General features: G+C 41.2%; 1 long non-coding RNA gene across 1 annotated transcript; it reads right to left on the reverse strand.

Moving 5' to 3' along the window:
* Positions 1–31,734: 31,734 nt before the first annotated feature.
* On the reverse strand, positions 31,735–121,614 carry LOC149307406 (uncharacterized). Its single transcript, XR_016282381.1, has 5 exons — positions 121,439–121,614; positions 98,342–98,712; positions 72,933–73,019; positions 69,018–69,392; positions 31,735–35,649 (listed from the first exon to the last, which is right to left on the reverse strand). It is a non-coding gene; the product is annotated as an uncharacterized LOC149307406 (long non-coding RNA).
* Between the last annotated feature and the right edge of the window lie 6,708 nt (positions 121,615–128,322).

A 128,322-nucleotide genomic window follows, 5' to 3' on the forward strand; every position in this document is an offset into this window, starting at 1 on the left:
CCTTTCTGAACCAATCTTGCCAAGAAAACCCCTATGATAGGGTCACCATAAATCAGAAATGACATGAAGCCACACTACAACAGAAACAATGATAAAATGTGTGGTTAAAGTTTAATTCTAGCCACATTATCACATGCATATTGCCATAAATTATCACTTGGGAAACAGTTTTTATATAGGGTTTGTGAGCACTGTCGCTATGAATATATAACAGTCTTGATGTGGTGAACTCAGAAGGTGAATTAATATTTATTTTTAAACAATCACCTGCAACAAATTCCTACATATCTAGTCAAAAGCAGGCCAAGATAGATAGTCCTAGTCACCTATATTTACCCCAGAGCATAGAAAAGTTACATTTTCATGTTAAGGGTTTTCCTAATACACAGTCGAATCACTCAGAGGGTTTCCACAGCTGAGCGAGAATTCGAACTCTGGTCTCCAGAGTCATACTCCAGTACTCAAACCACTTTACTACACTACTCTTTAACTAATAAATAAGAACTGAAAATGTCTGTACCCAATGCGGAGCCTGCAGCAAGTCTCATAATGATGCTGAGGATGCATTAGGGAGAGGAAAAGCTTTAACAAAATATCTCCACCTTGTTTCACCTGAATCTGAAATGTGTTAAAATATTGTGCTCTTATTGGAAGACATAATTTAATCTCAATGGATTTTGATTGAGTTTGGAAGATAGCCTGCAATCAGATGAAAAACCCAGAGTACATCAAAACAGCATTTTAAGGTGTGCAATGGGATAAATTGCATCATGTTGTGCTCCCCCTGCTGGCTACTTCTCAGCTGTGCGCATCGTGACCAAAGTCACCTATCAATAACATTAATTTGGAGTATTTTCAGGATAGAAGGACTTTAATCTAAGGGAAAGAGCAACAACCTACAATAGCAAGTCTTTTAAGAAAATGCTATAGGATTAAATTGGACTGGAGATTCATCCAGAGAAGACAACGGCTGCATTTATGGCCCATTCAAACCCATGAGATTCCTACCAATGATGTAAATATACGTTTCATTTATATTCCCCATTTTCCCCATCTTGGAACTTATTGTGGCCTATGAGAAATTTGGAGGCAGCCTCCCATCCTGGCATTGACTAAGTCTAGGCTTATTTAGGAACAACAGTATTGCTGCATTATGTGTCCTCTGATGATTCATCGCAGCAGAGAACCAAGAATGTTCAAGGGAGCGGAACATGACCCTTTCATTTCTTTTAGTGTTTTGCAAACAATGGAGTCCAACGGGGAAACTATTAATGATTTCTGGAGAATGTCGTTTTAATTTTTAATCTCATCACGTGGAAACGTCCGCAGTGGAGTGGATTAAAGAGTGGATTTTCAAGTAAAGCTAAGTCCTAAGATTCAAGGAGAGCTCTTGTATTCACGGAAGCACAATGTGTACTTTGGTAAATTTCACACAGTACCAGTTGTATCTGTCCATATCACTCAGCTGTTAAAATGTGAAGGAATTGCCTGCATATCCCATATATCTATACGTCCCACACACATACACACAAGACGCTGACCAATATTTGTTGGCCTCCTTCTCTCCCATCTTCCAGCATTGCTAGACCTTTTATAGTTGCTTTTGGATTCTGGGATGTTTGAAAAATCAAATGGATTTAAGCATGCCTACATCTCTGCTGGAATATGGCCAAAGTAAACAAGTATGCAATACTGAGCATCTTTGAATTGGAATCCTATTGATGAATTCTGTCTTTGATTGATTGATTTTTGCATTTTGAATAAACATGATTGTGAAATGTTCCCAGATTTGGAGTGTATATCCTGTTTCCTGTATACGCTGCTGCACATTTGTATTTGTTTGAGAGAGATCATCTGAGTGTGCAGGAAAGTAAGCTTTTCTTGAGCTTCAACAGCAATGAGCAATTTGTGCTCTTTCACATAGGCTGCAGCTCATTTGCCATGTTGGCTGGGGTTTATGGGGGTTGCAGTCCAACAATATCTGGAAAGACACATGCTTCCCAGTCTGGGATACAGCACAGACCTTCTGTTTATGCAGCTATGTACCATTCAGTGCTCCTGATCCTAATCCAGCACTAGACATGTTTGTGAATTGCAACATCTCAGACAGCATCAGATGCATCTGTCAAGTTTAATAGGTTTCATGCAGATCCACAATCTCTTGCGATGGGGTAGGACACTGTTTGTGTGTTTGTGCATATGTGTGTGTGGGAATATCTAGTTACCGTCTTGTGCAAAATGAAGTTGCTTTTTTCCTATGGATTTAAGCAGGAATCGCATGGGTTTAAATACCAGGCATTTAAGCAAGCTAATCCTATTGGTTATCCTGGAAATGCCTATAGGATTCTAAACCCAGATGGAGGCGCAATAAAATTAACAATGGCTGTTTTTGCTGTTGAAAGATCATATTTAGGAAGACTAAAAAGACTCCTGTACTTTTGATAGTTGTGTAGAAGAGGGAATTTCAGCAGGGGCTGCTTGTCAAGTAAGTAACTCTTATTGGGATTCACTCTTCAGCAGCTGCCTAAATACCATAAACCAGTGATTCCCAAAGTTAACTCCCAGATGCCTTAGCCAGCTTGACCAATAGTCGGGGATGCTGAGAGCTGAAGTCCAAACATCTGGAGGACCAAAGTTTGGGAATTACTGCCATAAAGGCACCAGAGTCCCTTCTGATCTTGGAAGAGAAACAGGATCAAGCCTGTTGGAGAGATCTTGTAGCACCTTTGAGATTAACTGAAAGAAAGACGCTGGCAGCATGAGCTTTTGTAGACTTCACTCTACTTCCCTATATGCTTTTTAGGAAGTAGATAGATGTCTACTGGGAAAGCTCCTGCTGCCAACGTCTTTCTTTTAGTCTCCAAGGTGCTACAAGATCTCTCTGTGTATTGATCCTACAGACTAACATAGCTATATCTATGAATTCTACCAGGATCAAGCCTGGTTAGTACTTGGATGGGAGACTCCCAGGGAATACCAGGTGCTGTTGACTATATTTATGAGACATCACTGAATCTTCTGTGCCCAAGAAAACCGTAGCGAATTCATGGGATCATCATAAGTCCACCAGGAACCTGAAGGCATGTGCACACTCACATGCTCCGTAAATCAAATGAGGGTGATGGAGAGAACTGAGTGACAAGAGTGGACTCCCCCTTCTTTGACCCAGTCGCTGTGCCAGAACCGTTTCCTGCCCAGCCCTGGCAGTGCCAAGTCCAGACAGTCCTTGGGCTTACTCTCCTTGCCTTAGAAGGCGCAATTTGCTTTGACCAGGCACTTTATCCTTGTGAATTGTGCACCTCCTGAGCAGGACTCCCCCCCCCTTCCCAACAACACCTCCTTTTACTTTTCTTCTGCCAGCTCTGAAAGGACTCAATGGCTGGGAATACCATTCTAATGACAAGGAACCACAGCTTATTTAGAAGATGAAAAGGCGCTTGTGGTCTCATAGCAGCGCCTTACAGCCCTCAAAGAAGGTGCTCTAATGATGGGGGTGAGAGGCAGGGGAAGGCCTAAAACAAACTCCAAAAGGAGAGCAAATAAAGCAGCCAGGGGCTTAAGATATATTAAATTACCCTGATTAGGAATTTAGGCAAGGCTCAAAGCGGCTGGAGAGAGGGAAAGGGAGGGCACCAGGGGATGCCATTCATCACTGGGGAGCAGGGTCAGGAGGTGACAGGAGTTCACAGGGCCTCCTTCCATTCTTATGGTAAGAGAGGGAGTTGAAGGAGCCCAGACCTCAGGAAAGAGAAAAACCTTGGCAATCATCTTGGGCACTCTGTTTGCAAGGCAAGAGAGGCACTCCAAGCTAATTGCCAAGGGCCTCCTCCCAGCCCTTCAAGGAGGGCAGCTCTAACAAGGCCTGGGAGATCAGACCCAAGGGAGAGGGAAGAGGGTGAGGAAGGTAGGGCTTTGGGACAGCCAAATGGTCAGATTTTTCCCAGGGCTCAGTTGGCTAACTCAACGGGGCTCTTTGGGCCTAGGCTCCAAGAGAGACTCGCCCGAATCATTGAAATTATCTATTGATTTATATTTTATTTATGTACTGTATATACTCGACCATAAGTCGACCCCATGCATAAGTCGAGGGCAAGTTTGGGCGCATAATTATGGATTTTGATATGACCCTTGGATAAGTCGAGGGTAAAACGTAGGGAGATGCAACAAAGGATCATTCTAAATGATCAAGCAAAGGAAAAACAATGCCAAAGAATCTACAAAATTCTAGCAAACATAAACGTTTTGGCTCACACTAAAGTCTGGATGGAAGAGAGATTAGAGAGAGGTCAGTGCTTCCAGGACAGGTTGCACTCTTGCCTTTCACCAGGGCATGGTTCCCTTTTTAATAAGATTAAAAGTATAGTATTTACATTGACCCGTGAATAAGTCAACCTAGGCTTTTGGAATCAATTTTTTAACTAAAATTTCTAGACTTATACATGAGTATATTCAATATTTATTTTATTTGTATGCTGTCTTTCTCCCAGTAGGGGCCCAAGGCGGCTCACAGATAGAAACATTGAAAAATCTCAGTAAAATTCAAAACAATTTAAATCATCTACACACAATATCTACAGAGAGGCGGCAGTTTAGTGGTTAAAGACACCAGTTCTGATGATAAGAAGATCAGATGGTTGGCAGTTAGAAGCCAAGTGCTGCATGATGTGGTGACCTCCTGTCCCTAGTCTCCGCTTCTGCCCACTTAGCAGCAGCTAACAGCTTCATTGATATACCACTTCATACTACACTAAGCATTCTCTAACCGGTTTACAACTGTAAGCTAATTGCCACCAACAAGCTGGGTACTCATTTTGCTGACCTTGGAAGGATGCCAGATTGAGTCGACCCTGAGCCCCTAGTTAGGATTGAACTCACAATCGTGTGAGTGGCTGCAGTACTGGCATTTAACCACTGTGCCAAAAGGGCTCCTAGCAGTTTGAAAGCATGCAAATGCAAGTAGATAGATAGGTACCACTTTGGCTGGAAGGTAACATTATTCAGCATTACATTATTAAAATTTAAAATTTAAAAGTCTTTAAAACAGAAACAAAGCAGCATCTATGTCACGCGAAAGCCTGGCAGCATAAAAATGTCTTTACCTGCTGCTGGAAGGATAGTAGGGATGGAGCCATCCTGGCCTCCCTATGGAGGGAGTCCCAGAGCTTGGGAGCAGCCACTGAGAAGGCCCTTTCTCTTGTTCTCACCAAATGTGTTTGAGAGGTTAGTGGGACAGAGAGGGTCCTCTCTCGATGACCTTAATATTCTTGGGGCTCATACAGGGAGATACAGTCCTTCAAATAGCCTGGGAATAACCAGAAGGCCCATGACAACAACACTACTTTACTACTACTGCCACTACCAACAACAATTGCAGCCAGACGCAAGACCAGTTGCAATAGGCTATATTTCAGAGGAAACCAATGAAAAAGTACAGTTGACCCTCCACATCTGCGGCTTTGACTTTTATGGCTTTGACTTGCAGTTTTGGTTCATATGTTCTCTCCAGGAATCTCTAAGTCCTCCAGCACAATTCCGCTGGAATAGTGTTGTGCTGAGGAACCTCAGAGTTCTTAGAGAAAGCACTTCTCTATGGATTTGTAGCTCCTCCAGCATGATTCTATGATCAGCTTCTGGCAGATGTTGACCACAGAGTTGCACTGGAGGACCTGGAGATTCTTAGAGAGATGTTCACTTGGGTAAAAAGAATAGTGTTTTCTAGTTGGGTTTTTTCCATATTCATGGAGCTCCTTCACCCCTAACTCCAGCAAATGTGGAGGGACCACTGTATTCCTTGGCTAAGAAAACTGTATGATCTTCATGGGATCATGGTGTCATACGCTGACAGATGATTTGAAAGTGCGCATACAGGCATATACCATAAAGATCCTTCATCTGTGTTTCCAATGCACTCTGCTCCTCTGGAAGTTTGCAGTAACACCTTCTATGTGTGTATGTGTGTGTGTGTGTGTGTGTGTGTTCAGTTAAGTTCCTTTGCACCAGCCAGGCCCTTGGAAAAGCTAACAAGAAGCATTGCTGCTTTCCCCACAGTCGTGCAACAATCCTCCACCTTCACCGCTGGTGGGCAGCTTCTCCTTCAGGAACATTTGGCAAAAGCAGCTCGACTACAAAGCAGACATAATCACACACTTTTCTCCCCCCCCCTTTTTTTTTTTTTTCAGGGTGTTTATTTATTCTAGTCGCTGGCGAGGTTAGAACAAGACGTTGTCTGGCTCTTTGTAGACAAGGGAGAGCCCTATTCATCTGCCAGTGACAAGCAGAAAATCAGGAAAGAAAGCCCAAATGAAAACAAGTCATCAACTCCAGACCACGTGAGCCCCTCACACACCTGCAAGCAGAGCCTGGCTGCAACAACAAGACCCCCTTTATAGTAAGATCTTGGTGCTCATTTGAAGGCCCTGTAGCCAGGCTTTCATTTGCCTGGCCAGATGCAGCAGAACCACTATTTTTGAAACTGGGAAACTCACTGAATTCCTTAAATTACCTTTGACAGCACAGCTTGGCCTTCTTGCAACATCCCTGACACTCCCATTCAACACACAGCTCCAGGTTTTAGGGAGGGATCACTAGGGGTGGGCAAACCATCTTGGAGGGAAGAGTGTCTGATATTATTGCTCTGCTCTTTACAGATCAAGGACCCCAACCTTGAATTCCAGCTCCCAGCTCCCAAACTACAGCCCTGTGAACCCTTGCCTTTAAATCTGGGCCCTCTTTAAATCTGATTTCTGCTCCATGCCCAGATTTTAGGAAGCATTTAAGGAGTAGTGTTTAAATGCTTTGGGTACCATTTACCCAAATGGCCCAAAACAAGCTGGGAACTTTCAAGTGTGATCAACTGCAGCATGGTTCAACTCAGGCTTGCCACTTTCTCCTCTTGTCTGATTTTCTAACATCTTTGGCCTGATGAAAAAGCCAGTGGAGCTTTGAAAGCCTGCATGGTGTATTTTGTGCATCTCGGTTGGCCAATAAAGATAGCGCTCTTTTGTGGGTTTTGGAATTGGTTGCATTTTGCTGACTGGCCAACACAGCTACCTCTGGATATGTTTCTAGCATTTGAGCTTATTCAGTTTAAGGAAGGAAACGTAAAGTAAAGGGAAACATACCAACTGTGTATGAAATGACAGCAGGTGGGGAGGGGAAATAGATACAGGGAAACTTTTCTCTCTTTCTCGTAATACAGTAACCCACTGTCATCTCATAAGCTGAGTAATAGGAGATGTATTACAAAAAAGAGGGGCCTCTTCTTCACAAGCTATAGAACAAATCATGAAAATGGCTACCACAAGTTGCAACGATGGCTACCAAAGTGGACAGCTTCCAAAGGGACTTGGATAAGGTTAGCTGTGGCTACTAGTTGTGATGACTGAAGATTCTCCCCCGTGGAGAAGGGTGATATACTACTACTACTCTACTAGTAGTAATAATCATAACAATTGTTGATGAGGGGGTGCTCTTGCATTCTTATGCTTATAGGCTTTCCACAGGCATCTGGCTGGCTGATATGGAAATGGAACTGTGGATTGCATAGACATTTGCTCAGATCCAACATGGATCATTCGATGTTCTTAACTATTTGAGAGTCAGCTGTATTGAATCCAATAGCATTTTTGGATGAGGCAACATGCATGGGTTCCTGTTGCGTTGTAGGTATTTGATTCTGACTGTGACAGTCAAGAGGGAAACATTTCAGGAGAGTTTTGATGGAGGGGTTTTGATGAGTTCTAAATCATGCCCTTCTCTTGTCCTGTAAGTATCATCATTTTCTATTAATGAAGTTAACTGGGCTCCTTTAAACATGTTTAAAACAAAATATATGTCCTGGAAAGAGGGCTGTGAATATATTCATACACAAATTGCATGTATTTTTTCTTTCAGGGGTGTGAATATAAAATCAGAATAAAATCAGCTGGGAGAAGCCACAGTGACAGTGTTCACCACAAGCCACTTGAAGCTAAGTGTTCATCATCATGGGCCCAGTATGAAACCCAAAAAGGGATTCCCAAATGTAGGCAACGAGCACTATATGAAGGAACAAACAGATCCTAGAAATTTCCATTGGAATCCTGTTGGTGAGCCCCACTCCTAGCTAGAGTTGTTGTTGTTGTTGTTGTTGTTGTTGTGTGCCTTCATGTCATTTCCAATTTATGGCAACCCTAAGTCAACCCTATAGGTACCCAGCTAGAGTACGCACACTGTGGTCCAAAACACACTGCAGAAATAATCCAGTTTGAGACCACTTTAAGTGCCCTGGCTCAGTGCAAGCGAATCCTGGGAATTGTAGTTTGTTGTGGCACAAGAGCTCTCTCTGACAGAGAAGGCCTCCCAAAACTACACTTCCCAGAATCCCCTACCATTGAGCCAGGACAGCTAAGGCAGTGTCAAACTGGATTATTTCTGCAGTGTGTTTTGGCACTGGGTTAACTATTGAATGGTCAGTATTTGGGCGATTCGATGGTTCTGCTCTAGTTAGGATGAACTATAGGATCCATCTCCACCAAGAGGGAGTCTTTTATGCAAAGAATGGGTTTCTGTTGTCCATTCTGGATCAGGCCACAATGTTCAGGAGGGAGAGCTCACAAGAGGATTGTCTACCTGGCAGCTTTGTTTCTCTCTCCAGGCCAGATCTCCTTCCAGAGGAATCCCAGTTCAGGACCCTGGACAGGAAACGAGGCCGCCTCCGCCCCAGTCTCCCGCTTTCCCCAATTTGAAGTCTGGAGCCATCTTTCCTTTTGTACCTGGATCTCTAAAATAAGAAAGGAAACGATGAGAAATCAACGTTCCTCCTCCACTCACTTCTGCCTTTATTAACGACACCCCCCACCATCCCCAACCTGCCTGCCTCCAAATGTGGTTAATGACACTTCCCACCATCCCCAACCTGCTTGCCTCCAATTGTGGTTAATGTCACTTCCCATCATCCCCAACCTGCCTGCCTCCAATTGTGGTTAATGACACTTTCCATCATCCCCAACCTGCCTGCCTTCAATTGTGGTTAATGATACCTCCCATCATCCCCAACCTATTCCCTCCACAGGTGATTAAGAAATCTCCCATTACCCCCAACCTGCTTTCCTCCAATTATGGCTAACAAAACCTCTCATCATCCCCAAAATGCCTCCCTCCAAAGGTGGTTAACTACACCTCCCATTATCCCCAAACTGCCTCCCTCCAATTATGGTTAAGGACACTTCCCGTCATCTCCAACCCTCCTCCCTCCCATTGTGGTTGACTACACCTCCTATCATCCCCAACCGAGGTGCCCAGGATCGTGATTGGGGATGATGGACTGAATCTGAGAATTAAGACGGGGAAATTATGTAAAGCTGGGTTCCAGTTACATTAAAAAGTAAAGTGGGGACCTTTTGGGTCGAATCGACAGAAATGGATGAAACTGGTTCTTCTTAACTCCAGAATCTTAGGGAATAAACGAGGCAGAATTGGTACTTTGTAGGAGAAAAGATGCCTTTCTTTGCTAAACCCACGAAGTTGGCTGCAGCTGGGTTCTTCTAAGGGACAATAAATCCCTTAAGAGATACTTCACTATTTAAATCCTATTATCCCTGCACTAATAATAATAATAATAATAATAATAATAATTTAAAAATTATTAAAAATTATTTCCCCACTCTCCCTCTCTTTCATTCTTCCTTTTTCTGTTTTCAATTCCATTGAAAGATTTCTGAAATTTTAGAGAAAGACTCCAGCCAAAAGGAAACAATTGACATTTTTAGGGAATATTTGGAGGGAATTAAGACTTGTAAAGCTGCCTCGATGCCATAGACACGATCCTAGTCTCACTTACCTGGAAGCCAGCCCTATTGAATTCAACGGGACTTTGGGGGTAGGAAAGTGGGGCAAAAAAAGCATGATGTCCATTTTAAAAAAAATCTTTAAACAGTCCTGGATACATTTACTCAGAAGAAAGGAAGTGTACTGAAAAGGTTTGACCATCATCATCATCATCATCATCATCATCATCATCATCATCATCATCATCATCATCATCATTTAGGGTTTTAAAATCAAGCCTGCAATCAATAGATCTCTATAAAACCTATATATAAATTATATATAGATACAGATAGTAGATTTTATTTTATGGAGGTTATTGATGGAGATTGGGGGGCATGGGATATACAGTCCCTACCAGGGGACTTTCAACTTTGATATTTAAAGTTTATATAAACTTCTATCTGTCTGTCTGTCTATCTATCTATCTATCTATCTATCTATCTATCTATCTATCTATTCGTTTTATATCTGCCTTGAGTCCCAGTCTGGAGAAAGACACTTGAAATCTGCACTACTTATGAAAGGTTTTCTTGTTCTCTGAAGCATTTGGAACTGCATTTTAATATTGTTTTATAGTTTCATATTTGATTATCAATCAATCCATCAATCCAGGTTTCTTCTCTGTGGCATAGCGTCCATTACAAAATATTACAAAAGCAGGGCAAATAATAATAATAATAATAATAATAATAATAATAATATTGCAAAACCCTATCAGCAATTTTACAAGAAAAGGATTTGATTGTATGGATTGGTTTGTTTTTACAGTTTGTATGTTAACTGCCTGATTTCCTTAATTGATGGTGCTATAATAATAATTTATTATTAGTAGTATTAATATATATGATAATAATAATGATAATAATAATAACAATAACTGAATTTATCACCTTCCTGGATGTCCTGTAGCCCCATCCATTTGTCTTGATTGTCCTTGATTACTGTAATGGATTATTTTAATGCTTTATATGTTTAATTGATGTTTTTTAGGGGAAGGAGGGAATATTGGGACATTTGTATTGTATGGAGTCTTTTTTTAAATTGCAAGATTTTTTTTTGACAGAGAGGCAGGGTAAAAATAAACTTTTATTATTATTTAATAATAATAATAATATACTAAATAATTATATTATAATAATAATAATAATAATAATAATAACAACACTACGTACAACTGTGTTAATACAGAACTAGAACTGACAGGTGGAATATACCTTTAACACCTTTAAGTGAGTGACTCGAAACCTTTGCTGGAAAATTCCCTCTTTTACCTATAATTAGGTATTAATAAAATAAATAAATAATAAAATTATTATTATTATTATTATTATTATTATTATTATTATTATTTTTATCATTATTATATTTGTATCCTGCTCTTTTCGCAGAAGCGGCTCAACAATATTAAAAGAACAATACAATTAACCTAGAAAAAGAGGTGCATTAAAAAGGCATTGAACGATTAATTAATTACTAATTTAATTAATTAATTAAATAACATTAACTTAAGTATTGCAATTATTGCAATTATTATTATTACCTATTAAAAGTACTCAATCCCTGTCCCTCCCTTTCCCTGCCAGCCCTATAAGGAATGCACAACAAATCCTACAGGTCTTGGAGGAACACCTTCTGCCATACTTTCCCAGCCTGGCCTACTTTGCAGGGTTGTTGTGAGGATCTAATGGGGTTGGGGCGAAGCATACGAGTCTATTTATTTTTTAAAAGCAACTGCTTTTAAAATTATTTCCCTGGAAAACTCTTCTCTCAATGCTTTCCTCCAAAGCAAAAGGAGGCAAAGAGAGCCAAGGGGGCACAGTGGTTTGAGTGTTGGGCTAGGGCTCTGGGGACTGGGTTCGAATCCCGGCTCAGCCCTGGGTGACCTTGGGGAAGCCACACTCTCTCAGCCTCAAAGGATGGCCATGGCAAGACCCCTCTGGAGAAACCCCTCGATGGGTCCCCTTTGAAGGTCTCCCTGTTTAGGCTGTCTCTCCTAAAGATCGTTCCAGTCACGTTTTTCCCTTCTCTTCCCTTCTAAATCCATTCAGCTCCAGTGCAGACGGACCGAGATTGTATAGCTTCACATAGATGATGGTGATGATGATGATTAGCCTCCCTGGTTCTATGTTTGGGTATTCCTTCTTTCCTTCCCCCCTTCCTTTGCTTTCCCTCTCTCCCTCCCTCCTCCTTTTCCTTCCTTTCGTTTCCTCCCTCCCTTCCTCTCTATCTATTTTCCTTCCTTCCTTCCTTCCTTCCTCTCTCTTTTGGTTCCTCCTTCCCTCTGTCTCTCTATTTTCTTTCTTTCTTTCTTTCTTTCTTTCTTTCTTTCTTCTCTCTCTTTCGTTTCCTCCCTCCCTCCCTCTCTCTCTCTTTCCCTTCCTTCCTTCCTTCCTGTGTCTCTCTTTCCTTCCTTTCCTCCTTTCCTCCCTCCCTTCCTTCCTTCCTTTCTCTTTCTTTCCTCTTTCTTTCTTTTTTCTTTCTCTTTCCCCCTTCCTTCCTTCCTTCCTTCCTTCCTTCCTTCCTTCCTTCCTTCTCTCTCTTTCCTTTTCTTCATTCTTTCCTTTCTCTCTCTCTCTCTTCCTTCCTTCCTCTCTCTTTCTTTTCCTTCCCACTCCTCCGCCGAGACCCCTCCCCAACTTGCCTCATGTTAATGGCATGCAAATCGCCTCATTTGCATATTTATCTCTGTCAATGAGAGCCCTGTCTGGAGCCGGTGGCGAAGGAGGCAATCTAATTCCTAACCGAGAGAAAGGAGCCTTTGGGGCCTCCATCATCTCTCCTTGCCTTCCTCCTCCAGGACCCTCTGGCTGCAAGGACCAGCTTCTCATGGAGCAGGGGATGATGGGCTTTCTAGTCTAACTGCCTCTTCCTGGCTTCTGCAAAATGTCTGCCAGGTGGGGAGCAGAGGTCCTTGCTTTCTGTCTTTTCTCACCCTTTGCAGGAGAGAAAAGAGGAAAAGAAAAGGAAGAAGGGATGAGTGCTGGGAAAGATTTCCAGCAGCAACCACCCCCGCCCCTACTTCCCTGCCTTTTGGTACAGGGCAGCCCTCTCTTCTCCTTCTGGCCCTATGTGTGTGTGTTGTGGGTGTGGGTGTTGTGTGCCTTCAAGTTGTTGCTGACTTATAATGGAGAGCCTAAGGTAAACCTATCCTGGGGCTTTCTTGGCAAGCTTTGTCCAAAGGAGTCTTGCCCTGGGCTTCCCCTGAGGAGGCTGAGAGAGTGTGAACCCAATAGGTTTCAGGGCCCAGCTGGAGCTCGAACCTGTCCTCCAGAGTCATCATAGTCCAACTCCCAAAGCACTGCGAGTCCGGGGAATAAAAAGTCCGGTTCCAGCAACAAGACAAAAAGGGAGGCTGCTCTGGAGGGATCCAAGAGGCCTCTGCTTTTTGGGAAGCCACAGGCTCCATGGTTAGGCAGAGAGCACTGCCTTTCTTTCCTTTCCTTTCCTTTCTATTCCTTTCCTTTCTTTTCCTTGCTTTGCCTTTCCTTTCCATTTCCCTTCCATTTCTTTTCTTTTTTTCCCTTTCCTTCTTTTTTCTTTTGCTTTCCTTTCCCTTATCTTTCTTTTCCTTCCGTTTCCTTTCCTTTCCTTTCTTTTTCTTTCCCTTCCCATTCGTTTTCCTTTCTCCTTCCCTTCCCTTTTTCCTTTTCCCTTCCTTTCCTTTTTTCCCTTTCCATTCCTTTCCCTTTCCTTTTCCTTTTCCTTTCTTTCCTTTTCCTTTCCTTGCATGGATTTCTTCCTTGCCATCAACCTGGGACTGTTTTTAAGATGGAGAGGGTTCATCGTTGCTAGCTGTGTTTTTGCTGATCTTTCCTCCTTGGAGAGGAAGGAAGACACACGACTTTCCTCAAAGCTGATCCAGATCCTTATAGGGCTAAATACCGCATCGTATCCGCACTGCAGAAATAACCCAGTTTGACACCGCTTTAACCGCCTTGGCTCAATGCTATGGAATCCCGCGCCAGAGCTTTGCTTTGGCCAGAATCCCATAGCATTGAGCCAGGACAGTGAAAGTGGTCTCAAACCGGGTTATTTCTGCAGTGTGGAAGGACCCCCCCAAGGAGATCTGGTACGTTTGGACCTAAAAAGCAGCGCCTATTTACCTATTCTGGCCACAAAATTCGTGTGACGCCATTTTGACTGGAGTTGTGGCTGATTGGAGGTTCATTTGTTGGTGATCAATCGATTTGATTGATTGATTGATGATTAGCCAACAAGCCATGGAAGCATTTTATATGGATAGAGAGAGAAATGAATCCCTTTTAACTTCTTATGATTTTTTTTGTTTTTAAAGAAAATGGGAAAGGGGTTAAATTGGGCTGAATTTATGCTGGTTTTATCCTGCAAACTGGTTTCGATTCGGATCCAGGAAGAAGACAGAGATCGTTATGTTTTAGCAGCCGCTTTAATGGTGGGATCATTAATAAAGACAAGAAACATATTTGCACCAAGTCGCTTCCTTCCTTCCTTCCTTCCTTCCTTCCTTCCTTCCTTTTTTCCTTCCTTCCTTCCTTCCCCATCGATCGAGGATCCAAAACCCACTGCTTTTATTCCACAACTCCCATCATCCCCATTGGGGAAAAGAGGGAGGAGGGTGATGAGGATGATCCCAGACAAATCTCCCTTCCTGTTGCTGTTGTTATTATTATTATTAAGCTTTACTTATAAAGCGCTGTAAGTTAAAAAGAATAGCATAGAATAGAATAGAATAAACCTTCTTGTGGCACAGATGCTACCAAAAATAATGAAACATAAATGCATATTTTACTGTATTGTTGTTCTTTACTGTGTTTTATTGTTGTGTTTTACTTGTTGTAAGCCGCCTCGGATCCTATGGAAGAGGCGAGGTAAAAATACAATTTCTGTTCTATTCTATTCTACTCTATTAATACATATTAACATTTAAATAATAAAATATAGCAAACAACCAATAAAAAAAAATACACATAGGATAACAATTCTGTGTGATCCACACCAATTTATTTGCACAATGTTTGGGTGAGTTTATGGTATCTGTTGTAAAAATAACTGGGAGCCAGAAACCCTCCTTGTTTTAATAATTAAATGTTAATATGTATTATGCTTAATTATTTTTGTGTAGAAGGCACTCCATAGGCAGGTTTATTTTATTTTATTTTTAATAATATTTTAATAATAATAATAAAATTATTATTATTATTATTATTATTGGTGGGGCACACGTGATTGCTACCCTTTGTGTATTTTTTATTTGTCCTTTGCCATGTATTTTATTATTTAAATGTTAAAAATGTATTGCTAGGCATTGCGTTTATTTTAATTAATTAAAATAATTTTAAAATTAATTAATTAATTACAGTATTTTTTAAAACTTAAGAACATAGGCAGCTTTTAAAAATTTTATTTTATTTTATTCTATAAAAATAACAAAATATATTATTTAAAAATATTAAAAATAATATTATTTTTAATTAAAATAATACCAATTTACAGCGCTTTATAAATAAAGCATTAATAATAATAATAATAATAATAATAATATAAATAAATAAATGGTTCTAGGGAATCCTGGGAATTGTACTTTGTTGGGGGCACCAGAGCTCTCTCAGACAGAGAAGGCTCAATGGCTCACGAAGCTACATTTCCCAGGATTCCCTAGCACTGAGCCAAGGCAGTTAAAGCGGTGTCAAACTGGATCAGGATCCAGAACACACTCGTTTATTTGTTTGCTTGTTGGTTGGCTTTATATCTCCCCCAAAACAGGGGTTCCCAAGGCGGCTTACGATAATTTAATGTAACTAAAACATTGATAAAAGTGTAATCAAATAATGCTAATATTACAGCATAAGTGAGCCATGAGCCCAGGGCATCCGTCGGTCCTTCTTCCCCTGATTCGTTCCAGCCCTAAAATAAGCTAAATTGCCATTATTTAGGCTCAGGATGATGGGTCCTGGAGTACCTGGCCTTTCCCTTGACTTTAGGATCGGAGGCTGACCCCCTTGAATTCAGTCCCCAGAATTAAAAGGGGCCTTTCTTTCTCTGTTCGGACCAGAGTCACATTTTCCTCCTAGGAGTAGTCGGATGCGCAAGAGAGAACCTGAAACCGCAGCCCTTTCCTTCTTGAGGCTGTTAAACTCTAATACTGCAGCAACATGTCAGTATTATTATTATTATTATTATTATTATTATTATTATTATTATTAATCATTATTAATCATTATTGCAAAACCCGACGTGCCCAAGTTTGTTGGAACTATTTTGAGGGATCCTAAACTTTGAAAGGAAGGAAGGGAGGGAAGGGAAAAGAAAGGGAAGGAAAAGAAAGAAGGAAGGAAGGAAAGAAAGAAGCGAGAGAGGAAGGGAGGGGAAAGGAAAGGAAAGGAAAGAAGCAAGGAAGCAAGGAAGGAAGCGAGAGAGAAGGGAGGGGAAAGGAAAGGAGAAAAAAGGAACGAAGGAACGAAGGAAGGAAGTGAGAGAGGAAGGGAGGGAAAGGAAAGGGGAAAAAAGGAAGGAAGGAAAGGAGGAAAGAAGGGAGGGGAAAGGAAAGGAAAGGAAAGAAGGAAGGAAGGAGGGAAGGAAGGAAGGAAGCAATTGAGGAAGAAAGCGATGGAAGAAGGGAGGGGAAAGGAAAAGGAAAGAAGGAAGGAAGCGAGGGAGGAAGGGAGGGAGGAATGGGAAAGGAAAAGGAAAGGAAATGAGGAAAGGAGGGAGCGAGGAAAGAAGGGAAGGGAAAGGAAAGGAAAGGAAAGGAAAGGAAAGGAAAGGAAAGGAAAGGAAAGGAAAGGAAAGGAAAGGAGGGCCTATTTAAAGCCAAGTCTCTAAATTCGGTATCTTTTCCTCGTTTCTTCTGCCTGAATCTCTCAAAATTTTAGGAATAGAAACGCATCGACTTCGAATAAACGGTTGAAGGCCTTTCCTCCTCGCAGCCCCTTCGCCTTCCCCGCCAAAAGGCCGTTTTTACTCAGAGGTCAGCCTTACTGAGCAAAATAGGACTTACTCCCAGGAGGAAAGCGTGTGTTTCAGGGTGTACTGATCCGGTTCGACACCGCTTCAACCGCCAGGGCTGAGTGCTAGGGACTTTGGAGAACTGGAGTTCTCACGAGTTGCAGTTCTCAACCAACTGCACTTCCCAGAATTCCACTGCAGAGAGCCATGGCGGTTGAAGCGATGTCAAACCGAATTATTTCTGCCGCGTAGATGCAGCCTAAGGAGTCAAACCTGGTTAAAAACCCTGGCATTTTTCGCTTCCTTTCGGATCCAGTGCTGCTAGAAAAGGGGCTCGTTTTAGATTGGCTTTGTTCGTTTTAAAACATATATATAGTTTTTAGACATACATTTTGCTCAGGTCCAAAACACTCTGCAGAAATCACAATCCACTTTGAGACCGCTTCAGTTGCCCTTGGCTTAATGTTAGGGGATTCTGGGGACTGTGGTGCTTGTGAGACATTTAGCCTTCTCTGTCAGAGAACTACAATTCCCAGGATTCCCTAGCACTGAGCCAAGGCAGGTAAAGCAGTCTCAAACTGGATTATTGCTGCAAGGTGTTTTGAAAGGGGCAACCAGGTCTTGCAGTGCCAAGTCCTTCTGTTCAGGATTTCTGTTTTTGGAAAGCGGTGTCAAACCGGGTGATTTCTGCAGTGTGGACGCGTGCAAAGTAAATGATCTCATGCAAAGTAATGATGATGCTGAAAAAAGGGGGCTTTCGTGAAACCCACAAACTGACCACTCTGCCCGCCTTATATATAAGACCTAAACGGTCCACAAAAGCAAAAGGATGCCTATCCAGCCTTGGAGAGTGGGTTATGTAGTTTCCATTCATCTCCCCTGTTTGGATCTGGCTAACCCCGAAATAGACAGAATCCAAAGATATAGCCATGTTAGTCTGTGGAATCAGTCTGCAGAGAGCTCTTGCAGCACCTTGGAGGCTCACTGAAGAGAAAGAAGTTGGCAGCATGAACTTTCTCCTAGACTACAGCCTACTCCTTCAGATGCCTTTGCAAATCCAAAGGCATCTGAAGTATCTGGACTGAACCTAGACATGAATGGGAAGCCAGTGTAGGAAAGCGTTATCTGATCATATATATAACTCTTTCCTACACTGGCTTCCCATTCATGTCTAGGTTCAGTCCAGAGATTTATAATCCAGTTTGATGGCTTGGGACCTCAAGGTCTGAAGGAAGGGCTGCCAGGCCCACCTCAAGATACTTTGCTGCCCAAGATAAAGAAGAAGACCCTGTCCTTTCCCATGATGGCCGACTAGACTGACAGCTTCATTCTCCTGATCAGACAGCATCTGTCCCCAAAGCTGGAGGCAAGAGGCTGGCTTAGGGAGCAAAGGCCAAGCCATGTAACCAAATGCTTTTAAAGCTATTTGATAGGGCAAGGGTTTCCCCCCAGAGAAACTGGCACCATAGTTGTGCCCATCCTCTACAACTCTTCCTCCCAGAAACTCACCAGAGACTGACAACTTGGATTGGCACTGCTCCACAGACCACCATTTAGAGCAGATGTTTTGGACTTCATCTCTCCCATATATGGATGGTTGGCCAAGCTGGCTGGGCCTCCCATCTGAAGTCGAAAACATCTGGAGGGCCAAAATTTGGGAACCACTAGAGTAATAGCAACTCAGACCACATCCAACTCCTGCAACACCTTGCTGCCACCTTCCAGCATCTCAGGTGAACCCTTCTTCTGCTATAGGTACCTAAGTCCAAACACTTCTGGACTGGTCCCTACACATTCTGCTTTAAGGGATAGCCATTTTTTGGATTGCAATTCACTCAGTCCTTTAGCATGGATGAGAATTATGGGCTCCAAACATGTGTACTTGCCCACCCATCCCTTCCTTTGGATGACCAACCTCACTTTGAGGCCTGGAGGGTTTCAACAAGGGTTCTGCACCGTTGAGATGATGTACAATGCTTCCTTGAACTACAGGGCTAGAGCTGGATAAGCAAGGAGCAAACCTGATCCGTTCTTGTCGTCCTTAAGTGGCTCCCATTTGGAAATATAATACCAATTCTTTGAAAGGAAACTGCTGTTTCTCATTATTTTCTGCTGCCTCATTTATTTTTGTGTAATCCTCCAGATCCTCATCAGAAACTCACAGCAGGAGAAGATAATCACAATCCTTGTGTAACCCTATTGGTAGGGCTTCACAATCCAAACCGTCTCCCTTTTGAGAGGGCTTACGTCCATCTTATGCAATGTTTTTTCTATTACAGCCCCTTTGTGGAATATTGTTTCTGCAAACAACAATTTGCAATCGCCTGTTTTTTATTCCATATACTGAAATATGGAATGAAGGGCTCGCTCACTCGAGTCTTCAGCTGTCTTTGGGTTTAAGTTATCTATATAAAGTAGCTTTTCACTTTGCATTTAGCTTTGCACCTTACCTGATATGAAAATAATTATCAATAAGTATGGGTGAAGCTTTTTACCAAATTATTCATTCCTAGACCAGGAAATGCTTTATAAAGTGCATTATAATGTCCCACCTTCCACTTCGCAGATAGACTTTCTCAACTTAACCTCCAAACACAAAGCTTTTTAGTGTACATTCCTGTTTTCGCTGATCAAACTGAGCTGATCAAACATGCAACAAGAACCCAGATCTATTGACTTTTAAATTATGTAGGGAAGGATATAGGATAAAAACTGAAGGGGAAGATAGTCCTATTTGTAGAGAAGGATATAGGATAATAAAAAAGAAGGGAGGAAGGTAAAAAAAGTGGAGAAAGACATGTTTGTAAATGGCTGGTGATGAGTTTGTTATGTTATGTGTTAAATGGAGATAATGTATTAGAATGTAATTTTAGGTGATTATGTTTTTAATGTTTTTATATGTTTAATAAAAATATTAAATATTAAAAATTAAATGAATAACCCATTTGTGATGGCATAAGCCAGAGGTGAACAACCTGCGTCTCTCCAGATGTTGTTGGATGCCAGCTCTCAACAGTCCTAATACATGTGTCCAATGATCAGGGATGAAAGATGCTATAGGCCAACAATATCTGGAGAAAATATCACATCCTTCCATATATACAGTGTGTGTGTGTGAGTGTGTGTGTGTGTGATAGAAAAGTAATAGAAAGTAAACATCCTGTCACCTTTGGAGTAATATGAAGTTCCATTTAGAATGCAGTCCTATAATACTTACCTGAGAGTAAGTCCCACTTAACTCAATGGGCTGTATTTTTGAATAGGCATGCATAAGATTTCACTATGATTTCACATTCACTCAAAGAGGACAATTCTAAGGCATGGATACTCAGACTTCAATGGGACTTACTCCCAAGCAAGTGTTTTATTATCATACAGCCCCACCACGTTAAGCATCATGCTGACTTGCAATGTGAAGTCGAAGGCCTTCCTTTTCAGCCATCTTTGCACTTTCTCCTTAAGACTGCATTAATTTTGCCCCATTGCTTATATTCCAATATGCAGATCCTATCATCAGTTATCAGAAAGAGAATCTTCCTTCACAGATTAGCCAGCTGTTTAAGAAAAGAAAAGAATGGTATGCTTTCCTGAAAAGTTTTGGATAAGTTTTTGCAAAGTTGTTCCTTAAGTGGGTGACAGTTTGAGAAAGAAAGAAGGCACACGTATAGCTGTAGGTCCATAGATATGCATTCAACTTGTGTGCATTTAGTCTCCCATCCACTTTCTGTTCCAACTATTCCTGGGCCTATTCCAAATGCAGCATCCCTTTTGGGGCCTGTTAGGACCATGTCCTCATGGTGACCTTCTCTTGATCTTTCTCTCACCCTTGGAAACAAGGACTTCTTCCTCCATCCACAACTTTCCTATAGCAGTGGGATCTTGAACCCAGTCCTTTGGAAGGTCACTGCCGCAGTCAAGGAGGAGGTGAGTCTGAAGGGGTTCAGAGTCTGCAATTTTTGGTGTCACTTCAAAGTGCCAGTCCTCATTGTGTCCCCAAACCCTTTTCATAACCAAAGCTTCAACTCTGCAGCCCTCCTTGTGATTTTTGGCCCTGGGGGATCCTTTTAAGCTTAAGCCACCTATCAGGAGTGACTTTGGCCCATATTATCCAATCCTAGAGTCTGAAACAATCCAGTTTTGAGACTGCATTAACTGCCCTGGCTCTAGGAACTATCCTTTTGTGAGACATTTGGCCTTCTCTGTCAGAGAGTCCTGATGCCCCCAAGAAACTACAATTCCCAGGATTTCAGGGGCAGTTAAAGCGGCCTCCAACTGGATTATTTCTGCAGTGTGTTCTGGACCCTAGTCCAACCCCCAAAGTGTCTGTCAGAGCCATATTGGAAAGAAGGGAGTCTAAGAGAAGGAAAAGGAATCATTCAAAAGCATTCAGGCTCAGAAGAGCAAAAAGGGGAGAATGGCACACAAGCAAACAGAAGGATATAAAAGGATGGATGATTATATATATTATAGATATGTTGCTCCTTACCTGATTGCTGTCTGTCTGGCTCTGCCTTGGGGACCCCCCAACTGATCTCTAAAAGGGGTACCTCCTGCCTTCCCTTTTCCAAATCAAAAGATGGTGATGATGCTGATGCTGAAGAAGAAGGCACCAGGCAAGCCCACTTTGCAAAGCCATTGCAACTAGGCATCCACTTTGCACAGGCTCCTTCCTTCCCACCCACTGCCTCCCGAAGCAAACCATGCCTTGCTAGGACCCTCTAAGCTGCCAGGATGGGAAGGAGAGAAAGTAAAGAAAGGGGGCCAAGGGGAGCGAGTGCTTGTGCCACTAACACACCGGAGCTGCAACGTTTTGCAGCCCAGGCAGCTGAAAACTGTGCCAAGTCAAGGCAGCGCTGGAAGCCCCCCCTTTTTTTGGGGGGGGGGTTGTATGCAAAGGGAGGGTCTGGGCTGGAGAAAGAGCGATTGTCAGCAGAGGGACAAAAGGCCAGGCTGCTGCAAACGCCTCGCTCCTCCGACTGAACTTGAACCTGGAGCAGAGGCAGACGGAGGACCAAGGAGAAGGAGGGGTCTGGCAAAGGGGCTCCAAGGAGGGCAGCAGGAGGAGGAGGAGGAGAAGGGGGTCCCCTCTTTGGCTAGGGCCCCCAGGGGCCTCCTGCGAGGAAGGCGGGATCAGGGCAGAGGAAGAAGAGGAGGTAGGAGAAGGGGAAGAGGAAGAGAAAAAGGAGAAGGAGGAAGAAGAGGAAGAAGAGGGAGAAAGAAGAGGAAAACTAGAAGGAGGAAGAGGAGGAGGAGGAAAAGGAGGAAGAGGAAGAAGGAAGAACAGGAAAATGAGAAGAAAAGGAGAAGAAGAAGAAGAGAAAGAAGAAGAGGAGGAGGAAAATGAGATGAAGGAAGAAGAAGAGGAAGAGGTAGAAGGAGGAAGAGGAAGGAGGAGGAAAACGAAGGAGGAAGAAGAAGAGGAAATGAGAAGAGGAAGAAGAGGAAGAGGAAAATGAGAAGGAGGAAGAAAAAGAGGAGGAGGAAGAGGAGGAAGAGGAAGAGGGGTGACTGGGGCAGAGGGGGTCTGGAGAGACCTTTCTTTCCCCCAAAGCCCCCTCAGGGAGGCTGGGACCCCAGGAACCTTTCCAACCTCTAGAGTTGCCAGACTGAAAACTGGAGAGGGCTCCTGTCCCTTTCAAGCAGACTTGTCTGTGCCTTCTTCAATTGCCTGTCAACTTACGAATTTCTCAAGGCAAGAAAGACCCAGGAGTTCGTTTGTTTTCCAGTTCCTTCCTCTGAAATATGGCTTGATTGTCTTTTTTCCTCCTCTCTCCCTTATTTTCTATTCACAAAATTAGTTCTAACAATACATACAGGATACACAATAAAACATAATATAACATTTCCTACCACAAATAAAGAAAAACAAACCCTCTAATTGAGGTCATTCTCTTAGGAGATACTTTCTTTTCAATTTCAGTCATATACCTAACATGCTTGGTGCCTGAATCTAATCCTATTTTGTATATCTTACCTAAGAATAAAGATTAAAAGTTTGAGCTTATAGTTGCATATAACTACTTTGCATCATCATTACAATGCTTCCTCTCTCATCATCCATCCAAACTGAGTTGACTTTCAATAACTTATCCCCTCTGCCTATTCTTTTTCAAACTTTTCTGCAGACTTATTCTAAGCAGTTGTTTCAAAGATATAGCCTGGCATTGGTTGGTGGTCTCCCATCCAAATACCAACCAGGATAGACCCTGCTTAGCTTTCAAGGTCAGAGGGCAATCTGGTGTCTTCAGGGTATTTGTTGTTGTTGTTGTTGTTGTTGTTGCAGGAGAAGGAAAAGCAAATAATACTGTATAGTGGTATACAGTATAAATACACATTTTTATATCTATATCTGTAATTTATAGATATAATCTATCTATCTATCTATCTATCTATCTATCTATCTATCTATCTATCTGATATAGATGTAAATATAGATATAGATATCTCCATGAATATGTGTGTGTCTGTGTGTGTCTATGTCTATGTATGTATGTATTCACACACACACACACACATACACACACACACTCTTCCAAAAGTAAACCTTGATTTTGCCATTTTATCTATGGGGTATTTTATCTAAAAGAAACCATTTTTTCTGTGCCATTGCATTGCATTGCATATACACACACATTTTCCAGTATTTTCAAGCCTTGGATGGTTGAATCCATGGATAAGAAATACATGGATACTAAGGGCTAACTTTATTGCTATTGAAATAAATTGAAATACTTCTGTTATTTGTAGAATCAGTATGTAGAGAGTTCTTGCTGCACCTTGGAGACCAACTGAAAGAAAGAAAGAAAGAAAGAAAGAAAGAAAGAAGTTGCAGTTGAGGAAGTTGACTTAAGTCTAGGAAAGCTCCTGCTGCCAACTTCTTTCTTTCAATGAGTTCCCAAGGTGCTCTGAGATCTCTTTCCATACTGTATTGCTCTTGAGAGATCTTGGAGCACCTTGGAGACTCATAAAATAAAGCTGCTTCAGGTCACTTTGGAGGTAAGCTGTTTAAATGCTGCATGAGTCCTAAGAGGCCGGAAGCCACACCTAAGCCACATACCATTCCTAAGGACCGGAGCACAACTTTGGAGCAGCTTCTGGTCTCTTAAGTTGCATGTGTCATTTAAACATCATACCTCCAAAGTGGCCTGAAGCAACTTGATTTTGGCCTGCAGTCTCCAAGGGGCTCCAAGATCTCTCAACAGAAAGAAAGAAGTTGGCAGCAGGAGCTTTCCTAGACTTAAAAATCTGCTTCCTGAGATGCATTTGTCAGAATGCTGTTGCTTTTGTGGTTGTGTGCCTTCAAGTCCTGACTGATGGCTACCCTGCAAAGGGGTTTTCCTTGGCCAGGTTGGTCCAGAGGAGGTTGGCCATTGCATTTTAGCCATTGCAAAGGAAGGCAATGGATGCTAGCTTGAGCCACCTTCTTGCAATTGAGGGAGGGGGCCTCTGTCTGCCCTCTTTGGGGTCTGCATCCCTTTTTGCCGCCCTCTTCTTCCAGGAGCACTTTCTCACACTTTGCGGCCCAGGCCTGGATTCTCTGCACGTCTCAGTCTGTTCTGCCTTGGCTGCTATTCAGGCCATAATTGAACGTTAATGGCAGCTGGGGATGAGGTCATGGGCGCCGGCTTTTCTCACACATTTGCCATGCAAATCCCTCCGACTCTAAACAAATTTGAATAAAACCCCTATTGTGCCGACCCTCTATGGCTTGTCCCCCTTCCTTCAATAAAGTGCCAGGGGTATTTTCTCTCCCTCCTCTCCCTCTCTGGAGCAGAAAAAGAAAACTCCAGCCACTAGTAGTGATGGCAGGCAAAGAAATGTGGCCCACATGCCTCGACTTGGCAGCTTGCCTTTTCTCTCCCCCCCTTTTTTATTATTATTATTATTTAAAAGAAATAAATTAGGGGTGTGCAGAAGGAGGAGGCCAGTCTGAGGTTGCAAGCAAAAAGGAAAAGATTCTGCTATAAATAGTGGGAAAGAGCTAAATAGTACTAGGAGGGTGGAAAGATCCCCAGTGGGATTTTTTTTTTTAAGGTCGTAAAACGGCAAAGAAAGGGTTGTTTGGTGGAGTTTGGTGACAGGTGTGTACCTCTGTGTCGGTTGTGTGTTGTGCAATGGTGCAATGGCAGAAGACAAAGAGCTTAAGTGCCCTGACTTAACAGTCCCAACTTGATACGAGTCTGTCTTAGGAGTTTATCATTTCTCTTAAATTCGAATGAAAAGAAAGTGGGGCCAGAACGCATTCACTTAAAGTTGCTAGTTTAGCGCAATTACGTGAATGCGCATTGCATTCGAACTGGCTCCCCATTGCCCGAAAATAGCATGCCATTGCCCAAATTTGCGTGTGGCAGTCCATCACGCAATAACATGACACCTCATGATTGCGTTCAGATTGCCATCAGATTATACTTCCAGTTCCCCTTGTCTGATAAACCCCTTAGAGGTCAGTTTCATGCAATTCAAGGGCACTTGCTCCCAAGTTTATAGGCTTTGTTGAAAGGATGGTTAAATAAATGCTTCTCTAGGCATTTGTAGGTCCTCCAGCATGACTCTATGATTAATGTCTGCCAGATATTGACCATAGAGTTGCACTGGAGGACCTGGAGATTTCTAGAGAGGTGTTCTTTTAGGTAAAAAGAATAGTGGTGTTTTATTTGTGGTTTTTCCACATTCATGGGGTCCTTCACCCCTAATCCCAGAAAATGTGGAAGGACCACTGTAGTTTGCAAAGACTCGACAATATGATTCAAGAGAATGACAGGTGATTGAATCAACAGGACACACACACACACACCAAAAACACAAAACAAAACACCAGCATCAGAATAACAGCAACAGATCTAATAACCAGATACAAATAATCAGATGAATAATTAACCACTTCTGGAAAATCACGAAGTAAAGCACTATACAATTGCAGAAATGTGGAATGATTGTTGCTCTTTTAAGCATTTAGGCCAATAAGGCTTGGAATATATTTCCTGGGGGAGCAGAAGGGAAGGAAAGGGATTCCAGAGATGCAAAGCCATTACAAAAAAGACTATCCTTTTTACTGGGCCAGCCTAATACAGTAGGTTGTCATCCACTGGGGTTTGGTTCCAGTGTGAAAATGTGTCTTCTTTTGTCTTCTTTTTCTTACTGTGGTTCTTTAATTCTGAAGTAATTGTAATCATCCATATTCTATCACATCCATTACAACATCTCAAAGCTTGCTGGATGACCTTGTCCAAAACTGATCTTGCAGCATTGCTGTGTGAAGGATGCACTCTAAAGGACTTTGTAGACTTCAAAATGCTGTGAAGTTATGAAATAATAATAATAATCCACTGATGGGGTTTTAGATCTGGCTAGTCATATACGATGGACAACAGGGATGACCAATATTAGACTGATATGATAGATGATCCATACTCTTTGATGCTGTCTAATAGAGATCTGCTGTATAATACATCTCTCTATCAATCATCTAAACTGTCATTCCCCCCCTTTCCTTCTGAGACATGTATAGGGAAACCTTCCCATCTCTTCCCACCCACCCCACTTTGAGCATAAGGCAATCAGACCTCATTGTTTCTCTTTAATGTGCTATTTGCAGGGGGGAGGGAGCAGTGGCGTGTATTGCTGGGTGGCGGCGGCGGTGAATAATCACTTCATGCAGATTTCCTTCGTGTTGCCTCTTTGCACAGTCAAAATTAGCATGCCATTCCCACCCTCTCACCCGCACCCTCTCAATGCTAGCCTTGAACTTGGCCTTGCAGGGGATCCATCCCTGCTCTATGTGCTTCCCGAGAACAATACGGGCATTCTTTATCTCCCTGGCTTTGTTCACGTCTAGTGTTCAGGATGGGAAACAGGCATTCCCCCTGTTCCATGATGGATGGGAGGAGAAGAGACTTAAGAGCATGGGAGCATTCTGTTCAGCATGGGGAGGCGGGGAGGCCTTCAGATCGCTAGCAGATTGAGTTGGGTGCAAATGCGGTCCTTGCTTGTACACGCTGTAGCTGCTTTTTAACAATGGGTTGGCTTTGGAACCTAGAGCAGATCCATTGAAATCCAGATGAATTCTTGGCCATAAATGCAGTTGATTTCAACATGTCTATACTAATCATAACTAAACTCCAATGTGACCCGTTGTTTTTGTTTCCATGGACCTCACCCCTGACTAAGATGGGGGTCAAGAGAGGAAGCAGCTGGCCCTGAGTTGTTCTGTGCAAGATTCGTCTACACATACATACACAAACACACACGCACACTACAAACACCTCCCTCCTGCTCACCACCTTTTGCGATTTTCTAAGCAAGAACAACGCGAGTATACAGTGTCGTTGTTAATTGGAGCTGAATGGGGAATGAGTATATAAACACTGGCATTGTGCCTATTTAGTGGACATTGTGGCCAATGTGCACCAATGAACAGTGGAAAGAGTGGGTTGCACATCCTGGAAAGCGGCTGCAGAGATGCCAAAGTATACTTTGCCTAAAATGGTGGGAGAAATGGGGTGTTTTGTATATTAATCAGGAAGAATGGATATGCTTTACTTGGCCTTGATAGACATTCCCAGTCAGCATCTGAAAACCCTTGCATCTCACAACCTCACTTGCATATTGACCAGACAATGTACACAGCTCTCCCCGATTCATGCTGCTAATATGTGCAGATTCTCCATCCCTTGCGGTGAATATGGACAATGGCTGGGGATTTATGCACATTTGCCATTCAACTCACACTAACCCTGATATATAAATACAGGCCAACACCATGGAAAGACAGGACAGACAGCAGGGGTCCACGCAAGCATGGTTACAAGGTTGTCAGCAGACACGATATATCGGTCTCTGGAAACTGGCTGTCCCTAGATGCCTAGCATAAAAGCAAGGGCATCCTCCCCCCTCCAACACACACACACATACTTACAAGTCATTTGAGAGAGAACTCAGGACTATAAGGACAGGAGGTTTGGGGGAATGTTTCCCTTTCCCCTGAAACTAGACATTTTCAACCTGGAATTCTTACTGCCCTGGCTGCCATGAAAGTTGCTAACTCTGGCAAACCAACCGATATGAAATTTGCCGCTGGAACAGCCAAATTCAAAAATGGCACTTATCCCCAGTATGGAAAGGGCCATGTTGTACTGGTTCCCCTCATAGAGCTTTAAAAAATGAAACACCTCTCAGGAAAGAAAACATGGTGGCAATTTGCAAACCTCATCCAGAACCTTTCAGTACGGAGTCAAACCCAGATTTTTAAGATTTAAAATAAAAATGCAAGGACTTACATGGATGAGCCAATTGAAAAAAAAACCAAGTCCATTGATTGCATTCCAAATATGACTAAATAAATTTTGGTGAGCATTGAAAACATCACAACTTCTTGATTTTTTTATTTAAAAAAACCTCCTTAAATGTCTCCCTTATTCCCTCAAGGTGGACTGCATCTTATTGTGTGCTGGCTTTCAAAAAATACTCAGTAAATTGAGGTGAGGAGTTCATCACCTCAAATGAGAACATCTCCAAAAGTCAATGCTCTTCTTCCTCGGAGCCTTTTGCCTGCACCTACAGCCTGAGAGCAGAGGCAGAGGCTATCATGTACTGGCTGACCTTAGGTCAGAAATCCGAGCCTCGGTGTGAAAAGAGAAAGCTTTAGTCAGAAAACTAAAGTAGTTCACAGCATGGTGATGTTGTTACAACTAAAACAATTTTGGATGCACCATATATTAAAAGCACAGACCCTTTTGTGCGCTCCAACATTCACTCCAGTTCCAAAACATCCTTTTTCTAGGCCTGGCTCATGTTGTTTCTCTCCATACCAGGCATTTCCATGGCAGTTCCCAGTGCTTAATAACCCCCTTTTACATCTGCTGGTTCCCCAGATTCAAGAGAAATAAACATCTTTTCCACTCAGCAATACCAAAAATATGACATAACCCATCATCCAGTAATACAAGGCAAAGCGGGTACAAAATATTTGAATAGCAAGTTGGGCAGGAATTCTGAGGCACTCTCATCTGGACATGCTCCCAATCTACATTGTGAGTTGTCTTGGTGCCCATTTAGGAAGGAAGATGGGACAGAAATTCTCAGTGGCAACCAAAAATAACAGTTAGGACAATATAATATCCCTGAGCTAGTCACTCTTTCTCAAGCTGATGGAGCTCACATGGTTGTGAGGGTCTTCTATTTTGAGCTCAGTAGAGGGGGACATGGATCTAATACGCATCTAATAAAAGAAAAAACCTGTACCTGATTGATCTTAAGGTTGGCAGGGAAATATGGGACAGAGCTCCTATCCGTTGAATAATTATGTAGAAGAAGAAATTGGTGTAATGGTTTGAGCACTAGACTACGACTCTGGAGACCAGAGTTCAAAATCTGGGCTCGGCCATGTAAGCCTTCAAGTTACATGTGCCTTCAAGTCATTTCTGACTTACGGTGACCCTAAGACAAACCTATCATGGGGCATTCTTGGCAAATTTCTTCAGAGTTGATTTGCCATTGCCATCCTCTGAGGCTGTGAGAGTGTCAATTGCCCAAGGTCAGCCTATGGGTTTCAAAGGGACTCATGCACAATGGGACTCATGCACATCAGCCACTTTGCCAGATCCCCTATGTAGTAATATCCCCACATATGTGAGCCCACTTATGAAGACGTAACGTCCATACAGGATTCTGGCCATCCAGTAATAGTACAGAGCTAGTTATTATAAGAATTCTATAACATTAGGAATTAAATCTCCAAATTTTCTTATATTCTTTTCCCTGCTCATCCCTCCTTTCCTTTTGTAGTATGCCTTTTTAGACTGCAAGCCAAAGACCAGAAACATATTATTATTATTATTATTATTATTATTGATCAGTCCTTTGTTCTGGGAGCCATTTAAAAAATCGCTAACTACATTAATAAATATGCAAAGGGATCTTGTGGCACCTTTGAGACTAACTGCAAAAGACATTGTAGCATAAGCTTTTATAGACTGGGTCTACTTCCTCAGATGCATGGAGTGAACTGGTGCCCAGGAGGGACCTTTATAATCAGACTGTATGAATAGCCATAGAGATGCAAAACATGTGGAAGGTGACAAGTTCAGCTTCAACTTGTCCAGAGTGGGTGGATGACCATATGAATGATGGAGGGAATGTAGTGAGTGCAAGCTGGGAACCAGAAAGGAGATGTCTTCAACAAATGAAACTCTAATGGAATGTTTATCCAGTTTCTCCCCTTCGAACAGAGAAGCACAAAGAGGCTAACAACATTATAAATCAATGTACAAACAGCAATCTATCTCTGGGTTGTTGTGTTTTTTTTAAATATCAAAATAAATGTCAAGGTAGACCCACAAAGTAAATAACCAATTGGAAACCTAGTTAATATAAGATTCTAGTACACAGAAAACCAATAGCTTCCTGAACAGGAATGGCTTCCAAACTCTTATGTGCATACAGTAATGGGTATGGTTTTGCATCTCAGAATGTGCATATCTCATGTGCAGGACATGAGAACAATAGCGCTCTCTTTTGCTGTTGCTTCCCACCAACCCATATTCAAAGATATTCTGCCTCCAGTATACTAGAGATAACAAACTGTTATCAGGATGTTATCATGAGCCAGTGGTTTAATGGAAACAAGGCTTGCAGGTCCAAAAGAGTGGCATTTTTATTTATCAAGGACAGTGACTACAGATCTACCATAACTTCAATCAGTATTTGCTGTTGACTCTGGGCTCAGTTGTAATCCTCATAGTAACAGAGTATGTGTGTTTGACAATTTTCCCCTGCAACAATACATTGCTGCATGTTATCTTTTTCTAGTAGTACAAAGTATTTGAAAGCAGCTTGCTCTAGAACTGGGAATTACAACCTATTGCGTTTACAAAAGACCTCCTCCTGATAGTGGCAAAAACTACTGATATTGCTCGACCCAGCTACCTAAATTTGGGGGTTCTCATTTGAAGTGTGACAGCCATGATGGGCACCTACACTTCACAATTTACCATTAGGCCACTCTTCCAGCATTTACTCAGAGTCTTATTTTTCATTGCTGTTGGGTCATTTCTGACTTATGAGTTATGATGATCCTAATATGGCCATATCATCGGGTTTTCTTGGCAAGATTTGTTCCAATGGCATTTGCCACAGCCTTCCTCTAAGGCTGAGAGAGTGTGACTTACTCAAAGTCACTCAGGTTATTTTCATGGCTGAGAAGGAATTCAAACCTCGGTTTCCAGAAGCCCAAGTCCAACATTTAAAACCACTGCACCATGCTGGCTCTTGTACCTTTTTTGTATTATTTTTCATACATTTCGTTACAGGCCAGACAAATCTTATTCGGAAGCTCCTTGGCCTGTTTATATGACATCCAAAAAGGACACAGAACCTAGTGAAACCTATAGACTGTAAAGTATAGAGCATGAGATCAGTGAACGTCAATGTCAACCTGGTTTAACCATCAATGGTTGGGTGATGAGAAGTTGATAAAGGTGACCCCAGACAAAATCCAGAATTCATTGACAAGTTGCAAGACTTTCCATCCAGCAGTACAAGAGGGAGGGTAGGGGAATCATCCTGTTTCAATTTGTTCAGTCCCTTTCTAAAGCCTTCCAATCTGACGTCCATCACATCTTGAGGAAGCAAACTGCGTAGTTCAGCCAGGTGCTGTGTGAAGCTTAAAAGCTTGAGACTGAACTCTTATACTTACTTTCGTAGGATCCAGCCCCACTGAATACAATGAGAATTACTATTTAGTACATAAGTGTAGAACTGATGGGTTTAGTCTTTTATGCTACACTAGTTCAGCATGTAGAGAGATCTAGTAGCACCTCTGAGACTAACTGAAAGAAGTTGGCACCATGAGCTTCCATAGACTTCAGTCTATTCCTCAGATGCTTTGGTAATCTTTGTTATATGTGTGTTCATTTAGTTTTGTGTTTTTTTTTTAATGAAAAGTTCAAACAATTTTAAAGAAAAAATTAGCAGGAGTCCTAGACACAGTTATATATATATATATATATATATATTTTATTATTTTCCTTATTCACATCCCATTTTCAAAGTATTCAACAGCATGAAACACAAGAAACTGCAAGGACACTTGCAAAATGCAAGGCAACAACATACAAAGCAATGCAGCATGACAGAAATATAAGCCCATGGAAGCACTGTATAATATAACGGATCAGTCAGGTGTCAATGAAGGTGGAAAGAACAATGTTGTGTCATTTGAAGGACCTCTGGAAAAACTACGTCTTGGTCACAACTCTAATACAGGGAACGGCAATGAAAAAATGAAGCATACATGGCGTTCAAAAGGTAAACCCTGTTCAATCCTCTAGTATCCCCCCATTCAAGATAATATGAGGTGGGTTGAGATTATTATTCTGTTGCAACCTGACTCTTACACAGACAAAAGCAGACTTGGAAAAATGTTATAATGATGATCTCAACCCACTGCGTATTATCTTGAACAAACAAGCACATATTTATGAAAGCTTGCAGTTTCATATGTCTAGTACATGGACAATTTTGTATTGTGTTGACAAGAACCCTTGGGAAGATGGGCAGTTTTCAGAGATACCAAAGCCACTTTGTACACAAGATCCCTGGAATCGGAACCCTAATGGCTTTCGCTAACTCAAAACATGCTCGAATCTCTTTTTTTAATGTATCCTGGTGATAGGGAAACACTTCCAAATGATCGAGCTGACATTGTAAAGGATGCATAGCATATTCTGTTTTCTATGATGTCAGAAACCTGGGGAATGGGTTATATAGCAAGGAATGGATGTTTAACTTACAGGAAGCTTGTACATGGCCAAGGGATGCCTAGAAGTCAAAAGGTCTATTGAATTCACTAGCTTGATGGAACTTGCCCAGTGCATGCGCTTTGCAATAGTGGCTTGGCAACCTGGGCAGACTATATAAAGATGTAAGAGCTCAGGTTTCAGGGCTCCCATTCTTTTCAAATACTGGCCTTTTAGGTTGCAGCGGGACAGAAATACATTTCTTTCTCCAAATAAAGTTGGATTCTTTCCTAATCGTTCCTGGTGAAATTGGTAGAAGCAATTCTACTTCACATCCCTTTTGTATGCCTCATTAAAATTGCTGTGGAGTTGTTGGTTTTTTTCCTCCCAATTTCTAAGGTATGTTCTTCCTTTTCAGAAAGCCTCTAGACATCTTTCATATGAAATTTACAAAGGTTAAAAGCAATTATGCAATTACAATATATTATGTAAAACACCATCCTGAAAAACAAATTGTAGGAATAATCAATTTGACTAAGGCCAGCATTTTTTTTTAAATTCATGTTTTCCTGCTAAAGACTGTCAATCTTTGGTTTTGTATTCGTAGTCACTAGCACACAATAAATGCACACTGAACAAGTGAGAAAAACCCAGTCTTTTCTGCTCCAACACAATTGTGAGTTATACAACTCCATATATTACTTTTATGATTTATCGGTTTTCAAAAGCAACTTTTCAATGGCTAGGGCCCACCTCATATCAGCAACGTATGTAGTCACCAAGATCCATGGCCCATTCAAAATAAACAATCGCAGCATTATTTTCCCTTTTAACTGCCATGGCAACATCCCTGGGGTTTGCTGTTTAAGAAGGTTTTTTTAAGACTTCTCAGCCAGAAAGCTCTATAATGCCTCTTCAAACTACAAATTCCAGGATTCCATAGGATGTACCCATGGCAATTAAAGTGGAATGGGTAGTGTGAAACGGTTCATGATATTAGTTGTGCACCAACAGTGAGAGAGTCCTATGGGAACAGAAATGAAAAGTAACCCTCTGAGTATGGAAACATACTTGAGCAGAAAAGCAGGTTGGAATATACACCAAGAGTAAGAAATTCCAGGTTTAATTCTACTTAGCCACAAAATGTATTGAATTGGATAATATTTGACCAGAGACAAAACCTTTCTCTTCTTTTGTTCCAACAACTTCACAAGTTTGTTTTGTGATAAATGGGATTTGGGTGGAATATTCTACCCTGAGCTTGTGTTTGGTGGCTGCCCGTTCGCTTCCGAGCACAGTATAAGGTGTTGGTGATAACCTATAAAGCCCTACATGGCTTGGGCCCAGGATACCTGGAGGACCGCCTCTCTCCATACATTCCGCCCCGCACCCTCAGAACATCTGGGCAGCAACTACTGAGGGTCCCAGGGGCTAGACTATCCTCTACAACGAGGAGGTCATATACCATCGCTGCCCCGGCCCTCTGGAACACGCTGCCCATAGAGCTCCGCTCGGCCACCTCCCTGGCCCAGTTTAGGAGGGAGCTAAAGACCTTCCTATTTCGTTTAGCATTCCCCGAAGTAAGTTCCAGTTAGCCTTCCCCCCTTCGACGGCAATTGGTAGCTGGCTGATGGGGTTTTAATTTTGATTTTGATTTTAATATGGCTGTATTTTAATATGTATTTGTGTATAGATTTCTGTATTATTAATTTGTTGTTCACCGCCCTGATCTTTGGAAGGGCGGTATACAAATAATTTTTTTTATTTTATTATTATTATTATTTCTTGGTGCTACCAATTAAACATAAACTGTCCATATGCAAGTTGGTCAAAAGGTTTTACTAATCTATGATATGTGATTTTAGGTATATAATCCCAGGATGCTGTGACCAGTAGTAGCAGACAAACTTCCATTGTGGTTGTTGTGTCACGGCTGAGCAGGGATTCAAACCCTGGTTTCCAGTGTCATCATCGGGTGCTCAAACTCCTCTGCCACAATGGTCCCACAAATTTCCCTACCGCTGCAAATCTTCCTCTGCGATCTGAAGCCATTGTAATGGTGGCTAAATTCGAGAGCAGACTCTTACAAGGTAACAGTGACATTCAGCAGTGCCAGTTTAGCAGTCCTCTCTCTTTGTCTGTGTGTGTGTGTGTGCGCGCGCGCATACACATGTGCCCAAGAAGGCTTTACAACAGGGCTGGGAGATCTTTGGCCTTCCAGTTGTATTTAGCCTACAACTTCAGTTGGCACCACCTAGCATGGTCAATGATGGGGGAATTGTGGACACTACAGTGCAAATCATCTGGAAAGCAACAACTTGGGAAATATTGGGCCCAAACAGACAAGCCAAAATAAAGCTGCTTCGGGTCACTTTGGAGGCTAATGGCCGCGCATCTTAAGAGTCCAGAAGCTGCACCAAAGCAGCATGGCTTTGGTGTGGCTTCCAGCCTCTTAGGACGTATGCATCATTTAAACAGCATACCTCCAAAGTGACCGGAAGCAGCTTTATTTTGGCCTGTCTGTTCGGGCCCATTGCTGAGTAGATACCTATCTCCTGCTTCACTTTATGCTTATGTTTTGTGGGAAATAATGTGGAAAAGAAACAGCCTGGGTTGCAGAGAAGCCTAAAAAGAAAAAAAGAACAAAACACTGACCCATGTTGCAGGTCATTTTATGATGCCAATACACTGTTGCCGAAAGCAAGATGGAACCATCTTCCTTGACATCAAGTCAAGATCCCTGTATCTTTATTGAGTCACAAGTCATCTCAGTAACATCATATAATAACATCAACAACTACAGATGACAATTCTAATTCAGATTTCCCCTTCCTTCAGCATCTAGCTTTACAGAGAAAGTGCAGGAGAAACTTCTGATTTTCCTATATATGATCCGATACAACCAAGAAGGCCAAATACTAGAAAGATGGAGAATGCACTCTGCTTCTTCCAGATACTCAGTAAGGAGTTCCTTTGTCTTGCTTTCCTGCCAAATTAGGCAATTTGGAAAATGTAAGTCCCAGCATCCTAAGAAAACTATTCATGTCAGGCATACAGAAGATAGCAGACACAAAAATCCGTTCCTCCATGAAACGAGAAAAGTAAGTGAGCCTTCATCTGTAGCAAGTTAGACCAAGAAATCAATGTCTTCCAAATTTCTGGAATTCTTCATCATGGGAGCCTACAACAATAACAAAGAACAGAAGTTATTTATTTGCTTAACATGCCTTCTCAACTCACACACCAACATAAGAAGCGATCCAAACATGACATAAAAATCATTTTGCCAAGAGAATCATTTAATTCATATTGAGGCAGTAGTCCTCTCCCCTCTCCCCATCCCACTCAGATTTCAATGGCTAGATTTCCAGAACAATTTCTACCATTAAGAAATAAAAGAAGATTTCAAGTCCAACTGACCTGAACCCCCACCAGGTTTAGGAAATCTGGAATAGGAGAATTGCCCCCAAAAAATAGACATTAGGATGGAGAGCGCTCCCCTTCCTTCTAGGTCAGCAGTGAAGAACTGGTTTCATGAATGGGGTTCAGTGATAATAACTGGAGTCTAAGAGATCTTCTCAACCTAGCCAGTGGTGATCCCTAAGTTTTAGTGATCAAAATGGGGAGGCTTACAGCAGGGAAGAGGGGTTTGCCCACAGCATCCCATTGGGTGAAGTCCTTGCGATCTTATGGAAACCAGGCCTACCTGAAATGCTTACATTAGCCAGAGAACCAGTAGTAGTGGAGACTGCATCCAAGACAGAGCATGCAACCATGCCAAGGTTCAAAGATTATAGAGTGAACTAATGCCAAGCAGTGTTGTGAGATTCTGCACATTTGTTCTCATATCACCATGAGTAAGAAAAGAGGGGTTTCTTTTATGCCAGTTGAAAAGAACGAACACTTGTTGGTAGAAGACAAGGCCCTAGACACCCCACCTTTGGAAGAAGCTGCTGTACCACTCCCCAAATTTGTGCCTTAAATAAATATGGGAGAGGCCCAGTGAAGTCATCCAATTTTTGCTCCTGGTTCTGCAGAAATAACTTGAGAAAGGCAAGGTCCATTTGACAAGATACAGGTTTGTGTTTATTATTTCAAGTTCTGTTGAGAGATGGAGGTGAGAGGAAAAAGAAGAACAAAGTAGTTCAACAGAGAAATCTTGGCTATATTGACTGCACTAGGCTGGCGTCAAAATACTGGCATTGTCTAGTTCTACTAGTGTTGCCAGGTTTTCAAGATAGCAGTAAGGGATATTTGAAAAGCATGACATTCAGGGTAGACGATCAGAAAGAAGTGATTAACACATTTGCGTTCTACCTAAATGCCAAGCCAAAGTATTGATTTCAGTTCACTTAAGCGTGTGATTCTCTATAAAATTAACATCTTGTCCACCTTCATAAATAACATGATGCACACATGTCATTATGAAGGGCCCAAACACCCAAAAATAAATGTTTTGTGTTTTGGACATTTCATTCAGTCAATATAAAAGTAAAATCTGTCCAACCTCAAACAGGAGACATCTCTTATAATAAGGGACTCTTGGCAACCCTCACTGCCACCTTCCCAAAAGAATAATATACTTGAGTATATGAGCAGAATTAGGATTTTGGACAGATACTCCTGCCTATACTTTAGAGTGTAAATCTTTGCAATTAACTCTCTGTTGCCTATAATCTGACATCCTGAACGAGAGACCAGAAAACAATTCTCCATCAAATAAACCAATTTGCACCAGTTTGCAAGAGGGAGAATAAAAACAGGCCAGACTGAAAGTGGTAAATTTTCATCAAGGTGCTTTACCTACACGTAACTCTCACCCCACCCCATAATAAATAAAATGTCAGGGTTTTTTCTGCTTAATCGGATTCTTTTCCCTTTGCCAATTTTCTATTCATGCGCTTTGGAAGGAGGGACCGCGTCCCTCCTCCTTCGCCTCACCCCATCAACCATTTCATCGACACACAGGGAGAAACTTTCTGGACAATTTAATCGCACCAGGGTGTTACTTAGGGGGGAAAAAAACCCTTTCACTATCATTTTTTCCACTCTCCCTTTGCTTTCTCCCCTTGCCCTCCTCCTTTTTTTCCCCTCCCTCCACAACCTCCATTGAATTTTGCAGGCCCCTGATATCTTTCTTTCTTTTTTCCTTCAGTAGACACATGCTATTTATGCAAATAAGAGCTTTTCATGCCCCATCCCCTGGTTCAAGCCCTCCAACTCAAAATGTGACCAAAAGCTGTATTCTCCCCCTTTCTCTTGCTAACTCCTTAGCACAATTACACCTCCATTCTGCTCCAGGGGCCTGGGCTAAGGGGGAAAATATCATTTTAAACCAATAGCACATGCTGTTTGTCTTGGATAATTACAGGGAGGCTCTGATTCTTAAAAGGTATGAAATATTCCATTCTGACGGGGGGAAGAAGGGCGCTGGAGAGTGTTATGCCTGCACCATATGCTTTAGCGTCCATACTTGGAGTGTGCATATGTGTGTATACATGTGGTTTTTACTAGCGCTTTCACTTGTCCTTTGCAAAGGCTTCTCCATAACAAGTTCTTCATTATAGTTTTTTGTGGGTTTTTCGGACTATGTGGCCATGTTCTGGAGGAGTTTATTTCTGACATTATGCCAGCATCTGTGGCTGGCATCTTCAAAGAGAGATTCTCTGAAGATGCCATCCACAGATGCTGGTGGAACATCAGGAATAAATTGTTCCAGAACATGGCCACATAGCCCAAAAAACCCACAAAACACTATGGATGTTGGCTATGAATGCCTTTGACTTCATTTTTCTCTAAGGAGGGACTTTCCCGGTGCTTTTTTGGGGGGTTTTCTTTAGAGACCAAGCAGGAAGGGGGGGATGCAGCTGACATTTTCTTATCTCAAATTATAATTTCCTGCAAATCTCAAGATAATAAGGGCATCAATGATCTAAAATCCAAAGCCAAAAAACCAGCCTATAATCTCTCCCCAGCAGATGCGCTGCCAGAAAGAGGAGAACGGTGGTCCAGACGAGGTATCGCATTAAAAACAGGGCACGGCAAACAACATCAAGGGGACCAGCCATGGCGAAGGAGGTAGACAGGCAAGCAGTCTGCCTGGGCCTCTTTGCCTGAATAGCCTTACTCCGGGGCATTGTTCCCTTCCATGCCTGGTCTCCTGGGGAGGGCTACTCATGGGAGAAGTGGAAGGGGGAGTTGCAGAGAAGGGGGTTTAGTTGTAGCAGAGGCACCCAGGAATGTGTCAAAAGAAAGATAGAAGAGGGGAAAACACACACACACACACACACACACACACAGACCCCAGAAAGAGAGAAGCAGAGAGAGGGAGAATGTCAAGGACCTGCTTCTAATGAATAGCAAGTTTGCCCTTGAACCTCACAAGCCTGGGCCATTCCCAGGCCCCAGACAAGAGCTGAGGCATGCCTGGTCCCAGCTGTAGAGGGTCTGGGCTATGGTTCATCTCAGACACGTTGACAGGCCAGGCTGTTCCCTTGCATAGCTCAGCCTTGCCGAACGGCTCCCTAGCAACAGCTCGGGGCAGGAACCCGAAAGGCTGGCTGAATCAGCCTTGCCTGCTGCATACAGAAGCAAAGAGAGGGAGAAGGAGATGGTGGGTTAGTGGCTGTTGCAGCAGCCTTTGCAGCATGGAGGCACAAGCTGGGAAAGGGCCATGTTAACCCCTGCCAGCCTGGGCACCTGCTCACAGCACAACCGCAAGCACCCAAATGGAAAGTAACAAAGGCGGCCAAATGAAAAGCAATGCTTAGGTGAAGCCAAGGTGTGAAACAAGGGACCAGTGGCAGCAATCCTTTCAGAAAGTGGTCCATGCAAAGGACAATGGGGAGTGGGCCAAGAGTGCAGGGCAAGGTTGCAATCGGATCTACCATATATGCTTGACTATAAATCAACCTCATGTATAAGTCGAGTGGAGGTTTGGAGACCAAAATGATGGAATTTGATATGGTCCGTGGATAAGTCGAGGTAAACCCTAGGGGCATGTAACAAGGGATGCAAAGGATGAAGCAAAGGAAAATCATGCCAAAGAACTTACAAAATTCCAGAAGGCATAACTGCACAGACAAAAGGCTGGATGGATGAGAGAGTAGAGGGAGAGCCAGTGCTTCCAAAACAGATTGCACTCTTGCTTTTTACCAGGGGACAAGTCCTTTTTAAATAAGAGTTAAAGAACAGTACTTACATTGACCCATGGATAAGTCGACCCAGGTTTTTAAAGTCATTTTTTGACTAAAACTTCTAGACTTATACATGAGTATATACTGTACATTTAAAGGTTTTCCTGTCTTTGTTTCTCATTGGAATGTCTAATTAAGGATAAGACTTTGCAGCTACATATTTCTAGGGTTCAAAAGACTTCTCAGTCAACCTTAACACAGCCTTGGAAGGTAGGCCTGTTATTTTATGTTCATATTGAAGAAGGGGGCTCAGCTAAAAGGATCATGGTGGGCCTAAGCAGTAGTTGAGAGTGAGTACTGGACTATAACCCTGGAGATCATGGTTAGAGTTGCTGCTCAGCCATGGAAACCCAGCAGGTGACTTTGAGCAAGTTACATTCTTTCAGCATCAGAAGAAGACAAAGGCAAACCCTCTCTGAGAATATCTAGCCAAGAAAACCCCATGATAGGTTTATCTTAGAGTCACCTTAAGTCAGAAATGACTTGAAGGCACATGAAAATAACCAGTTAGAGAAAGGCTTGAATGGTGGGCTTTCCCTTTGTCTTAGCATACAGACATGTGAGTTTGGTCTAGGAGCCAATCCCTTTTGGACCACTATGGGCCATAGCACCTTGAAACCCAAATCAGACACAGCTGAAAGTCCACTTTCTTCAAAACAAGGCATGCAAATGGATGTATTTTTTCATGAAGAATCATACTTTCTGTAAACTACCAGGAGCATAATGCCCTCTTTTTTTTTACTGAGACTGGGCTTTTTTCATGGTGTTTGGATTGGGGAGTGGAGTCTTACCAGGCAAGCCAAATGTTCTAGCTCATAGTGACAACACTACATCAGTTTAGCTTCCCATACATCTCAACTATAAGGCAATTGCCAAAATGGAAGGATTCAGTCAAAAGTTAAACACCCTGAAGAGAACTGATATTGTTCCTGGGAGGAACAATATGGAAGACAGATTTTAATCCAATTTAATTTTAACTGTTTTTTAAATATTATGAGTTATTTTTGCTGCATTTTGTAGTACATTGTAAGCTGGTCTGGATCCTATATGGATGAATGGATGAAGTATAAAACAACACAAAATGCATACAGAGAGAGAGAGAGAGAGAGAGAGAGAGAGATGTAAAGACCAAAGAAGAACGTACATTTCTTTCAGGGCCATACCACTTCAAACAGCAAATAAAGAAATCATATTGTTGAATGCTCCCCTTACTAGTAATGGAGCATTCAACAATATGAAACCTCTAGAACCTCTCTATAAAGAAGAAGAAAATAGAATTCTTCTTCCTTCATTCTCATTTTCCATGCGCAGAGAAAATGTGGGCAGCAAATTCCATCTTATACCTTAAGTAAAAGGCAGAATTCCCATCTTTATGGGGAGATCTTACATTTCTCTCATCTGAATGAGAAAGATGGTCTCCTAATACAGCAAGGTTAGCTTATTACTCTTTGGAGTAAGTCACAACAGCATCTAAAATGGGGTGGGAAATCATATCATGAAGCCTAGGGTTTAAAATGACCTAATATACTAATATCCCATAGGGAAGGGGACTGGAAAATGTAGAAGAGACTTCAGATGTGGGTTGGAAAAATATATACAATGTGCGTTAAATAGCATAGAGATAGGTTGAAGGCCATCATAGGTATCACTAGAACTAAAGTAGATGAAGGTCTAAACTATAAGTTGGTTCACAATTGCAGGAACATCACGACAACTGCCTTATCAGTTATCATCTGTGTTATCAGGCAATCACCATAGATATAGCTTAACCTGAAACACAAGCTTCCAACAGTCTCTATTCACACATTTGTCAGAGGGAAGATACTGTTATCAAGCAATGTTCAGGCATGTATGACTAGATGTATTCTTAGGTACTAGGGCTAATGACTGTTGAAGATGTTGGTAGCTTAATAAAGCCTCCATGTTCAATGATAGTTCATCTTTGAAGAGGACACAAAGACAACAAAGCAAGCAAGAGAAATGTGGCGGTTTCTATAGCCAATGGGAGGTACTTAGAGGCATTTGAATAGCTTCTATTGGAAGACGTAGTGCTGGACACAACGGGATTTAGTTTTATCTAGCTAAGCCATTCTTATTTGCTTACATAATCCCACTAAACTTGGCTTCTCCACAAACAACTAATGTAATGAATGAGATTATCGATTATGGCTGGATGAAAAAAACTGAGTCAGAGCAGGAAAGAAGCATGCAATGCTATGGCTCCGGGTCTTTTATTGTTTGATTCAGTCATTTGGAAAACTACTGCTTTAAATATATACTTTTTATTCATTTTTAGAGTACATTTCCATCTGATTTTGCACTCCGGTGATTTTATGCAAGTTGTCTTATATACTTTTGTACAACAGTAAGAGTAATAACAATCCCCCCCCCCCCCAAACTTTGCAATGTGGTTCTCTGGTCTCCCCTCCTTTAAAAATCCACGAAGATGATATATGTAAGTGTGATTTTGTTCGGGAATATGATTTGTAAAAATGCATATGTTAAGTGTGTTAAGATGTGCATATGTGTGTGTATGTGTGTATTTGTATATATATTTGTACACGTCTTAACATGCTTGACTTATGCATTTTTACAAATCGTATTCCCAAACAAATCACATATATTTTAAAGGCAAAGTGATACAGAAATAGAGCTGCAATGCTATAAGACTGGGATACGGAGACACCAACAGCTTCATCCACTGTTAATTTGCAAGAAGGGACTCTCTCCAGGTGGCAGTACTGAAGGCTGAACTCAGCAGAGTCCATTCTGACCCTTTGCCCAGCCATTTGGAAGTGTTGCATGCCAGCTTTTCAAAGCAGGGCAGGGCAAGCCCCCCCACCCCACCCCCAGCCATTCAATCTAAGCAAATCCACTGGCCAAATTCCAGTTTGGAAGATTATAGGGCGAAGCTCAAATTGGCAGCATGTGCTTTGAATTAAGGAAGGCAGCCTCTTTCCTCTGCTTTCATACTGCTCTGCCTTTGTGTTGATTGGTACAGAATGACTGTTTTCTCTTTCGCCGAGCTGCTCGTCCCCGAACAATGAAGCATGCACATGCATGCGCGCGCCTTCATATATCTTAAATGTTGCAAACACAGAGCCTGTTGCTTCTTTGGGTCCTCCTGCTGCTTTCTCATTCATTGATGCTTTTAAACCATAGTTACAACACCAAAAGGAGCTGAGGATGGAACTTCATCTCACAAGAGATGTGGAGCTATTTCCAGCCTAGGTCTCTTTCCCGCTCCTTCCTGGGCACATCCATTATAAGCACAATTCATGTTGCAAATGTTGTCATCACTCCGTGCTTTTCTCTGACAGTGAAAACACACTGTGCAACGGTCATCAAATTATGCACTATGATATACTAGGCAGTATATACTAGACAGCACAGACATGCAATCGCCAAGGCTGTTTTCACATTCGCCAAAAAAGGGTTGCCAAAATTTAGTGGCAAACTGGGCAACCAAGTCTAGGTAGCAAATTGCTAAAAGCCATTAAAAATGCCTGCTTTAAGGAGCCACTCATTTTAAGTGTGGGACTTCAGTGGAAAATAGGAAAAACCACAGCAAAACAATGTCCCCCCCCCCCCATTTTTTTTTAACTGATGGTGAGTGGTAAGAGATACTCTGTCTTCCTGAGATCAAAGCAGGGTCAGCCCTGGTTAGTACTTGGATGGGAGACTGTCAATGAATACCAGGTGCTGTAGGCTATGGCCCCATGCAAACAAGCCAAAATCAAGCTGCTTTGGGTAACTTTGGAGCTATGCTGTTTAAATGATGCATGCATCCTAAGAGTCTGGAAGCCACGCCAAAGCCATGATCCAGTCCTAATAGCAAGCTCTGGGCCCTTACAAACTTGATTGTGATTTTTTGTTCTGCAACAGGAGTGGCACCAGCAGGGTGAAAAGTGCCAACCTGGAGCTTTTACCCAACTGCCAACACAACATGTGCCTTTCTAGCAGTGTGCAGCAGACAGGAATATTAGATTGTCAGCAAGGCAGGATTTGTGGACAGTCAACAAAATGAAAAGCAAAGAGTTACTAGAAAGGCATCAAAATGCAAAAGTCAGAATTCATATGTTGCAATTCATTTGTTTGTTGTTTCCCAAACAAACAAAAGAAGGAAGGAAGGAAGGAACCCTCAAAGAAGGGGGAAAAACAGTGCTGTGGAAGAAATCTCAATCCATGTGGTGAGCCACTTCCTTGAAGGCTTGCAGGCCCACAACTACAAGGCTATAACTGCAAAGGACTATTAACCATGTGATCCTCTGAACTCAGAGAAAATAGAAACCATTTGATCAGAATCTATGGGAGGGAAGGGTAAATCATCTATTTCCAGACCTTGCTGCACTGACAGACATTCACCCGTATGCACATTTTATATACTCTGAACATTTGGATTTCAGTATGTATTTAAGTGCACATTTCTACATGTCTTTTCTCTCAAGATGTGGACTGCTGAGCGTTTGGTATGCTCTTTAAATCCAAGTATAGCTTCAGGATATGCCAGAAGTGCAAAAGCAGATGGATAACTTCAGATCAGCACAATTTTGTGTCAGAAGTCACCAAAAAAAAAGACAGAGAGAGAGAGTCAAATCCCTATGCACAGTCCACACAACTGAGCAGTATAAGAAATAGATGGCTACCATTATTTTTTTGACAGCACCACTATGCTGCTTTTTCCTTCCCATCCTTTCATAAATGAATACAACAAGCTGTCAATATGGCAAGAGCTTCTGCCTGAGTAGAAAACAAATCACCTCTTAATCTGAATCTATTGCCTCATTGTGCTGTTTTCTCCATTGATACCCCCAGAATACATTGAAGGTTGACAGCCACAGTTGGGAAAGTCTACATGTTGCAAGGATTCACACTGTAGATTCATGTGCAAGAAATCTAGGTTCAAACTCTTAGGCCAGCTACAAATAGACAGGTAGCTTTTCAAACAATCCCTTGGCCCTAACTTTTATTTTAGAGATATTGAATTCTTTTAAAGCACATTTCAAAATGCAATCTCCACTCATCCATCTTCACAAAAACCCTGTCAGAACTATATTTTAACATAATATTTGCATGCCATTTGATAGTAATAGATCTTCAAGCAGTTCACACTAAAAGCAGATATAAGAATGGCATAAAGCAATTTAAGACACGTTGAAAATATTGATTATAATTTTTTTAAACAATTAGAACAACATTTAAAAGACGGTCAAAATAATTACTAGGGAAGATGTGCCATATAAACAAATGCATTTTCAGAAACCATTTGAAGAAAGCTCCAAGGGGTCGATTTTGCCACTAAGAAGTCTCGGTTTGTAATGTTGGGAAATGGCATTCAGTTGGTTACATGACCACATTGCAGATATGAGAAAACATTAAGAACTTATGTGAAAACATTGAGGATGTGAAGAAGAGTCCAGCTGAATCAGATCCAATAGAGCATCATGTTCTCCCATAATTAGAAAATAAAAGAAACAACCCTGTCTTGCTATTGCTACTGTTCGCCAGTATCTGTTTCAACTTGGAAACGGTATGTCCACTATCATGACTTGATAGTCTTTGATGCATTTGATAAATTTATCCTTCATGATTTTTTCTTATCTGGCACGAAAGCCATCTGAATTAGGGGGCCTCAACACATCTTGAGGCTCTGACTTCCATACATTAATTACATACATATGTTTACATATCTTGCAAGGATAATACAAGATAGAAATTAAAGTTCCCCAATAATGGTACTATGCTAACAGGATTGTCGTGATGGTACAACTCCACTTTAGTATACTTGGGTGCAAGGACAGGATGGAGGAAATATGAACAAGAAACTCTGTTTGTCTGTCTATCTATCTATCTGAAGGCAGCCGGTGGGGTGTACTGGTTTCTAACACTCAAACCATTACTCCCCACTGGCTGCCATCAGATAGATGGGATCTGGGATACTAGGACTCTGGGATACCACAGTTCAAATTCTTACACAAACATGGAAAACCATTGGATGATCTATGTAAGCTAACTCGATCCGCAAGGGAGAGGCAGGGTACAAATACATCATCATTATCATTATCATCATCATCATCATCATCATCATCATCACAGACTCTTAGCTGAAGGGGAAGGAAATGGCAATCCCTTCCTCCCAAATAAATTTTGCTACAAAACAAACCCACATCCTATAATAGGGTCACCATGCATCCAAGTGAACTTGAAGACTCATCCTAACAACAACAAATCTATATACTGACATATCTCAAGGAACTCAGAGGTCTACACATCATGGCATGGAAATGACCCTGAGGTTTGCCAGCAAAGTACAAGATCTGGCAAGTCCTACCAAGGTGGTAAGACCTTGAGCATGATGCTTGAGTCAGGATTTGTTTCTACTTTGTGAAGATCAGGGAAGCTAAATACAAAAAAGCATATCACCCAAAGGTTGGGCACAAGTGATGAATTGGTCACTCCTACAATGAACGCAATAACCGTGAGGGACAGTTGCAAGTCATATCAGCAAATTAATGGCTATAACTAATGAAATAATGGATTGAGTTATCAATTTTAACTGTTATCTATTAACAGTAACTGTTTTTGGAATCTAACTCTAGAATCCCATGTTGAGGATGGCCATTGTCCAGTCTCACTGAGGATCTTTGGAAGTTGTAGTCAAACAGTTGTTAATTTTCCTGAGTTCTGATCCAAGGTAAAAGAAATCCAACCAAACTGACTGCAAAAGGGGACAGTAAAATTTCTGGACCTGCACTGGGTCCAATCCCAATGGAGCAGTGATGGCAGGGCCTACCATCTGTGTGCGTCTTCATTGCAAACCCTGGGAAGCAAATGTTGCTCCCATGCTGCCTTCTTCGCTTCCTTTTTTTCCGCCTCGTAAGCAAAGTCCTCATAAGGCTCCCATCCCCACTCCCATCTTTGCCCTGTGCTCATGTTCCCAGCAAGCAACGAGATGCAAAGCCACGCTTGGAATCTGATTCCCTGGCTTTAAGCTCCGCTCTGCCAGCAAAGTGCAACTTGAAAGCTCCCCTGTCACAGTTACAAAAGCTCAGAGCAGCCCTTCCTTCGATAATCACGCTTATCGCCAGATTAAGAGACAGAGAGCTGCAGCTGATGCTGGTCACATGGACCGGGATGAGGGAAAATCTCTCTTAAACAATCCCACACCGAGCTGTGCGCACACATGCAAACACACACATACACTCCGCATTCCCACCTGGCCATGTCATTTGGAGAACAAAGATGGTAACCTGTGAACACTATGGAACAGAAGACAGACAGGAGGAAACGAGAAAGAGAAACGAACAGCAGTTATCTTCTTAGAGAGGTGTATTTATTCGTTTATTTGCACCCTGCTTTTCTCAAATGTAATCCAAAATAGACTGAGTACACCGTTTAACTCTCTTAATCCCCATGGATTTCATTGGGCCTCCTCTGAGTACCACTAAGTCTGAATGCATCCCAACAATTCCAATTTATATATTTAATGGGTTGAATCCACAGTTGTACAGAACATGATGATCCTTCAGACAAAAGGAGAGAGTGATAATTTATATTGAATCTATATCCACCTTACTTTCCCCTATGGCTGCCCCAAAATAGTTCCGAAGGGTTGGGAGATCCTCCATAACAGTTTAGGAGATGGCACTGGCAAATGCAGGGGGAAGAACCAATAATCCCTTCCTTGCCCCCACCTTCCAATGGGAGCTGTCTAGTGGACCTCAGTTCACCCCACCAATGGAAAGAGCCATTATGTTTATGGCGAACCAAATCTGGAACTACTAGAGCTTGGAAAGGTTATTTTTGGCTACAGTTTCCATAATCCTCATATGACAATTGTACAAGAGTAAACTGGAATGTAGTATGTTGCAGGGATATGGGGTATGGCATTCATTTCCCTAGATGTTTGCAAAAAACGTATTGCAAAAAAGGCGTTAATTTTCTCTATGTTTTTCTTTATTTGCAAATTCTATTACAGGGGGAAAATGGAACTGGCCTTTTTTCACTGCCAACAGGCAACTCCTATATCACTCTTTTCAGGCAGCTGGTAAGGTAACTGGGACTCACAGCTCAGGAAAGTGATTTTGGACTACAACTCCCAGATTCCCCCAGTTAGCCATGGCCAGAATGGTTGAGTATCTTAGGCATAAAAATGAAATGCACAAATATAGGATGGGGAACACCTGGCTTGACAGTAGTGCATATGAAAGGGATCTAAGCATCTTAGTGGACCACAGGCTGAACATGAATCAGCATTGTGACGCGGCAGCAAAAAAGCCAATATGATTCTAGGCTATATCAATAAGAGTATAATGTCTAGATCAAGGGAATTAATAAACCAGTCTATTCTGTTTTGGTCAGGCCTCGCCTAGAATACTGCATCCGTTTCTTGGTATGAGAATTCAAGAAAGATGTTGACAAGCTAAAATGTGTCCAGAGGCAAGTGGCCAAAGTGATGAAAGGTCTGGAAACCATGCCCTATGAGGAGCGACTTTGTATGTTTAAAGTGGGAAGAGAAGGTTAAGAAGTGATATGATAGCCATGTTTAAATATTTGAAGGGATGTCATACTGAGGATGGAGCAAATTTGATTGATTTTGGGGGCACAAACGTGTTACATTTTCCATTCTAATGCTTGCAATAAGTTGCTTTGGGAGCATTTGCAAGAAAGTCCTCCCCCTGTTACTACTTGCCATATTTTAAACCAGATGAAATTATTTTCCTGGAGCACCTGTACAGTGGCCATGTGTCTGACTTTACAGAGGACTGTCTTCAACTTGAAAGGCTGTCCAGTCTTAAATTAAGTTTAAAGATAAACTACTACAGGAAGGGAAAGCAAAGACCTTGAAACTACCCATCAACACTTCCCACCTGGACAGCAGACTGAGCAGGCAACAAGCTTTCCTACTATACTTTGCATTTCTATTGAAATTACAGTAATTGTTTTCCAATTTGCATTGATAAATCAGCATATATCTGCATCCTCTTTCATTCCATGTCCTTTTTTTTTTGCACAGGTGGCCACCTTTTCTATGCTTCCGATTATTGCAGAATTATTGAAATAAATATTGTGTAATGCTTGCAAAATGCAATGGCTCTCTTTCTTTCTTTCTTTCTTTCTTTCTTTCTTTCTTTCTTGTTTTGGCTTTGTAATTTAAGATTTAATATGTCCAAGAGAAGGGCCCAGACTTCTGCTGTGAGACCCTGGATACCTTGATACTCTCTGCCCATCCAAACTGGCTAATGCAATGCAATGTCATCCCTGAAGAAAGGAGAGGAAATAGCTAGGAGAAAGTGAACAAAAAAGAAAAGATGGGGAGTTGGTGGGGGAGAAGAAGAATGGCATACACACATTCCCAAAAGGGGGAAAATCTAGGCTTATTCCCTTCACATGGCTTAAGTAATGCTTTCATTTAACTGCTTATTCTCCCTCTTTGGCTGTTACAGCTCATTTGACTACGTGACTCTGAGAGTGCCAAGAAGCCTTGGCAAAAAAGGCTTGCATTTCCAGTCATGGATTCATTAAGCAGCTTTTCCCACGTGGAATATATATATATATATATATATATATATATATATATATATATATATATAATTTCCAACTCGAAATCTCCCAACTCGAAAATCCTCTGCATTTTTGATCCAGCAAGGACTTTTTGATAAAGCTTATTTTGGTGGGAGGCTGGGTTTTTTCGCAGTCTAGTGTGTGGTCAGATTTGAATGAGAATGAGAGACTGGTCAAGCAATAAAAGAAAATTGTAGGGGCGGTGAAGAACGGAAGGAAGGAAGATGCTTTGTATTCAAGAAAAGCTTTTTCGGATGAATCCCCTTTGAGTAAGGAGACATTTGGGAGGAAAGCATTCCTTATCTGCCTTATGTAAAAGGAACTGAACTCTGTTGTCAGCATGGCAGCAAATAGGCTCAGAGCCATTTTCACGTTACCTAACGTTATGACAACTCCCAGCTGAAATGTGTGAACAGGATACATGGAAGTGTTTGCAGTGACACCGATTGAATAATCTATGGTAGCCAATCCACAGATTGATCATACATGTTCAAGAATGAGATACATTCACATACTAGCAAATGGGCTCTTATTCTATACTAGGGTGCCAAAATTTAGTATTAGGCAAAGTGAGGAGGCTGCCTCACAATGCTGATTTAGACTATAATTAAAAGGCATCAAATTGGTAGTGTTTTTGCATTGCCAGGAAGAGAAGCAAAACAAGCATTTGCAGGGTATTCCACTTCAAATCCAACTTCTTGAGCTGACAATAATTGGGCTCTGTTTGCCTCAGGCAGCAAACTGTCTTGGAGCAGCCTTATTGTGCATGGTTTTCAATAAGCATATGTGCTGCTAAGGCTCCACAACTCCCATCATCCACCCCACTGTATCAGGTGGCTGAGTCCTATCTACTATAAATTGCTCCTAATGCAGACCCTGACAGAATTTAACTCCAAGACATTCTGGAAAGCTAAAACGGTGGTCAGTTTGCAGTGGTCTGTCTCAGATCACAAAGCTGCTGTGGTCTACAAGCATGATAGCCCCATCACAAAGCCCTCTGCCAGAGGCCCATTCACACCACAGATTTATAGTGTGAGTATACCACTTTAACTGCCATGACAACATCCCATGGAATCCTGGGATTCTCAGTAGAGCATACTTGTGCCTCACCAGACTACCATTTCCATGATTCCATAGAATAGAATCATGGCAATTAACACAGAATAATAGTTTTTGGTGGGTTTTTCAGGCTATGTGGCCATGTTCTAGAAGAGTTTATTCCTGACGTTTCGCCAGCATCTGTGGCTGGCATCTTCAGAGAATGCTGGCATGAAAGACAATAATATATTAGACTGCAGCTCCCATGCAGCCTTAGTCAACATAAGGCAGTGGGAGACATCATGGAGGATATAGTCCTGAAACCTCAAAAGGGCCATGCTTCCATGCCAGCAATCTCTGAAGATGCCAGCCACAGATGCTTCCATCATTAAGCTTATTCCATCCCAATTTATCATTAGAATGCAAGCTCCTCCACCCTGTCCCCCAGAAATGAGTGCATATTATCCATTATGTGCATTTCATAGAATCATAGAGTTGGAAGAGACTTCAAGTTTATGATTTTAAAATATTGTTATACTGTTTCCATTAACACTGAGTGTTTCAGAGAATTATTTTCGAAAAGCTTCTTACCCATCCCTAGGTTGTAACACCTGTGCAATGCTGACTCGGGCGTACTTCCATATACAAAGAAACTGAAATCATTCCTTTTCCCCGAGAAAGCTAGTGTGGTCAAAGTGAAGGCTAGGCTAAAATCATTGTCTGCAAAATTTATTTTCATTCTATTCATTGTGATAGGTAAAAGAACAAAATCATTTGATCCCTCTTTACAGAAACACCACATCAGCTGTTTGCTAGAGGTAGCCTATGGCAAGCACTCCTCTTTCAGTGCATAAACCAGAGGTGAGAAATCTTTGGCTCTCCATAGCTTTTAGATTTGATGTCTCCACAATCTATTACTATTAGTTGGGTGGCACTGATGGGAACTCCAAAACAACTGGCATAAACACTCAATTTTTGAAGATACTCCCTATAGAATTCTAATCTATAGAATTCATATATAATATATTTCCCTGGCCAGAGCAAAAAACAAGAGATCAGTCATGGTCAGAAGAAAGAAGAATCCTTGCAAAGCATTTTAAAACTGTAAATGCACACATATGTGTGCATTTGCCTTTAGATCATCTGATGGTTCATGGTGACCTCATGAATTTCATAAGCTTTTCTTAGCCAAGGGATAGTCAAACATGGTGTTGCCAGTTCCTTCCTCTGAAATATAGCCTACTTCACATAGTCTCCATTGGTAGTCTCCCATCCAAGTACTAACCAAGGCTGACCATGCTTAGTATCCAAGATCAGATGGGATCTGGTACCTTTACTTTATTAATAACTGATAGATAGATAGATAGATAGATAGATAGATAGATAGATAGATAGATAGAGTCAGGCTCTGCAAATTTACACCCAAATTTTATTCTATAGTCAATCTATTATTCTAAGTCAATCATGTACGGTCCTCATCCCATCAACCTTTGGAGTATAATTCATTGCTCTTGTCTATCTGCTCAAGATTATCCAGAAGATACATAAGAATATTCAATGACAGGAGACAGCTGTACATTTTTCATGTACAGTACTGTACTATTTATTTCCCACACAGTTCTGTCCATGGTGCTGAGGCCTCTGTCACAGACTCCATTTAACAGAAGAAATTCAAAGGCCAGGCTAATATGCATTATTTTTATCCCCTAAACCACTTCTGCTCTACAAAGCAAAGGAAGGTTGATATGGTCACAGGCATTTCAAAAATGAAACATTCCTTAATTTTCTCATATACTTTCTCCCACAACAACAGAAAAGCTGCAACCGATTCAGTTGGTTCTCATTTTAAATAATTTTGGACCTCCAGCATAAGAAAATGAAGCATGTTTCCTCAGAAGGAAGTCCCATTGACTTCAGTGGGATGTAAATAACGCAGGTGTATACAAAGGCAGACTATGAACTACCTTGCTAAATAACTGTAGTGATCATAGGATTGGTATTCTACAGTTTTATTTTACTTGAAAGATATACACATGTATCTGTACCTACTCATGCACATGTCTTGGAATCCACACATCCATTGAAATACTAACATTGGTTAGGTAAATGGTGTGAAAACTATGACTTTCCAAATGTTTTGAACATCACCTCCCAGAAGCATCAACCAACTTGGCCAAGGACCATGAAATGATAATAGTGCTTTTGGTGATACCTATCACACACCATCGCCCTCTCATTGCTGCCTTGGAAATGTTAGCCACCCCTTGCCATTGACAGAAAAACCCACCAAGAAGATCCCAATAGTGTTGGTATAGTGCTAGTCCTTAACTCAAATTTAAAGCTTAAATACAGATATTGCAAGGCACCATGATTACTGGAAAAATTCAGAAGGGCATTTGTACTTATTTCATTTGAACCCAATACAGTGGGCCCTTGGAATCCACTGGAGTTTGGTTCCAGGACTCCCTATGGATACCAAAATCTGTGGATGCTCAAGTCGCATTACATACAACACCATCGTAAAATGGTTCTATTCATATAAAATAGCAAAATCAATGTTTGCTTTATAGAATTTGGAATATTTTCAAGCCATGGATAGTTGAATCCATGGATGTGGAGGGCCAACCATACTTCTCAAACATCTGAATTTCCAAAGTAAAAATCACACATCAGTATAGAACAAGCCACATTGCATTTGGGATGGACTCTTGGACTACAGAGCTTTCTTATGCCTGACACCCGTAAATGGGTGCAAAGATCATTTTAAGCACATATAACACATAGAGGGGAGGAAAACACAAAAATGTGGACTCTAAGGCCAGCACACACCATCTCTAGTTATTTAAATGTGAAAATAATGAATACTGAAGTAATGAATTGTGAATTAACCATTGCAAGTGGCAAATCTAACATCTATGGGATTGTTGCCAAAAAGAATATGAATTGCAGCTTTACAAATGGCCAATTAAGAAATAGTGCGCTCCTGTGTTTTGCAATAAAGTACAATCTCATCTCTCCAAAATGGCCAGGGGATATCCAAAATGCTCAGATAATCAGAAATTTAATACAGAGAAGTGATAATTTACATATCATTATGTTGACACAAAACTCCTTGGGTGATAACACAATGAATTGAGAGTGTTGTGCTGTTTGTATAACATATACACAGCTAATAATAATAATAAATGCAATGGGGGGAAAGTTATGTTTGACAACCTGCTTATGAATTTTGCAAATATGACAAGATTCTGCTGGGGAAACCTGGGATCTCTCTCAGCTACTGCACAAGATCCTTGCAGGATCAGATAAAAAGTCCATCTAATAGAGCACTGTGTTTTCAAGGAGGACAGACAGATAAGGAAGCTCACAAACAAGCATGATATGAAGAAGATAATGCCTGTCCCTTCTATTTTGTCCCGAGAATCTGGTATTCAGATGTATGCAGTCCCTATTCATTGAGTTTCCAGTTCAGCTAATCTAGCCAATAGCTTTTGAGAGTGGGACCTGTAATAAAATGTTGCAGACTACAATCTCTATGATCCTTAAAAACTGGCCATTCCAACCCCATTGTTTCTTGGAGGTGAAGTCCAAAATCTGGAGACCCAAATATTTCCTATTTCTATGGTACACAGCTCATATCAAACAATGTCTAGAAAAGAACATAGCTTTCTTTAAGGTTATATCACTAGTATGTGGTTGAGACTGTGCAGCCAATTCTACATCCATTTACCTCCATTCAACTCAAATGGAACAAACATTGGGCAGATGTATAGGATTGCATTGTTAGTCACTGCAGCCCTGCACTAGTCTGTGAATACACTGTGCAGAAACATCTTGTGATTCTGCGCTATCTCTTAAATGCCAGCATAGTTTTAATATATATCCAAAGTTCATTACATTTTTGAGCATTAGCACCGTCACTGCTTGGCGGTTGCTTTGTCTGTCTGCACTGCTTGACAAGCCATTCACAAAAATGGCATGAAAAAGGCCTATGTGCCTCCCAGATTTCAGGTGAGATGTGGGCCGGTAGTGGAGATGTAGCTGTAACAATCAATATCTAAACCAGCCTGTGGCACCTCACAGGTCTCTTGGGGTCATAAAATGAAAAAAGATCATGATGGCTAAGTACACTACATTCAGCTGCTTCAAGCTGCTCTGATTTTCTTTCCCAATTAGTGAAACTCCATGCATGAAATATCCATTCTGCATGCACCTCGCACCCACCTTGGTGGCTATTCTCGTGTTTCTTCTCCCTTATCTGACACCAACATGCTGTTTACTACCTCCTTACTACAATTTTATTTGTTCTTTTTCTTGATTCCTTTTTTTGGATAGCCAACTTCTCCCCCCCCCCCTTTTTTTTTTTTTTTTTTTTTTTTTTTTGTTTAAATCTGCAGGTTTGTATGAGGAATTGCCCAAGACTGTAAAGCAAATTCATACAAATGAATCCGGAATAGGACGAAGGGGTGCAGGGAAGCCAAAGGGGAAGAGAGAAAATTTCTCCCCCATTTGCCAAAAGAAAATGAGAAAACAGGAAAACCTAGTGCACAAAAAGAGATGCCAATTTATACCTTTCCTTCCAATAACACACTGGTATTCAGTGTAAAATATCAGATCACATTTCTAAAAAGCATAGCTCCCAAGTGCCAGCTTGCACACAGGCGCACTCGGGGGAGTTGCTTTCACCCCCAGATCTCCTCTTTTTGTAGCTCAATTATCCAAAGCTGCATTCAGCGCGCGCACACACACACACACACACACACACTATAAACACCCTGCAAAGCCTTCCCACCCCCATAACACCATCGCCAGCCCTTCATCCTCCCTCGCCATTAAAACAGCTTTTGCCAGTGAACAGAGGACAAACATATTCATTGGCACCTTATCAGACATGCATGCAAAACTAATTAACATGGGGAGACACGCAAGCTGCTGTCCAGCCACACACACACATGCGCGCATGCACACACACCCAATATACACACACACACAAGGCTGCCCTTGTTTAGATAGGCGGAGAGCATAAAGAATAGGATGATGGTGGAGAACGTTGAAAAGGCTTTGTTACTAATTTAGGCATCTGTCTCAGTCTGGTCTGGTCTTCCCTGGCTGGCCCATAAGAGTTTGTATTTTTCCCAGCCCTTGCTACAATGCTGGGAACATTGTCCCCCCCCCTCCTTCAGATCGGCCCTTGACAATGGTCTCATTGTCTGTGCCACAGAGAAAAGCAAAAGGGAGAAGAGGGGAGGTAAAGGCAGGCTGGCGTTAGGGTGGTGGAAGCAGGGCGGGGGGTGGGAGAGAAGGGAAAAGAGATGAAAATGTGAACTTTTAAAAAAATGTTTACTATCACACATTTCTTGCAGCTGCCCCAGATCTCCCTAGACAGCTTGAATGGAGAGCAGTTGGGGACAGAGACCCAAGAGGAGACGATTATTATGCACAGGGACACTTGGAAGAAGCATGTGCAAATTCAGACTTGCAGAGAACGGTAAGGTGTGAGCAGGCCCTGCTGGGCCACAACCGAAGGCAAGATGTCAGGTTCAACCATGGTCCAAAGAATTATGTAGCTCAGGTCACATGCCAGAGGCTCCTTAACCACTTAAGGCAAAAGATCCAAGATGATATCTCATACTCCCACCCACATAATTTATTTGTGTTTTTTAAAGCAATAAACAGCATAATTGTCAATGTGAAAGCCAGGCGTTGCTTAATGAGACCATAACAGTTAATGAGAACCAGCATGATGGGATGCTGAGCACTAGATTCAGAATCCAGGAGATCGAGGTTTGAATCCCTGTGCAGCCATGGAACCCTCTTAGCAACAGCAAGCTGCTCTGAACAAATCTTGTCAAGAAAACCAATGGTCGGTACACCTTAGGGACACCTCAAGTTGGAAACAGCTTGAAGGCACACAACCACAAACAAAAGCTAATGCCCTCTAATAGGCTAGTCTTGCTGGTTTTCAGAATTGTTTTTCATGACCTCCAAATCAGCCTTCTTAGAGCCACTACTTTTGAGCTAGAGACATTTGAAAAGACAGACTTGGGAAGAGTCTGCAGCTCAAATGAAGATATTACGAAGTTATTAGGATTGTTATTGTTACAAATTGCCCTTGAGTCAATCCCAACTTATGGATGAGGCATCTCCAAGATTCCCTATTTCCCACTGCTCTGCTTAGGTTCTATAAATTTAAACCTGTGACCTCCTTAATAGAATCTATCCATCTAGCATGTGGTCTTCCTCTCTTTCTACATCCCTCCACCTTTCCTAGCATTATTGTCTTTTCCAAATGTCGTTCCTTCTCATGATGTGACCAAAATATGGCAGTCTCAACTGTATCATCTTGGCTTCCAGGGGGATTTCAGGCATGATCTATAGAGGAAGGGAAATGCAAGAAAAGAAAAGAAAAGAAAAGAAAAGAAAAGAAAAGAAAAGAAAAGAAAAAGCAGATTGGGATTCTTGAGCTAGGATGGCCACTTATAAATAGCTGCCTGGCCTGGAGAGATGGGGTGGGATAAGCTAAGATTGCATCTCATTCTTAGGAAAATGATATTCAAGGATAGAAGCAAGGTTTGGTAAGAAAACTGGAAATTCTAATTGGGAGAAGGAAGCAAAGAAAGGAAAGGAGGACTTTAGAATAAATGGTAGGGGGAGAGGTTCACCATTTGCAGCAGCTCAGGGAGAGACTAGCCAAAGGAGTTCTAGGCCCAGCCTATCTGACATTCCACAGCTAAACTAACATTTGCTTAAACCCGGCCTTGCAAGCAGTCAGAGCAGCAAGGGTACATAGCCAGAGGGATCTTCTATATTCAGCAACTGACAAAAGAAACAAGTAGGGGAGGCAAAAGGCAGTGGATGGTTTAACTGGAGCTGGGCTTTTGGTGGGGGATGACACTGAGCTGCCCATGTGATTTTTACTGAGTCCCTTTTGCAGATAATACATTCCAAGGGAAATTGTGGGAGGAGGGGGGAATAAAATGCACCTACTTTCCCCACAGTGGGCACATGTGGAGCAGATGGCTCTCAGACAGCATGATTAACATAGCTACACCTGTCATGCACAGCAACCATCACCATGGATCTCATCCCTTTAGGATGTCTCATCCCAGCTGATCAGGGCCAAGAAAACATAGAAAATCAGGTTCTCTCTCCATGTGCGAGTGTACTTCTTCCTGGCATAGATTTGTGAGGCAAAAAGGTCTCCAAAAGAAAACAGTGGGCAAGACTGCAATATACCAAAGACTGTGCATTATGGCTTGCTCCTATGCTACCACAAACAACAACAGCAACAACAAACCCAAGTAAAGCCTTGGAATAAGATACTTTTTGGATTATAATTTCCAGAATCACCTATGATCATAACTGTTTTAGTGGGGGATTCAGAGACCTATCATAATAAAAACAAATAAATAATTTCCCCAAGGTCTTGCTTATCTCACTTTTGATGTCCATCTTTCAGGTCCTAAAACGACATGTGACTCCCATCAAGACACTACAGAATGTTGTTTTAAGATTCACTTTGGCCAAGTCTAAAGAAAATAGAGTTATATAAGAACATTATAGTGCTGCCTGCCATGAACTGAATAAGTATTTACAACTAAGCCACCTATTGTACCTATTTTGGATAGTTCCAAGCCTCACAAACCAAATCTTGCCATTTTCCTTTATGCCAATTTTCAAGTGTTTGGAGTGGGAGACATACTTTAAAAAAAATTTCTGTAAGCAAAAGTGGGTCTTGCTTTCTTCTGCCACTTTATTCTTACAACAGTGAGCCTGTGAAGTGGTTTCGGCTGAAAGGCAATGACTGGACCAATGTCACCAAATGAATTTCATGGCTAACTGGAACCTGAATGCTTCAAGTATGACACTTTTCTAACCACTGCACCACAAAGGCTCAATTGGTCAGAAAACAAGGGCCAACACACAGCACCATTTTTTTGGCTGCAAAGAAATATTCTAGTATGCAAATTATTTAAAGGTCTTGTCAATCGTATATTTCATTTTGGATGTCTGCAAGGTGCTGTTTTAACCTATAACAACTGGATATTTATTTTGCATATGAAACTGGCCCGGCAATTTACTGCAACGGGGTTTTGCCATGTTCAGCAATGCTTTTGAGAGGCAAAGATTCCAAAGATTACACAATGAAAACTGCACCCCGTTTTGCACAATACACGCACCCATTATTGTCATGTCAAATGTGCTTGGGCACTATTTATTCAGGCCAACTGTAAGGGGAATGCAGGCATTTCATTTGAACATGCAAATGTTAACGGTAACAAGAAAAATGGTGGGGGGTATCCCTGATTGTGACTGATTCAGGCATGTGACGCTTATGAATTCACTGCATCCAAATGGGCGCATCTATTTGAAATGCAAATTTCCCATCTATTTGATGCAAACACTCATGCCAGTCTTCCAACTCCAGGTATGCTAGACCACAATTCCCATTATCTACAGACAATATGGATATGAAAGATAACACTGGGTAATGTTTATATTCTTGCAGCTGAACACACAGCATATACCCCTATGGCTGAACACGTTGCAGGAGGAAGGTTTGCAGTGGCGAGGAAACGGGTTTGTTAGGGAATGCTTATTGTTATCCATTTGGAGAAGGAATTAGCTCAGTGGTAAAGCAAATGCTTGGCATACAGAAGTGCCCAGTTCAATCCCTGGACCCTCCAATTAAAAGCATCAGGTACAAGATGATGTGACAGATCTTTGTCTAAGATCCAGGAGAGCCGCTATTAGTCAGAATGGACAACATTGTGCAATATTGACATATACCCTGGCATGGTACAAAGCAGCTTCCTATATTCTAATACTGATCTCTTTCTGGAATCCATTATAATTTATATCACTGTGTTCCCTCGAAAGCAGCTGGAAAATATAATCATTAGGGAATCATTCAGGGTTCACAACATAAAACAGTGTCTGAGTATTTTCTTTTGATTATTAAATACAGAGATCAATTTTCAGCAGATTCAGGTAGTTAGGGGGGAGAAAGCAAGCAAACAAAGTCTATGTCTACAAAAGGGAGGTGTGGAATGGAAGCATCTGAAAACGATGATGGACATGCCAGCATACACATCCCACTAAATATATGTGCCGCAGCATGAATAGGTGGGAGTGTACGCACGTGTTTACGTGTACATAGTACAAAACCATATTTACCATATTTACAGATCCTGTCTAACCTAATTAAATGTTCACGCAAATAATAAACAGATTACATCCACCATTATTTAGCAGGCACTGTTAGCGGTATCTGCAGATACCAAAATAACAAATTAGTATTTAATCTACTATGACTTCTCTTTCAGTTTCTTTTCTTCTTCTTCTTCTTCTTCTTCTTCTTCTTTTTTTTTTTTTTTTTTTTTTTTTTTTTTTTTTTTTTTTTTGCAGTAGATCCCCATATTATCTAGTCACCAGACAAAAAGACTAAGCAGACAGAATAAGAAAAGAAATCTGCGTCTTCATCTTCAAGTTTGTTGCAAATTTTTCCTGTCTCGGAGCAGATAAATGGTTAATTCTTTTGTAAGAGGCTTCCTCGCAGATAAGCCAGAGTAGTGAGTAAGCCATCTTCAGGCCTCCACAATCTATTCTCCTTGTTTACTAGCATTCCTGTAATCCGGTGCAGTGTTAAATTCATCAACATGGGCTTCATGCTCTTTCAAAAATTAAGACATAGTTCAGATGTAGCCTCTGCGTTTAAGAAATTTCAGGGTATGAACTTTTACTCGAAGAACATAAAAGTACTGTTTTCTTGTACTTTCGTTTTAACTATTTATAAGCTGCTCTGGGAACCTTTTATGTCAAAGAGAAGGGGATAAACACTTCACATAAAATAAATACTTGTTTTCATTTGATTCAGCTAATGTCAGGTCACTTTGCAAAAATCCCAGCAAACATCCAGCTTGATCAATCAAAATATGGCCATCCTTATCTCGCCTTTGACTGCAAAAGGCTTTCAGATCACAGCGCTATTATCCCATCATTGAAGCGGCATTGCATTAACGCGAACTCCTGTTAATGCAAAATGCTGGGCAATGCTGCTTCAACGATGGGACAGTGACGGGATCTGTGTGACCTCATTTGAAAGTCTTTTGTGCGATCGCGGTCAATCGTGGTTTCTGGATGTGATGTTGTCTGGATAAGTGTGGCATTGTATGAAAATCTTCTCACAATCGTGCTATGAGAATGGGAAAAGGATGGGACAAGGACATTTCATCCCCCGTCTGATAATCCCCTGTGAATTCCTGCATGGCAGGAGAGTTGGACTGGATGGCCCTTGTGGTCTCTTCCAGTTCTATGATACTATGATTCTATTTCAGTGCCTACTTAGGACTACTGAATATGAATTGTGTGGGACTTGCTGCTGTCATATGCAACAGCTGTGGTATGTTTGTGTTCTTGCCAGAGGATGTGAGTAGCCCTGTTGGGGCACACAATCTAGGCACTCCCAACATACAGCCATCCAGGCTATCTTTCAAAACCTTGTTATACAGCCGAAAGGGGAAGCCAAGCATAGTCAGTCATGCATTCAAGACTTTAAGACAGTTGATTTCTGCAAACCTAGAGAAATACTGTGGGTGATCCCATGGTCAGGAATACTAAATGAGAAGGGAGTTCATGATAGATGGAAGTTCCTTAAAAGTGAAATATTGAAGGCATAATTTTGAACAATTCAAATGAGGAGGAAGAATGGGAGGTGTCTAAAGAAACTAGGATGGATGTCTAAAGAACTTTCAACTGAGCTAAGATTTAAGAGGCCCACAGCAAAAGGAAGAACAAGGAAGTGGAGAGGTGCTGTGTAAGGAAGATGATGAAATGCTAGAGGATAAAGAAAAGGCAGAACTTCTCATGACCATCGAACCCATGTCAAGATGGGTTTCTCAAAAACAAGAGTTTTAGCCAGCCTGTTACACAGTCCTCCCTTGATCTGGTCTTTTCTGTAGGTGTGGAATACAAACAATGCATTCACCATATACTTGCCCCCAAATACACATTCAAAAGGAGTTATTTCTGGCAGGTCTCTTGTCATCAGATCGCCAATCATCAGATCTCTTGCTTTCTTGCCATCAAGTCATCTTGCTTTCCCTAACTGCATGCTGCTCTCTTCCTGTTTAACTACAGATCACTCCTGACACTTTTAGAAATCTTTGAGGGTTTCTCTGTGAGTTCCTGACAGAAATATGTCGCCAGCAGCAAGAAAAGGGAAGCCTGAGAAGCCACGGGTTAAATCCTCTTTGAGTAATTCAACTGAGACAGTGAACATAGAATGTTGACAGACCTTCCCTCCATGAATCGTTTCTTTACAATCTCATAGGCTGCATACAGCTCTCTCCAAAGCTGTTTTTGATTCACTATAAGCTTCCACTAGTTGGCTATGCAAGTTAGGGCTGGTGCATTAAGACACACACTACCAACAGATTTGGCTGCTTGGCAAAGGCTAGTGCAAGAGATGACCATGCTCATCTCCAGCCATTTGTATCTTGGCACCTCTCTGATGTAGGTCCTTCCACACGTGCCTAAGCCTTTGCGCTCAGACCTCTCATTCCACCCTTGTCATATGCATGGTCAGCCGCAGCATGTCCCTGAGCATGCACCGGAGCACCCCAAGAAAATCCATGTCGGCACTATTCCAAAGCACAAAAAAAAAAACCCCTTTCGCCTTTAAACGGGAAAAAAATGAAAACAAGAAAACACAACGCACGCACACACACACACAGCGCCTGTAACCTAAATCCTAAATAATGGATTGCCAGGCATGCGCTAGAAACATCAGACAACAAAAGGCTGTGAAAGCTGCTGTTGGCAAGAAGCCAGCCCGTGCTCTCGCCTAGCTGCGCGGGAACAGAATATTGTCCAATTTAGTTCACTTTCACCTTCTTAGTTAGGCAGACAAAGCCATGGTAAGCCCTGACCTAGGGAAGCCAGATGTCCTTCTTTTAAAGAGACACATTATGGTCCCACAGAACATAGTCTGCATCTCCAATTGGGCTTAAAGGCATAACTGCACTGGCTGGAGAGAGCTGGACAAGTCTTGTCTGTTTTGCTTTTAACCAGCTTCCCTCAAAATTTCTGAAGAAATTTGCAAATTTATCAAAAACCAGCCAAACGAAACAGTCAACCGTCTGCACTACACAAATCCAAGAGATACATCTATTCTCCAGTACAGACAACCACGGATTGTCCCTGCCTGCCACGTAGCTAATAAAAATGGAGAGACTCAGAAAAGCATAGGTGGCAACCCTGACACACAACCACAAACATGGAATTCAAAACCAGACTTTTAAGAGTTAAGAAGTCAAGGCGCTCTGCATATCGGTCTTTCTTTCTTCCAAATTCATTAGGCTGCATTTTGTCCATATTGTTTTTATCTCAAATCCCATCCCACCCTCCAGATATACATACTCATTGCCAACTTCTTAGCTAAGAATTAACCAAATGAAAATTTCAACCACTCCTGTTGCTGCTATTTACCTTTGTTTTCTTTGTCTATTTCCTTTCTGTTTAGATCAGGATGGACGAAATGCGGCCTAAGGGGCATACAGCCAACTTCCAACTGCTTCCCCCCCCCTTACAATCAATCAATCAATCAATCAATCAATAACAGTTTTCTTTCCTGGATGCTTACAGGAGTAAGCATAAAATACCTGGTGTGGGTTGTTGGCTTTCCACCCCCAAAACTCCACCTGCACTCTCTATTTTTTGGAATTTCATGCAGCCTTTGGTGGAAGCCAAGGCCAAAAATCGTCCCCAAGACCTGCTAAGTTTTTCGCCACAATTTGGATCATATGCACTTTAGGGGAAGAATAGTCTTTGGCTTATTGTGCTTTGTAAAGCATGATGCACCCTGACAGTATTTTAAAAAGGAAAGAGAATAGTGCCTTTAGTTCACATGCTTCAGCACTGAAGGCCCTCTTCTTCGTTTTTAAATAGGAATCTAAGAAACATGCCCACTGCTTACCTATGAGAAACCTCTCTGAAAGACGATGGGTGGCTGGGTACAAATAAATCCTGAATCTTTCCCACATCCATTAATAAAATAAAATAAAAACCCACCCGCAACATTTTAATCCACAGAGATTGCTGTAGCATAGCAACCAAAAGTGCAAGCTCTACCAATTCCAAATGTCACCTTAGCCAGAAAGCTCATTAAGTGGCCTTAAGGAAACCTCTGCATATGTAGACACATATCTCTACGACCCGTTCTACCTTGCAGGACTGTTGTAAACATGACTGAGGCTTTGCCTGGGGCTGATATGGAGGCTTGCATATGGAATTATTACATTCATACTCTTATAGTGAAATCCTAAGCAAGGCTCCTTGAGTTAAATGGTGGCAGCTCCTAGAGAAGCATGCATATGAATGCACATCAAACCACTATACACCACCATCTCAGAGACCATGAAGAAATGCAGGTTCAGTCTGGCAAACACAAATCACACCAAGAGGGAAAGGCAGAAATTAAACTTATTATTTCCTTTTTATTTGCAGTTAGGAATTTGTCACAACCTTATCATAAAATGCAGAAACTCCAGACTCACATGCTTGGCAAAGAGAAACTCAAGCAGCAATAGATAGAAAGACAACATGTATGTATCAGTGTCTCATTTCATTTCACTTTAACCTCACTGCTTATGTTTTGCCTCCTCTGCATTCTGCCTATCGAATTAGGGTAGTTCTTAATGTTCATTGATGATGGGGATCCCAGTCTAGCTTGCCCCAACATGATGTACAATTCCCATCAACCCCAGCCAACAAGGCCATTGGTCATGCTGGATGCTTAAACCAGGAATTGTGGCCTGACACATTTGAAGGGCACCAGATGGGAGATGGCTGGACAAGTGCATGAAATGTATGCCATTATTTTCACTGTAAAAATACCATAAGTCTTTCTTCTTGCTACAACAGACCGATATCAGTGCCTCTTTGGAAATTCTAATGCAGTATTCCAAAAATCCACAGACATTTTGTTAACCTTGAATTTTCAAATGCACAAAGAGTAATTGCTCCAGATTTCATATTTGCACATTACACCTCTCTGTCAGTTCTAACATTACACTTTTTTCTCCCCAAGAAGCTCAGGACAGTTATCCCTTATTTTGTTCTCACAACAACCTTGCAAGGTAGATGAGAGAGTTGGAACCCCTTCCCCTGAAACCAGTCTGCTAGCTGACTTCCATTGACATCCTGCATTTTCCCAGTCTATTCGCTACACGTTCCCAAGTAGTGTGTCTCCCTTATGTGCAAGCACTATGCTGCAACAATTGAATTTCTATCCACAACCCCTGCCTGACTTATAGAGCTGAGCCCTTGTGTTTCAGGTTTGGGCACAAGGGAGGCTGCATCAGTTTCTGCTTGGAAGCGTATATTTTTATCCAATCCAAGAGAGATTAGGCAGGATCATGAAGACTCATCGCACCGAGGAGTTTGGCAATTTTCACGAGGGGGAGGATTCCCGAGACAAGGATTTCAAAAAGCTGAACCACCATCTGGTCACTCCGAGCTGCCAGCACAAAGCCTCCCCCATTGGCATGTTTACTACAATACTGGCCAGACAAATTCCCCACTCCCCACCCATCCCCCTCGGCTGCCACTGAAAACACTGTTAACATGAATTTCAGGCCACGGCACACCTCAAGAAACAGATGGGAGGGCAGAGATGGACAGAAAATTAGAGACGGGGTTGCAGGGGGTTGGGGTTGGTTTGAGAGAGACTGCAAGAGATTTATACAGTGCTGGAGTGCATCACCACAAACGCAGATGAATTGGTAAGAAGTCACGTAAGAGCAATGTGAAATTATTGTAGCCATTAGAACCAATTACCAACCCCGTCACCCTGCCAGGTCTATTTAAAACTATCAGGGACATATTTAAATGCATTTTAAAAAACCACAATTTGTATTATATTTATTTACTGTATTAATATAGCCAACCCATAGCCCAAGGTCTCCAGCAGATCACAGAACAAATATGGTGGGCCCTTGGTATCCACTGGAGTTTGGTTCCAGGACCCCCCCTTTGGATACCAACATCTGTGGATGCAGACTAGTGCCATTAAATGCAATGGCACAGTAAAATGGTGTCCCTTCTATAAAATGGCAAAATCAAGGTTTGATTTTTAGAATATATATATATATATATATATATATATATATGATTTTTTCAAGCCATGGATGCTTGAATTTGTGGATAAAAAATACATGGATACAGAGGGCTGACTGTACAGTGGACCCTTGGCATCTGCTGGGGTTTGGTTCCAGAAACTCTGTGGATACCAAAATCCATGGACGCTCAAGTCCCATTAAATACCATGGCATAGTGAAATGGTGTCCCTTATATAAAATCACAGTTTGCTTTTGGGGGTTTAAAAAAATGTTTTCAAACTGTGGATGGTTGAGTCTGTGGATGTGGCATCTATGGATATGGAGGGCTGACTGTATCACACTGGATATAAAACTGAAACTGAAAATTAGAGTTCAGTAGAGTTTAGCAGATTCTCTGTGAAATGAAGAAGAAGCTTGGCAGAGATTCAGGGGCCACATCCCTGGTAAATATAAAAATAATTAACAGCAAGTAAAGTTATACCATGGAAGGAGTGACATTATCCTTCTTTGCATTACAAACATAAAGGAACGTAGTTATTCCTCAGTTTTTGCAGAAATAAATTGTGAGTAACCAGAAATTTGTACACAGTAACTTCCAGTTCTGATTCTTCTGGCTTATGTTTAAAAATCATGTGTTGGCCCTTCAAGCACTACTGGAAGTGAATCTCATCCTGATTATATGATAGATGGAAGGAAAGTTGGAAAATTCAATTTCTATCATTGACATGATAGAATGAACAGGAAACAGGCATTTCAATGTTAGGTCTCCAAAACAGAACAACATACTACGCACACTTAAGGAAAAATCTGGACACCTGTGAAGAATCCTGATCTTGGTTTCACTAAGGGGCATTTCTGTCCTTTGATTTATATCCTGCCTTTCTCCCAATATAGAACCCAAAGCAGCTGTTTCATGTGCCTTAAATCTCCCCACCTATTTCCTTTCTATTTCTTTCCTTCCTTTCTACACCTTGTCTACACTTCACTCTACAGTACATTCAAGACAAAGAAGAAGAAGAAGAAGGGACAATGGGCAACATCATCTGTGTGTGCTATTGGAAAAAGAGGTGAAACAGTTAAAGGGAGGCTCAAACGTTTTAATGATTTTAAAAGGTGGCATATGATTACTTGGAAGTACATCCCATTTGGATAGGCAGGAACACTTTTGAGTTGATTTGGCCAGGACTGTGTAACAAATCAAGAGCTTGACAACAGTTTTGGTTAGAATTGTACCCAACTTGTCAGTCTAATACTAGGATGGGCTGATTTTGTGGATTTTCGTACCAATCCCTATTAAGGTCACATCAGCTGCCCAGAAATGGATGAAAGTCCACCTCTGACTTTTCTATGAGCTCCCTTTGCAGGCCTGTGTCTTGGAAAAGTCACTGTTCCTCAAGGCTTCCAGGACTGGCATTTTCCATTTCTGCAGCCAAGAATTTTGAATTCTGGAGGCCATAAACAGAAATCTGAGAACTTCTGACCAACCCATCTACCCACCCCCAAGAATAATTGCATACTTTCCCTTTGGATGAAAGAGGACCTGATTTCAATTCCTAAATACTGTATGCCCTTGCACCAGGGGAAAGAGGGCATGCATTCTCAGAATCAGCCACAGCTCACTTTATTTTCTGATATGCACAATGCCCCAGGTTCGATCACCAGCATAAACCTTTGAAATAATTGAAGCAATTAATAGAGAGGGGGAGGAATACTCCTAGGAATGTCATAGTTCCCTCATTAATATAGAGTGGGCATCCCATGTGTCGACATGCTGGACACTCAAAATGAAGTCAACCATTTAAGCCATGCAATGTTTACCTTTTATTTGGGCTTCTTAAATATTCTGCCAAGCTAGCAAAGTTCATAATACTACCAGAGCAGAATTTAATGCAGGGCTTTCTTCTATGGCTGAGGAATGCTCAGAAATGCCCAACAAGAACATGTGCCCTAGCACTTCAGCCTCTATTTAAGGAAAGCTAAAAGAAAAAATATTGCTATAAAATAACAAAAAATACCCTTATAAAATGAAGACCTATCTAAGACTATATCCCGCCCTCCACCTTAAGACAGACGGATCTGTGCAATATTTTTGAGGTTACAGTTCTACACCTTTGGGGTCCCGAAACCCTTTTGGACTGGTGGGCATTTTGAGATGTTACGGGCACTATTGCAAAATGGCTGCCACGGGGAGGGTTGCCATCTCACAAAATGGCTGCTGTCATAGGTATGGCTAGAAAGGGGAACCGGTGATATGAAATGACAATTTGCTCAATGCTCTAAAATCTAAACTCAAGTTAGCATGGGGGCATTCTGGGAAAAGAAAATGAATCCAAGAAGCAGCTACAAGCTAGACATTTCATTTTATATGCACCAAAGCTTTTTTATGGGTACCCTACTATTCCCAATCACTAAGGAGTAAGACCCCTACACACTCCACTCAGTTAGTTTGAATAGACACATATACAGTAGAAGGAAACTGAAAAAATGGTGGAAACACAACATTCATCATAAAGCCATAATTCCCCTAAATTAGATTTACTGGCATATACGGTATACTTCAATATAGTCAGAAAGGGAATGGGCTTCTCGCTTGTGTCTTTTCCAGAATAACTGTGATAAAAACATACCAATGAATAAATAGTGTAAAATGTCCTTTGGTATCAAGGGAGTATCAGAATTCACCCTCTTTGGGAAAAAGAAATTTATCCATTGCATATCTTTTAATACCGATCCTTGCTTTAAAAAAAAATGAAATGGAAAAGCATTTGAAGCAGCATGAGATTTTAATTCACACTGCATTTCGTACTATTGTTCTGATTTGATGGTCCTCTACAGGAGTATTTCTTTAGTACCTGGCCGCCTTAAGTCTTTCATATGCTGAAAGGCGGACTGAAGGTGACAAGCTATATAAACATAAATGTTAGTAGACAAGGCAGTGATGAAAGCCTAAACAAAGGAACAGGTGGATTTGTGTATTATTCATACTGTTCTGTGAATAATTTAGCATGTATGATAATTTAATATTGAGATTGTGTGTATTAGTTATGTGTATAATTGGCGGAGGAGAGTGATAAATATTTCAGCTTCTCCCCTCCAAAATGAAAAGAAAGCACTCTGTAGTAACAGTAATGCTAGTTTATCCTGCTGAAGACTGTAAGGTCTGTGTATCAAGTCCCTGATGGATGTAGTGGGTGTGTCACTCCCACTGTCCTCCTTCATTTGAATATCATTAAGGGTTTATTTATTTATTTCTGCATGCAGGCAAATACGAGTCTTTCTTTCTTTCTTTCTTTCTTTCTTTCCCACTCCATCATACCTACCAACTCCTCCCCCTACTCGCTCGCTCTCTTTCTCTCTAGTCCCCAATTTGGATCTCAAAATGGATAGCAGATATATGCGAACACATACATACACACAAGGAAGGGTAAGCAGGGTAGGTTAGTTCCAATCACAGCATGGAACGGGCATGGATTTTCTGCCTGAAGGAGGTGGTGCCACAGACAGAGCTCGGGTGTGCCAGCTTGGCCTATTGTTCTGCTTTCATGGGTAATTAATTAGCGAGATCAAAATGGGAGGCGAGGGCAGACTTGGAGGAGGTGGCATGGGAACGATTCAGCAGCTGTGCAACCTACCTCATGTCAATGCGGCCATCTTACAAAACGGCGTTTGGCTTCATCAAAATGGCTTCCTGGCATCGAGGAAGCAGGGTGGCCTGGAGTAGCAGAGAGGGTCTTGCCAGGGAAAGGATGCCCTTCTGTCACTCTCTCTTTCTCTCTCTCTCAGTTTCAGTTTCCCTCACACACAGTGCCTCCACCTTCCGTGCTTGTTCTTTGAGGGCACCACATGGCACCGGTGGCTTTGAAGGAGGGGAGAGGAGTACACGGAGGAACAACTAGGGCAAGGGAATTAAACCCAAGATGCCCTCCGTGGCCCTCCATCTTCGTTGCTGTTGCTGCTCATGCCGAATTGGGAGTTTCTTATCTCGGCAGCAGAATGTCGCACAGCCTCTGTGCGGGAGACAATAAGGCAGAGCGTCATTACTCACATAGTACGGTGCATGGGCATAATGCCATGGTTACATGCAGGAAGACAAAAAAACACAGAGATAATCCCTGGGAACGGATAGGTCATGGTAGTCTCTTGCACTGTACACAGTGCATGGGACTCAGCTTTGAGGGCCTAGGTGCAGCCAAGACCAGCTGGCAGAGCCAAAACACCTCGCCAGTTGTATACAAGGGCAGCAAACACGGGGTCATTTTCCTTCGCCTTTACATGACTCTCTGGAATATCTACATTATGGCAATGTGGAAGTAACATGAAAAAAGGGCCCTACCCGGTTAAAGAACAGATACAGAAATCAATTTTGACTGTCCACAGTCCCTGACTGCCAATAGAAGTTCTCAGCCTCAGTTATTTGATAGAGAAATTTCAGGTTAGCTCCAGGAGCATTCCCAAATGCTGACCTCTCCAATTCTGTTTGATTTGAGACCTCCTCTCTATCACTTGGAGAGCTGGCCTTTATGCCCTGCTTCATTCCAGGTTGGTTTCCCTTTGGTCATCGCCCAAATATGCGCCTTGGCCAGAACAAGGCCAACATCTTGTTCATCCTTGAATAAATCAGCACTTGGTCCCACCCTTGAGACGGCAAGTCTGCCACCACCTATAAGCTGAAGTGTGAACACATCTGCTACCGGGATAATTGGCACTTGTTTCTAGCCATTTGCAACTCACTAATTGTGTGCGAATTAACCTTTGCTACCTGCCTTCCTGGATTCATTCGGATTCAGGTATCTTACCTACCACTCTTGAACTTCCTGGATCACAAAGCCAATTCAAACTACTGCAATGAAGAGGAGCAGTAAAGCCAGTAGTGTACAAGTTAAAACTTTTGAAAGTGAGCCAGTGACTCAGCTTCTGAGTGGTCTGGAAAATATGCTGATATTATCATTCATCATTCTAGTATAACACAATAAACCTCAGAGTGATTTACAGTAACAGACGACAGATTTCTGGGCTTCCAGTAGTTTTAACAACCACGAGTAAAATTAAAACAGGGGTCTATAGATCTGTCATGGCTTCTTTTGGACTATCTTACCTTCCTCAACCTGGTGCCCTCCAACTGTTGCCATGCTGGTTCTGATGATGGAGGAACAACAGCAGTGTAACACATAATGGAGGGCACCAAGTCATGGAAGACTATGCTATTTACTTCTCTTAGCATCATTACCCATCACCTATAGAATATGAGAATCAACTGGTCTGACAAGCACTGCCTCCGGTGTCTGACTTACCTCTTCCAAATTTGGCTCCAATTTGGAAGTTAGGCTGATTTTGTTGCACAGTCTTTTCTGTTAGAAGAGCTTCCCGTTGCCTCCAAGGCTGAATTTGGGCCCCATAAATCACTTCAATGGCCATTTTTTCCAAATCAGAAGCTTCCCATTTGGAAAAAATGGCCATCAAAGAACTTATGGGGCCTGAATTCAGCCCTGGAGACAACGGGAAGCCGTTTTGACAGGAAAGGCCATGCGATAAAATCAGCCTAACTACCGAATTTGACCCAAATTCAGAAGAGGCGGTGCGATACTCTTGACATTTTGAGAGTTTTATTAGAATCTCTGATTTATGGTAACTCAAAGATAGGTTTGTATTTTAATATACTACAGACAGACTATATATACAGGTATAGTATTTAACTGACTCCGCCTTCTGCCTACCAGCAACAATTTTATACCTGCCTTTAACAAATGGATCTTGGGGCTCTAAAAATGAAACGGGTACCATTAAGTCTTAGGTCTGTCCACCCACAATTGTCAAACCCATGTTTTCAACCCGCATCCTAACAGTGCTGGACGGAGGAGAAAAGTCATGGCCTCAATGGATCAGATCATGACATCTTTCTGCTCCATCCTTTCATGAACATCTGAAGCTTCTACTGCAACCTGTGGATATACTAAGATCTCAGGAAGAAACCAGCTATCTGAGAGCCTTTGGAGGGCAATCTCTGGGCATTAAGGGGACTATACTACCTCTCCTAAACTCACAAGAAGCTATACTCATTGCCCCCAGTACTAGTCCATTTTTTTAAAAGAACACCTATCTTTGAAGAGCATTTTCCCTCTTTGAAACAAGGCACATACTCCTCACATTAACTATTTACAAGAAAGCAGTGCTTCCAGAATGTGAACCCACTATTACAAGGGTGCATAGGAAGTGTGTTAAGAATTGTTCTTTTAAAGACACGCTTTGCTGTTTTTATGGGTGAAAGGAACCTTTTGGGGCAACAAATAGGGTCACGCTGTCCTCTCCTACTTTAAATGGAGAATAAATCTGAGACCATCTCCAACTCAGGCCATGAACAACAGTGCAACCTGATTTGGTACCTGAAAAGATCAAGTTATTTCTGTCAATTTGCAGAATTTGGGAAGACTAAACTCCCAGAATCCCCTAGACATATATCGGGGGGACCAGTGGTCATGTTAGATTAAAAGCTCCAGTTATTGCTGCCTGAAAAAGTTACTTTTGAAGCCCAGTGATTGCATAAACAGATCTCTACAAAGCACCAGATTGAGTCAGAACAGAATGACAATAGCTACTGAGGCAGACTCCAGCACACTGTTGTCCCCTCAACACCCCCACAACAGATTGTGTATGCAAGCCCATTTGGTTGGAAGACATATTTTTCTTGTGACAATACCTTAGCATTCAGTTGGCTCAGAATATGATTCAACTGCTCCTCTTCCTAAACTGTTGGATTCATAGAGGGGACCAGAAAAATATTCATAATATCTTAATTGGGAAGGAGGGACCTTTTTGGTGGAAGCAGCACTCAAGGTGGACCTGGGTTCAATCTTTTTTCATGTTAAAGGTGTCCAGAAAGTAAAGCTATGAAAGAAAGAGTCAATGCCAAAGTAGGCAGGACTGGGCTAGTAGACCAATATTTTGACTCCAAACATAGCAAAGTCATATGTACATATACTTCCTTCTCACACTTTTCCTGCACATAATGTTAGTCCACTTATCTGTGCAATCTCTTTACCATTTATCTTTCCCTCAGTGTTAAGGATCATGTATCCCTTCAAATGTTGGACTGCAACTTCCATTTTCTCTTAACATTGACTTTGCTAGAATAAGGACTGATAGGAGTTGCAGTCCTGCAGCATCTGAAGACCCATAAATGGCCCACCTCTGCTTTACTTTTGTTTATTTCATCCATTCCTCACCTTGTCTTCAAGGGATCTAAGAAGCATACCCCTTTCACTTCACAACACCTTGTAAAACAAGGTTAGACAGACATATAGGATGAGGAGAAGGTACAGCAACTCCTGTGAAGTCTGCAATGTTCTAAATCTGGGTCTCTGTAATCTCTTCCCAACACTCAATATTTAAGTAACAATGCCGTCTTTGTGTCCGTTTTACATAGGAGCAATTACAGCCTCCAATATAGTTCATTATAGTTTTATGCAATATGTGAGCTCCCATCTACAGTGTACCCATTTATTCTAAGTCATCCAGCCATCTCCCTTCTGCATCTAGCACTATTGACTCACCTTTTCAGGCTCAGAGAAAGAAGATGACGCATCTTCTCGTCTTGCTTTCTCCAGTGCATCCCAAGCTAAGGGTTTTGTCAGTCATGTCTGATTAAGGAAGAAACAAAAATTAATCTTACTAAGAGATAGTCTCCCACATATCTGTAAAGATGTCAGGTCATTTATGGCACATTATTCACAAACAAATGGATGCAAAAGAAAATGTAGGTTTGGGACATGCAGGCCTTAAAGAAGGAGTCTAGATAGACACTAAGCAGATTTATAATTCAGCAGAATCCTATGATATCAGGGATGAGTTATGGGTGAATGTGTACCATGCGCCAACACAATCCACCATCACTACCACTTTCTCTGTTTGCAGAAAATGAATATATAAGGGAAGACAATTTCACTTACATGTCTCCCTATCATGAAGTGATTCAGTTTGATCTGAAAAATTTCATTTGTTGATGGCGGACAAGGCTCTAATCATTATATCCTATAGTATCCCAGTCCAAAAAAGAGTGTTACCATTTTCATTCCAATTACTATATAAAAAGGCTCTAGCAGCTGAACTACATGTTAAGCAGAATGAGATGGCAGTAACCAGTGATGCCGTTTTAACAAGGGAATCGCAGGTGCCCTATAACCAGACCAGTCAATAGGTTGTCTATAGGATTCTGCTGAAGTTTCCAAACACTGTTCTCAGGCAAACCCCAGGCAGAATGCCTTTCCAGATAAGCTAGCACAGTAAGGACAGGGTTAAACCAACATTCCCATTGATAATTTACTACAGAAAAGGAGCTTCTTACTTGGAGGAACATGACATTTTTTTAAAACCCGGGTTTCAAAGGCAGCAACATACAATGGGTGCATCTACATTATAGAAATAATCCAGTTTGACACCACTTCTACTGTCACCCTACAGAATCCTGGGATTTGTAGTTTTGTGAGGCACCAGCACTCTTTGGCAGAGAAGGCTAACAACCACATAAAACTACAAATCCCATGTTTTCATTGGATGGAGATGCAGCAGTTAAAGTGGTGTCAAACCATTATTTCTACAGTGGAGATGCTTCCTGTATCATCAATTTATCAACAGTAGATTTATTTTGTTTTGGGACTGATTCAGGATTACAATAAACTGACCTGGAGACTTTATATGTCTCTGGGATCTGATAGAAAATATTCCAGAAGAAACAAAATGTGTATGGATCTCTGCAATAAAATTAGAAACAGAAACAAAATCTGCACCTTCCTCATATTTTTAATCAATGTGGACATGTCCTAAAAGAGATCAGAAAGTCCCAAATTTTGTTCTTGTTCTTTCCAGTTTTATTTTGGAGATCCAAAGACAATTTGTTTTTTGCCAACTCCCGGGATGTTCAGAGGCTTTTATACCCGTTCCCAAGGTTGGTTTATTTTAACTCAGTATCAAATCGGAACAAACTGGAGCAAAATCAGAGATATTTTCAATCTGTCTGGATACACCGTTAGCCTCTTGTAAACTGTCTCATGCTTTCAGTCTCATGTTTGAGCAAACGGTAAGAAATAAATAAACTACATAGATAAATAGATTGATAGATAGATGCCAGATAGATAGATAGATGGATAGACAGAATTCAGTTTGAAGGAGTCAAAAGCAATAACCCATTTAAAAACAAAAAGAAATCCTCACAGTTGCACTCTTTTTACACCCAAAGTGAACTGAACTAAGAAAAAACAAGCCTTCCTTTTTAATAATCCACCCCCCCTTTCCTTTGGTTGGTTTCGCTCTCGCACACACACAAATACACACACACACCCCAAGCTTCATCCATTCCAATGGACAAAGTGGGGAAACATCATTAGGGAGGGGAAATAATTTAGTTTGATCATCAGCATCCAATGGTGGGAAACAAGAGGGAGGGCGAGAGAAAAACGGAGAGTGAAGGACTAGCAGTTGAAGCTTAGGAAGGGTCAGTACAAAGCCACCATTCATGATGTCCAGGGCCACGGTTTCGCATTGAATTAAACAGACACAAAGAGCAAAGGCATTTTCATCCTCACCCTTTTCCCTCTCGCCATGAAAATTATCATATCTTCCTGGCCCTAGGAAACCTTCGGCATGAGAGAAAGAAAAACACAGACCATGGCCTGAGGTTCAAGAGGCTTTGTTTCGGGATGGGATTTATGTGCAAGAAACGGCACACAGCCTCAGGCCCCTGGTTTAAACAGAACTCGGCTATTATAAATCTCCTATTCCTTCTTCCATAGTCCCTTCCTATGTCTCAGGGTGACAGCAAACCAAAGTGTCCCTCCCCTTCATATGAAAAAAAGAAAGAAATTGAACAAAAATAGCTATGTACATTTTTCAAAGATATAGCCGTGTCAGTCTGTAGAATCAGTCTGTGGAGAGATCTTGTAGCACATTTGAGACTAACCGAAAGAAACTGGCAGCATGAGTTTTCATAGACTTCAATGTCCTTCATCAGATGCATTTTGCATCCAAGGAAGTAGACTGAAGTCTACAAAGGTTCATGCTGCCAATATCTTTCTTTCAGTTAGTCTCAAAGTTGCAACAAGATCTCTCCACATACTATTTATATTTTTCTTAAAACTGACAAAGCAATACCCTCACATCCAACCCCAGAGTGGTGTGAGAGTATCTGAGGAGCAGGGAGGTGGAAAAGAAGATTTGATAAAGAAGAAAAGGACCAGATAACCGCCAATGGGTCATGAAAATGAACTGATTGTGCGTCTATGACTCTGGAGACTAGGGTTCAAATCTTCTCTCGAGCATAAAAACCTACTGGTTGATGTTAGGTGAGTTACACTCTCTTAGCATCAAAGGTTGGCAATGGAAAACCCTCACTGAAGAAGCCTGCCAAGAAAACCCTGTGATAGGTTTGCCTTAGGATCATCATAAATAAAAAATAACGTGGAGGCACACAACAAAAACAACAATTGAAGCCTTCATCTTCAGAAGCAATATACTTGCAAATGACCAGGATAGCAAAAAGATAGGCATATAAGCTTCCCAGAGGCATCCATCGGGATACTTCTGGAGATAGGGCCTTTCATCCAACAAGGAGAGACAGAAGCTGCAGTTCTTACTACTGGTGGCACCATGGTTAAATTCTGGTATTGCAGCCACAACATTGTAAGTTTGAACCTAGAGGAGGGCTCCAAGGTCTACTCAGCCTTCCATCCTTTCGTAGATCAGTAAAATGAGTGCCCAGCTTGTTGGGGGCAATTGACTTACACATGGTAAACCACTTAGGGAGCAGTAGTTCACTGATAAGCAGTATAGAAATGTACAGTCGCCCCTCCTTTCTCACAGACTTGAGATCTGCGGTTTTCAATATTCATGGAGGGGGGACCTCTGTTATTTCCAATGGGGCATACCCCACAAGCACTCATGGGCATGTACCCCATTCAAGCCTATGGGGCTTGAATATTGGCGAGTCTCCATTTTCACGTGGGGGCCGGAATGGATCCCCCACAAAAACGGAGGGCCAACTGTACTTGCTATTGCTATTGCTACTACACGGTTATATAGAGAGAAATGCAACTGGGCTTTACTTCTGAGTTGGATTCCATGGAGAGACCCAGGTCAGACACTTGAAAAATGCCTCCACTTATTGGCTGGATGGGAACTTCTCAAAAGTAACATGCTTAAAGGGGAAAGCGGCAACAAAGATCTCTCTGCTCTGGGTTAGAAAAGAGATGGGGAGGGGAGAAGCCAGCGAAGCACTAATTAGCGCTGGGCCCATCACCTCCCATTAATAGCTTGTCACTGTTTCCTTGATGTAGCTGAAGGCAAGGAAGCTGGGATGTGTGATGCTTACCTGTCTCTTTCTCATTAACAGACTGCAGAGTGAGAACAGACGTTTATTGCCTGCATCACAGACAGAGCATCACAGATACAGGCATTGCCCCTCTTGCTCAGTCTAATTATTGAACTGATTTCTCAAACAGGTGTAGGCCATTGAGCACACCTCTACGTCTGCACATAGGTAGCGGGGACAAGGGCGCATGTACATGTATCGACTAACCTCTTTTACTCGGACAGTTAAGAAACATTCACATTACTACGTCTACATTTTTAAAAAATGTATTCTAAAACAAAACCACACTCAGCCGCTTTGACATATAGATCACATATACCACACATATCAGTATACTCCAACAATAATATTACATTACAATACAATGCGCCCACTTTGACGAAATACTAACCATTTTTTATTTATTGCTGGGTAGATTTTATTTGAGAAATATGGCGTGCTGTTTTAATGTTTAATGGTGTTTTTTTACTGTTTTTAATCTATGTTTTAATGTTGGTAGTATTTAATTATTTTTTTTAACTGTTGTAATCCATGTTTTAGCTCTTGTCTTTTTCTTTTCTTTACGTTGTAATATATTGTAACACGCCTTGAATCCCATTGTGGGAGAAAGGCGGGATATAAATCCTGGAAATTAAAATAAATACATATATAGATAATGAACATTACAATCATCAATAAAGCAACTTGCATCCCTTATATACTTCTTCCTTCATATGCTTCTGATGTGATAATCGTCTGTTTTTGCACCCATGCTACTCTATAATTTGGATATCTCTTATCTACATCTAGATATGTTCATTCTTCATTCTATAATGTTCTCATAAGCTAAACATTCTTTCATATGCTCCTCCTCTTTGTGCTTTTCTACTACGTCTACATTTGACACAACTCCTGCAATGGCCTATTTCCATTGGGGTAACACTATCTAGATATCAAATCTAGGATCTTTAAGACTGATAGACCCCTGAACTGAAATCTCAGATAGGTTGACTAAGAAGACTAAGAAGCGTCATGCTTGTTTGATCTGTATACACTATTTGGATTTCTACTATCCTGGTGCAAGATGAAGTAAAAATATTAAACAGGGTGTAAAATCACCTCTCACCTTCAAGATCTTTCAAAAGCCACCTATGCCAAGCTTTAATGACAAATCTGCTTTATCAGTCAAACAGCAGATGATCAATTAAACAAGCATTGTTTAAATGAATTGACATCCCTGCTGGACAAAGATGAGAACTGAACAGAAAATGCGGATAGCAAAGATTTACAAAATGAAAGGAAAAGCTTGTTTTAAAAGATGCTTTCTCTCTCTTTAAAAAGCTGGATTTTTTTCCCCCCGGCAACCATTGAAAAACTAGTAAAAGTGCACTGGCATCAGTACATATATGTGAAACAGTAAAGAATATATATTCTGAACCTGAATTCGAACGGACACAAAGCTATTAAAGATGAGGTTTGTTATCTGCAGCCGTATCAGAATACACATTTAAGCACCTCTCAAATAAAAAAATTTTAGAACGCCAAAATAAACCATGACTACTAACCTAGAAGAAATAAAAATAGGCCAGCTATTTTAATGAATATTCCTTTTTCGCCTACAAAGGTGATTTTCTTGTCACCGTATGCAAAACAGGCCCTATTAATGAGATGCAAGAGAAGCAAATGCCTCCTAGTTCACTGGGCACTTCCACATGGCATGCTAATCCAGATGTGTGTTTTGTTGCACAAACATCTGGTCTTTGAACAGCACCTATATGATGCCATATGCCCTGATTATATCATAATTGTGTGCTCCAGGTCCAGGCAATAAATCTGAGGATGAGCAGTTTCACAATGAACACAAAATTCTCTTCAAAAAAGCGTGACAAAGCAAAATCCAAGGGGGAAAAGATATAAGAGCTGTTTGTCCAAGTCAATGGAGATCTTTCGCTTTCAACAAATGTGTGCCTGCCTCCCATTTTTGCCAGATTAAGGCTAGGTTTGGAAAAGAGATTCTGTGCTTTTGATATTGCAAAATTATCCATTTCACACCTCCCAAGACTTAAGAGACAAAATGCACCTTAATTTGGATATCTGAACAGTGTTTCTCAGAGAAATAAAGTGCATACAGAACCAGGCATACCTTTTCCAAATGTGAACAGTTAAAATGAATACAGTTTTTAAAATCCTGACTGCAGAAACATGCCTTATTCAATTGGAGGAAATGCCCAGCAATATTTGAACATTAAAGAAAATGTGCAAATAAATGCTTACGTTAAAAGAAATGCAAAGTCTCACATCCGGATAGAAACAAGGGCTACGTTGGGTACAGAACAGGGAAATATACAAAACTGTGTTTGAATTTGGATTTTTACATCCCAGTGCCAATATGCTTCTATCAGTATGTCAAATAACATGCCTTCAATGATCTACTGAGTTTTCATCTCTCAGCTAATGAATAAATAACAGTACAGATTTTATACATATGCATATGGCATTCATTAGGATTACACCAAATCATGTTCTGGGAAGGATGTAGATGTGCCATCTTAGGCATCACAATGTCTTCTGTCCGGTCTGGCTGCAGGGTTTGGAGAGGAGTCCTTGGGCAAGATGCCTTTGGGAAGAAATCCCTCCATTTCCCTTAAACAGTCCATTTGTTTTCTTTCTACATGTTTTCCACTATCACCAGCACTAGAAGTCACAAGAAAAACTCAAGTGAGTAACCAGGTAATGAATTACAGACTGCAACCACACTGTGGAAATATTGTGGTTTGACACTGCTTTAACTGTCCTGACTCAGTGCTATGTAGAAACTCCATAGCATTGAACCAGGGCAGTTAAAGCAGTGTCACACCGGAATATTTCTGCAGTGTAGACGCAGCCATAGAATATACTCTTAGAGCTCCAAGGGACCACAAGGACCAGGTACTCCAACCCCCTTCTATCCATGAATACACAACTAAAGCACTCCTTCCAATCTCTGTTTAAAGACCTCCAAAGGAGGAGAGTCCATCACCTGCTGAGCCTGTAATGATAACTGATGTCTCTGCCACTCCTATGTCTTGCTGATGCTTTCCCTCTGAGAAAGACAGAATGAACAGGTGGACATGCGCTGTGCGCCTTGGGAGGTATCCAGTGATACCAGCTCCCTTTCTGTCTATCTCTAAAAGAGTGAGCATTTGGATGGGAGGCATCTAACACAGACAGCACTGCTGCCCCACATCATGGATGGAGCTATGTACAGTGACCTTTGGCATCTGCTGGGACTTGCTTCCAGGATACGCACACACCCCGTGGATACCAAAATCTGTGGATGCTCCAGTCTCATTAAATACAATGGCATAGTAAAATGGTGTCCCTTCTATAAAATGGCAAAATCGAGGCTTTTTGGAATGTATGTATTTTAAAAATATTTTCCAGCTGTGGATGCTTGAATCCATGGATTAAAAATCTGTGGATACAGAAGGCTGATTGTATTTGTATCACAGTGAAAGACTGAAGTCAAATAATCAGCTGATCTATGACATCCCATTGGCCTCATTCTCTCTTTAAGACTAGCATGTCTGTATTACAGAAAGTGCCAAAACAACTGGCAGATTCTCTGCTCTGCGCAGCTTTTATTGGCACAGGAGCTCTCAGTGGGGGCTAGACCTGGCAACCAGGGCCTGTTCTGCCCTTAGACTGAAAGGGCCATCTCTGGAAATAGGTCCTGGGAAGATCAATGGTGACAAAGTATTGGAGGACAGAGGTATAGTGTGCCATATGACCTTCTCTGTGTCTCCCGCTGAGCCAGAATGCTATCACCATGGGCAGAAAAAAGACACTGTCCCATAACCATTGGCACAGGAAGATTCAACTGGTTGACTAGATGGATTGGAACAAGGTAGTGCAACATTTCTGTAACTCAGGTTACAAAAAGCTAGTTGCTGCATGCCTTCCAGTCCTTTCCAAGTTATGGCAACCCTATCATGGGGTTTTCATAGCAAGCTTTGTTTGGAGGGGGGTTGCCATTGCCTTCCTCTGATGCTCAGAGAATGCGATTTGCCCAGGATCACCCAGTGAATCCCCCTGCAGAACAGGGATTCAAACCCCAGTCTGCTAGATTCCTAGTTCAGGACTCAAACCACTATAAAATACATGTGAAGAAATGCCCTAAACTGATTGGATAATACACATTTTTGGTCTCTTCATTGTAACATCTTAGGGCATCAGCATGTCTCATAATTCAGTCTTAGAGAATGATGCCATTGTGTTCTGTGCCTCAGGCAGCTTAATGTCCTGGACTAGCGCTGCTGACAACCTTTGGCTATAAAATTCATCATCACCTAATGTTTCCTCAGGCACACTCTTTTTATACCTTTTCCCACATCTCCCAGCTCTCCAGTTTTCTGATTATTTATTTTCTGTTTAGCAGCCCGATGTTCACTTTGTAGTTCTTAGATTTCCCCATATATCTCCTCCTTCCACAGTCCCAACATACATGCACTTTCACAAAGATATTGGGCTGTGAATATTCTGTAGCCATCAGCTTTGCTCCCCCATGAACTGGAGCACTCATGGAGGCCAGCCCAACCAGGTTTTGCTACTAAAACAGGAATACAGTGCAATACAGATAGGAATGAAGATGATAATACACCTTTGCAGGCACTATGGATGATCTAAAAAGCCACAAATCTAGTTCTGTGCAAACATAGGGGGCTCTGAGCTTGCTTTTATTGAACAGCTAGTCTCCATGCTTCATAGAACTCTGCTTGTTAAAAATGACGGTAGGGATCCTTGAACGGGAAAGGCGGGATATAAACATTTTATTTATTTATTTATTTATTTATTTATTTATTTGATAGCATGGGAAACTACTCAATAGCAACAAAATTCACCACATCCTACACCTTTTTGAATGCCCTAAGTGTAACTGCATTGATCCCAACCATTATCTTGGGCTGTAAACACACACTGTCCCACATGACAGTTTCTCTGATTAGGGCGTTTATATATAATCCATACACAGTTTAACACTTGGCTTTTAAGTGATTCACCGATCACAGAAATTGCATACACATTGCAAACCCCAGTGTAGATATATTTCTGAGGACACACTGAATTTTTTTTTCCTTGATGCACCACCATTTACAATTTAACATTTGAAAAATGCCAACACTTTTAGAAGGGATAGCCATTTTTAACATTTTGAAATTCTATTCCTCATCACCATTTTAAAATACAAAATATTCCGTATGGCAGTAATTGTCACCTCAGTGACTATTGTCGGAAGAAAACATGGCTGTTCCACCCTGAAAATCAAACTGTCAACCAGCTCTGAACCCAAAAAGAAAGGAAAGCAACTTTTAAGCACTTGCTCCACCAAATTTTACCCAAGGAGCTGCCAGCCAACTTGTATGGAGAGACTCCAGAAAGGAAGGTCTTTCCTAGTCTTCAAAACCTTTGTTTCTCATCAGTGTCAGCAACTGATAAGGCAGAAATTGATCTGTAGTTATACTATTGGGCATGTCATTTGTCCTGTTGAACAGTTAAAACCTGCAACCTTAACATCATATAAATATGGCACTCCATGCATGCTATATATTCCAGAATGTAATCATTATTGATGTTCCTTTGTGAGTGTCAATAACTCCACCAGAAACTTTGGAATGGTCCAAAGTAGGTTTTTAAAAGAAAAACTCCCCGTTTTCAAGGCTAATATTGACATACAGAAGGAAGGACAGCTATCAAGTCTTGATATGCATCTGAATTTTCAGATACTCAACAAAAATTGGGAGTGGCGGCCTTCACCGTCTTGGTAATAAATCAGTCTGGAGTGCACACATATTCTGTGTATGTGTGTGTCTATACATTTATGTATGCATGTGTACACATATATATGTGGAGAGGTTCATACCTATATATATATATTGCATTTCAAACCCCAGTTCCCAACTGACTGCACAAATGGCTTTTTCAAATGTTAAGCAATCCCAGAAGAAGGATCAGATTACACACAAAGGCGCACATCCCACGTAGGCTCTAAAATAAGAATCGTATTTTGCAAAAGTACAGAACAACCAGGCAGAGCAGTCTGTGTTCCTTATGGCCAAATGTTGGGAGTGCTCAGCAAGCTGGGGAGATATTTGCTGTACACTTTTCCCCTGAGCAATGAATAAAATAGTCTGTATAGCATTAATTGCCACTCTAAGTAACTTATTCCTACATCTTTTCTATTTCATAGGCGCATATTGCTACCACAATTCCTACAGAAATCCACTAGAACGGGATAACTTGATTTTAACATTAATAAGCTTCTTTGTGACAAAGATTTCTCACTATGACCAGTCAATAAAATTGGTTGTGTTTCTTCTTGTTAATTTTATTTATCGATTGTTGTTGTTGTGTGCCTTCAAACTGTTTCCAATTTATGGCGATCCTATCACACAATTTTCTCGGTAAGATTTGTTCCAAGGATGTTTGCCGCTGCCTTTTCCCCAAACAGGGAGTCAAGATGCCTTACGCATTTAAAAGATCATAATTAAAAAGTCAACATTAAAACTGAATAAAACTTGAAAATAGAGTTCTAAAGCTTCCTTGGCCGTATTGCTTATGTTATCATTTAGAAAATTACTTTGGAGTCTCCAAGTGGATTCCATTCTTTTCGCCACTAGTTTCAAAGCTATCAGATTATGATTGGATGTAATATTAGTTAAAATATCCATAGACTGTATTAACAGTAATAATCATTTTATTGCTATAAATAAATCCTTGGAAAAGAATCATGGACCTCTGGGAAAAAAGCATATACTCTAGTTTGGTCATACTTATGTCTCCAAACATCCAACATGGAAAATTCCTCCAATAGACTAAAAAAAGATTTTGGAAGTTTACCTTGATTTTTCCTAATGTTTTTTTTCCTTTAAATTTGAGGCTTTATCCAAATCACGCATGATCATTACTTCTGCAGAATGGAGATGCTGAGAGATGTACTCCAAAAGAATTAACTATTCCAAGCCTTGTATTTCATTTACTTATAGCAGTCCTCCAAGATCTCTGGAAGAGCCACTTTCCCATTATGAGAAAGAGATGGGAAAGGAAAAGATCCATTCATTCATTCTGGGACTGAACCAGTCACATTCTGCTTCATCAGCCTGAGATCGAAGACATTTTGCTTTCTGAAGTGAAGGACAAGATGGTACCTACCTCCATTTCGATATAGTGAAGCTGACTATGCTGCCATTAGGATCTTATTCCAGTTAGTCAGTACCCTTTTCCATACCCAAAGGCAGCAGGTAAAGATAGCAGAGGCAGCTGTGTTTCCTAGCCCCATGTTTTCTCTCCTTGCCTCTCAGGAACTGTTTAATTTCTGCTTCATTATAAGGCCAGCCCTGTCTCAAGCTGATCTTGAAAGTTCTCTGTATGGGGTTAGTTCAAAGAAAGACTGGTACTTTGCACAACAATCCATGGGATGGGGATGATGAAAGAAAAGGGAGAATTAGAAAGAGTAAAAAGGAGAAAGTGGACTAGGGCTGCATCTGCCCTGCAGAAATAATCCAGTTTGGCACCACTTTAACTGCCATGGCTCAATCCAGTTTAGGACCACTTTAACTACTTTAACTGCCATGGCTCAATGCTATGGAATTCTGGGACCTGTAGTTTGTTGTAGCACCAGAGCTCTACGAAAGGAAAGGCTAAATGTCTCGCAAAACTGCTACTCCAAGAATTCCATTGCACTGAGCCATGGCAATGAAAGTGGTGTCAAACTGGGTTATTTCTGCAGTGCGGATGCAACATTTGTCCTGGTATGGGCACTTGACATACCCACTATTGGTTTAGGTGCTGTCCATTCCAGCACCCAACCCAGATTGATCCTGAGATGGAGCAAAGTCCTCAACCGGGTGGAAAATGCACCCAACCGTATTCTACATGAAAAGCATGAACACTGCCCCTGAGTTACAGAGCCTCTTTGCCAGACACTTGAGTGAATCCAGCAGCATAAGTAACCATAATTAATAGCCAGAATTTGCACAGGGCTGGGAATCATGCAGGCCTCCAGATGTCGGACTGCACCAACCAGCACTCCTTACTGCCACCTGTCCTGGGTAAGGCTGCTGAGGCTTGCAGTCAAACAAGATCTGAATTATTGTTGAATTTATTTTATTCTTTATCTGAGCTACTTTGGGTCACACTCAGGAAGAAAAGTGGCATACAAATGAAAGGATATAAATTAAATAAACTGAATGCATAAGGTTTTCAAGTGTGAACAGAGTTGGAAAACACCAGATTATACTCCACTGTTGCTCATGATTCAGATTAGAACATGAAAAAAGTTACTTTTTTGGCCTACAACTCCAGAAACCCACAGACCTAGGGCAATTCCCTCTAATCTTACTCATCCACTTTACCATCTATCTATCTATCTATCTATCTATCTATCTATCTATCTATCTATCTATCTATCAGAACTGGCTAGCCAATGCAACTGGGTTCATGTATTCCATAATGAAGTTATGGAATATATGAACCCAGTTGTCCTAAAGGCAACTTTTGACTAAAGGCCCCCATTAGCACAGCCTCCATGCTGACTAGAGATGATAGTAGTTGTAGTGCAATATCCCTGAAGCACTGCAGGTCAGAGATGAGCATTGGGCAGCTTTTAATGAACCAGAGTGCTTCAGTCCACAGGAAAGAAGCTGCAATAGTGACTATTCTCTCAGTCTTTTCCATAACTTGCTTTGGTTGATGAGGGCAAGCATCGAAAATGCAATTTTCCACTCCCCATCATTAGCTACCCAAAGTGTTGCATCCCTGAGAAACCTTTATTGCTTCTTTCTAATATAGTTATAAGCATACTTCAACATTTCCCAGATGCAAAGCAGGATATGTGTGGCCAGGAAACATGAGAGTGTGGTCACAATGGCAAAAGGTCTCAGTAAGGAAGAACTAGGAGATGTTGCAGCAGTTGGATTTTGCCTGAGCTTACTGGGAAGGGCAAGACTCCATCTCTCATGGCCTCTCTCCCACCGCTGAATTACTTGAGAGTAAACTGCTTTTGCTCTTTGAACTCAATTTGCAACAAAGGGGGTAAATCAAGGGGGGAAAGGGAAAGTGGGAGGAAGAGAGAGAAACTGGGAGATTTTAAAAGCAACTTAAAATGTGGATGCCAGATGACTAATTTGGACTGTCTCTGCCACACTGGGACAGGTATGTATAAACTATCTCTCAAAGTAAGGATTAAGGGGGAAATAGTGAGCCAAACCACAAACAGTAAATACCTTAAGAATAATGATAGAACAATATAAGCATAGCAGCTACCTTTAATTTTTTTAGAGCAGTCAGTTGTAACTACTCAGGTAGTGCAAGGTTCGAGTGCAATATCATGTTACAAATGAGAGGAACCACAGGTCAGTCCCTATTCTGCCATGATGTCCTTGGGTCTCTATGGAACAGACATCATTTTTTAGCCTGGCCTCCCTCACTGGGCTTTTATAAGGATAACGGAGCTGCAGAACAAGGAGAGAACCACATATCTTTCAAGCAAAGGCAGGACGGGTGTATCAATTTATTGAATACAAATACACCTTTTGCAGGGGCTACTAGGGAGATTTCAAAACAAACGCTTTCTAAGGTATTAGTGGATGGGGGATTCAGGGAGTTGTCATCCCAAAAAAGGAACTTTTCCAAGCTCTGCTGCCAGAGTAGCTCTTCCTCAGCCTTTCAGCTACCCTCCTCCAACCTTCCAGTCTCCATTCCCACCTCCTTTTGAGCTTTCTGGCGTGGGAAAACCGTTTGGGGGCTTTTCACAAATCCAGTAGCCCCTTGAACCAAAACCAATTAGAATGGTCCAAGGTCCTGTGATTGAAGGCCAAGTCTTCTTTTCAAAAGGCCAGTAAGGAGCCCTGGATGCAAATGCATGGAGCTCCCTTGAAGTGGTACTTCAGCTAGGCCTAAGGTGAAAGGAACATTTCATCTATAGGAACAGCAGCTCCGGTTTCTAAGAGAACAACTGACCAAGACTTTGTCAGATCTCTCCCTCTCTCTCTCTCTTTCTCGCTCATTCCCCTTAGCTTTCAAAACCCACAGCTAACTGAAGCAGAGCAAAGCAAACCAATCAAATATAGCCACTGTCTACATTCAGTGTGTCCCTTGTTGGAGAGAAATGAAATCATTGGGTCAAAGATAGAAAAGCACCCGAGTTTGTCAAGAGATGGTGGGTTTTACCGTTTTGTTCAGACATTAAGCCTTGCAGAAATAAAAGAGCATGGAAATATAATTTAATTTGGTAACAACGAGGGCAGAGAGGAGCAGTGGTGCTCAAAAGCAGGGCCACCAAGACGTTTAATGTTTTAAACGTATATTGTATGTTTCTTCCAGTGCTTCCTGAATGGGCGTAGGTCACCATACATGCCTGCATCTCCTTGCATTTTTCCACAACGATCCTATACACCAACTTTTTACCTTTGGGACCCCACTTTACACCTACATGCAGACATCACCTCCATCAACATAGCATATGAATAAAAGGATTTTGCTTGTTTAGTGCGCATATCTTCGTTCACACATCCATATGTATTCATATTTTAACATTTTATAAGGAAATAACACTGCTCAAATAAGAATACTTTTATTTAAGTAAATCCAACATTTAACTTCATGCATGTGTAAATTTTACACATAAAAAGTTTGGGAGGAGGAGGAAGGATTAGGGCTTCCAAGTTTTGTACCTCCCTTGAGCAACTCATGCGCCATCCTGGGAGTCCCACCCCACCATTTGAGAACCATTGCTATACACAATGCATAGCGCTGTAGTAGTAGAGTCATGGCTTACAGAACTGAAGCACCAGGGGACTGTTCAAACTACAGAATTTTAATGCTATTATTCCACTTTAACTGCCTTGGTTCCATCCAATGGAACCTAAGGATTGGTAATGTAAGACGTTCTCAGCAAGAGAGCTCCAGTGTCTCACCAAACTACAAACTCCAAGAATCTATAGGATGGAACTATGACAGTTAAAATGGAATAAGAGTACTATAATTGTGTGTTGTATATGGACCCCAAGATTTTTGATTGCTGAGTACACTATTATCTGTTATCCCTTCCTCCATAGGCTTCTCTGTTTTCTATAAATGTAGCTGTGATTCTCATTGTAGTGGAGGAAGGCAAGGGACGAATTTGTCCCAGAACACTGTATTGTTGCATGAAATACCCCTGTTGTGATACACAATATTTCAGGATGGCTTGATCATCCAAGTATAAGTATCACTTGATCTTAATGAACTGGGCACTATGCTACATACTGAGAGTTCATTGTGTGTGTGTGTGTGTGTGTGTGTGCGTGCGTGTGCGCGCGTACATGTACAATGCAAAGGAAACATGCATCAAAATAGCTACTTGTATTTTTGAATTCTCCTTGACAGTGGTGCTATAGAGAGGGTTCGCATGCAATTTTCAATAGCTGTGCTTGTCTGTTTTGCAGAATATAAAAAGGGAAAAGAGGAGTGGAGGAAAGGAATTTAGTAACTCCTTTACAGCTAACTAATTTATATTTCAGCATGAACTTTCATGACTACCAATCCACTTCCTCAGAAGGAATGACCAAGGATAACAAAGCTATAGATTTTTATGCATAATTAAACAGTTGTGGAAGTAGGATACAATATAACAGGATACAGAAACTTGCAATGTCTTTTAACTCAACTCTAGTTCATAGTGACCCACTCATAAGGCTTTCCTGGCAAGATTTATTGGGGTTAGCCATTGTCTTCTTCTTAGTCTGAGATTGCGTGACTTGGCTATGGTTGCCTAGTGGGTTTACGTGGCTGAGCAGTAATTCGGATCTGATCTCCTAGAGCCCAACTCCAACACAACGGACCTTTGGACCATTACGTAAGTAGAGGTATCTGTTTGCCTATGGTCTTGTGACCAGCCCAAGTAACCTTAAGTAAAAAATAATAAGTGTCAATGGTTGTGGAACTAAGAGCACAGTCTCCTTAATCTTCCTCCAATATGCTATAAGTGCTACACCAATAACACATCATAGGTAAGTGATTGCATGAAAATATTCTCAGACCAAGTCCCCCCACTGCCACAGATTTACAAAGTTGTCTTTATGAAAGACTCTGGCCCTATATAGACAGGCCAAAATAAAGCGGCTTTGGGTCACTTTGGAGGTACAAATGCTGCATACAACCTAAGAGTCCGGAAGCTGCACCAAAGCCACAATCTAATCCTAAGGACTATAGCACAGCTTTGGTGCAGCTTCTGGACTCTTAGTACGCATGCATCATTTAAACAGCATACTTCAAAGTGACCCAAAGCAGCTTTATTTTGGCCTGTCTGTATGGAGCCTCTGTTTCTCTATTTTTCAGAAGAGGTTTTAGCACAGCCTCCTTCCGGCACGTTGGGACCCTGCGCCTTGTTGTGAAGAGGCATTAATCGTTTTCCTTAACCACTCAGTAAGTTCTCCTCTGGCCTGTGATGGCTCTCATCTCTCCAAAGATCCCATCCACAGCCTGAAAAATATCCATCAACGTTGGACAAGCAGGGGCCAAGTGCTGATACCAAGTGGCTGATACAGCCACTCGTACTGTATCAACACTGGCATCTAAGTCAGAGCAAATCTCAATGAAATGGTGGCCAAATTCTTTGCAGTAGGCTATTGGGTGGCTTATGTTCTTCTTTGAGCCAGATTGTAACAGATCCCTCACCATGCTGGAATCCAACCCAGCAAGTACCATACAAATTTATATTGGCAGTTTGAACATCTGGCAGTCAAATTAATTTAATTAATGCTCGCATAGGTACCGGATCTCGCCACAGACATCTTTTGGACACACTGAAAGACACACAGGAAGCCTGCATTGGATCAATAGAAATCTCTACTGGGAGTTAGAAGAAAAAAGTATCATTGACACATTCTTTTTTATCTTTTCAATTAACACCCCAAGACCAAAACAAGTGTCAACTAAATTTGCAGCCTCATGAATTAAAATTTGTTCCAGCACAGCCAATTATTAGGAATCATGGTCAGTGCGACAGAGCCACATTTTAGGGGTGTACATTTTCACCATCCTTGAATGAAAAGCTGTCCAGTCAGCTCCCTATCTTTGAACCAATAATGTACCATTGAATGACATGCTGCCTATTTAGAAAAAACAGCCACTATAGAACACTAGTGGCAGTGCTTCCACATTTCAAATGCTTTTCTTTAAAATGGAGGCACCTCGTTTAGCCGTGAGCCATCAAATGACAAGTGAATAGTGTATTTGGGAAATGGCCTTCAATGCTGTTTAGTGGCAGTGCACTTGATCTGTATAAAATAAGTCCCCAGTTTAACTGCAGGTAGGCTTGGGAAAGACATGTCTGAAACCCTAAAATTTGTTTCCATCTAGCATAAGCTAAGGTTCGGTAACTTGTGGTCCTGCAGATATTGTTACACTGCAACTCCCATTATCCCTTACCATGAACTATGATGATGAAAGTTGCAAGCTAACAACACTGGAAAACTACACATTCTCTCCATGTGGCACAGACAGCACTGAACTAGATGGATCAATGGTTGGACATACAGTTGGCCCTTCTTATACACTGATTTTTTAATACACAAATTTAAGCATCCACGGTTTGAAAATGTTTTTAAAAAGTATAAATTTCAAATATCAAACCTTGATTTTCCATTTCTTATAAGGGACACCATTTTGCTATGTCATTATATTTAATGGGACTTGAGCATCCACGGATGTTGTTATCCACAGGGGATCTTGGAACCCATTCCCAGCGCATAACAAGGGTCCACTGTAGTACAAAACTGTTTCTTATATTACTAAGCACTTTTGATGATGTGTAAGAGTTAAAACTGCCCTGGCAGATACAACTAGGAAATAATTTTAAAAAGCATGATGTTCAACACTTACACTCAGAGCACTGATGCCAGTCCAGCTAAGTACACAATTTTATTTCAATAAGGCTGCAGTTTTATTCATGCTTACATGGGAATGTTGTTAGGATAAGGTGCCTACCTATATGTTTCCTTACAGAAGAGAACTTCCCATTTTTAGTTTCATTTTATTTTGCATTCAGGTGTTGTTGTTGTTTTAATCTCAAATTCTTTCCATCCTTGATGGAAACAAATTTTTGGTCCATTCTTTTAAAATGGACCAAAATTAATTTCTCCTTCATTTCTGCAGGCCAAATTCCACAGATATTTTCAGCAAGTGACGAACAATTCTATACCATCCTCAACCAATCTTGCCAAGCAAACCCTTAGGGTTCTCTGTCACAAGACTGATTCAAAGGAGGTTTGCTATCACTTGTCTCCAAGGCAGAGAGAGCATGACATGCCCAAAGTCACCCAGTGGATTTGCTTGGCTGAACGGTGATTCGAACCCTGGTCTCCTGCTGGAGTCCTAGTCCAGTACTCAAGCCACTACACCATGCTGACTCTTGAAGTGGATTTTATCTCTACCTAAATTATGTTAAACTCGTCTACATTTTCAGCAGTGTTTATGCATTAATCATATGTAGATTTTACACAACCATCTTATTCAGCACTGGATTTTATCTTTTATGGCAAATTCAAATAGCTACCGCATGTCATGATGCTACTCTCTAACACAGTGGTGTTACAGCCACCCAGAAATGATGCTGTGTTAAAGGACAACGGGGCCACAAATGGACAGAAATTGTGCTACAACAAAACAGACAGGAAAACAGAAGCCAGACAGCATCCGAACCATAGTTCCTCAGCAAAATAAGCATTTTCTTCAACGTTCTGTGCTAACTTCAACATGATTTCATAAAAACAAAGACTATTAGGGCATCTCTAATGGGATGTTAGAAAATATCACCTTATTGTTTTCCAAAGCACTTGGTCATAACTAACTCTTTCCTGGACAGTATGGTATGAACACCACAATCTCAATATCCAGTGGCTGCAGTACCGCACTAGACAATAGCACAGGCCTTGTGCCGGCAATGTTGTGAAAGAGAAATTGATCACTTCCACGTCTTTCAATTCCTGTCTAGTTTTCAAGAGTTAACCCTATTCCAGGTGGTCTGGGGAAAAAGGGACATTAGATGCTTAATGACATTTTCCATCCCGCACAGACACACACCCCACTAGCCTCAGCATTAGGAATCAAACTATTCAGTCTTATCTTCCCAAGACTATGCGCTACAGTTGAGCTCCCTTTCCAGAAAATCCCCACCTTTTAATTCTGGCGCTGCATGTGGGAGCCCAGCAAATCACAGAATTACTGCTGTAACTTTGGATTAGTAATGCCTTTCAAATGATAGTCTAATTCCAGGCCTTCCTGCTTTTCAGCGTTCAAACTCGCATAGCCTTTTCCCTAGGAGACCTTCCATGGAGGTCACACAGTCTCTACCTTTTCCTGCCTTGTATTGTTCCTCCCAGTTTCTTTATTGATTTCTCATTAGGATAGATAGACCAATTTCTGTTGGGCTGACCAAGATTTAACAGGGATTATATTTCCTTACACACTACAGGTTATTCAAAATGTTTTAATTTTAGATCTTTTTTTTGGATTTTGGAATATTTGCATTTACATAATGATATATCTTGGAGACAGGGTCCAAGTCTAAACATGAAATTTATTTGTGTTTCTTATACAGCTTACAAACATAACCCTTAAGATGGCAGGGAACCGTCTAACTAAAAGATTGTATGTACAGCGCTGTGTAAATTTACAGCGCTTTATAAATAAAGGTTAATAATAATAATAAGATAATTTTATAGATAATATTTGTAATATTTTGGGGCATGAAACAAGGTTTGTGTACATTGAACGATCAGAAAGCAAAGATGTCACTATCTTAGCCACTGATCTGGAAAATTTTGGAGTATTTCAGAATTCAAGATTTATTATTAGTATTAATATTAGTATTAGTATTAGTATCCTTCTCTTTTCCCAAAACTGGGATCCCGAGCAGCTCAGAATATTAAAAGAACAATACAACTAAAAGCATACAAAAGGGATATGTTAAAATAGCATTAAATTATTATAACATAAACATATTTTAAGGTCTTTAAATATTTATATAGTGGACTTATATCCTGCCCTTCTCCCTAAATGAGATCCAAAGCTGAATAGGGATATTCAACCTGTGCTTGAATAAATTGACTGATGCCAGCTACAAACCTATAGCTCAGTTTCTCTACCCCAGAAGTCAAAATAGTTAAGCATATTGGCAAAAGCAATTCTGTGCTTACATTCTTGAGGGTAAACATTACTAGGTTCAATAGTACTTATTTTCAAGTGTGCATGCATAGAATTGCAGCCATTCATAGCAGTCGACTCAGTGAAATCAATTCATATCCTAGTATACTGGTCTCAGAAAGTTGTAAACCATTCTCTGCAAGCACTTTCCTACTAGCAAAATTTATTCTGTAGCTTAAGCCAATGAGGACAAAGCAAGAAGCTCAAAGAGCACATCTTTCTCTTATCCCTCCCTTTTCTCTCTTGTACATTACTCTTCTCTCTCTCTTGAATCTCAGATTTTAAACTTATTGGTAGATATATTCTATAGAACAAGGTCTTAAAATATTTCATACTATTGCTCTTGCTCAGCCAAATCACTTCCAGGCCAAACTCTAGTTCCACCATGAAAGAAATATAAATACAAACTAAATACAAATTGATAGTTTTGAATATGTGGCGGTGCTACAGCAACTAGTAAGGTCTCAGTTTGGTCTGAAGCGCCTTTGTGTGACACCCTTGCGAAGGTGACAAGGTCCACCTCATAAAGGACATGTCCAATGTCATGCTCATATACACTGAAGAACAACTATTTGAGACCCAACAAGTAGTTTCTAAGAGAACCAGTATGGTATAATGGTTGTAGCGGTGGACTAGGACTCTGAGAGAGCAAGGTTTGAATCCTCATTCAACCATGGAAACCCACTGAGTAACTTTGGATAAGATACACTCTCTCAGCCTCTGAGGATAGCAATGACAAACCCGCTCTGTCCAAATCTTGAGAAGTAAACCCCATGATAGGATGGTCAACTTGAAATTACTCCAAGGCACACAACAACAAGAAGTAGTTCCCAACAACTGCCAAGAGCCCTCTCCTTGTTTATTTGTAATGTCTTCCATGAAGGATTTGTCCTCACGTGCCTATATGCCGCTTGGTTACTTGACACTCATTGGCTATCAGCTGGATATCAAACCCCCCAGCTTCAAAAAAACACACCATGATTCAGGCGACAAACAAATTCCATCTGTTGTGTTATGGCTCAGTCACACATGCCAGTCATTTCTGAATCTTTCCATCATCAAGTGACTAACATACTTGGAAAAAACTGCAACCAGATCAATACTGCCAGAGAAAAGTAATGGAGGGGACAACTCCCAGCTCTTGTCGAACCGAGAATCATCAAAGGATGAGCACAAAACTGAACATTATTAACCATTTTTAAAAGAATGTGAGAAGATCCTTATATATTCCCCTAATCCAACTTCAAAACTCCCTTCCATGAGCAGAAGTCGAGCACAACTGCACTTCCTAGGAATATTTGATGCATAACAAAAGAGTAACATAATAGTTATGAAGAAGAAACCAGTCACCCCAATGCAACCCAAGCAACCGAGTTCATTTCAGGGGAAGACTTGGGGGCTGCATTTCTATATTAAACTGTTTTAAGGGGGGGGGGGGTCAATTTATTTACTGAGAGTATGTATTATTCCAATATATTCTAGTCATGTAAGCCACCTTAATTGCTGCAGCAGAAAGGCGAGATATAAGAATAAAGTTTATTTATTATTATTATTATTATTATTATTATTATTATTATTTGTAGACTTATCTGGGGGTATGTATCTTTGAGTGCACTTCTGAGTAGACACGCATAGCACTGCAGCGTTAGCCTGTACATTTACTAGAGAATGATACCTTTATGGGGCCAACCAAAATGCCCAATAAAGGTATCACTATTTGGATGTTATTGGATTTGCTATATGGCCAACACAGCTACCCCTAGATATTTACTAGAGAGTAAACCACAATGAATACAAGGGGACTTACTTCCAATAAACATGCAAACGACTCTGGTGCCAAGTGCATAGTTACTTAACTCCTTCCTGTTGAGTTCAATGGAACACACAGCCATCAGAAGCAAACCCCACTGAGTTTGGTCAGATTTACTAACGACTAATTCAGGCTACGTTAAAGTTAAGCACTTTTAACAAAGCTGGAACAGAGCTCTATTCCACCACTACCACCCCCATATTACTTTGGCTCTGTACTGACAGACCAAGAACAAGAAGATTGCCAGCATTACTAAAACCCACTCAGCTTTCCTATAAATGGTGCCGTTTCTTTTTGTAAATCTTACTTTTTTTTGTCCCCGATCGAATACTTTCCATTCTTCCTCAGCAGCACGACTAAAATCTCAATAATGATGGAAAGGTGGGGAGGGGGAGAGAAATGCTTGAGAAGATAGAAAGCCTACGATCACAGAAAGGCACAAAATATTATAGACTATGAATTGGATATAACTACCCGTATGGACACTATTTCAGCACTAAGACTACCTAGTGCAACATTGCATGACCCCGTGGATATGTTTGCATCAGATGCTTACAAATGTAATGAAACCCCATTTATTCAGGTTAACAAATATTAACAGGAAATATAGAGTTAATACCTCTCCATCTCTGGAGGTCTTTAAATAGAGGTTGGGTAGGCATCTTTGGAGAGCCAGCATCGCATACTGGTTTGAGTGTTGGACTATGACTCTGGAGACTCAGGTTCAATTCCTGGCTCAGCCATGAAACCCACTGAGTGACCTTGGGCAAGTCACATCCTCTCAGCCTCAGGGGAAGGCAATGGGAAACCTCCTCTGAACAAATCTTGCCAAGAAAACTCATGATAGGTTCTCCATAAGCCGGAAACGACGGCACACAACAACAAGGCATCTGTTAAGTGTGCTGTAACTGTGTATTCCTGCATGGATTAGATGACTTTTGGAGTCACTTCCAACTATAAGATCCTATGATCCTGGGTGGGTGACTAAGAAGCTCATTTCCCCCATCTATAAAACTGGGAAGCCTCGATTTGTTGGAAGGTTGTTGCATGCTAAAGTGACTACATCCATGTACAACAGCAGCTGGCCTTGATATTTTCTGGACCACATCTCCCTCTTTAAAAGAAAAAGAATGAATGAATGAATAAAAAGAAAGAAAGAAAGAAAGAAAGAAAGAAAGAAAGAAAGAAAGAAAGAACTAGCCCACCTCTCAGTCAAATGCAACAAGAAAGACTTGATTCTCTAGAACCTTCTAAAGACTGTGACGTTGAAGGCTTTCATGGCTGGCATTCATAGATTTTTGCAGATTTTTCAGGCTATGTGGCCATGTTCTAGAAGAGTTTATTCCTGACATTTCACCAGCATCTGTGGCTGACATCTTCAGAGAATCGTCAGAGAAGATGCCAAAGCCACAGAAGTTGGTGAAACGTCAGGAATAAACTCTTCTAGAACATGGCCAAATAGCCTGAAAAACCCACAAAACAACTTCTAAAGACTGTTGATACTTCAGAGGGATGACAGTCAACGTCTGGATTCCTGTGTCCAGTTCTGGGCACCACAATTCAAAAAGGATGTTGAGAAACCGGAGCGTGTCCAGAGAAGGGCAACCAAAATGGTCAAGGCTCTGAAAACCATGCCCAATGAGGAGAGGTTTATGTAGCTGAGTATGTTTAGCCTGGAGAAGAGAAGGTTAAGAGGTGATATGATCACCTTGTTTAAATATTTGAAGGGGTGTCATATTGAGGAGGGAGCAAGCTTGTTTTCTGCTGCTCCAGAGAAGAGGATCCTGAGCAATGGATGGAAGCTCCAGGAAAAGAGATTCCACCTCAACATTAGGAGGAACTTCCTAACAGTAAGGGCTGTTCAACAGTGGAACACACTCTTTCTTTGGAGGGTGATGGAGTCTCTTTCTTTGGAGGTCTTTAAACAGAGGCTGGATGGTCTTATCTCAGGAAGGGACGTAGCCAGGATTTTAGGAAGTGGGGGGGTCCAGACTAAGTGCCACCATTATATTGGGGCTTGGGTACGGCGGTGCAGCAGCACGCACCATTCATTTTTCTAACAGAAGGGGGGTCCGGACCCCGAGACCCCCCCCCCTTGGCTATGTCCCTGTTTCAGGAGTGCTTTGATTGTGAGTTCCTGCATGGCAGAAAGGGGTTGGACTGGATGGCCCTTGGGGTCTCTTCCAACTCTATGATTCTATGAGCTTCCAACTGGGAAGTCCATCAGAGCACCTGAAACACACGGCAGTGGTCTTTTTGTGAATTGTTTTCCACGGTTTACGCAGCAGAGGAAACAGAAAGGAAAAAAAAAACTATGAGAAGGAGGGTTGCTTCCAACCAAATCAGGCAAAAAGCACTTATTTGCCTCAAATTGGCGGCTAAAATGTGCCAGAAGAGAGAGAGAGAAAGAGATGACTAGGCCAGGCAGCAGTGCTTTTGCGTTACCATGGGAACGGGATGCAGATTTCCCCCCAATTGCTTTTTTATTTGCTAGACATTGTAATACATATTATGTTTCAACTCTGGGGTGGGTTTTCCCCCCCTTCTTTTGCAGCGAAGTAAAGAATCCTTTTATGAATGTTAACCGTTCAAGCAACTTGAGGATGGTGATGGTGGTGATGGTGGTGGTGGCAGGAGAAGGAGACAGAGGAGGGTCCCAGCAGTTTAAAACAGGTAGTTTGTATGCAGGCAGAGTCGCTCAATGTTAAGGTCTGGCCCTAAGAACCAGCCAGGCCTCTTTCTATTCAGAGATTCCCCTTCATTTCTGCTCCACTTCACTCTGCGCAGAGACCCCCGGCTCCAGACAAAAGCAGCTGCCAAGGCCCATGAAAAGTGATCAAATTATCAAGAACTTGACCTCACAGAGGGAGCAGCCCTCTCTTTTTGCTTTCTCTGGGAGGGAGAGAAGAAGCTTGCAAGAAACCCAGACCCAGAAAGAGGCTGAGAACATTGGAGCAAGGGACATTGTGCACAAAGTTGTGCGCAAAGGCTCTTCCGTGGCTTCATTTTGCACAGATGCACACACACCTCTTCCTTTCTTAACATTGGGAATGCAACTCCATCCTCCAAGGCATAGAAGGGAAGTTCAAGCCATTGTTAAGAGAGTGTATTTTGTATTATGTTATTTATATCATGTTGTGCACACACAGTTCCTTTGTGCCCACACAATCCTTCCCCTGGGTTTTTGCAGCTCTCACCAGGCTTGCTGCACACATGCACACATACACAAAACCACAAGGCAGAAGAAGACTTAAGCTTAACAAGATGAGATGAACCAAGAAGCAATTCATAGACTATGTGAAGGGGCCTTGTAGTACCTTTGACACTAGCAGAAAGAAAGAAAGAAAGAAAGAAAGAAAGAAGTTGGTAGCATGGTGGCATCAATGTCTTTCTTTCAGTTAGTCTCAAAGGTGCTACAAGATCCCTTAGCAAGACTATGTTGGCAGAATACATACAACAGTGGCATACCTGGTGCTACAAGATCCCTTTAAGCAAATGAGCAGAATACATGAAACAGTAGTATACCTGGTGCTACAAGATCCCTTAGCAAGACTAAGCAAGTGAGCATAATACATAAAACAGTGGCATACCTGGATTGGGGATCTGCTGTCAGGATTTTCTTGAATGCCAGTCGGATCAGGTTGGTCCATAGCTTGATCTTCTCCAAAATAGCCGTTTTTGGTTCTCCAGTCGCCCGGACATTTTTCCTCTCCTCTTTTCCCCCCTCCTTCTTTCTCCTCTTCTCCATCTCCTAGTTGTCTGTGGAAGTCATTTCTACTTTCGGTTATCTAGCTTTATGATGGCTTGATAACACTCATACAGCTAGATAACCAAAGACAGAAACAGCCCTCCCTCTTCCAAGGCTTGAGGTCTTTCTCTCTTTCTTTCTCTTTTGGGTTCTCTCTCTCCAAAAGCTGGACCTGGAGAGGAGGAGGCAAATGCAGGCGGCTGGCTCTTCCATCTGCCATCAAGAAATCAAGGAAGAAAGGAGGAAAGAAAGAAAGAATAAAGTGAAATATTGGTTCCAAGGCTAAAGGGGGAGAAGAAAGAGCTGTAAAGGCAAGGAGGTCATGCAAAGCCAAATAACTGGAGCAGGTGGGACTGTCTGGGGAAAGGAATTGGTTTTGGGGAAAGTGGTTGCCCTCCTCCATCCCCCAAAAGGATCTTGCATTCAAGTCACACTCAGAGATGCTCGACTTGGAGCAAGCCTTCTGTGTCTACTAACTTCTATACTCCTTTTCTAATGTTAATCAACCTCTTTGGGAAGTGACGACAGCAGAGCTTCCTCCAATCAGAGGCCTCACATTCAAATCTCCACTCCTTCCCGCCTCTTTTATTCCTCCTCTTCCCCCCCTCCACATTCCACCTCTCTTTATCTCCTTTTTCATGGCTTTCTCCCTTTCTTTCTCTCCTCCCCTTTAATACCTTTTTGAAATCATCCACACACTTCCCTGCTTTCCTTTCTGCGTTCTTCCTCCCCATCCCTGCATTTTCTAGATTTCATCCCTTTTTAAAAGTCAAACGAACCACAAGATGCTTAAAATCAGCCCAAGAAGCTCAACAGGAGCCCCATTTCAAAAAATGCATAAAATCAACACAAGAAACATACAAGATGCTTAAAATTCGCACAAGAACATCATAAGATGTGCATCTTTCTCAAGGTGTTTCAAATCAGCCCAAGAAACTCACAGAACGCATCACTGTCAAGATGCCTAAAGCCAGCACCAGAAACACACAAGACACCTCATCCTCAAGTTTAAAATCAACACAAGAAACACACAGGACATATCATTCTAAAGATGCTAAAAATTCAACACAAGAAACACACAAGATGCATAAATTGACAAGAAGCTTAAAAGAAACACACAGGATATAACCATTCTCAACATGTTTAAAATCAGCACAAGAAACGCTCAAGACCCATCACTGTCAAGGTGCTAAAAATGAACACAACCAACACACAAGGCACATCTTTGTCGGGATGCTGAAACCAACACAACAAACACACAAGGCCCCCATTCTCAAGATGCTTAAAGCCAACCCAAGAAACGTCTCCATCACCATCCAGAGGGTTTGCAATACTTGACTGAACAGTTGGCCAATAGATCTTTGCACAGACAACTGTGCCAAGTAGGTGCATCCTACCATTTGCAAGTCTAGTTGGACAAAGGAAGACAAGGGACCCATATTTGGGGCTGAAGGAGAGGCCTCCAAGTCAAGGTCTTGCAAACTCTTGCTTGAGCCTCTCCATCTGTCTCTTTTCCTACTAGAGCCTTACTAAGCCTTATTGCTTTGTCTAGTAAGTCTTGTCTTCTGAGGCTGTGGCCAAAGTAGGACAGTCCCAGCTCAGTCATCTTGGCACCTTCAGGCTTGGTTTCCTCTGGGACCCATTCAGTTTATCCCATATTGCTGCCTGCCCAAAAAAGTCGTTTCCAATTTATGGCGACCCTATTATTCTGGGGTTTTCTTGGCAAGATGTTTTCAGAGGAGGGTTTGCCATGGCCTTCCTCTGAGGCTGAGAGAATGTGACTTGATCAAGGTTACCCAATGGGTTTCTATGGACCAGACAGGATCCAAACCCTGGTCTCCAGAGCCATAGTCCAAGGCTCAAACACCACAAGGGCTCCTATATTCCATATTACATTGAATACATTCTTTCTTTCATGCACTGGGATGACCAGCTTTTCCACTTCTTCATAGTTAAGGCCCTATTAATCCTATGTCATTTCTATTTTATTTTTGGAAGCATGGAAGTGACTGAAATTTCTTCCTTCAGGTGCTTCTTTTGTTTAAAAAATGACTATATTGCGTTCATAAATGACATGATTTTTTGCTTCCTCCAAAAATCAGAGGGTTTTTTTTGGTACCAGCTTCTGTCTTTATAAAAGGATAAAGCTTTCCAACCCTCCAAAAGGGGATATCTTTTAAGACTAAGGGACACTTGCCAATCCTATAAGGGACAAGCTTTCTGGCCCTTAAATTATATATATATATATATATATATATATATATCCTTATAATGACTCTGGCAACCCTGTTTCTACTCATTCAGCCTTGGACAATTGCTGCCTTTTCTACCAAAATGATCCTCTCCTTTTGAGATCAATAATAATAATAATAATAATAATAATAATAATAATAATAATATAAATCAGATCCAAATAGCAAGGATTTAGAGCCCAGAACACACACAAAAATATGTCCTTCGTCTAACATCTGAAGCCCAGGTTTAGTTTTCCGAAGTTCAACTCTAAGCAGAAGAATCCAGTGCCATTGAACTCAATAGGATTTACTTCCGAGGAGACACACAGAAAAAGAGCCTGCGCTCCTTTTTTTTTTTTTTTAGCCCTATCATTGCTTAGCATTGTTTAGCCCTACCTATCTACCTATCTATCTATCTATCTATCTATCTATCTGTTTTCCCGAATTACAATGAGGTTGAAACACTGGGACTTGACATGTAATATATAGGAATCGGGGCCAACCTAGAAAGGCTTTTTAGTTTTATTTATTTTAGTGAATATAAATCAAATGTTGCTCCAGATCTCTCCGGAGTTACAATCTCTCTCTCTCTCTCTCTCTCTCTATATATATATATATATATATATATATATCTGTGTAAGGATTGCAGATACAAATCCACGGATGTGCAAGCCTGTGTGCAGCTGATAATAATATAATAATGTAATTATCCTAATAATATAAAATATTTTGCCAAAACAGAACATCTTTCCTTTATTCTGTTTTTGGGGGGTAGTTTAAATATATTTCTATATATTAAATATAAACTATATATTAAATACGTAGTGTATATATATATATATATATATAGTTACGAAATTCGACTGATTTCACCCCTTTCTCCCTCCTCTCTCACCCACATAGATTTTTATCTGCTGTACAATATCAAATGCAATATCAAATTATCAAATGAACACTATCAAATGCAAAACAGGCCCAGCTGGAATTAGTAAGGGAGGAAAAGATGGGAATCCCATTTTAAAAAAGAGCTGCTTGTTTCTTCTACGTCTTTCTTTTTCTCCTCTGCATTGATCACCCACAGAAAGAGAGATCCCTCCTTTTTAACACACTTCACGACCCACATCACAAAACGCAGAGCAAACCACCTTTCCCAACAAGGCGACTGTCTTGGGAAAATTGACCACCATCATCCTCTACATCCCTCCTTCATCCATTTCCAAACCTTTCCAGATAGAATCAGCTAAGGAAAGATGGGATCCAGATAGGATCGAGTAATGAAAGATAGGATCAGGTAAGGGACGATAGGATCAAGGTAAGATCAGGTAAGGAGAGATGGGCTTCAAATAGGGTCAAGTAAGGAAAGATGGGATCCAGATAGGATCAAGTAAGGAAATATATGATCCAGATAAGATCAGGTAAGGAAATATAGGATCCAGTTAGGATCAGGTAAGGGAAGATGGGGTCCAGGTAGGATCGGGTAAGGAAAGGAAACATGGGATCAGGTTAATGAAACATAGGATTCAGATAGAGTCAGGGAAGGAAATATGGGGTTCAAATAGGATCAAGTAAAGAAAGATAGGGTCCAGGTAGGATCAGGTAAAGAAAGATGGGATCCAAGTAGGATCAAGTAAGGAAAGATAGGGTCCAGATAGGATCAGGTAGAGAAAGATAGGATCCAACCGACTGCATCAATGTTGGAGCAATACAAACCCTGCTGCACTAATACTGAGTCAATACAAACTCGATGGCACTAATATTGGGGCAATGCAAAGCCGATTGCACCAGAACTGGTGCAGTTTTAAAGAGGTCCATGGGACAAAATCCAACGAAGAGCACCCACTTCGTCTGAACTGGGGATCGGATGTAATGTGAGGTCTTTTCATTCCGGAGTGACTCCGCTTTGAAAGAAAACGGAGACAAATCCGGGTTCAAAGGGACCGCCGTCTCAGTTTTGCTTGTTTGGGGGGAAAGGGAGCCCTTAGACTCCACCAATAGATAGATAGATAGATAGATGATAGATAGATAGGCAAAATCAAGGTTTCCTTGTATATGTGTGTGTGTGTGTGTGAATGTGAATGTATCTCTCTCTCTCTCTCTCTCTCTCTCTATATATATATATATATATATATATGTATGTATAGATGTATGTATGTATAGAGTGTGCATATATATCTATATCTATATATCAGTATATGTATATGTGTGTGTATATGCGGGTATGTGCATATATGTATATATGTATGTATGTAAATATGTGTGTGTAGATATAGATATATAGATATATTGCATTTCAATATGTGTGTATGTATATATGCATGTGTGTATGTGAATGTACATGTAGCTTTGTGTGTGTGTGTGTATTTTAATATATTTATATAATATACAGTATAAAATTTTAAAATATATTTTAAAATACACATACATATATATAGCTACATGTACATTCACATACACACACACACACACACACACATATAATACCCCTCATCTCTTTGGAAGAGTTTTATTGACCTTCATCCAGAATGAAAAGATTCGACTAAACGCCTTTCAAAAGACCTCAAATGCTAACAAAACAATACAGTATTGGCTTTGGTTCCTCAGATCCAAAGCCAACTAGTAGCTTCTCTTCTTCTCATTGCTTTCCAACCCATGAACAAAAATCTATTGTTATTTGCAATGCATTAAAAAAGAAAAGAAAAGGTAGACCTCAGTTTGGATTTCCCTCATTTGGACTTTAGGAAAATACCTTCCATTAAAAAGAGTGGAGGTTTCCAACAGTCTGTTACTTCTTACGGACAGTCAAGGCACAGTGTCCTCAGAACTTTGGAGGCTGGTGTGGGAAAGCAGGATATAAATGCAAATGCCAGGTTTAAATGCCACACAAATATGTGCTTTTAAGGAAATATAGTGGTTTTAAGGGCCACAACAAGCTCCAACTCCCAGAATTCCATAGCCTTCAACCAGACAAAGAGTTAAAGCGCTGCCAAACCGGGTTATCTCTCCAGTGTAGATGCAGCCACTGGGCATAGATTTACTTGTGTAAGCAGAGCAGGATCGGCTCTGGTCAGGACTTGGATGGGAGATCGCCAACAGATATAAGGGGCCCTGAACTAAGAAGTCCCTGCGAAACTCATGGGGTCCAAGTAAGTCGACAAGGGATTTGAAGGCACACACACACACACACACACACGATAGGTTTTTAGCTAGATGGGTGGGTAAAGGGAGGGAGGGAGGAAGGAAAGGAAAGGAAAGGAAAGGAAAGGAAAGGAAAGGAAAGGAGGGAGATTGGAAGAAGGAGGAAAGCGAAGGAGGAAAGGAAGCAAAGGGAGAAAGGGAAGGGAAGGAAACGAAGGAAGGGAGGGAGGGAGGGAGGGAGGGAGGGAGGGAGGGAAGGGGAAAGAACTGAAAGGGAAGAGAAGGAAGAAGAAGGGAGGAGGGAAGGAAAGGAAAGGAAAGGAAAGGAAAGGAAAGGAAAGGAAAGGAAAGGAAAGGAAAGGAGGGAGATTGGAAGAAGGAGGAAAGCGAAGGAGGAAAGGAAGCAAAGGGAGGAAGGGAAGGGAAGGAAGCGAAGGAAGGAAGGGAGGGAGGAAGGAAGGAAGGAAAGGGAAGGGAAGGGGAAAGAACAGAAAGGGAAGGGAAGGAAGAAGAAGGGAGGAGGGAAGGAAAGGAAAGGAGAGAAGGAAGGAAGGAAGGAAGCGAGGAAGGAAGCAAGGGAATGGAAGGGAAAAGAAAAGGAAGGGAAGGAGGAAAGGAAGGAAGGGACCAAAGAAGGGAAGGAAAAGAAAGTAAAGGAAGCAAGCGAGGAAGGGAAGGAGGGAAGCAAAAGAAAGGAAGAGAAGGAAGCAAGGCAGGAAGTGAGGCAGGAAAGGAAGAAAAAGGAAAGGAGAGGAGAGGAACCGAAGGAAGAAAGGAAAGAAGGAAGCGAGGGAGGGAGGAAATACGCACATCAGTTAGAGTGAATAAAAGAGCTTGAAAGGAGAGGAGGAGAAGGAAGAAAGGGATTCCTCTTTTGCAAAAACCGATCCAAGAAATCTCCGGAAGAAGCGGCTGTTTTGGAGGCGCCAGGGAGCGGAGCCCCGGGGAAGGCCCCGATCCTGACAGCCCCTCGCCCTGCCTTCCCTTGGAGACCCCTCCCTTCAGCCCCTTCTCTGCCCAGGAGCCCATACTGCCAGCCCCCTTCAGCCCAGATGGCCCTCTGGCCTCTCCGGCCCAGATCTCCGCCAGGAATGCCAAAATCCCCTCCATTTTAAGCATGGCTAAAAAGCTTGCATTTCTCTTTCTCTGGCTGTTTTTCCTTTTTTAAAAAGCTTTGCTTGTGGACTGTCCTACATTTTTTTTCGTGGAGGGTCCTACCCTTTCCATGTCTTTTGTCCTCCTTTGCAGTTATGACATCTGGTCACTCTGAACTGGAGGTTATATTTGCCCAGTGTGCCAGTTACCAGCATTATCTTTGGGCCCAGTAGATTCCTTCCTTCCTTCCTTCCTTCCTTCCTTCCTTCCTTCCTTCCTTCCTTCCCTTCTTTCCCTTCCTTCTGTCCTTTTTTCCCTCCCTCCCTCCCTCCCTCCCTCCTTCCTTTTTCCCTTCCTTCCTTTCTCTCCCTCCCTTCTTTCCTTCCTTTCTCCCTCCCTTCCTCTTTCTTTCTTTCCTGGGAACTCAATCAGAAACCGCTGGCCAATGGCGCTGAGACTCTCAAGTCGAAGGGGCCACAATCAATAAACCCACCCTGAGCAGCCCTGGCCTAAGAGCAGACGAAGGCGCTGTCCAAGGTGCTGGAAAGCAGCTCCATCGCCTTCCCTGGCTTTTGGGTCGTCTCTGAACCTCAACCCCTCTCTCACTTCTTTCTCTGTATTCTCCCTTTCATACAGACACACGGATTAGCATTCCCACCAAAGTCCTATGCTTCCCAGTATATAAGCACATACTTCAGGTAAGGTAAAAACACCAGATCCTGCCGGGTCTTGGCAACTAAGCAGGGTCAGTCCCGGTTAGTGTTTGGATGGGAGACCACCAAGGTGCCTGAGGCTGTGTTTAAGGAGCTGGCAAAACCACCTTTTAATATCCCTTAAGGAAAACCCCAATCGAGTCTCCCTAAATCGACAGGCACATAGAGGTCCCAACAAGGAGAATATATATATATATATATATAGAGAGAGAGAGAGAGAGAGAGAAAGAGAGCTTGTGATATCAAAAAGAAATCACTCTTGATGGATGTGGGGAAGGAGAGAAGGAGAAAGAAACCCCAGAACTACCTACCATCATCTGATGCTCCTGAAGCTCAGAGCTCAAAATCCTCAGGACTGGAAGGAATCAGGACCATCTTGTTCCCCTCCAAAATAATCATCATCGTAATAATCAAAGTCCCATCCCTCCAACTAGAGTGAGACAGACAGATGGATGGTAAGCCCAGAAGGGACCAGAGATGGAGACCACCTCCAAGGTCTTCTTCCAGGAGAAGACCCTCAGCTGGAGTCTCCTGAATGCAAGAGAGAGGGGGACGACTCCCTCCTGCAAAGCAGAGACCACCGACCTCCAGGCGCCTCTTGTGCAAAGTGAGAACATGAAAAGCTTGGCTTGGAAAAATAAATAGACCTTCCTCCCCTCGCCTCCTGCGTGTTGCTATGGAACAAAAGGGTCCCACCTACAGCTCCGCCCCCTTTTCAGTCAGGCCACGCCTTATTCTAATGCAGCTACTTAATATGCAACTCCAGAAGGTGCATCTGTTCTCACACAACCTGGGTTCTCACAGGCAGAAGCATCTGAGGTCTCCTTCCATCCCCAGATGCCACTGGACTGCCACTCCCATGGGCCAGAGCTAGCAGAGTCAATGGCTAAGGGTGATGGGAGTTGCAGTCCATAAGATCAGGGAGGGGCACCCATTCCCCAGATGCCAATTCACACACATACATACACACAGTCACACTCCCAGATACTGGGAGCAGATTGAACGTAGTGGCCCTAGCAGCCCTTCCACTGTCTATGATGGACTTTTTTGGTCTCCATACTGAGATGACCTATCTAGACATATGCATTCCAGGTTCATCCCATGCAAGAAGAGCTTGCCAAGGATGCCACATGCCTAGGCAAGAGGTAAGAGATGGGAGAGATATCTGGAGCATCATTGGACTCCTAAGGACTTTGTCCAAGATGACTTTTCAGGTTGTCCCAGAAATAGAGGTCAACCCAACCCTATGTCTTCAGACAGCCCTGAGAGAGAGGGTGATTTGGGGTGAAGGGAGGTGTGAGAATGTAAATAGGGAAGATCGGAGAGTGGCCAAGATCCTCCACTCTCTTTTTGGGGAATTTCTCCAACTACATCTAATGGGATTGATCCGAAGGTTGGAAGCCACCTTCTGCAACTGAAGTTCTCCTCTATGAGAGAGAATAAGCGTTCAAGAGAAGCCTCCTCTTCTATTTGTGAAGTGAAAGGAGGCATGGACCCTAGCTAGCTCCAGGGTTGGATGGAAAAAGGGGGTCTTGACAGGCAAGGAGGGCTAGTCCCTCTCCCAATGATCTGACAAGATGGGCCCACCAGGACTCCTATGGCCTCCATAGGAATGAACCATCAAGGGTACTCTTTGGTCAACCACCAAGGAATATTAAGAAAGCGGTTGCCATTGGTGGGGGAGGATTAAGATTGCCTGCCATCTGATCCTGTGCACGGAGTAAACCCAACGGAACGGAGGGCCCTTGTAAATAATGAGATGGAGCCTTTTGCATTGTCCTTGCAAGAGGCTCCATCTCTTACGGTCCAAAGCACACAGCAGAAATGATCCACTTGGAGACTCTTGAGCTGCAATTCTATAGTTTTGTGAGACATGCAGCCTTCTCTGTCAGAGCACCATAAAACTACAACCCCCAGCATAGCACTGAGCCAGGGCAGTTAAAGCAGTCTCAAACTGGATTATTTCTGCAGTGTGTTTTGGACCTCACGATGCTTCTTCCCAGATCCCAGAAGCTAGCATCCTCTTTGCCCTCCACATTGCAAAGAAGCAAAATGAATAACAGGGGTCCCCCCAAAAGAGATCGGACTGGTTCCACTCTTCCCTTAGGGGGAAATGTTGGGGCTTTGCAGGCTGAGCTTTGCATTTAAGGGGAGGTCTAAATGCATGAAAGGAGAGGTAAGGCTGGCCTTGAAGGTCCCAAGAGGGAGCCTTGTAAAATCCCAGCTTGCATCCGCACTACAGCAATCAACCCGGTTCGACGCCACTTTGAATTACTCTGGTTCAAAGGCTATGGCATTCTGGGATCTGGAGTTTGGAAGGAGAGGAAGCATGGCAGTTCAAGGGGCTTCAGACACAGGATTTATTGCTGCAGTCTCACACACAAACACACAACATCTCTTTGCTCCCCCCTCTGCTTACACAACCTTTCCACCGAATCGGTTCCAAAACTTACTGGTGCTGGCTATTGGACTTCATAAATGAAATGGGATGCAATGGTTCCAAAAACTCAGCGAGATTCCCATGTCATAGATAGATAGACATATAGATAGATCCCCACACCATTTTTATTTATTTTATTTTTGATATTTATTTTTGCAATATATAAAAAAATCAGTATAAAAATAAAATAAAAAATTAACAACTGACCAAGGCTAAATTTAAAGTGTGTGTGTGTGTATGTATATGTGTGTGTGTGTGTATAGAGAGAGAGAGAGAGCGCGCAAGAAAATCAATATAAAAATTATATATATATATATATATATATATATTGCAAAAAATCAGTATAAAAATAAAATAAAAATAGAAGTTTATATATATATATATATATATAGTGCAAAAATCAATATAAAAATAAAATTTTATATATATATATATATATATATCTCGCAAAAATAAATATAACCCAATAATATATATATATATATATATATATATATATAAAACAATCTAAAAATAAAAAATAAAGGATATATATATATATATATATATATATAAATCAGTCTAAAATAAAATTAAAAATAAAATTAATATAAAATTAAAATTAAATATATATACACTCAATACAAAAAATATGTGTGTGTATATATATATATATATATATTGCAAAAATCATTACAAAAAATAAACGTGTGTGTGTTACTACAATATATTAGATATATATTAACATACTATACTCTAATATATTATACTATCTCTCTCTCTCTCAAAAACCCCAATCCAGTCTGTTGCTGCCCCTGACTCCTTCTCCCTGCGAAGCTGCACTAGCGACACATCCTTCTCTCTGGATGCTTTCCTTACTTCTTCTTCGACGTCCTCCACGTCTGACGTCACTCATTCTTTAATTAGGCAGAAGTTAGTTATTTTTAGCCCACCTGGGATGACCTCCCGGGAGTCTCCCCTGGATCCCTTGCAAGCTGGCCACCGATGCCTTTTGGTCGCCCACTTTGGCCAAAAGTTGCCCAGCCAACTCCTAAGGTGACCACTATGGTCTGAGAAATGCTGCTCCAACTCAGGCTGGCACTGGAACATGGGCATAGATTCACACTCGATTTGACAAGGATATATTAAATACCCTTCTTCACCTGGGTTTTCACCTGCTTTTATCCTGCATCCCCTTTTTTTACCTGTGCTGCTCTATGGCCATGATAAAGAGGAACTGGACTGGCAAGGAGGAAAGAGGGCAAGGGGTCTTGCCTACCCCCCCCCCCCCCTTTAAAAAGAAAAGCTAAACCTTTTGGGACCTGTTTCAAGAAAGGCTTGCAATGTCCTTTGCCATCTTTCATGCACTTATAGAAAAGCACGTAAACACATCTGCAAAAAGGCTGAAGCTTGGCTAGGTGGAAAATAGGGTTCCTACAATAGATTACATACATAATTACATATTACACTCTAATATAGTATACTATAAAATATGATGGATGGATGGATGGATGGATGGATGGATGGATGGATGGATGGAGAGAGAGAGACAGACAGATAGACAGACAGACACATATAAAGGTAACAGTATAGTACCATACACACACACACACACACACACACATATAAATGTAAAAATATAGTACTTTTAGAGTGTGTGTGTGTGTATTAAAGGTACTATACTTTTACCTTTATATGTCTGTCTGTCTGTCTGTCTGTCTGCCTGCCTGCCTGCCTCTATCTATCTATCTATCTATCTATCTATCTATCTATCTATCTATCTATCTTATACACACACACACACTATACTATATTGTATAGTATACATATTAAAAGTACTATACTTTTACCTTTATATGTATCTATCCTCTATTATAAATATATAACACACACACACTATACTATACTATACTATACTATACTATACTATATTATACTATACAGTATAGTATATATTATTCATACTATAATATATTATATGGTATAATATATATATATATAAAATTTTGTGTCGTATAGTATACTATAGTATAATATAATGTATACAATATATTGTATAGTATTGTATTTTGCGGAACAACTAAATAAGGCTAAATTTAAAGTGACAAAATCCGAAGATGACGGTTCCTCCAAGGATGCCTACATTACTACACGCTATGTATATATTATATAGTATAATATATTGTACGACAGTATATTGCATCTATATTACATACACGCATGGTTACTACATACTTTACTACACACTTTTATACAAAAAATAGTTTTGATCCTTACAGAGGGAGGAAAACAATTCTAGTATAATATAGTATAATGTATTACATGTATATTACATATATACATGGTTACTACTTGCTTTACTATATACGTTACACAAAAATAGCTTTGACCCTTAGAGATGGAGGAAGGCAGAGGAAAATGCTTATTATTATTATTATTATTATTATTATTATTATTATTATTATATAGTATACATTGCATCTATATAATATATAACATAATACATTACATCATATATATATATATATATATATATATATATATATCATACATACTTTACTATAGACCTTTATAGAAAAAATAGTTCTGACCCTTAGAGACGAAGGCAGAGGAAAATGCTTATTATTATTATTATTATTATTATTATTATATATGCATATATTATTCAGTATAATATATTCCATCTATATAATATATAATACGTAATATATTACATCTCTATTATTACATCTCTATTACATATGTACATGGTTACTACATACTTTACTATAGACCTGTATAGAAAAGATAGATTTGACCCTTAGAGAGGGAGGAAGGAGGAGGAAAATACTCTCTGATACAAAACGACACTAAATTCATCAAAGACAGATTCCCAAAACATAGATAAGGCTTCCATGTTTGGGAAGAAGCTGACCAAGGAGGAGGGATCTGATGGGTTTTCAAACTTGAACAAAATTATTGATTGATTGATTGATTGATTGAATTTCTAGGCTGCCTTTCTCACGAAAGGTAAGCTTTCTCCTTCCTCCAGCATCAAATCTAGAGAATCCAGAACTCAGTTGCCATTCTGGATGAAGCAAAGGCACCTTTATCTTATTTTTCAAACCAAAATGTATTATTCAGTTTTAAATAAAATAGAATAAAATAAAACAAGCCATCTTCTTATCTTTCCAGGCGCTGGCACCCGTGGCGTTGGTTGACAGAAAATTCATTTATTTATATTTATTTCATATTTCATATTTATATTTATATATCCATATATTTATTAAAATAAGGTGCATACAGATCTACCAGCCTTTCGAAAAAAAAGACAGGTTTTGAAATAACCAGTTAGTAGATAATAGGACCCCCTTAAAAAAAACCTCTTTTAAAAAGTCCACGAATTTTATATATATATATATATATATATATATATATATATATATATATATATGGACTTTTTATAATTCATATAATAATATATATTATATTTATAATATTATATTATATTTATAATATTTATATTTGTAATATATATAATAAATATAATGTATATATATATATATATATATTATTTATAATATTTATTTTTATAACTTGTGGACTTTTTAAAATAGTTTTTTGGGGAACCTATTATCTACGGATTGGTTATTTCTTATTTATTTATCAATTATATATATATATTTTTGTAGACTTTTTAGAAGAGTTTGGGGGGAACCTATTATCTACTAATTCCAGATATATATATATATATATATATATATATATATATATATATATGAGAAGTTGGATGGCTACGTCCCACAACCATCTTGCTTTCCTCCAATCCACTTCTCGTCACAACCCTACAACCTGGGAGTGCATCAATAATAATAATAATAATAAGAAGAAGAATAAATCCTGGAAATAAATATATAGACATCAGATTTAATCACTCAGTTTAAAGCCTGCCCTACCTAGGATTTGGCCCCAAAGGTCAGCACAGTGGTGTGTTTTGTGGGTCTTGTTGTGGGTTGCTGCTGCTGTTAGTGATGCTGGTGTTGCTGCACTGGAGCTGTATTCGAGTTCTGCTCAAACATTCCCCCATTTCCTTTCCAAAGATCCGAAGCCCACCCACCAAGACTTCCCCTAATCCTGAGTCTTGCTCCCAATGGCTCTCCAAAAACTTGATCCTTGATTAAAAATAGAAAAGCCTGGAAAGGAACTCTAAGTGTCGCAATCTGACCTAGATTAGGATTATAGGCATGCACACATATAGGAGAAGCCAACCCTCAACACGTTTTCTATAGTTCAGTCCCTGAGAGTGAACCCCAAACAGAGGGGCATCGGATGGAGGCCTTGAAGGTTTCCCAAGGCAAGTGGACTCCCAAAAAGAAAGGGGGGTGCACCCTCAAAGGTTTGCAAAGGCTGCTTTGCAAAGCTTTGCAACCAGCCCTTATGCAGACAAGAAGAGGAAGAGGAAGACTAGCCTCCTCCCTCCCTTTTCCTCCAACCTTCCCTCCTTTATTCACGCGTTCCCCTCGCTCTCCCTCCATTCACACGTGCCTTTGGCCTCTTTCTCATCGGTTTCTCCAAACCAAGCGAAGGCAAAAGGAGCCAGCTCTAGCATCCCTTGCTCGCCCCAGAGGAGAACCTGATTTACCCCAACACCTAGACCCAAATCCCTGGAGGGCGTCTTCCTTCCAACCCAACCCTCTTAATGGGGGGGGGGGCAGGATCCAACCAGCCTCCTTCACTACAAAAACTCCCCCCCCCCACACACACACACACAGACACACCGTGGCCAGAGAGAAAAGCCAGCCAGCTAAGGAACCAGCCAAGAAGCCATCCATCTAGCCAAGAAGCTACCCAGCCACCCAGACTCCAGGAAGCCGGATAAATAGGCAAGAAGCTAGCTAGCCAAGGAGCCAGCCAGCTAGCAAAGAGGCTAGCCAGCCAAGAAACCAGACACCTATCCAAGAGGCCAGCCAGCCACATATCCATGAAGCCAGAACCCTAGCCAGGAAGCCAGCCAAGAAGCCAGGCACCTAACCAAGAAGCTACCCAGCCATCCAAGAAGCCATCCAGCCACCTAGCCAAGAAGCCAGCCAGGCAGCTAGCCCAAAAGCCAGCCAGCCTGGGGCGAAGAGCAAAGGAGGGATCCTCACTTACAGGCGTTGGAAGAGGCCAGCGGAGTCGATGGAAGGCAGGCAAAGGGAGGCAGGAGGGCTCCTTTGCCCAAGGCTGCGCAGCTTCCTCCCTGATGCCTTGCTTGGGCTTCTGCTGCTGCTGCTGCTGTTGCTGCGGAGGCTGCTTCCATGGTTCCCCCCCCTTCCTTCCTTCCTTCCTTCCTTCCTTCCTTCCTTCCTTCCTTCCTTCCTTCCCCTCCATCATGAAGCCCATCGCTGGCTCTGCGTCTTTGGAAGCAACGATGCTGCTGCTATTGATGCTGCTCTGAAGCAGCTCCAAAGGCTCTGGTCCCTTTTTGCAAGGAGCTCCTTCTGCTGGCAGCCAGAGTGAGGTCAGAGCCTCGGCGTCTTCCTCCAGCCAATCCGAGGAGACTGGAGGAAGAGGAGGAGCCAGGAGGAAGAAGGGATGGAGGGAGGAAGAGAAAGAGAAAGAGAGGAAGAGGGAAGGGGGGAAGAGGGAGCTCTTGGTTGCAAAGCCTCCAGCAGCACTCGCAGCTTCTCTCTCTCTCTCTCTCTCCCCCCCCCTCCTTTTCCTCTCTCTCAGTCTCAACCCATAATTAAGACTTTGATGGCTCTCCAATTAAAAAGGGAAAATATATAATATTCAGCCTCTGATAGGCTCCAGCTAAGGACGGCCCTTTCAAAGCTGTCCAAGCAGATCTAGAACAAGAATCATAATGCCAACCAACACCCCCCCCCCAAAAAAAAATCAGTCAACCAATGCTCTCCCCACCCCATCCCCACACCAGTCCTCAGAAACCCCCTGGAAAAACTGGGAGAGCTACAGGAAGGCTTTCTGGGCAGGTAAACCTAAATATTAATATCAATAGTGATAATAATAATAATAATAATGGTGGTGGTGGTGGTTGGTGACATTCTTTTTGAAAAAGCAGACTTAAAGGAGGGATATGGAGCTGATCTGAAGCCTTTGGTAATAATAATAGTAATAGTAATAATAATGATGGTGGTTGTGACATTCCTTTTCAGAAAGCAGCCTTGGGGGAGGGATGAGGCTGATCTGAAGTCCTTAGCAATAATAATAATAATAATAATAATAATAATAACAGCAAGTACATTTCTATACTGCTCATCAGTGAACTAGCACTCCTTGAGCAGTTTACAATGTGTAAGCCAATAATAATAATAATAATAATAATAATAATGGCGGTGTTTGGTAACATTCCTTTTGAGAAAGCAGCCTTAGGGGAGGGATAAAAGGCCAGTCTGAACCCTTTGTCTTTAATAATACTAATACTACTGTTAATAATAATAATAATAATAATAGTGGTGATGGTTGGTGACATTCTTTTTGTGAAAGCAGCATCAGGGGAGGGATAAAGGGATGGTTTTAAGCCTTTGGGTGTTTGAGGTTGTGGGGCAAATGCCTAGGAAGGTCAAAAAGGGAGCAGAAAAAGAGAAGAGGAAAGAGTATTGGCTTGGAGATGGATGCAAAAGGGAGGAGAGAGCCCTCTTTGCTCCTAATTGTGTAGCTCTGCAGGCAAAGGGGTGCATGGTCACCTTTACTACCCCTACTCCTACTCCTCCATCCTTCAGCCTCCCTTTCTATCCATCCAGCCATCTTAAATAGAAGAGATGGAAGAGTAGGTAGATGGTGGACTGTTACCTGGGTTTGAGCCTTTGACTTTCCTTCAGTTGGGGTTGGGATTGGGATTGATGGGGGGTACTTGGAATTAAACCCTGTCTTCAAACCTTAAATGTAGCAGAACTTTCATCAAGATTTCCCCATCAATCAGCCACAGAGAAAGATCCCTTGTTCCTCTGTCCTTCAGGGGTTGTTGGAGTGCACCATTTACTGGTCCTAAGCCAGTGGCGAAGGACTCTGGGTGCTGCACTCCAGCAACATCTGGAACAGTGTGTGCAACCTTCACATCTGGGGCAGCCCAGCAACACCAACCATCTTGCTGAGCCTTTCAGGGCTGCATCAACCAAAACTGGGACTGGAGAGGGAGACAGAACTTCATACTAAGGGCAGTTGGGATGTTCTTCGTAAGTAAAATGATGACAGTTTGTTTCATGTGTGGGGAAAATAGGACAACAAAATGATGTTGCTAAAATAGGTTTGTATCTGCCTTTCCCCTTCTCCTTCTCACTCCATTCGTGAGGGAAGTCAAAGGCCCAAGTCTTGCCTTGGCAGCCAAGGTCTACCCAACTATGGCTGCTGTCCAGGTGCTGAAATACATCCTCATTTTGCTCCAAGAACGTATCCCTGGAGGAGGTTTTTTTGGGTGTTGATGGTTAGGGGGAGACACATCTATGAAAGAACTGGACAAGAGCCTGAAGAACAAAGACAAACAACTGAGGACTAAAGTCAGAATGGCCCAGGCCACTGTATTCCCCATCATCCCCATGTGGGGATGCCGGATCTGGACAGTGAAGGAAGCAGACAGAAAGAAAATCAACTTGTTTGAAATGCTCTGGAGAAGAGGGCTGAAGATACAGTGGACAGCAAAGAAGACCAACAGATTGGGTCCTTGAACAGATCAGACCAGGGGTCTCCTTGGAAGCGAAGATGATCAAGTTGAGACTACTTTGGAAACAGAACGAGAAGACATGGATCACTAGAAAGAAACAATAAAGCTAGGAAAGGTAGAGGGGAGAAGAAAGAAAGGACCACAAACCACAAACAAACCTCCTCTCTTTCTTCTCCCTTCTCCCTTTCCTAGCCTTAGTGTTTTCTTTAGTGATCCATGCCTTCTCAGTTGTGTGTCCAAAGTACTATAGTCTCAACTTGATCACCTTCTCTTCCAAGGAGAACCCTGGTCTGATCTGTTGAAAGACCCAATCTGTTGGTCTTCTTGGATATCCACTGTATCCTAAGCACTCTCCCTCTCTTTCCTCCACTCTTTCTTCTCCTCTCTACCTTTCCTAACATTACTGTTGTTGTTGTTTTTTTTCCTAGTCATGAAAATGAGTTGATTTTTCTTTCTGCCTGCTTCCTCCACTGTCCAGGTCTTGCGTGGGCAAAGGCTTGTAGGATCTGTACAAGGCAGTGGAAGAGAGGGCTTTTTGGAGATGCCTCATCCACGAGATACTGTACTCAGAGTCTATTCCAGGGCAGCTAGCAACAACAAGGGGGAGAGAAGAGGGCCTGTTTAGCCCAGGAAAAGGCTCCTATAGGCACACACATAAGGTCCCCCCCCCTCAAAGAATGAAGCTTCAATGCTTCCAAGGCTTCCATGCACTCTTCCTCTCCCTTTGCTCCTAGTAGGAGGGAGGGATGTGGGGCAGAGAAAGGGGGCAGGAGGAATTGGGAGGCTTCACCTCCTCCCTCCCCACACTTTCCCCTTCCTTTCCCCCCTCCCGTTTTCCCAGGGTCGCCCAAGAAAAGGGGGGCCTGAACTTGCCAGAGGGGTCTAGCCATCCATCAAACTCCAGACAGACAGACAGACAGGCCAAGTTCATGAGCAATGAATGGGTTTAACCCTTGGAGGGCCAGGCTCCTCTTTGACTAGATCAAGACCTCGATCTGTGTTTGTGTGTGTTGTGTGTGTGTGTGTGTGTGTGTGTGTGTGTGCTTTAACCGTTTTATACACTAACCCAAGTGACACCGAGATCCTGCGTGATGCATTAATATGGGATAATATTTGGACCTTCGATCCTGGGATCCCTCTCTCTTTCTGATTTTCCTGTTTTCCTTCCTTTCTCACGACTCCTCTTTCTCCCTCTTTGTTTTTTAACTCCCCCCCCAAAAAAATCCATGTATTTTTTTCCCAAATAGATTTTTATCTATATATTCATTTATTATTGCAAATAGCAAGAAATAAGGTAATATTGTCCAAGGTGTAATGCAGGGAGAAGATGCTTATCCTTCTTTAATCTAATATAATTATGTATATGTGTGTGTGTGTATATATATATATATATACACATACACACACACACACACACACACATAATATATGTATTTTTGTTTAGGCAGGTCTAAGCAAAAAAAGGAAAATATGCTTATAGTTCTTTTAATACATATATTAAGGAAGTTATATATATGTGTGTGTGTGTGTGTGTGTATAATTGATAGACAGGAAGTAGATAGATAGATGATTGATAGATAGATAGATAGATAGATAGATAGACAGACAGATGTGTGTGTATGTGTATATACATGTGTGTGTGTGTGTATATATATATATATATATATATATCTTAAAAGAACTATAAGCATCTTACTTTTTCTTGCTTAAAGTTCTTTGAATTTATATATTAAGGAATATATATATGTGTGTGTCTGTGTATACTTCCTTAATATATACATACATATATACATATATACATATATTCATATATATATATATATATATATATATATAAAGAACTATAAGCATCTTACTTTCCCCTTGTCTTTCTTCAGGCCTCCCTGCCTTGGACCTTGGAGGGCAGTTCTTTCTCATCCAGGATTTTGCCTTTGCATTTTCCAATCCGCCTCCTTTATTTTTAAGGGAGGTTCTGCAACTATTTCCCCATTCCTTTCCGCAATCCTTTGGACATTTGCTTCCTTCCCAATTCGGGGCTACCTTGGGATGAGACCTGCTCCTTTATACATTGCAAAAGATAAAAATAAAACAGAATAAAAAAAGAAAGACCATGTTGTGTGATAACTGTTCTTCTGTAAAGGATGAGCTGTAATTCCAGGAGAAGAAATGGGATTAAAAGGGAGCTAGGAAGGGATGCTGAAGGAAGAAGGGGAAAGGAGAATAAGCCCCAATGGCTGAGTGCCATTCAATTGTGAATATTGTGGACATTTTGGGATGGGAACCATCCTATTCAACCTTTTGCTCATCGCCATTTCGGTCCTGTTTTACTTTAAGAGAAAAGCAAGAGAAGACCATCTCGAAACGCCTTTCCACTGTAACAATAAGGTTTTTGTTGTGAGGATTAAGATGCAAAATGGATTAGGAAAAATTAATATTAATAATAATAATATCGAGGGGGAAAAGAGGAGGAGGAGGAGGAGGATTCCTCAGACTCTTATCGAGATTTCCCTTCAATTTAATTTTTAAATTAATTTTTAAATTAATTTTCAAATTTTAATTATTAAATTAAGAGTAAGAAACATATTGAGAAGAAAAGAGAAGGAGAATTATTATTAACTATTAGTATTATGCTATTATTAATATTAGTAGTAGTTTAATATTAATAATATTAATAATAGCATAATGCTAATAGTTAATAATAATTCTCCTTCTCTTTTTTTCTCGATATGTTTCTTATTCTTAATAATAATAATAGAATAATAATTAATAATTATTATCTTTCTCTTTTCTTCATGATATGTCCCCTTAATTATTATCATTATTAAAATAATAATAATGAATAACAATTCTCCCCCTCTTTCCTACTCGATTTTCCCCTTAGTTTAATACTATTACTACTAACAATAATACAATAATAATATTAATAATCCTCGTTCTCCTCCTCTTTTCTTTTCTATATTTCTCCTTAGTTTAATAATAATAATAATAATAATAGTACAATAATAATAATTAATATTCCTCCTCTTCCTCCTTTAGTTTAATAATAATAATGATAATTAACAATCCTTATCCTTTTTACTTCTCGATATTTCCCCTTATTTTATTAATAATAATAATACAATAATAATAATTAATAATCATCCTTCTCCTCGTCTTTTCTTCTCGATGTTTCCGCTCAGTTTAATATTAATAATAATGATAGCATAGTACTGATAGTTAATATTAATTACTCCTTCTACTCTTTTCTTCTCAATATTGCCCCTCAGTTTAATACTAATACTAATACTACTAATAATAATAATACAATAATAATAATTAATACTCCTTCTCCTCCTCTTTTCTTCTGAATATTTCCCCTTAGTTTGATGATGATGATGATGATGATGATGATGATGATGATGATGAGAAGAAGAATATCCTCCCTTCCTGTTGAAAGTTCACACTATTCTACCTTCAGGACCATCGTGGTTTGGAAACCTTTCCTGTTGAATTACTTTCCTGATTCCTTTCAGGCTGCAATGAAGACTCCAACAAGGCAAAGCCCCCTTCCCTTCCCCTCCTTTCCTCTTCTCTCTCCTTTCTCCTTTTCTCTTTCTTCCCTTTCTTTCTCATGCATTCTTCCTTTCGGGCGGAGGACGTGCTTCGCAGTTTAACTACTACTTCCACGTTCTTTTGTCCCTCTTTTTGCTGGGACTCTTAACTGTCGCCTCCAGGGAGGGAAGGGGATGCAGAGAGGCAAGTTGTGTGTGTTGTGTGGGTTGTGTGTTGTGTGGGAGAGGCACACCCTTTGCACTCTTTGCCAGCAACCCAGGCTCCAGGGAGGGGAGGGGAGGGGCTGCAGATGAAAGTTGTGTTGTGTGTGTCGTGTGTGTTGTGTGGAGAGGCACACCATTTGCACCATGTGCACCCTTTGCCAGCAACCCAGGCTCTTCTCCTCCTCGCCTTTCTCTATTTGTTTAGTTCATTTCACTTTTTCATTTCACTGATTTCATTTCTTCATTTCTCCGATTTCGTTTTGCATGCCGCCTTTCTCCCCAGGAGGCACCTGAGGCGGATCTCTCTCTCTCTCTCTCTCTCTCTCTCTCTCTCTCTCTCACACACACACACACACACACAAATACACACACACAAAAGAGATGCATGTGGCATTTGAGGGTGAGATTAGGGCTCTGGGAGAACAGGATTCAAATCCACATCCCTCCCCTGGAAAACTTGCACAAAACTTGCAAAAGTCACACTCTCTCAGCCTCGGAGGAAGGCATTTAATGGACCTCCTTGAGACCTTAAACGTTAACTCGCTCGTTTGTTTCAATGAGATTGATTTATAACCGTCTTTTAAACGTTTGGTTGGGATGCGTTTTATACGGTGAGCCGCCTGGGGTCCCTTTTCGGGAGAAAGGCGGCACAGAAACAAAATAAATGAATAACTATTATTATTATTATTATTATTATTATTATTATTAATTTATAATTATGCTTTTTTATTTTTTAGCATATTTTAATTAAATTTTGGGTTTTTAGGTGGGTTTTTAGTTATACTCTGATTATTTTTGGTGCGATATATATATATATATATATATTGATGTGGATGGTTTCGAGTTTGTTTGGCATTTTTAAATGTTGTTGCTTGTTATTTGTTGTTGTTATTTTTGGTCTGTGAGCCGCCTTGGGAGAAAGGCGGCATACCAATAATGAAATGAAATCAATGCATAAATCAGTCCAGATTAAGAAGCCTCCTCTGGGCAAACCTTGCCAAGGAAAAGCCCCCTGTTTGCCAACAAGACTTGAAGACAAGAAGAGGGCACTGGACTAGATCCGAAGCAACGCTGGATCTGACGATCCATCCCAATGAATATAGGGCTACTTCACCGAAAGCTTCCCTGACTCCGCTTTCCCTTGCTCCATAGGAATGAATGGAGCTATTCCTCCCATCGATTCTCTTGGACAGACTGTAATGCATGGGCATTATAGGGCTGCAATGGGGCCAGAGGGAAGAGGGCAAGGGCACAGAAGGACCCCAAGCCCTGGGTCCCCCCCCCCCCACATTGTTTTCATACGCAGGATTTTTATTTGCAAGCATTTGGAAGCTTTGACATGCCCAAGATATAGATATATAGATATAAATACATACATATATACATATTATGTGTGTGTGTATTTATCTAGACCACACACACACACACACACATACAAATATATAGATATATACCTAGGTACATGTGCGTGTGTACACATATATGAGTGTGTGTGTGTGTATACACATACACACGCACACACACACATATATATGAGTGTGTGTATATACACATACACACGCATATATACACACATACACAACCAGGTCTAAGGAGAAAGACCTGTATGGCAGAGGGTTGGACTAGATGCTCCTTGTGGTCCCTTCCGTCATGCATGGCAGGGAGTCGGACTACATAACCCATGTTGCCCCTTGTGGTCCCTTCCAACTCTACAATTCTGCAAAACTGCATTACAACCTCCTGAGCCCTTGTTCTTTCCAGCTCTTCCTTCCCTTCCAGTGCTCTTCCTTCCCTTCTTTTTCCTCTTCCAAAACCCCTTGGAAGCCCCTTCACCCAGAGATACCAAAAAGTGCCCCATCCAGGGGACCTTTATCCCCCAGCCCTAAAAAAAGCCCCTCAACAATTTGGGGTAAATCTCCCAAAGTGGGGGAAAGAGGGCTCCCTCTTACCTTGGGGAGGCGAATAGGGCCAGGATCCCTGCTGCTCCCTCCTCTGCTGCTCCTTCTCCTTCTTCTGCCTGGATGGCTCTGGTGGGCGAAGTGTGTCTCTGTGTGAGAGCCCCCCACCCCACAAAGGGAGGGCCTTTTCTCCTCTTTTCCCTCCTTCCCTCCTTCCTCTCTCTCTCTCTCTCTCTCTCTGTCTTCCCTCAATGAACCTGGAGCTCTTGTGCTGCTGCCTTGCACAAAAAAGCCAGAAAGGAGGAGGAGGAGGAGGGGGAGAGGAAGAAGATGCAGGGAACTGTCATTTTGGGCAAAGAGATGCTTAAGAGAAGCAGAGATGGGGGACCAAAGTCTACATCTACATCTACATCTATTCCCCTTTCCCCTTCTTCTCTGATCTACATCTATATAAATGACTTGATAGGATGAGGATGGATATATGTTAACTGCTAGATGAAAAAGACAAACATGTACATCAAGGTAGAAGAGGACTGCTGGGCTCCAATACAGTAGCATTGTAGTATTGGAGCCCAGTCCTATTCTGCCTTGATGTACCTTTTGTCTTTCTCATCTAGCAGATGATGATGATGATGATGATGATGATGATGATGATGGAGGATGGAGGCGGGTTGCAACCCAGAAATACACCATAAAATACAAAACACATACTTACAATTTACACAATCCCATTCTTAAATTTTGTCCTGGTAGGAATTGAGATCGAGGGATCTATATCAACTAAGCTAGGTTTTAAATATACAGAAGAATTGTTAAGGGAAAGAAAGAAAGGAAGGAAGGAAGGAAGGAAGGAAGGAAGGAAGGAAGAAAGAAAGAAAGGTTTATACGAACTGGAGGAAGCCCATTGTAAATATGTAGATTTGGACAACAAAATGTGATGGTTGTTTTGCATGTTGTGGTTTTGTATGTTACTTGCTGCAAAAAAATATAATTAAAAATATCTAAATAAATACATGGATTGATATTAATAGTCTTTGCAGATTTAATGGTGTTGGAGAGGGGTTTGAGGGCATTTTTAGGGGGAGATTTTGGGAGGAGCTGATCTTATACTGAGGATTTGATCCTATAGAGAAGAAGGGGAGGCTGGATGGATGGATGGATGGATGGATGGATGGATGGATGGATGGATGGATGATGGATGGGATCCTGTTGGGGGCTAGTAGGGAACCAGAGGTGAAAGGAACTGGGCATCTGGAGGGAAAGTTTGCTGCTGGTGCCTTTTTGGAAAGCCATTGGACACTTCGACCCCAAGAGACTGACTGACTGACAGACTTCAATCTCTCTATCATTGAACTAAGGACAGAAGCAACAGAGTGCAGTTTGCCTCTTATTAACATCTCCATTCCCCCCCCCCCCCCCGGTTTGGTTGCCTGAAGAAGAAGCCAGTGGAGCTTCGAAAGCTTTCTTGCAACAAGCATATTGTGCCTTTAAGGTTTGGCCCCATGAAGGCATCATTTTTGGCTGGATTTCACTTGCAGTCTCTCTTTTAGGATCATTGTAAATGTCACCTACACACCGGTGGATCAGTGGGTGGGTTTCTGTGTATATCTGTACACACACCGATACAGATACACACACACACACATATCAGTCTGTAGAGAGATCTTGCAGCATCTTGGAGACTCACTGAAAGAAAGTAGTTGGCAGCAGGAGCTTTCCTAGATTTCAGTCTATTTCCTCAGATGCTTTTGGTGGAGTAGGAGCCAGGGACAGACAGACATATATATATATATATATATATATATATATATATATATATATATATGCCATAGGTATGTGGGAAAATATATATATCTGCCCTTGGCTTCCACTCCAGCAAAAACATCTGAGGAAGTAGAGTGAAGTCTAGAAAGCTCCTGCTGTCAATTTCTTTCTTTCAGTGAGTCTTCGAGGTGCTACAAGATCTCTCCAATAGTAATAGTAATAGTAATAGTAATAGTAATAATACCAGCACCCAGTCCTATATCTACATTGGCCTAAGCATAATTCTCCAACCTGTATTTTTCTCCTAATGCAATTGCAGCCTGTCCTGAGTGAACTGAATGAACAGGAAACAGGAAAATGAACAGAAAAAAAGAAACCAGGAGATTGTCCCTCTTTGGAAAGCCATTGCTTCGGAAAAAGAGCCCAAGAAATGGAGTAGGATCTGACTCAAGTTAGTAAAACAGTACCAGTCTAAGCAAGACAAAGAGAGTTTCCTAATACAGTCCCTGAGCATCCATACTGTACAGCCATGAGCATCTTCTTTCCCAATAGCAAGGAGAAAGAAAGAAAGAAAGAAAGAAAGAAAGAAAGAAAGAAAGAAAGATTTTGTTTTGTTCTGTTTGGGCAGTAATAATAGCCCCCCTGTTTTGTTATTGTCAAATTAAAACTAATTTTCTTTGTTTTGTTAAACTGAAAGAAAACAGAACAAGTCTGAATTTATACACATGCACACACATGATTCTGTATACTGAGAAATATATATATATATATATATATATATATATATATATATATATATGAATGAGAGAGAGAGACTTTGTATTCTGGTTTCTATCATATATATAAGGTTTATATACACACACACACATATATATATATATATGAGAGACTCTGTATTCTGGTTTCTAATATATATCTATATATATCTATATATGACTTTGTATTTGGATTAATTAGAAATCCTAATACAAAATTGTGTGTCTGTGTGTGTGTATATAATATATATATGACTTTGTATTCGGATTTATATCAGATATATATATATATACACACACACACAATTTTGTATTAGGATTTCTAATTAATAGCATCCACTTTTTTAATAACTGGGTGTTAATTTTTTCTGTGCCTCTGATCTGTCGGTAATAAAGAAACTGAAACTGTGTGTGTGTATGTACGTGTACATTATATATATCATACTATGTGTCTGTGTATGTACACTCTGTGTGTGTGTGTGTGTGTGTGTATATATATATATATATTAAACCTAACTGCCATGCCCACAATTCCCTAGCAAGGAGCCATGGCTGTTAAACTGGTATGAAACCAGATTATTCCCTAGCATGGAGCAATGACCATTAAAGTGGGGTCAAAGCAGATTATTTCTGCAGTGTGGATTCAGCTCCTGGAGAACAAGAGGAAACAGGGGGTGAAACAGGATCCATCCTCCTCCAAAACCCACCTTGGTCCTAAATCTACTGGATCTCCCTCCAGGGAGAGCATGCATAGCAGGGGAGGATGGGATGTGTGGTGGCTTCTCCATCCTTCCAGTGAAGGAATGTCCTATTGGAGACCTTCTGGCTCGTTCCTCCTTTGCAATGCATTTCTCTTCTCCTTGCAAAGGATCCCCCCAAGAGACAAGAAAAAGGGGGGTCCCAGAGAAAACCAAAGCCCCTCCAAAGGTCAAAGCTCTTGACCCCTGGGCCTTTGGACTCTGTTCTTTCCCCATTGAAGCCTGGAGGGAACAAAAAGGCACCAGGAGGGCTCCAAGAGGTTAAACAAATCCCTTTCTCCATCAATGGTCCAGCCAGCAAAGGCCAAGGGCCTCAAGGGACCTGTTTGTTCACCTCCCCATCCTTTTCCCTCTAGCCCTTTAAAACCAACAAGCCTTGAATAATAACATAAAATTGTGTGTGTGTGTGTGTGTGTGTATTAACCCAAGGAACCCCTGCTCCCTTGAGATTAATAATGGGAGTCCATTCCCAGCCTCCATTCATAAGAATGCATGCAATCCTAATAATCCTATTAACCCCCTAAATCCTGGTGTTAGCAGACAGATGAATTGATGGGATGGACCTCTGTGTTCTTGGTTTTTGTCCTGGAATGACCCACAGGTTGGATATTATTATTATTATTATTATTATTATTATTAAATAATGATATGGAAAGCATTCAGGGGAAGGGAACCACATTGTAACAACAGCAACAAGAAATTGTAAAAATATAGATTGCGATTATGATTGTTAGGTTCCCTTTCCCTGAATGCTTTCCCTAGTATTATTGTTAGTAGTATTAGTATTAGTATTATTAGTATTAAACAGCTTCTTCTTCTTTTTCTTCCTTCTTCAAATATAGTTTCCTTTCTCTGAATGCCTTCCCTATTATTATTATTATTATTATTATTATTAGAATAAGTAGTAGTTACTAGTGTTAAATAACGTCTCTTCCTCCTTCAAATATGGTCCCTTTTCTCTAAATGCTTTCCCTATTATTAGTAGTAGTAGTATTAGTTACTAGTATTAAACAACTTCTCCTGCTCCTCCTCCTTTTCTTCTTCTTCTCCTTCTTCAAATATGGTTCCCTTTCCCTGAATGCTTTCATCATCGTTGTAGTTGTCATCGTCATCATCATCATCATCATCATCATCATCTATATGTATTATTAGTCATAAACTTCTTTTTCTACTACTATTACGTCTTCTTCTCTTTCAAATAGGGTTCCCTTTTCCTGAATGCATTCCCTATTATTAATAGTATTAGTATTAAACTACTACTACTTCTGCTACTACTTTTTCTAATATGGTTCCCTTTCCCTGAATGCTTTCCCTAGTATTAATACTAATACTATCATTAGTATTAGTATTATTAGTATTAAAAAGCTGCGGCTTCTTTTAGTATTTAGTATTAGTATTAAAAAGCTTTCTTCTCCTCCTTCTTCTAATACGGTTCCCTTTCCCTGAATGCTATCATTATCATCATCATCATCATCATCATCATCATCATCATCATCATCATCATCTATACATTAGTGTTAAACTACTACTACTACGTCTAATATAGTTCCCTTTACCTGAATGGTTTCCCTATTATTAGTATTAGTATTAATATTAGAATGGTTTCCCTATTATTAGTATTAGTATTAATATTAGTACTATTCGTGTTAAACTACTACTACTACTTCAGCTATGGTTCCCTTTTCCTACTCTCCCTATTATTAGTAGTATTAGTATGAATATTAAAGAATATCTGATTCTTCTTCTAATATGGTTCCCTTTCCCTTAATGTTTTCCCTATTATCATTACTACCATTAGTAGTAATGTCTTACCCACCTCTTCCTATGAATTTCTTACTGCATGCTCTCCATCCTTCGAAGCATGAAGGTCCATTATTTAAAATGGACTTTCCTAGAGATCTCTCTTCAAAACAGCCAAATACACACCAGAATATGGATCCTGGGATTGTATTTTCAGACCAGGAGGAGTTCGACAAGTGCAAGGACTATTGATTTTGTTATCAATTTTGCAATAATAATAATAATAATAATAATAATAATAAATGTGATGCAAAATGCAAATCTTAAAGACTGAAAATGCAAGGAGGGAGACCTTCCTTGCAGTATCCTTTGGGCAAATCAAATAGACATAAAACATGTTCAAACAGGGAAATCCCATTGGTTTCTTGCAAAATGTCATCACTGGCAACCCTTCCCAGTTTTTAAAAACGCTCATCCAAAAAGATATTAAAGAAGAGATGGGAAGAAAGGGGTTTGCCTTCCTGGGCCTTTCAAGGAACCCAAATTCTTCTGAGATTACATTCAAGAAACCAATCTGGAGTGTTTGTTTCTGAACTGGCTTCCCTTGATGCCAATATGGGTGCCTCCATATTATAGAGATCAGGATATCAATTTATATTACACACACACTGTCTCTTTCTCTATATATACAGTTTGTGTGTGTATTTAAACAGATTTTAAAAGGATTTGTGGGTTCTGTTTATACAGATCTTTAAAAAGATTGCCAAAAGAGGAAAAGAAGCACAAAGAGCTCCAACGTGATTTTGATATATTGTATTTATAGTATTTATTTTATTTTAAGGGCTTTCCCCTGTAAAATATCTGCTTGGAAAAATGTGAATGGCAGCAGGAGGATTTCATTTTTATAAATGATTGGCAGCTGTCCAAGGAGGACTCTGTGAACAAGGGCGGCCTCTAGTGGCCTTTTCGAGAATTGCACCATTGATGCTCAGCCTTCTTTGATTTTATTGAATTCATCCCTTCTTGCTACTACAACTATAAGTAGTTTCCAACTTATAGAAACCCTGTTGCATGGCTTTCTTGGCAATCTTTGTTCAGAAGGGGTTTGCCATCGCCTTCCTCTGAGGCTGAGAGAGTGTGACTTGCCCCAATGGAAAAAGCCCCTAATAGTTGTTGCATTTAAATAATATATAATAAAACTTTTATTTATATCCCACTCTTTAACCATAAATCAATCAAAGTGGCTTACAGTATAAAACATCAGACACACAACACAATATATCATAACCCAACCTTTAAAAAGGATTAAACATATAACTATTAAAATCACCCTATTAAATAAACTATTAAAACCAATAAGAAGAGGTGAGAGTAGCATAATATACAATGTTCAGCATATTTGGGGGGTTCTTGCATGCTGGGTGGAAAGTTATTAGTAGTTATTATTATAGTAGTTATTAAAACTATTCGTAGTAGTAGTTATTAAAATAATTATTGCATGCCAATCACTTGCTTCCCTTTTGTCTTATCATTATTTTAATGGTGACTTGTCCATACAGATCCCCTTTTTAAGAATTGTGGATGGGAAATCTTCCCAGAAACATTAATTAATAATAATAATAATATTAATAATAATAATAATAATAATTTATAGAGCGCTGTAAAGTTTGCACAGCGCTCTACTTAGTAACGGTCAAATACTAATTAATATGCATTAAAAAACAAAGTAAGCAGCAGATTCATAATTTATCAACACCGAAAATCAATTAAACTAATTGCGCTGATTATTTTTCTTTCTCCGATATTCATGCAAAATTGTTTAGTTTAGATACTGGAAATTCAAGCTTAGAAAAAGACATTATTTTAGATTGTAAGAAGGTGTCTACTAAGGAGATCCACCCAAAAGTAAGATGCTTTG

This window comes from Sceloporus occidentalis, unplaced genomic scaffold (assembly GCF_023333645.1).
Source record: "Sceloporus occidentalis isolate IW3139 unplaced genomic scaffold, rSceOcc1.0.p SCAF_9, whole genome shotgun sequence".
NCBI classification, from domain to species: Eukaryota; Metazoa; Chordata; class Lepidosauria; order Squamata; family Phrynosomatidae; genus Sceloporus; species Sceloporus occidentalis.